Source organism: Xenopus laevis, chromosome 4L (genome assembly GCF_017654675.1).
Source record: "Xenopus laevis strain J_2021 chromosome 4L, Xenopus_laevis_v10.1, whole genome shotgun sequence".
NCBI classification, from domain to species: domain Eukaryota; kingdom Metazoa; phylum Chordata; class Amphibia; order Anura; family Pipidae; genus Xenopus; species Xenopus laevis.
This window is the reverse complement of record NC_054377.1, coordinates 140,026,494-140,170,672: the sequence shown is the minus strand read 5'-3', so window position 1 is coordinate 140,170,672 and position 144,179 is coordinate 140,026,494. Positions and strand designations below refer to the sequence as shown.

Below are 144,179 nucleotides of genomic sequence, written 5' to 3'. Positions count from 1 at the left end.
AAGGGACCCATGCTCCAGTGGTCTGTGCTTGGGAAGAGTCACTAACACTATGCACTGTATATATATTGTATATATTGTATAATGCTGTTCTTGTAGTGATGTAGTGCTGTGACATCATAGTACAATGGTCACACAATGATATAAATACTGTGGGACAAATGTACTAGGTATTTATATGTATGTGTGTAAGACTTGAAGCCGTTCTTACAAGGTGCTGCCATGTTACATTGAATTGGAATTTGTTCTAGTGAATAGCAGAGGGTGCCAAGATGATGGACCTACCTTCCCCTTGTTGTTTCAGTGCTCCATTCACTCTTCCCATTTTATCCCCACAGGATGGATGAGAACTACAACCTCCTTCCCCACGGAGTCAATTTCCAGGATCCCATTTTTCCAGACTCCCCTGAAAATCACCGCATGTTTGCGAGTCTCTTTCAGTTTTCCAACTGCTCTCCTGGAATTGAACCCCAAGTCTACACCCCGGACTGGGATGCCCAAGAGGATCACAGGGTGAGAGTGGAGGGAATCAGACAATCTGCTTTCTCTGTATTGCAATGGGACATATAGGGGGTTATTTATCAAAATCCAAATTTTTCAGATTTTTTAAAATAAAAGTCTGACCAACAGGGCCAGTACCTCTTTTTTTAGCCTACCCCTGGTCCAGACCCTTTTTCTCCCACCTGGACTCTGCTTTCTTCCCCCTTCACGAATGTAAATATGTGCCGGACGCGCGCGAATGGGCAGTTCCTGACGTGTGTGTGTATGCGCACTTGAGGCCCTACACACAAGGGGGTGAAGTGGCCAGCCAGGTTGCCTAGAGCCCCCGGCTGGCTTGGCCCGGGCCTGCTGACCAAACAAGGATCCACGATTTGACCTTATTTATTATTAAAAAAGCACGATTTAAAAGGATCGAGGGAAAACTTGATAAAAATATACAATTTTTTTGGAGTTTTTTCCCGAATTTTTTGGATTTTTGCCTGAAAAGCCCAAAATAGTCTGGCTAATTTCAGCTCAGACCATATAAACTTCCAAAAAGGATAGGGACCTCTGAGATTGACTTATATATAACCTAAGCAGGTCTGTTATGGCGGATTTTCGGATTGTGACATTTTGCATCCTCAGGGTATAATAAATTTCCATTAAAAATTCGGATTTTATAGTAAAAAAAATAGAATTTTTCCAGTTTGGACTTTAATGAATAACTCCCTTAGATAGGGAGTGTGGGTGTAAAGTAGACAATACAGGAAGGCTGGGGTGGTTTTAAGTGCTTTTATGTGTCACTGTATTGGCCACCCATCCAGTCATTCTCCTTCTATAACCCTAATTGTCCATGTCTGTCTTTGCATTTGCTGAACTAAAGCTGGCATATCGGGGAAAGATCCACTCGTTTGGTGATGTTGCCAAACGAGCGGATCTTTACGTCTATGGCCACCTTTAGGGTCTAAAGATGTTCCTACTACTTGCCTCACTCCCTCCATAGCGTATTATATTCACATCTTCCTCTTCCTGACAGCTCCTGTGTAGCACGGTGCAGAGAGCTCTGCTGGAAGAAGAGGAACGGGTGAAGAACCTGTCTCAGAAGGTCAGGATGCTGGAGAAAGCCAACGGGCATCTAAGAGAGAAAGTGAAAAACCTCAAGCGATCCTTGCGTCAGGCTACTATAGAGAATAAGGAGGCCTTGCAGGCCAAGTGTCTCAATGACAAGGAGAACAGTGGCAAAGACTCAAAGACAGGCAACCATAAGAAGGTCCTGGCGAGAGCACCTAAGAAACCCACAGGAAACGGGTTGGACTAAGCTGTGATTCTGAAGCATTTCTTAGACCAAAATGGCTGAAGAAGCCCAGAGAACTAAAATAACATTCTGATACAGCAGGTGCATATTCCGAGTCAGTATTATAGATAAAAGAATCTTATTTGTGAATCTTTGGGTGCCTTATTCACTCAAATGAGTTATGGGATCTTGAATGGACATGCCTAGGGTTGCCAGCTTTCTAACAGTGGAGACTGGGCGGGGCTGTGTCAAAGAGGGTGGAGCCGTTTGTAGAGGGCGGGGAGTGACATAAGTGCAGCGATGATGCAGCGATCGCGATTGGCCGATTGCCGTGTCAATCATGGGGAAGTTTTGACCCGGGCAGCCCTTCAAAATACCATGCTGTCCGGATCAAAACCGGACAGGTGGCAACCCTAGACATGCCAGCCAATCGTAATAGAGGATAACTTACTACCTAGAACAGGCCCAGAATTGTAAAAGGATAAGCAAACCTTTAAAATAAGTTAATGTAAAATTTATGAGCGTGCTATTCTAAGAAATTTTAAAATGTACCTTCATTATTTATTTTCTTCTTAATTCCAAGATATTAAGGGATACAATATGAATTAATTTTGTTACAGCAGCGCCATCTGCTGGTCATTTTCTGACCATTCTGACCAGCAAGTAGTCAAGGAAGTTGTCAGGCGAAAGAAAGCAGCCTGGTCTGATGTTCTTCTGGTTAGGAAAAAAATTAGAAACATTTCTCAAATCTTTCCTAACCAGAGGAACATCAGACCAGGCCTCTTTCTTTCTCCTGACAACTTCCTTGACTACTTGGTGGTCAGAATGGTCGGAAAATGACCAAAATAAATAAATAAGGAATGTAAATAAAAAAATACTAAAAGAATAGCACCCTCATCAATTTTACATTCACTTATTTTAAAGGTTTACTTACCCTTTAATGCCATTGTCAAAAATGTGTGTTTGTGTGGTCTTTTGCTGTAGATATAACACAACACAGGTTACTTGACTTGTTCCAACCCAACTCAGAGCACAGTGACACCAAAAGCTACAGAGATACTCCTTGTTTGCCCATATATTTACTACCAGCTTGCTCATGAGATCTCTACTTGTATCTTTCCAATAACAGTTAGTAACATCTAACTAACGATTGGTTATTTTGGGTTCTTGGGGTGAAACATCTAAAATTTCACATCTAAAAAGAATGGGCTGGTGTATGTAGGACGGACACTTGAGGGACCACTACACCTTTTGATTTTCCCTATAGATATTCCTAATTCATGTTTATTTCTTTTCACTATACCTTTTGCTATGAAGCTATAACTGGCATCATAATTACCATATTCTAGCCTTCCCTGAGTAGCCATTTTCTCACTGGCAGGCTGCTCACAAGCTCCTTATCTCCCATAGCCCTCCTTAGGTGTTACAATCAGCTTGTATAAACCAGAAGTTGAATGGGAGCGCAAGCAGCACTCTGCAAGTCATGGAGCACCACACAGATATATATATATAGTATAAATCTACCCCAGCATAGTATCCCCCTGTATTAAGCACAATTTAGCAATAGTGGCACTTTAGATTTGTTTTTATTCATGTTAACCTTATATCTGTCCTTGGTGCAACTGTTTCCTTCTATTGGTTGTAACCAACTCAGATGGTCGCCTGTTCCATGTATCTACCACCTTTTATATTAGCGATGTCTCAAGTTACTGCCCCAGATTTTAAATTGTGTCCCCTTCTGCTACATCCCCTCTTATAAAGATACTTCCCTGCAGAATTGTGATGATACAGGCCAAGGTATGGGACCTATTATCCAGAATGCTCTGGAACTGGGGATTTCTGGATAACGGATCTTTTCGTAACTTGGATCTCCATAACTTAAGTCTACTAGAAAGTCATATCAACATTAAATAAGGATTAATTATATCTTAGTTGGGATCAAGTACAAGCTACTGTTTTATTATTACAGAGAAAAAATTTTCTTATAAAAAAAGTTTCCTGATAACAGATCCCATACCTGTATTATAAAATAACGTTCCTATTGTTCCTCAGAGCTGAGCAGTATAAGCACCTGCTATGGAGTCTGTTGTGGCTCCTCATGCCGAGTACAACAGGGCTGCTTTATTCTAATTTTATTCCTTTGAAAGAATATTTTATCCTGGTTTCATAACGTTGTCACTATTTGCATTGTCTATATTTTTTGTTTAGTCTAGTAAACTATGCTGTATGGCAGCACCCATGTATATAACATTGAAATATGCAGAAAAATAAAGATTTACCCAAATGTACTGTATTAAACATGTACAGAAAAAGTCATGTTATGAAAGTTACGAAAAAGTTAAGCATCCGCCAGGCCGATCCCCTACTCCCGGCCACATGTGAAAGTTACAGAAGAGAGGGGGGGGATTTCCTAAAGTGTAAAGCCTTGGTTTTATCATTCAGGGGCAGATTTATCAAGGGTCAAATTGAAAAGTCAATGCAAATTTTCAAATTTTTTTAATGGTCAAAATTGTCAAATTCGACTAGGGAGTTATCCTAATTAAATTCGAGTTTTTTTTTTAGAAGAAAAATTTGAATTCGATTTTCGAGAAAATTATCATACTCTGGCCCTTTAAGAATTCTAAATCAACTATTCACCACCGAAAAACCAGCCGAATTGTTGTTTAAAGGGGAAGTAAAGTCTAAAATAGAATAAGGCTAGAAATGCTGTATTTTGTATACTAAATATAAACATGAACTTACTGCACCACAAGCCTAATCAAACAAATAATTTATGCTTTCAAAGTTGGCTACAGGGGGTCACCATCTTGTAACTTTGTTAAACATCTTTGCAAGACCAAGACTGTGCACATGCTCAGTGAGGTCTGGGCTGCTTAGGGATCGTCATAAATTATCAAAACAGCACAAGTCAAATAATATCTGCCAGAAGCCGATACAACAAGACTGATTAATAATCAGAATATACAGACTGCACTGGGTCCTGTGTTGTCATGTAATCTAATGTGGATTTTATAGTTTTTGTATTGTTTAATATAAACTTTCTCCAACTCTGCAGAACCAGTGGCTGCAGCAAAATAATCCTCCAAATTTAAATCTGGCTCCATGATCTTTGTCCCTGCAGCTGGAGTTGGAAACAGTAAAGGGGATGTAAAGGCAAAAATAAAATCCAATACAAATCTCTACACAGTCGCCGACTGCTCTACAGGGAAACAAACAAAGCTGCTTGAGTTCTGGGAAGTAAGGCGGGGGCTCCCCCTGCTGTTCATAAGTATGATTGTTTCCCTGCAGAGCAGTTAGGGACCGTCTGACAATTCCTATCCACAGCAGTAAATGAAGGGAGAATTTCACTGCATACAGTCAGGTTTCTTAAAAAAATGCTACACATTTTTTTAATTAAAGTGTCATGGAGATAGGTTTGTTTTTCATTTGAAAGTAAAAATGGGATTTTATCTTTTTGCCTTTACATGCCCTTGGTCAATGGAAGAGGTCCAGGGATCAATTTTGAGATGTTTGCAGCCTTCCTGACATTTGAGTTGTTTTCTGAGAAAAAACTCGAATCGAGTTTGATCGAATTCAAATTGAATTCGATTCAAATTTTCGGGTTGTTTAAATTCGTCCGAGTTTAAAAACTTTGATGTTATCAATAAATTTTGACTAGTTGAATTTCGAATTTAGGGGAGTTTAAAAAAACCCACATGAATTTGAAATTTGACCATTGATAAATGTGATTCTCAGTCTCTTCCCATAGAAGCAAGCCTGTGTGTTTTTTGTTTGCAATTATGTTGTTGGCAATTACTGTTTTTCTGAACTGTTTGAATTGACTTAAAGGGATACTGTCATGGGAAAAAACATTTTTTTCAAAATGAATCAGTTAATAGTGCTGCTCCAGCTGAATTCTGCACTGAATTTCATTTCCCAAAAGAGCAAGCAGATATTTTTATATTCAATTTTTAAATCTGACATGGGGCTGGACATATTGTCAATTTCCCAGCTGCCCCAAGTCATGTGACTTGTGCTCTGATAAACTTCAGTCACTCTTTACTGCTGTACTGCAAGTTGGAGTGATATCAACCCCTCCCTTTCCCCCCAGCAGCCAAACAAAAGAACAATGGGAAGGTAACCAGATAGCAGCTCCCTAACACAAGATAACAGCTGCCTGGTAGATCTAAGAACAACACTCAATAGTAAAATCCCATGTCCCACTGAGACACATTCAGTTACATTGAGAAGGAAACACAGCAGCCTGCCAGAAAGCATTTATCTCCTAAAGTGCAGGCACAAGTCACATGACCTGGGGCAGCTGGGAAATTGACAAAATGTCTAGCCCCATGTCAGATTTCAAAATTGAATATAAAAAAATCTGTTTGCTCTTTTGAGAAATAGATTTCAGTGCAATGTGTTTTGAAAAAAAATATTTTTCCCATGACAGTATCCCTTTAAATATGTGTTCAGTCTCCCGCTGGAGGTTTGACTCCATCCAAAGGAAGGTACATGCCCTCCATGTGTCTCTCTCTCACTCCTACACTGTAACTGAAATGTCAGATACAATTGTTTGGAGGTTAATGGAGTGTATTGTGGGGAATAAACAGAGCAATCAAGCAAACTACCTATAAAATATGCCTTCATTATCTCCCAAGGAACCAGATGGATATAATGGGGCATCGCTCAATCACAAATCGGAGTGTTGAACAGATTAGATCTGCAATTTCATTTTAAGGGTGTTTTACATCATTCCCATTAGGCCTTATGTTTCTTTTTTGCCTGTTTGCAGGGTCGGAAGGGAATGTCTCCAACTAAATTGCCCTTATTCTAGTGCTCGATGCTTGAGTAGAATTGGAAGCAGATGAAACGTGCGCTGAGTTGTACGATTACCGGCTGCAGTCTGCAGGAATTTATTGTTGCAACAACTGAGTGATTCCAAAAAACTGCCAGGCAAACAGGCACTTAGTGATGTGTTAATGGGATGCGATCGTTCCAGTTACCTGGGCAATTTCTACACATAATATCAATTATACTTATAAAATTGCCAAGAACAAAGAAACATTTAACCCCCTAATGTCTAATAATACAACTCCCAGCATCTCCCCCAGTAGAAGAATATTGGCGGTTCCAGCTTTGCACCATGCAGAGTCCTGCTTGTCTCTATCTTGTGAGTTACAAGTTCCAGCATTTTCCAACTGTCACTACATTCGAGGAGCAGAGCTGTAGGGCACATTTTTGCCGGAACAATAGATAATAATGTAGCACACCCTTGAGTGTACTTATGCTGTGTATTAAGGCTGTGTGTGACCAGGCTAAAACTGCTTGTAGTGTGCCCCAGACCCCAGTGTAAACGTGCAACTCCCGGTACCTGGTGTAGGTCAGCGCAGCAGGATAATCAGTCAGACACAGTTCTTTGCAGCAAACTTCAACTGATTTATTGAACTGAACAGAGTAGTAGAGGACTTTGATATTCCCTCCAGTGGGATAAAGTATGTTCAATATGCGATACAAACAGCCAGCAGCAATGATTCACACTTCACAGGAAGTGCTGGTCAGATTGTTAATATGTGTTTGATTTTGGCTGTGATAGGTGCCCTCTAAGTCTCCACGGCCTCTCTCCACTTCACTGGCCTCCTGTCCTCAATTTCAGGGGTGTTTGGTGCTAGTGTGAGGCACTTCAATTGCATCACTTCCTGAATCATGACACATTACACTGGCCAATAAAATCTGCAACTCAGCCACTCTTTTTTAAATTGTCAGCTTATTTGTTTATCAGGCCAAAACTATAGTTTTACATACAAATATTGGTAGGAACTCCAAAGGTTGGTGCACAAAAACTCTGCATTTGCTCAAGACCTTAGACCAGGGGTCCCCAACCCTTTTTAACCATGAGCCACATTCAATGTACAAAAGAGTTGGGGAGTAACAAAAGCATGAAAAAGTTCCTGGGGTGCCAAATAAGTTGTGTGATTGGTTATTTGGTTGCCCCTATGTTGAGTGGCAGCCTACAGGAGGATCTCTTTAGCAGTACACCTGGTTTTTATTCCTCCAAGCCAGGAATTAAAAAATAAGCACCTGCTTTATGGCCACTGAGAGCAACATCCAAGGGGTTGGTGAGATACATGTTGCTCAACAGCCACTGGTTGGGGACTAAGGTGGCCCGAGTCTACAATTTATTGGCCCATGTGTGGGGCCATCTGACAGGCTTCCCTGATCGATATCTGTCCGAGAGTCGCCCAGAAAATCTTGTCTTAAAGCGGACCACATCTATTCATTGATGCGGTCTCGCGATTCGACAATCCTTATTCCTTTCATTATAATCCAATTGTTGGGCCCTAGGGCCCACGATTGGATCAACCAGATATCGCCCTCCTAAAGGTGGGCATAACGGGGAGAGATCCACACAGTACAGAAGTAGGATTGAATGTCACAAATGTACCTGGATAGATTTAAGAAGGGGTTGGATGGTGTTTAGCAAGTGAGGGAATACAGGGATATGGGAGATAGCTCATAGTACAAGTTGATCCAGGGACTGGTCCCATTGCCATTTTGGAGTCAGGAAGGAATTTTTTTCCCATCTGAAGGTAATTGGAGAGGCTTCAGATGGGTTTTTTTGCCTTCCTCTGGATCAACTAGCAGTTAGGCAGGTTAAAATAGAGTTAAAACCTAACTTACTATGTTACTATGTTACCTAGGGGCCCTTTAATTCTGACCCATCTCTGGGGTGTCTGCTACTTATGACACCAAGCATATCAATGGTTACGTCCCAGAGGAGCTCTAATATACTGATTATTATAACTGACTTCCTCTGATCACTGAGGTTTTAAACTGGACACTTTGGAATTCCAAGCACTGGGTGACAGATAAACAATCAGTTCCGTTATTGTGTAGTTACCTACAGTTGACTGATGTTGATTTGAAGGCAAAGACAAGAAAAGGCTAGTCAGCCAGGAAAGGGGGCCCACAAAATTTAGAACAGACGTACTCGATAACTAGTCTGAAGTTATTAATCATCCCGAGAGCAATAATAACAACAAATGTGAAGTACAAACTGGGCCACGTACCTCAGCTCTGAGATGACATTGCCTTCAATGGCTGAAAGTTTTCCTTTAGTACATCTGGACAGCCTCAGGCTTGCTAATCTAATCTACAGTATTGGTACTGTGAATATAAACAGTAGTAAAGGGGAACTCATATTTTCATCTAGCAGCATGCTTGCTAAAAAGGGGGGATTTTCTTAAATAAAACTGGCAAAAAATCTTAAAGGGGACATACACCAACCGTAACAACTTAAAGCAAAAGTAACATCTAAAAATAAAAGTGTTTTAAAGGAATGACAATATAATATACTGTTGCTCTGCACTGGTAACATGTATGTTTTTGCTTCAGAAAAACTACTATAGTTTATATAAACAAGCTGTTGTGTAGCCATGGGGGCAGCCATTCAAGCACAGGATACACAGTAGATGACAGATAAGTACTACTATAGTTTATATAAACAAGCTGCTGTGTAGCCGTGGGGCAGCCATTCAAGCACAGGATAAACAGTAGATAACAGATAAGTACTACTATAGTTTATATAAACAAGCTGCTGTGTAGCCATGGGGGCAGCCATTCAAGCACAGGATACACAGTAGATAACAGATAAGTACTACTATAGTTTATATAAACAAGCTGCCGTGTAGCCATGGGGGCGGCCATTCAAGTACAGGATACACAGTAGATAACAGATAAGTACTACTATAGTTTATATAAACAAGCTGCTGTGTAGCCATGGGGGCAGCCATTCAAGCACAGGATACACAGTAGATAACAGATAAGCTCAGTAGAATCCCATTGTAAATTACACTGTTTATCTGTTATATGCTGTGTATCCTGTACCTTTTGTAATTTTTCAGCTTTGAATGACTGTCCCCATAGTTATAAAACAGCTTGTTCATATAAACTGTTTTATATTTTCTGAAGAAAACGCACCAGTTGTAGCAGCGCAGCACAACATATTGTCATTCCTTTTAAATGCTTTATTTTTTTCCCATTACTGTTCCTTTAATGCAGTTAATGCACTTTTTATTTTTGTTTTCTTTTAGTTGTCATTATATTAACAGTTTTAAACTGCTTTCATCATGAATGTGTCACTGGCCAGACAGAACATTAATGCATGAGGTTCATAGTTTCTAGATAATGGATTTTTGGATATTAAAGGGGAAGTAAAGTCTAAAATAAAATAAGGCTAGAAATGCTGTATTTTGTATACGAAACATAAACATGAACTTACTGCACCACAAGCCTAATCAAACAAATGATTTATGATTTCAAAGTTCGCCACAGGGGGTCACCATCTTGTAACTTCGTTAAACATCTTTGCAAGACCAAGACTGTGGACATGCTCAGTGTGGTCTGGGCTGCTTAGGGATCATCATAAATTATCAAAACAGCACAAGTCAAATAATATCTGCCAGAAGCCGATACAGTAAGACTGATTAATAATCAGAATATACAGACTGCACTGGGTCCTGTGTTGTCATTTAATCTAATGTGGATTTTATCATTTTTGTATTGTTTAATACAAACTTTCTCCAACTCTGCAGAACCAGCGGGTGCAGCAAAATAATCCTCCAAAAATAATCCCAGTTTATCTGTTTAAATCTGGCTCCATGATCTTTGTCCCTGCAGCTGGAGTTGGAAACAGTAAAAGGGATGAAAAGGCAAAAATAAAATCCAATACAAATCTCTACACAGTCACTGACTGCTCTACAGGGAAACAAACAAAGCTGCTTGAGTTCTGCATGGCTGGGAAGTAAGGCGGGGGCTCCCCCTGCTGTTCATAAGTATGATTGTTTCCCTGCAGAGCAGTTAGGGACCGTCTGACAATTCCTATCCACAGCAGTAAATGAAGGGAGAATTTCACTGCATACAGTCAGGTTTCTTATAAAAACAGCATATTGGATAAGTTTCTTTTTCATTAAAGAAAGTAAAAATGGGATTTTATTGTTTAGCCTTTACATGCCCTTCCAATCCAATACCTGTATTTAATTTACAAAAACTCCCAGTATCCCTTGCATCAAATGTAAAGGAGCTCATGTGTAGCCAGCAGTCTAAAAAATGTTCTTTGGCAATGTCTGCTCATTCACAGGCTGGTTGGGGGGTGGATTTTATAAATGAGGGGGTGACACAGTGGCAGTGGAAGGGTTAAGGTGACATCACAGGCTGTGTTTTGCTCCATGGGGTATCTTATCTCACATCTAGTTATTTATATACGTTCCAGATGTGTCCATTTAAAAGTAAGCCTCCGATGGCCGGCTGTAGGAATGTTGTACTGCTTTGGATTTATAAGGGTTAATCTGCCTGTTTAGCCTCCTAATTGATCCACTGCGGTTTCCTTTTCAGAGAAATTAGTTTTGATTAAATCACCGGGAACTTATTATTGTGCATGAGTCAACTGTCCAATCCATTAGATTCATTGCAAGCTGCACATAATCAAAACAATTCAATGTCTCATTTAGATTCTATGTTCATTTTCCATTTATTTTATCCCAGATATTAGGCCAAAACTCACTGTCAGCACAAAACATTGTTTCTCTGTATAACTGCTTTCCTAAATATATGTGGGAGCTGCCATATTGTTTCAAGAGCCTCCAAATGATGTTAATCCCCGTGCCCAGCACAACTGGGAGTGCTCAGCAAACACCTATAACCTGCAATCTCTGACAATAAATAAGTACCCATCAGTCCATGGATAGAAGGTCCCATTTTACAGCTCAGTCTATGCAGAAAGGGACCAGACCAAAAATCTGATATTGATAACTGCAGCACTTTTTTTATTTGGCTCTCTAACTACTGCCAGTTCACTTCTGTGCCAGGCAAACCTCCCAGCTGTCCCGTTTTCTGCAGGACAGTCCCATTTCTGACAGCTCAGCTCGCAGTCCCAGGTTTCTTAGTGTTCATTATGGACTGTTACCTCTCTAGTCCATAATGAACACTGCTGCGAGGCTCATACACCTCAGCAACCGCTCCTCCTCTGCCTCGCCATTCTGTCAATCCCTGCACTGGCTTCCGTTACCTTTCAGAATCAAATTCAAATTAATGACCCTGACATTCAAAGCACTTCATAACTCTGCCCCACTCTACATCTCTGAACTCATCTCTATATACTCACCCACTCGCTTACTACGCTCCTCTACTGACCTGCTACTCAACTCTTCTCTCATTACCTCCTCACATGCTCGCATTCAAGACTTTGCAAGGGCTGCACCCCTCCTCTGGAACGCTCTCCCACGGTCTGTCCGACTTACTCCCAACCTTTCTGCTTTCAAGAAATCCCTTAAAACGCACTTCTTTCGAGAAGCCTACCCTCACTCTGCTTAACTACCAAACGTAACACCAGATACAGTACTACATCTCTCACCTCTTGCCCACTCCCACACCTTGTGTATTACTCCCTTCCCTTTAGAGTGTAAGCTCTTTTGCATTGGGCCTTCCTCACCTTTTGTACCTCTATTGATTGTGATGTATGTAACTCCATATGTTCTATGTATATAATTCATGTGATTTAGTTGTATAATCACATTTACTTTACAGTGCTACTCAATATGTTGGCGCTATATAAATACATGTCAATAATAATAATAATAAAATGTCCCGACTTTCTCTTTGATCTCCTTCACTGACTCGAGTGAAATATACAACGTTTCTGAAACATAAGCGTGGTGACATACGTTCGGATTCGGGTTGATTAGTCACCCTGAAACTTCGGGTGACTTGGGAAAACCGAAGCGATCCGAGTGCCATCCCGCCGGCAAGAATGTGAATCATCGGGGAGATTAGTCGCCCGAAGAAGGGGAGATTTGTCACTGGGCGACTAATCTCCCCGGAATCACCATGTGTGCCACCACCCTAATTAAAATAAGAGGCTTTTTGGAAGAGAGCACAGAACACTCAGCAACTACACTTGGATACTTTTGTAACAATTTAAGATAAGCAAAGATATATAGTGAATAAAGTACCCCCTCTTGTAAAATATAAGGATATTATAAGTTACCGAGGAGTTTCGTGACCATATAAAAACACAAGGCCGAAGGCCGAGTGTTTTTATACAGGTCATGGAACTCCAAGGTAACTTATAATATCCTCATATTTTACAACTGGGGGTACTTTATTTATTATAATACACAAATTTTAGTGAGTCATGTGACAGAAATTACATCACTACTCACCGTTTATAACTGATGACATCACTACTCACCATTTATAAGGATATAATTTACAAGATATTCATGGCTTTTGTGTATTATAATTGTATAAGCAGGTCTCTTGGGAGAACTGAGGCTAGCAGCTTAAAGGGCAATTCACCTTTATTAGCTAAACTGTTATAACACTTAAATGTGTTCAAACTTTTTATGACCTGCCAAATTTAGTAAAAGGGACATGGTAACTAGGGGGTGTGGCCATAAAACGGGTGCTTCCAAAAATTTCAGCGCACAACTTTTTGTCCGTTTTTTTGTTCTTCAAAGGTATGGCAAGGTTTTCCAACTTGTGATGCATATTTAGTAGATTTGGCCTTTGGAGAACAAGGGTAGGAGGAAAAACTGGGGAGCTAGTGCAGCTGGATGCCTTTTGTAGCTATTTGTATGGGATCCATTATCTGGAAACCCATTATCCAGAAAGTCACCAATTAAGGAAAGGCCATCTCCCATAGGCTCCAGTTTATACAAATAATCCAAATTATTAAAAATGATTTCCTTTTTCTCTGCAATAATAAAACAGTAGCTTGTACTTGATCCCAACTAAGATATAATGAATCCTTATTGGAAGCAAAACCAGCCTATTGGGTTTATTTAATATTTACATGATTTTCTAGTAGACTTAAAGTATGAAGATCCAAATTACGGAAAGATCTACATATCAAGTAAACCCCAGGTCTCTGGATAACAGGTCCCATACCTGTACAGAAATATCTTACAATAAATGACACCGGACACCATTTCCAGAAAAACATCTTTTATACATATATATATATACATTTACAAACATATTTATCGGCAAGAAACATTTTCCTTTACCTCCACCGCTGCCAGACGAGTCTCGACTCGCCCCACTCTGGCAGTAACAGTATGTATACAAGAACAAGCAATAAAATAGAGGGATTATTCATCTTTTCCTGTTTTTTTTTTAATATTTTACGTTTTTTTTTTTTTACGAAAAATCCTCATTAAACATGCTTAAATGAAAACATCAGGTTTCAGAACAGGCAGGACCGAAAAGGACATTTCTTTATATTGTACAGCCCTGCGTTTAGCCCCACACACAGCCGCCCAGTCTCCTGCCCCAAGCGATTGGCTTGTTGGGGATAGGGCAATGCTAATAAACTACATTTCCCATCATCCCTCTGTGAGCTTGGCTGGTAGAGGGATGCTGGGAGTTGTGTGACTGCAACAACAAGACCAAGAATGGGTTGTGACTAGGGTTGCCAAATGGCCGGTATTTTACCGGCCTGGCCCGTAAAAATGATGGTTGATCCCAATGTTATTAATAGGGGAAAAAGATAAATATATAGAAAGGCCAGTATTTTTTCCAGAAAAGGAGGCAACCCTAGTTGTGACCCAAACTAAGCCCTAGGACCTACGGGAGCCTCTTGGATGCAAATAATAATCAATTACAAAAGAACAATAAAACTGGGAGTCAATGAAAGATTATTTAAGCAACTGTATGAGGTGGCAAAGCAGAGTGACGTATCCTCAGCAGCCCCAAATCCCTACTGCTTTGTGTACCAACAGGCCCGGACTGGCAATCCGTGGGTTCTGGCAAATGCCAGAGGGGCTGCTATAAGGTCCCATAGAAATTCAGGGGCAAATTCACTAAGCGCCGAAGCGCCGAACGCTAGCGTTAATTCGCTAGCGTTTGGCATTTTCGTTACTGCGTAAATTCACTAACGAACGCTGGCGTAGTTTCGCTAGTGTTACTTCACATCCTTATGCCAGGCGAATTTTCGCTAGTGACGTAACTACGCAAATTCACTAACTTGCGCAGTGTACTGAACGCTACCTTTTACGCTAGACTTCCTTCGCCACCTCAGACCTGGCAAAGCGGGATTGCTTCAAAAAAAGTCAAAATTTTTTCTAAGTCCCAAAAAACGCTGGCGTGTTTTCTACATTATGGGTGATAGGCTGAAAAAGATTGAAAATTTTTTTGGGGCTCCCCTCCTTCCCCCCTACATTTCCTGACTCATGGCAACTTACCTAGACAGTGGGCACATGTGTAGGGCAAAATAAAATTTTTATTTAATGATTTGAAGGTTTTCTTGGCATTTGTAGTGCTGATACGTATTCCTCCATTGAAATTTGAATTTCGCGCCGTATGCAAATTAGCCTTCGCTAGCGTAACTTCGCTTTACATAGCGAAGCAACGCTAGCGCAACTTCGCAACCTTACGCTACCCCTGAGCGCAACTTCGGATTTTAGTGAATTTGCGGAGCGCTGGCGAAACTACGCCTGGGGAAGTGCGGCGAAGTGGCGCAACTTCGCATCTTAGTGAATTTGCCCCTCAGTATTTAGTGGGCTGGTGGGGACTGTTTGGGCCTCTGGGTACCTGAAATGCCAGGGCCTATTTTAATTCTCAGTCCGGACCTGCCACTTACACTACTCTGTCTCTGGAGCCGGGCGTGAGTGTGGAGCAGGAGAATATAGTAGTTCAGAGATCCTACAGTGACTTGCTGCTAAACGACTAAAATGCTTCATTTTAAAAGGTTGTTAACCTTCACATAAATTTTTCAGTATGATGTAGATGATATCCTGAGACAATTTGTAATTGATTTAGATTTTTTTTTATTATTTGTGGTGTTATTTAGCTTTTTATTCAGCAGCTCTCCCATTCCAGAAATCTAGTTTCTAAGGTCTTAATTCCCCTAGCAACCATGTACTGATGTGAATAAGAGACTGGGATATGAATAGGAGAGGCCTGAATAGAAAGATGAGTAATAAAAAGTAGCAAAAACATGACATTGGTAGCCTTACAGAGCATTTGTTTTTAGATGGGGTCAGTGACCCCCCCATTCGAAAACAAGAAAGTCAGAAGAAGGAAAATAATTAAAAAGCTATATAGAAGAACAGATGAAGGCCAACTGAAAAGCTGGAAGCCATTCTAGAACATACTAAAAGTTAACTTAAAGGCGAACCCTTTTAGAGGTTTGTGTCTTCCATGGGACTGAATATCGCTTTTCTTGCTATCCACCATCTGGGGGAAGAAATACCCCTGAATCTCACCCACAGACAGAGAAAATAGATAGAAAGTGATTGTCACTGGGGGCAGTTAGTAAGTAAGTAATCCCTGATCTAAACATGATCCATCCTCCATCTTTGGCACAACATAAAGACCCACGTTCCAACTGCATTGGAACCAAACTAACTAAATGCTCATTAAATGATGTGATGATACAGGTATGGGACCTGTTATCCAGACCTGGGGTTTTCCGGATAACAGATCTTTCCGTAATTTGGGTCTTCATGCCTTAAGTCTACTAGAAATTCATTTAAACATTACATAAACCCAATAGGCTGGTTTTGCTTCCAATAAGGATTAATTATATCTTAGTTGGGATCAAGTACAAGCGACTGTTTTATTATTACAGAGAAAAAGGAAATCATTTTTAAAAATTGGGATTATTTGGATAAAATGGGAGTCTATGGGAGACAGCCATTCCGTAATTCGGAGCTTTCTGGATATCAGGTTTCCGGATAAGGGATCCTAAAGCTGTAGTCGTTTTATGGATTACAAAACGAAATAAAAAGTACTTTACAGCAGTCCAGGTAAAATGTTACGTATCCAATTAGGATTGCCACCTGGCTGGTATTTTACCGGCCTGGCTGGTTATTAATAGGGAAAAAAGATAAATATATAGGAAGGCCGGTATTTTTTCCCATAATGCTATATCCTGCATACCTCCCAACCATCCCGTTTTGAGTGGGACAGTCACGCTTTTGACAGCTCAACCCACAGTCCCAGATATGTACGGATATGTCCCGAGTTTCTCTTTGATCTGCTGCGCTGAACTGCTAGAAAAAGATACAAAGTTTCTAACTTAATTGGCTCTTGGCAGAGAGCCCAGAATACATACTTAACATACAGTTTTAACGGTTTTAGATAAGAACTTACACAACTTTAAGGGGCAATTCACCTTCAGCAAAACTGTAATAACACAAAAAAACCACAGAAATGTGTTCAAACTTTCATAACCTGCCAAGGTTTGGGAGGTTTGCAACTGAATTGACATTAGCCAGCACTGCTTTAGGGTTTGTGCCCATCTCTGCTTTAATGGAGAACTGAACAAAAATCAACAGATAAAATTATCCTATTAAAAGAATTTTATCAGCATCTACATTTCTGGCAATATTGTGTTTGAACATCCTTTCAAGCCACCATTTTGTGAATCACTCTCTGATCACCTGACAGGAAGTAATGCCGGTTCTAACTGAGACAGGAAGTGTGGGAGTAAAAGACACAGCTCTGTCTATTAATGGGTGTAACCTAGCATGTTTGTGTGCCCTCGGTTTGGGTGTGAGCACAGTGCCTCCTATGAACCAGAAAGACTCTAGTGTTTCAATTTGGAATTATCTATATGCACATAGATTTGCCATGATTATGAAAAGGCTTTATTTCTATGAAACAGTATTAAATAATATTTGCTTGTGATATATTTTTATACAGACATGCAAAGGGCAGGGGGTTAGTTTCCATTTAATGTAATTTTGCTCTTAATTTACAACCTCATTAATTACGTTAATTCGTATTACCAATTTAGCCAATAAATCACCAGCTAGTGTCAGTGCCGGTATTACAAATTAACTGGCAATGTACTTGCCAATAAATTCCTAATTCTCTCTGACTCTTAGGGTAAGTCCACACTTAGCGTTTTGGGAGATTTGGACGCCTGGCGACTAATCGCCTTGTTTTTGCGGCGAGCAATCTCCCCAAACGCCTTCCCTGACTCTGCACCGGCTAAAATGAAAAAATTGCCGGCGCTAATCACACGCGGCGGTTAGTTTTCCGAAGTTGCCTCACGAGGAAACGAATTGCCGTGTGTGATTAGCGCAGACGTTTTTTTTTCCATCTTAGCCGGCGCAGTCAGGGAAGGCGTTTGGGGAGACTGGTCGCCGCAAAAACGAGGCGATTAGTCGCCAGGCGACCAAATCTCCCCAAAACGCCCTGTGTGGCCTGACCCTTAAAGATTTCTCCCTGTGCAACTCATCTTTTAGCATTTGGCTCTTCCTAAGCAGTGACTCTCCTCCTCCCCTGATTTGCCCACACCCTGCCCCCGATCTGCCCACACCCTGCCCCCGATCTGCCCACAATCTGCCCTTATCACATGACCACTGGCCTCCCTGGACCGCAGGCCTGTAAAACTAAGGGAAAATGTGGCAACCCTATGTGACGCACATGCGATTCGTCACGTCATGTGATTCACAATCCCAGTAAATATATATATATGGACTCAGAGAAGATCAGAAGCACAGAGATTGTGTGTCCTTATTCCGGCCACAGCTGCACAGCAACCATTTTGTTATCATGTTCCAACCTCTTCCACATGGAACACTTCAAAACAAATCCGTTGCAGAATATCTCAGTTCATAAGAGGTAAAGACCTCATTCAGATTTAGCACCAGGTGATTATTCTGAGATTGAATTATTTTATTCTCTCTCCACCAGACCGGAGGGCAAATTTTACGCCCAAAACAGGTTGGAACATAATCTGCAAAATTCCACTGGCATCTACTAGTCCATTAACCCCCTTGTAACTGCTACAAGTGGCTTAAAGTCAGAACAACCTTTTCTAGAGCAGTGATCCCCAACCGGTAGCTCGTGAGCAACATGTTGCTCCACAGTCCCTTGGATGTTGCTCCCAGTGGCCTCAAAGCACGTGCTTATTTTTGAATTCCAGGCTTGGAGGCAACATTTGGCTGCATAAAAACCAGGTGAAGACAAATAGAGCCTCTTGTAGTCTGCCAGTCCACATAGGGGCCACCAAATAACCAATCACAGCCCTTATTTGGCACCCCATGAACATTTTGCATGCCTGTGTTGCTCCCCAACTTTTTTTATTTTTGAATGTGGCTCACGGGTAATAAAGGTTGGGGACTCCTGTTCTAGAGCATGTCTTTTCTTCGAAAAGAGTTAGCAAAAGAAAAATATAATATTCAGCACAAGATTTTATCAAAGGCATCACCCCTCTTTGGAGTTGTTGTTGGAGGTTTCGTTTGCTTGTCTAAGAGGTCCACTCATCAACATTCTCATTTTTGTGGTTTTATTTTTTTTTAATACCACAAATAAACCTTTTTTCTCTAAAACCACAAATGTCATGTCATTTATGAAAAGATCCGAATATAAAATGTATGACCAAAAGAAAACAAAAACAGTGAACCGTAAGCTAAAAATACAAAACAATTACTAGAGAAAAAAAATCCAAAACCCTCACACTTCTATAGGACCATGTCTGCTTTTACTTGGTGAACTTTTAGAGAAAAATTGCAATTTGTGAACAATATTTAAATTTGAATGTTAGTAAATCGGCCCCATGATGTTCCTAAGGCCTTTGGCACAGAAGCCGTTGCTGTTGGTCTCTTCCCAATATTGTGAGATGCTTGTATAGAGCCCACTTCATAGCAAATTATTGCCCTGGGCCCTGCTCCCAAGTCATGTGCAAAATTCGGCAGGAGCTAGTGCTATTCCGACTGCACTGTGTGCCATGTGGGTTGTGTGCCATAGCCCTTTGTTCTTGAGCAAGGAAGAAGAAAAGGTATTTTGTATTCAAAAGATGTACTGATATTAAATATTAGTGAACACAGAATGAGCCCTAAAGTGCAATATTTGACCTACTCTAAACTTTCCATCTGAGCTGAATGGTCTGGGAAGTTCTTTGTTGCTTTCTGCATCAACAAGGAACCATTCCCCTTTAAAGGGCACATATCACCTAATTTTGTTTTCCCAATCAGAGGAATGGGCTAACAGAGCCCACATTTCAAATGGTTTAAACAATATAGTTTTTTCAGCAATATCATTTTTTTCAGCAAAAGGCCCCAGGAGCCCAATCCAGGTGGTTAGCCCAAACCTCTAGTGCGGGAACCAAATTGTCTGCACTCAGTAATTCCAGCCTTGGTCTCAAATTATTTCATAACAAAAAAATATGTCTTTGTGGTGGATAAATAAGATGGCTCATGGCATGGAAGACTTTTTACAGCAAACACGGCAATCCAAGAGAGTAAAAAATATTTATGACCATACCATAACTCAGTGATGATTCCATAATTAGGCCTGTTTGTTTGAGACTGTAGGAGTTGGTAGTAAATCTTGGGCATAAAATATATTTACAAAAAAAGAAGGAAAATATATGACTTTTACAAAAAGCCCTTCAAGCTAACTTAAATAAATCATGGATTCCAGAGGGCCCTTTAAGAAAGTTTTGAATCATATCATGCCCCAAAGACAGAGTTTATGGAAAGAGATAAAGGGACCTGGGACCTTGTGACCAAGTTCATAAGTGCCACAATTAATTCAGAAACCCACACATTCTTAAAGCATGACTCAATGAGATAGCTGATGTCTTGTTTTCCTGGTTAGATAAATGGTTCTCAAAAACTGGAGCAGTGGTTTAGAGGCCCATCCAAGAGTGGGTTTGGGTAGACTGCTTATTTTGTTATTCTAGCTAGTTTTGAGGGCATAGTTTGAAGCTCAGTTTTTCTGTCATAGATACAACAGAGTCCTGTCTGATACAGCAATTCTTTCCTATATCTGTAACCTTGCTATGAACTTAAGGGGTGCTGACTGTGACCAAAAACTCAAAGGGGAACTGAACAGAAAGTCAAAAACCACTGAATTAGGTGGACAAAGCAAACTTGACCCATTGTTTCTTTTCCAGAAAGCACCCCCCAGTGGCCTCAAGTTTCCTAACTTCAATAGTAGCCATTTGGGGAGAACCCCTGGATTGTCCAAGGTACCTCCTGGTATAGTCCACCTTTAGTAAATGGATAGATATTTTATTACATTTTGTGACCACACAGTGCTCCGTAACGTGCATGTATTGAAATACATGCTGAAGCATTAAGCATATATGTTATACACTTTGTAACGCAAGTAAATGTGTTTTTGTGAGTTTAACAGACATTTCTCCATTAATTTTGAATGTGCGTCAGCTGCAGAATGTTTAAAAAAAAGGCACAGGAATGTGAGTGTTTCATAAGGCAGGTCTGAAGCTTTATGGGTACAGGTAGAATAAGGTGGAAGCAATGCATTTAGGTGCACACATTAGGGATGCACCAAAACCTGCTTTTCAGAGTTTGGCCAAATCTCTAGAGTCCAGGAGTATGGATTTGACTGAATACCAAACCAAATCCAAACCCTTCTTCTGTGGCAGAAAAGCCAGTGCACGGGCCGAAATATTCAAAGTACGCAACTCAAGTATCTTGAATTTTTTAAAGTTATTTAGGGTTCGAAATTCGGTTTGGCCAGGCTCTTGGATTCAGCCGAATCCAAATCCTGCTAAAAATAACTCGCATTTGGCCGAATACAGGATTTGGTGCATCCCTAGAACACATACCCACGTCTTAAACGCACAAATAAAAAAATGCCCACTTGACAGGTTTAGAATTTGTTTTCAACTCTCTGGACCAGGCTCAAAGGATTTTAGTGAATGAAAAACTGAATTATGGATCCAACAAATGAGGTTGAGAAACACTGAATTATATTGTTTGTAGCATAGACATTCCACTAAAATGCTCATGGTTGCTAAGCCAATCTCCTCCTAAATGATAGATGTCATTGGTGCACCCTCGACACTCTCTATATTCGAAGTGAAGAACATATATGGCAGTATTAATAGTCATAAAATGCTTATGCATGAGTACAGTCTATCTACCAGTTACCATGGAATGTACCAAAGATAAAGTCCAAAATAAAATGCTGCCCTACAGTTGTTTATTTTTGCAGTAGGCATGGAGTCTGCCTGCTTTGTCTATATCTCGCTATTGAGTGTTGCCCCAGATATTTCCTAGAATGAGCTGAAAAAAGGTGGGTTGGAGATAAAAATAGGCTTGAGCTGAGTAGCAAATCTCTCTCTTTGTCCTTCCTTTTACTCACTGAAGGTCTTATGTCATACAGGCACTAAGCAACTTGCCTTGAAAAAAAGCTCCACTCTTTTCTATGGGGTAAGTAGTTTATTTGCCTCCAAAAGGAAATATACCAGTTTCTAGCAATGGTACAACTACTAGGAGAGAAGGCCACATTTGAGGCCTTTTTGGAGGCCACATAGCTGTTATGGGGGGCATGATCTAAAAAAGTCCATTTCTGCTTTGCAAGTGCAACAAAAGGTTGAGACTTCGAGCCATTGTATTAAACTATATTTTTGAAGCTATATAGTAAAACCCTGAATGTTATATATGCACATTATATATAATTTCCTGCATTTTTCTTTAGTTTGCAATTCCATTGCATCTCGCATGGGGTTTCTGCACTGCCTGATTGTGATCTGTCAATGTTATTTTCAGGGACATAAAGGTAGATGTGTATCTTGTCGCCCAGTACATGGGTTTGGACTGTTGGTCCCCCAAATATGATAAAACTGGGTTTTCTGTACATTATATGAGTGTATAGATTCTGTGCCCATGGGATATTGCTCCTCTGTATATGTGGACTGATTGGAGTGACTGGGACCTTGGACTATACAACAAATACAGCGGCTCCTACTCTGTTTAAATGTAGATAGATGATAGATAAAAAATGTGTACATAATAGGCTATGCCCTCATACTGTGCTATCTGTTGGACTTAATAAAACTGTATTATAACTAGGGGCATGTAAGTAAAAAATTAGAAAAACTCCACAGACATCTCCTTCATTCTGTAGATAGACTGACCTGAAACAAATGTAGAAAGATAGTAACAAAAGTGGGCCAAGACCATTTCTTCACAATCTGCCCTTATTGTGTCTCTGTTTCAGAAATAGGGACCCACATATCGTTCTAAGCCAGGGAATATATATATATCAATTTGTCATCTCTGCAATATATCATAAGCAGGTGTAATGAATCCCATGGCATAACCATTTTGGAGTAAGACTGGAAGTACCACTGGAGGTTGGCATGGGCACAGAGGTAAAGTAGCCCTTTGCTGTGAGTAGTCACAGAGTTATTGAGTGATTCTAGTGGTTGCTTCATAAACCCCTTGGGGTAAAAGTACCTCCCAGATCTATGCTACAAGCCCATGCAGCAGATTCACAGTCCTTCTCCCCAGGATGTTCTGCAGCAGCTGAGGTATTTTACTTCATGGATCTGCAATGGCAGATTTAGCCACCTTGGCTTCTGCCTGCAGGTGCTGCCACAAATATAGCGTTGAAAAAAAGACAATGTGGTATTGTCTTATGTTTTCTAAGTGTTTTGCCACAATTATTTCAATACTTAGTCATTACTACTTTTAAAAAAAAACAACAACTTTTTTTCCCACGTAGTGCTGTGTAGGTCATTGTTTCTTCAGTTGGTAAAGCATTCAGTTGGGCGGCAAACCCATACATTGCTCTAAAAGCTCATCTCAGACTCTTGAAGAAACATTAATTTTAATCCAGTCCATGTTCTATAATAAACATATTTAGATAGTGTCAGACTGGGCTTCCCAGGGCTTTCCAGAGAACCTGACATCTACCAGCTCTATTGTAAAAATGAGAGCGTTGGGATGGGATGTGTTACACGGAGCCAACAAGGCTTGGGCCTACCGGGAGATCCACTTGGACAAGCCAATCAGACCCTGCCATAAAACAGGAAGGAAGTAAAAAAGGGTCTTCTTAAAATCATAGGAGGCTGGAAAGTATGTAAAATCACCCACATTTTACAATAATATTCTAAATGACAACATTGTCTTAAGGTATTTGGGCACAAGTGGGGATAAAAATATTGATGAATTAAACATGAGAACTTAAGTAGAGATGGACCTCTCTTTGCTACATATTATAAACAATATGGTTTCTAAGAGAAAGAGCCTCATCGCATCAAGTTACACCCTGAGTGTTTCCCATCAGTCCCAGGAACTGAAGTGTCCACCACTTTGTAAGGCCAATGTAGGTGTGAGCCAACTTACTTACCAAGGCCTGCCCCCCACACTACAATTTCTCTATTATGGTGTTTGGCACCTAAACCAGAAAGAGCCACCCTCTTAAATTAAGGATATCACTGATTTTCCATTAAAGTCTTTAATATCGACAGCTGGCATTTAGTTAACATCAGCACATCAACAATTTCCAATATGGACATTGTGGGTTATTTAATACTTGTAGGCATAGTAACAAGAAATCACTCGATCGTTATTATTTGTATTATTCAAACAATTTTCAGTCACCACCAGTATCACACAACCAATGTTCTAATACAAAGGTGCAGAAATACCCACAATGCCGTACAGAGCTCTGGGGGGGAAGAGCTGCCTTGAAAGTTTGATATTTAGTCACATTTGCCTTTCTTTCTCTACCACAATGCAATGCTAAATGCGCTGTGTCTGAAACCATTTTTTTTGTTTTTTTTTAGGACTGGAAGAACAAGTACAAATTTCAACATTTCTTGCTGTCACTTACAGAGTAAAAAGAAGTCCTTCACCCCAGCCTGCCTTACCCCCCTATAAAAACAATAGCATAAATTGCTCAGTGTTTGAGGTTTCCATAAAAAGCTTCTCTGTTACAAAAACTTCTGCCGAGCCCAACAGGGAATCATTTCCAAAATGCCAGGCGTTCACTCCCTATACCAGAATCCAGAACCATCACCGTAGAGTTCATGGCCACCAGCCAATCAAAACAGCAGCAAGAGCCTTAAAATCTTCACCTTAATACAGAAAAAAAAATTAGACAACCCTCCCCCCACACGTCATACAATGAGCAGGCAACATGTTACATATGAACGATTACAACAAGCCTTTGTCTGTCTCTAAACATCTCCTCCCACCAGGCCTGGTTTATCCAATTAGATGTACTGTTTTTAAGAAAAAATATGATAATAAAAGGCCTGCCTCTCGCTCTCTGTTCCCTCTCTTCTCCCCTCTCCCACCCCCCATGTTTTTTACATTTGTTTAATAAGGTTGGCCTTTCCTTGCTTGAAGGTCTGCCTCTCGCAGGCATCTAGTCCGGTTGGACATCCAGCACTGTGGCCTGCTCTTTCTAATGACACTGGGTTCCAGAAGCCACTTCAGCAGGCCTCAAACTCTGTTGGATTGTGCGCAGTGGGTGCTATAAGCCAACGAGTTGTTTTCAGAGGATTTTGGGGCACAGCAGTCTTGACAACTCTCCGAATGAGAACCTGGAAAAAACAAAGACACCAAAATGAGATGGGGCTCCGGTGTAGAGGAGAAGAAATTCCTCAATGGAAAAAGAAAAGGTCTACCCTGTTAATAAGTAAGCATTTTTTCATAAATGTTCACTAAAACTTTCAGAATTTGGGAGTGGCCTCTGCTGGACCCTGTCAACAAGTATGGAGCCCCAATAATGAATATGCCCCATCCACACATGGTCACACCACTGATCTGCCAAGAAATGCCACATTATTATGAAACCCTGCCTATGACCCATAAAAATCCATTCACATGCAATCACTTTCCTCTTTGTGACCTTTAAATGAGAATTTAGTGTATCTTGGGGCCCCCTTTGTCCCTCAGTACCTCCCAGTGGCTGCTCTGCATTTTGAGGCCCTATAGAGCTATCAACTCTATCAACAGATCAATGAAGTTCAACCCGTGGTCTATTTCAGCCAATGGTCCATCATCTACCAAACCATTATGAGAATGGCAGCAAATATCCCTTGGGGGATAATACCAGGAACCTATAAATAGACTCTGTTTTAAAAGTAACACAAAAGCAGTTGGTTCTAAATGGAGCGTTCAGGCTTATAGTGGGCAAGGGGAGGACCTTTGGGTCCTCACTGGTGCGCAAATCCAGTATATCCGAGTTAAACAGATCTTCTCACCCTAAAAAACACTCATAAACCACTGAGGAACATATTAACTCCTCTAATAAAAACATTTTACACTATTGGGGCTCTTGGTGTTCCTTTTTGTCCTCTAGAAAAGGGAATGTTCTACCAATACTTCCATCTGATATTAAAATTAAATATTAAAAGTCTTCAGAGCAAGCGAGCGGAAAAAAAGACATGCCTGGAAGAAGTTTAGCACATTCTAGGCACGGTAAATCTGGACTCATATGAAAGGGCGGTTTCATTCCATTAAATACTTGGCTGCATTAAAATGCAGATTTTAAAAAAGGAAAATGGATAGACACCAGAATACTGTATATCCCAAACAAATTAATTAAGGCCAGATGTTCTAAGTGCATAAATGGCTGCCTTTGAGGCTTTTGATCGGTTGCTTTGCAGTTTGGCACTCTGTTCAGATCACTGTAAATTGCTAACATGCTGTTGCTTATCATTGAACTGATTAATACAGAATTGGCTCTCCCGTGCTTGGTTATGCTATGCTTGGCTCTGCAACTGTGATCCAGGGGGAGCGCCAAGTTCCAGAACAGTACAGTAACCCTTTTACTGCTAAATAATTAAATATAAAACGTATAGATACTGTAGATCCTGGGTTAGTATTTATTCATCCACAAAGGTTGTAACCACCACCATAAAGTCAATCGACAGCAGCATGACTTTAAAACAGAATTGTAGTGGCTGGCTAGCGATCATCAGTAGATTCTATAAGGGGTTGCAAATAGAGACACTGCCTGGGTTTCTAGCCAATCACAGCCCTTATTTGGCACCCCCAAAAACTTTTTTTATGCTTGTGTTGCAACTAAAAAATCAGACAGCCACTGACACTCATTTCTTTAGGCAGATAAGTGATGGATACCACAGTTTTCTTCATGGTTTATGCTGATGGAGATGGCTTTTCTGGCTAAGTGTGGTGCAACAAAACTCCTTGTTGTGAATACTTTTTATATCCAAATGGTGCACCATGTTGACTTGGCTTACAGTTTCACCTGTGCATAAGGTATCATTGTTCTACATTAGTAATAACCTTCCCCTGGGGGTTTGAGAAAGTCTAATTAGTAGATAGGGAGGTACAGCTTCAAGGCTAATTAGGCTGAGATTTAGGATGAATGCTCTCCAATGTCTTGCTATGGGCCAAATATCTGCTATTTTACATTCGAGGGGGCATAGTTACATGATTAAGTTGGGTTGAAAAAAGAACAAAGTCCATCAAGTTCAACCCCTCCAAATAAAAACCAGCTCCATACCTACACACACTCACGCCAACCCCTCCATACACTGACATAAACTATATAGACAAAACTCTAAACAAATTGTACGTATTAGTATCACAATAGCCTTGGATAGTCTGACGTCCAAGAAATAATCCAAGCCACTCTTAAAGGCATTGACCGAATCAGCCCTCACAACATCATTGGGCATGAATTATTATAAAACAACAATGTCCTACAGAGAGGCCTATGGAGATTTTGAGTATGCTGGGAGACTTAAAACACTCTAGGACGGCCATATCTGGCCTTTGGCCTTCTAGTTGTAAAGTCCTGTCCAAGATAATAAAAAAAACAAAAAAACGTTTTTCTCTCTTGCTAAATTTCCCTTTCTCCAGAGAATCTGTGAATAGATAGAATGAACAATTTCATGCTGTGGCATGCACTACACACAGTGTAAAGCCAAAAGGTTAGCCAAGGACGGCAGCTGAGTAAGCAGAACAGCATTATAGGCGTTATATGGAGTTATTGTATAGACAGGCCTTCCCAGGGTACGGAGACTTCCCTTCTCTCAGGGTTTTGGAATTTACAGGGATCATGTCAAGGCAATACTCCCTTTGGGGACCCTTAGCGCTCAAGTTCATTGTACAGACTGATGTGAAACAAGACCATTATACACATCTGAACTGGATCAAGATGTCAAAATGTTTCCCCCTGTTTTATTCAAGTCATATGTTAAGGAATGCCGGACACCTAATTGCTGGCCTTGAGAAGCTAAATTATACCCTGTTTCTAAAAATGGTTTCATTCCAATGTATTCCTTATACAATATAAGGCTATATTGTGTGCACAGAACATTCCTTCTCTCAGTGTATATGTACATTTGTGTGTGGGAGCTGCCATGCTATTTCCCTTAAAGGGATACTGTCATGGGAAAATAATTTTTTTTCCAAATGAATCAGTTAATATTGCTGCTCCAGCAGAATTCTGCACTGAAATCCATTTCTCAAAAGAGCAAACAGATTTTTTTATATTCAATTTTGAAATCTGACATGGGGCTAGACATATTGTTAATTTCCCAGCTGCCTCAAGTCATGTGACTTGTGCTCTGATAAACTTCAATCACTCTTTACTGCTGTACTGCAAGTTGGAGTGATATCACCCCCTCCCTTTTCCCCCCAGCAGCCAAACAAAAGAACAAAGGGAAGGTAACCAGATAACAGCTCCCTAACACAAGATAACAGCTGCCTGGTAGATCTAAGAACAACACTCAATAGTAAAAACCCATGTCCCACTGAGACACATTCAGTTACATTGAGAAGGAAAAACAGCAGCCTGCCAGAAAGCATTTCTCTCCTAAAGTGCAGGCACAAGTCACATGACCAGGGGCAGCTGGGAAATTGACAAAATGTCTAGCCCCATGTCAGATTTCAAAATTGAATTTAAAAAAATCTGTTTTATCTTTTGAGAAATGGATTTCAGTGCAGAATTCTGCTGGAGCAGCACTATTAACTGATTCATTTTGAGAAAATGTTTTTTTTCCCATGACAGTATCCCTTTAAACATTATGGTATGGGAGTTTAGCTAACTGTGTGCACAGAATACATAGGGGCACATTTACAAAGTTTGAGTGAAGGATTAGAATTAAAAAAACTTCGAATTTCGAAGTGTTTTTTGGGCTACATCGACCATTGAATGGGCTACTTCGACCTTCGACTACTACTTCGACTTCGAATCGAACGATTCGAACTAAAAATCGTTCGACTATTCGACCATTCGATAGTCGAAGTACTGTCTCTTTAAGAAAAACTTCGACCCCCTACTTCGGCAGCTAAAAGCTACCGAAGTCAATGTTAGCCTATGGGGAAGGTCCCCATAGACTTGCCTGAGATTTTTTGATCGAAGGATATTCCTTCGATCGTTGTATTAAAATCCTTCGAATCGTTCGATTCGAAGGATTTAATCGTTCGATCGAACGAATAATCCTTCGATCGTTCGATCGCAGGATTTGCGCTAAATCGTTCGACTTCGATATTCGAAGTCGAACGATTTTAGTTCCTAGTCGAATATCGAGGGTTAATTAACCCTCGATATTCGACCCTTAGTAAATCTGCCCCTTATTCTCTGTGTATATTGCATGTATTAAAAACCTTGTTTGGCAGCTGCCCTACTGTGACTTAGCCTTTAACATATGCTGTAGCTTACAGAATGCACAGAAATATCTTTCTCTTTATATTTGTATAAATACATAAGATACAGGGTTGTCTTTACAATAAAGTGCAGGGGGGGCCTTGACCTGAATATTGCCCTGAATATTTATATACATATATATTTATAGGGGTTGTTCACCTTTAAATTAACTGTTAGTAAGATGCAGAGAATGATATTTTGAGACAATTTGCAATTGGTTTTCATTTTTTATTATTTGCGGTTCTTGAGTTATTTAGCTTTTTATTCAGCAGCTCTCCAGTTTGCAATTGCATCAATCTGGTTGCTAGTGTCCAAATGACCCTAGCAACCATGCATTGATTTGAATAAGAGACTGGAATATGAATAGGACAATACATTTGTAGCCTTACAGAGCATTTGTATTTAGATGGGGTCAGTGACACCCCTCGAAAGAGTCAGAAGAAGAAGGCAAATAATTAAAAAACTATAAAAAATAAATGAAAGACCAATTGAAAAGTTGCTTAGAATTAGCCATGCTATAATATACTAAACGTTAGCCCTTTAAAGCCTTCAGCCACTGCTGAGTGTAGAGGGAGATGCTGGATACCTCTGCAGAAACCCCTTTACTTCTTGAGTAGCTGCTGCAAAAGATTGCATCCAAAGGGGTTAAAAGTTATGGAGACACTTATCAACGGCTGAACAACCTAAGGCTACATTAATGCTGCTCATATCCTATCACCTTCAGAACAGTCTAAGAACATGACACGTGTTCCAGCTGCAGCCAAATTCCAACACACGGGTCTGTTCCTTCCATTCCCTAGAAAGAGCAGACAAAACGCATTGTGGAACACATGGAGATTAATTTTGCACAGGTGGGAAACAGTAAATCTATCCCGTGCTGCCATATTGCAATTAATGCTTTTATAAGGATGCGGCAGCTTCTGGAACGGTCTCCTGGACAAATCCAAAGCCATTTGTCTTTCCAATTCCCTTTCCTTCTGACAAATGTTTTTCTTGCAGGAGACTAATACTCACAGACAGGATGGGGAGAGACTGCAGCAGCTTCTCAGAAGAATAATATTAGCCAATGTTATATGACTGAAGCCCCAGATGTTTTCCCTCCACCAAATGCGATGGAGCCGACCACAGAATTTCGCTGATGTCAGCATAATGCTGTGAGCTGGCTGGGACTGCTGGGACTTGTAGTTCATTAAAAAATGATGGTGGACTAGATGCAAACCTGAACTGAGTTTCAAATCAAGTCCATGCATTTTAAGCTCAGAGGCCCAAATAAAGCACTGATATATGGGTGATTTTGCCAAAATATCCAGATTGCCAGTGCAGTATTGGTTCCATATTCATTGGAGCATCCGGTGCATCCCTAGTTCCATACAGCCAACATGCAATATTCAAATCAGATCTATGTACTAAAAGCATTCAGCAATATGTAAAGCTGGCAGCTAGATAATAATAAAGGACAGAGGTATTTTACTGACACAGAGGGGATCACCCGGTGGTGCAAAGTAGAATTTAAAGGGATACTGTCATGGAAAAATATGTTTTTTCCAAGACACATCGGTTAATAGTTCTGCTCCAGCAGAATTCTGCACTGAAATCCATTTCTCAAAAGAGCAAACAGATTTTTTTTATATTCAATTTTGAAATCTGACATGGGGCTAGACATTTTGTCAGTTTCCCAGTTGCCCCAGTCATGTGACTTGTGTCTGCACTTTAGGATGGAATTACTTTCTGGCAGGCTGTTATTTCTCCTACTTAATGTAACTGAATGTGTCTCAGTGGGACTTGGCTTTTACTATTGAGTGCTGTTCTTATATCTTCCAGGGAGCTGTTATCTTGTGTTAGGGAGCTGCTATCTTGTTACCTTCCCATTGTTCTGTTGTTAGGCTGCTGGGGGGGGGGCGATATCACTCCAACTTGCAGTACAGGAGTAAAGAGTGATTGAAGTTTATCAGAGCACAAGTCACATGCCTAAAGGCAGCTGGGAAATTGACAATATGTCTAGCCCCATGTCAGATTTCAAAATTGAATATAACAAAATCTGTTTGCTCTTTTGAAAAATGGATTTCAGTGCAGAATTCTGCTGGAGCAGCACTATTAAATGATGTGTTTACAAAAAAACATGTTTTCCCATGACAGTATCCCTTTAAATACAAGTCCCTAATAGGCAGCAAACAAATGTCTCTGTGGTCACCACTGCTATTAAAGTATAGTGGTGTGTGCCCCCATACTTGGAATCTTAGGCTGGTCATGCACTGGCTAATCTAAGAAGCATGTGGGTCAATGCACACTGTTGCCGAATTCCACTGTTCAATCCAATTAGTCTGAATAATCTGATCTGGCAGGAAGCGAGTAAACACTCCTCTCACCCCGTTACTTTTCTATGAACTATGTCTCCCCCGGGTGGGAGATGAAGTGTGGACAGACCAACTGCTATCCAATAGGATCTGAGGATGATCCATCTATGTAGCTGTATTGTGAGTTGCGCTCTTGTTGTAATAAAATAATTCCATTTTGGATAATGGTGGCTGTTTCTGTATAAATATTTCATAAATATGTATATGAATAGAGAAAGGTCCTTCAATCTTCAATTTTTGTCCCATTTGTTCATCTATTGGTTGGGCACAGCTATATACATATCCAACAGAAGCTAAATATACAGGTTGTGCTCCGTGCATCTTATTAGTAAGGAATGCCTTTCCATGCGCCTTTATCAACACAGAACATGCCATGGGTGATGCCCTCTGTCTGAAGCTTGTTATTTAGCTTTGGCCACTCTATGGCTAGTCTAGAACTCGCAAATTTATCTGCCAACTGAAGTCCAGGAACATCTGCCAAGCCACAGTTTGTGTCTGATCTAAGTCAAGCTTACTTACTGTCAACTAACGGTTACCTCCTCGTCCGACATTCATAAGTCGTGCTTTGGTCCTTTGTCATTGGATTTCGTAAAGTCCAACATTATGACATCGGCTCCCACTTTCACAAATTTCACAGTCAGCACCCTCACCTCCAAATTACTTTAATGCGATGCGCGTCCAACGGTTTCCAACCTCAATCCGTTCATCGAACCAAATATAGTAATAGACGGCACCAGTCAGCGGTTTGTTATCTTAAAATGCCTTTATTGGGACATAGGCTCTGACCCCAAACACCCGGCAACGTTTCAGACCACTCACGGTCTTTTCTCAAGCCCACTCGACTCCCACTTTAACTGCAGCGGAGAAGAGCACAAGGGTAAACAATCCCCATGAACCCTGTCTGCTTTCTATTGTCCATTGCAATTGGACCCAGCAAAGAATTATGCTCCATAAATTCGACCTTGGGCAAATCCATCTCATCTAACCAGTCTCTGAGGGTAGAAAGTACATTTTCACAGTCAAAGTTGCTCAAATGAACATTTCTATCACATAAAAAAACATTTTTTTTTAAGAAAATGGTGGAAAAATCACTATATATGTCAACAATTGGCTGACATATTTGTTTTCCATCAGTAAACTTAAGCCAAAGTTGCCATATTGTAAGCACACGTATTCAGCTATAAATAAGCAGTAAATTCAGAAGGGCCAGTGAATATATATATTTCTCCAGGGGTTAGTATATACAGTGTGTCAGGGTTAAGTTAGCGGGTGATGGCTTTTTAAAACAAACTTACTGACTGTTAAAAGATCGTTTGTCACATGTAGGAGCCCAGATATTTTCAATCACATTGCATATATTAGAAGTGAAGCTTTTTTTCGAACTCCCCCTCCCCCATCACGTCCCCAGTGGGTTGGTGGCAAATCCCTCAGTATGCCGTTGCCCTAAGCTACAATGCTAAATGTGCAGTGTCCGGCTGAGGATTCTGGGAGTTTGTTAACAAGAGCTTCAGGGAGGCATGGGTACAGTGGTAACCTGGTGTGTACCCCCAAAACCCCCTGGTTTTATTAGTATTTGGTTTCAGATTCCATTTGAAACAATGCGCGGTTTCCCTTTGATGGTGGTTATTTATTTATAGAACTGCAATATCCTGTTCTGCGTTAGAGTGCGACCGTGTGATTGGATCCAGCTGGTGTCTCCGAAGCGAAAAAGCAGCATTTGTGTTATCCCAAGGGAGTAATAAACTAGTTTTTTTTTTTCTAACTGTATTATTATAGAAGTCTGTTGGATATCCAGGGAGGTGATTTCTGGGAACTGCTGAGCAGGAAAACATCGGAAACAAAACGGAATATATTGTAGCTACAGGTATGGGATCCATTGTCCGCTATGCAGGAAGCTCCACCAGAAAGGCCCATAGAGTTCATTTTACCCAAATAATTAAATTTTTTTTTAATGATTTCCCTTTTTTCTCTGTAATCATAAAACAGTACCTTGTACTATTGGGTTTATTTAATGTTTACATGATTTTCTAATAGACTTTACGGAAACATCCATTATCCGGGAAACCCCAGGTCCCGAGCATTCTGTATAACAGGTCCCATATAACATCAATAAAATGCTCTGTATTACTGTGACATAACTTGGGACAGTGTCAGCTTCTCTACATGTGACAACTACATATTCTTTAGGGCTATTCCACACGGGGAGATAGCCTTGCGTTTGCGGTCGCGGCGACAAAGCGCCGCGCCAGTCGCCGCGACCGGCGCAGGCGACAGTTTTGTATGGGCGCCTATGTAAAAACGCCTGTGCTAACCACACGAGGCGATGCGCTTTCAACAGTCGCCTGAAAATGCCTCGCCAGGCTTTTTCAGGCGACTGTTGAAAAGCGCATCGCCTCGTGTGGTTAGCACAGGCGTTTTTACATAGGCGCCCATACAAAACTGTCGCCTGCGCCGGTCGCGGCGACTGGCGCGGCGCTTTGTCGCCGCGACCGCAAACGCAGGGCTATCTCCCCGTGTGGACTAGCCCTTACAGGGTTCAGTAGTATTTATGTCACTCAACATAATGCCTTTGGTAATGCAGTGGGGTGACCGTGTGACTTACTCTGTAAAAGGCAAGGGACAAACATATACTTTACTAATGCGAGGTCTACTTTTAGTGATGTTGTCCCATTATGGTCTACATCCATTAAAGCATTGTTAGCATTCTGTTCCATGTAATATAACATAATAAATATCTGCATGAAAAGTAGGAAATAGGAGGGTGATTTAGACAAGCTGTTTGTTGACAGTGTTGAGATCTACTGATCACCAGCCAGGGGCCCACTTTCCAAACTATTATTCCTCCTCTCCTCTCTCAAACTCTTTATTCTCTCCTTGTATTACTTACTTCTACTTCTACACTATATTCTTCCATTATTAACCATTTTTCCCCATACAGAAATAGGGAATGGCCATGAAATAGGCTAAATGGTTAGAAACAAGAGGCCACTGACCCCTGGGCCCATCGGGGGTTTTCCTGGTATCCTGGTGGGCCAGTCCGACACTGTCACCAGCTAAAGGTCTACTGGTAGATCCTGATCTTCCTTTTGGGCACCCCCAGCAATAAGTTAGGGCTCATTAAACAATTCCATTAGTCTCACATAAAACAGAAGATTTTGCTCACCATGGTTGTCCCCTGGCATAAGAAGATTGCCGTGGCATGGGCTAGTGGGTGTGGTCTGGCCGGGTCCTTCTTGGCTTGTGCCCAGCTGTAACTTTCTCATGTGGCGTATCACAGCAGTGGCATTGAATGCTTGCTACAGAAGGAAAACAAAGAGACAGGCATAATGACTTTATTTTATGTATTTGCAGCCAGCACACATCATGCTCTCATCCTTGACTAAGCTGAATAGGTCCAACAGTGTCCATTTTTGGCCCACAGAATAAAAACCTCTGCTTTAAAGGGGTTGTTCACCTTTAAATTAACTTTTGGTATGATGTAGAGAGTGATAATCTGAGACAATTTGCAATTGGTTTTCATTTTTCAGTTTTGAGTTGTTTAGCTTTTCATTCAGCAGCTCTCCAGTTTGCAGTTCCAGCAATCTGGTTGCTAGGGTCCAAATTACCCTAGCAACCATGCATTTGAATTAGAGACTGGAATATGAATAGGAGAGGGCCTGAATAGAAATATAAGTAATGAGTAGCAATACCAACAACAATAACAACAATACATTTGTAGCTTTACAGAACATTTGTTTTTTTAGATGAGGTCAGTGACCCCCATTTGAAAGCTGGAAAGAGTCTGAAGAAGAAGGTAAATAATTCAAAAACTATATATATATATATATATATATATATATATATATATATATATATATATATACATACATACTAATGAAGACAAATAGGCCATATAAGTTAACTTAGGGGTGAACCATCTCTTTAAAGGGGAAGAAATGCTAAATTTGAGTAAGCTTTATCAATAAGGTCTATATAAATAGACCTGTCAGACAAAACACAGCATATATTTTCTTCTATTGTGTACACATGGGCTTCTGTATTAGACTTCCTGTTTTCAGCTTAAACCTCCAGGGCTAGGGCTTGAGCATGCTCAGTTTGCTCCTCTCCCCTTCCCTCCTCCTATCCCTGCTGTAATCTGAGCCCAGAGCTATGAGTGAGCTGGGAGAGACTCAGGCAGGAAGTGATGTCACACCAAGCTAATATGGCAGCTGCTATCCTAAACAAACAGATAAAGCTTCTAGAGCTGTTTACTCAGGTATGGGAAAGCATTCTGCAGAATAGATATAGCGTTATAGCCTGCACTATTATGGCTAATCTATCGGCAATAAACTGCTTCGGTAGCTTTAAAGCTTTAAAGGACAGAGACACCTTAGGCACCCCAATGACTAAAATCAATGACTCTTCCTTAAAAAACAAACCAGCCCAGAATTCTCTCCTGCAGAGCACTGTGCTGCCATATTTTCACTGCTTCCCGGTCTCCCTTGTGACAGTTGGGGCTGGTGAGCATGCTCAGTATAGTACATCTTGGAAGCTTACTGTCCTGCACAAACACCGGCACAAGGGAGACCTGGGAGCAGGGAAATCATTGCGTCATGGCTGGGATAAATGGTGAAGTATGAATTTGCAATAAACCTATGAGAAATGTGCATGAAATCACTATGCGGACAGAGAAACACCGGGAGTTTTTGCACTTGTCTCCCCAATTCAGTAACAAACAAGCAGTTAGCATTTACTGCTCCCATGCATTATAAATCAGTTGCTGGACTGGGACAAATAGTGTAATGTTACTATATAGCTCACCAAATACCAGCAAGGCAAATGTGGCAAGTAGGTGGCTTTTAATCCACAAAGCCACAGTCATCTGGCAACTGACACATAAAACCCACCTTCCATCTGCTTTTGGCAAAATTTTTCCTGATCTGTTCGCTGACTGATTCATGGATGTTCTTATCCAGCGCTGTGTCCCCAGCAATCCTGGGAGGAAAATAAAAAGATGACAGTTTCTATATCCAGTGTGTACCGTGGTTCTATTGGGAACTATTCATTCCTAGGGCCTGTTGCCTTTTGGTAAATAAACTTGCTTTAAAAGAAAAAAAAATGAAATTCTGTAACCTTGATTCAGGGTCGGACTGGGGGGCTCATTGCCCATCGGGTCTACTGGACTTTTAAGGGGTGGTTCACCTTTAAGTTAACTTTTAAGTATTTTATAGAAAAGCCAATTCTAAGCAACTATTGGTCTATTTTTTTTTTAATCTTTTTTTAATAATTTGTCTTTTTCTTGCCAGCTTCCAAATGGGGGTCATTGACCCTCATCTAAAAAACAAATGCTCTGTAAGGCTACAAATTTATAGTTAATGCTACTTTTTATTACTCATCTTTCTATTCGGGCCTCTCCTATTCATATTCCAGTGTATTATCAATGCATGGTTGTTAGGGTACTTTGAACCCTAGCAACCAGATTGCTGAAATTGCAAACTGAAGAGCTGCTAAATAAAAAGCTAAATAACTCAAAAACCACAAATATTTAAAAATGAAAACCAATTGCAAATTGTCTCAGAATATCACTCTCTATATCATACTAAAAGTAAATTTAAAGGCGAACAACCCCGTTACCATTTGGTATCGACTACTCGGCCTGCCCCATTTAGTACTTCTCTCTTACAGGTACCCTACTACAACTGTGCAACAGTTTTTAAAGAATGAAATTTTTTGGTGGGGTTCTTGTCCTACATTGTAGTTAAGAAAGCAGTTGTCATTCCTAAGCACTGATTGGTCCCTAAGCATGGCAGCAGTGCAATAATATTACAATGGGTACATACAGGTATGGGATCTGTTATCCAGAATGCTCGGGACATTAGGTTTTCCAGATAATAGGGGTTTTCTGTCATTTGGATCTTCGTACATTAAGTCCACTAGAAAATCATTTAAACATTAAAGAAACCCAATAGGCTGATTTTGCCTCCAATAAGGATTAAAGAGATACTGTCATGGGAAAAAACATTTTTTTCAAAATGAATCAGATAATAGTGCTGCTCCAGCAGAATTCTGCACTGAAATCCATTTCTCAAAAGAGCAAACAGATTTTTTTATATTCAATTTTGAAATCTGACATGGGGCTAGATATATTGTCAATTTCCCAGCTGCCCCAAGTCATGTGACTTGTGCTCTGATAAACTTCAATCACTCTTTACTGCTGTACTGCAAGTTGGAGTGATATCACCCCCCTCCCTTTTCCCCCCAGCAGCCAAACAAAAGAACAATGGGAAGGTAACCAGATAGCAGCTCCCTAACACAAGATAACAGCTGCCTGGTAGATCTAAGAACAGCACTCAATAGTAAAAACACATGTCCCACTGAGACACATTCAGTTGCATTGAGAAGCCTGCCAGAAAGCATTTCTCTCCTAAAGTGCAGGCACAAGTCACATGACTGGGGGCAGCTGGGAAATTGACAAAATGTCTAGCCCCATGTCAGATTTCAAAATTGAATATAAAAAAATCTGTTTGCTCTTTTGAGAAATGGATTTCAGTGCAGAATTCTGCTGGAGTAGCACTATTAACTGATGCGTTTTGAAAAAAACATGTTTTCCGATGACAGGATCCCTTTAATTATATCTTAGTTGGGATCAAGTACAAGCTACTGTTTTATTATTACACAGAGAAAAAGGAAATCATTTTTAAAAAATTTGATTATTTGGATAAAATGGAGTCTATGAGAGACAGCTTGTCCATAATTCGGAGCTTTCTGGATAACGGGTTTCCGGATAGTGGATCCCATACCTGTATTTAGAAATGTTAATAAATATTTATGCTTCCTCTATGGGGTATATTTATATGCAAAGTCAGGGACTCCCATAAGGGAAATATGTTCTGTTCCCATGGACGAACAAAATCTCTGTATCTGTTTTATTTACTAGATATTAAAAACACAGTGATATTTCTTATAATATACGAATTGCGTCTTCCAGTTATATCTTTAGGCAAGTGTCAGTCGCAGGCTGGGGAACTTACCAGGGATGCTGCAGGGCTTGGTCACACGTGTTGCGTTTGTTTGGATCCTTTTCCATAAGATGCTGGATGAAATCTTTTGCTGGGAATAATAAATAGAAACAACCATGTTATTCTTGCATTGAACAAAACAATAATATTGGGAAGTAAGTGTCAGTCTTGTTATGGGTACTGCACTGGTTCAAACCATTTTTTTAGAGCTCACTCAAATAACTGATTCCAGTACAAACAAAATCTAACAAAATAACTGCCTTCTGCACAAATTCTGCATGTAGAGAGACACGATGTCTGGTGAGTTTAATAGAGTGAGCTCTGATACATCTTCTAGGCAAAAGGAGCCCCCCCATAAGATATATTGGATCTAACTGTCAATGACTATCTGACACCCAACTCCTGCATGAAGACAGAATGAAGTGAAACAGATAATGAGAGAGGGATAGTGAAGAAAATTATGCAGAATATTAAATTGATTGTATTTAGTAAGTTTCTTATTTCAGTATGACGAAGCTTCTATTCAATTTTCAATTTCCCCTTAAAGGGCATGTAAAGTCTAAAATAGAATAAGGCTAGAAATGCTGTATTTTGTATACTAAATATAAACATGAACTTACTGCACCACAAGCCTAATCAAACAAATAATTTATGCTTTCAAAGTTGGCTACAGGGGGTCACCATCTTGTAACTTTGTTAAACATCTTTGCAAGACTAAGACTGTGCACATGCTCAGTGTGGTCTGGGCTGCTTAGGGATCGTCATAAACAAAGCTGCTTGAGTTCTGCATGGCTGGGAAGTAAGACAGGGGCTCCCCCTGCTGTTCATAAGTATGATTGTTTCCCTGCTTAGCAGTTAGGGACCATCTGACAATTCCTATCCACAGCAGTAAATGAAGGGAGAATTTCACTGCATACAGTCAGGTTTCTTATAAAAACGGTACACATGTTTTAACTAAAGTATATTGGAGAGTTTCTTTTTCATTAAAGAAAGTAAAATGGGATTTTATTTTTTTGCCTTTACATGCCCTTTAATTATATATTCATGATTTTCATGTATAATGCACCAAACTATAACATAGATACATATAAGAAATAAAAAATGAAATGATGACTGAACGAGCCAATCCTGAGTTACCCGAATCAGAGATGTCGTCCCAGTACGGCGAGTCGAACTCATACTCGGCTTTCAGAATCTGCTCGAAGAGTTTGGCATCATTTTCATCATAGAATGGCGGGTAACCACACAATCTGGGTGAAGGGGATTAGATTTGTCAGTCTCCTTAGAAGTGTGATGTAGTGCAGTGACATAGGCTTCAGTTCTACAACATACATAGGGGGTCATTTACATTACCCTGGGTGCAAGTGCTGGAGAACAAAGGGGCACAAAAGCATGTACCTTACTGCTCAATAACGAGCACTTGTGAGTGGAACATCAGCATCAGGAGGTTCAGCCGAGTCCTGTCCTTACACCTACGTTCCTCTCCCTGCCCCTTACCAGTACAGCCCTGACTAATACACAGAGTGCCCACCTCTGATACCCCCCGAAACACTTATCAGAGTCTGACTATTCCCCCTTCCCATGTAGTTCCCATGTCCTTCCCATGTCTCAAAGACTGGCTACTACCCACTGCAAGAATGAACCCTTTTTTCATATCTGGTTTATTATCCACTCAAATAATGTTCCAGTTGTTATTGTTTTGCTACTGCCCATTTCTAAAAAAGTACAACTCTGCAAAGACTGGTTATGCCCAACATGTGAAATACTGTCAATTATTTTATATCAACTGTGGATATTAATGTATATTTTCCTAAAAAGAGAACCTGGACAGTTGCAGTTCCAACACGCCAGTGCACCAGAGACTCTCCTATCCACACATCCTTATTTCAATTATAAGCCTTTATCAGAACCTCATCGGCATTATCTATAATCCAGGTTTTTTACCAGCAGTAACGTAACTGGAGGGGGGCGGGTTCTGGTGCGGGACGTGGCGCCGGGCCCTCGCCCCCTTCCGTACCTGATTATTTTAAACTAAATCGGCCGGTGATCAACAGTGCGCGAGCTGCCGGGGGCCCTGAGGGGGTACGGTCCCTGGCCCAATTGCACCCCCTGCTCCCCTGGTAGTTCCGCCACTGATTACCAGTTGAGCCAGTGTAAAGCAGTTAAACGTATATACAAAGTATAAGTCCCATAATTTAGGGGCAGATTTATCAAGGCTTGAAGTGAATTCGAGGGAATTTTCGAAGTAAAAAAATTCAAAGTAATTTTTTGGATACTTCGACCATCAAATAGGATACTACGACTTCGATTCGAAGTATAATAGTTTGAATATTCGACCATTCGATAATCAAGTACTGTCTCTTTAAAAAAAACTTCGAAATGTTAGCCTATGGGGACCTTCTAGAGCAGTTTTCTACGTTTTTTTCAGTCGAAGAAAAATCGTTCGATCGGTCGCTGAAATACTTTGAATCGCTCGAACGTTTTTACTTCGACCGCAGGATACCCAAATTCGATATTCGAAGTATTTTAATTCGATGGTCGAATTTCGAAGTATTTTTATCTTCGAAATTCGATCCTTGATAAATCTGCCCCTAAATGTTCAATTAAAAATCCAAAATATTTATTCAGTTTCTTATTAATTGAGTATTGAATCATTGACTTATACTTTGTATATATGTTTAATTGTTGATGCCCTGGGAACTGGGGCAAGTCCCGTTGACTCACTATTATATTACTTACAGATTCCCCTATCATTTGATATATATTGTTTAGTCAGCCATACACTGAAAGACCTTGCCAAACAAGTGGATCTTTCCCCGATATTGGGCCAAACAATCGGATCACAATGACAGGGGATATAGCCGTCAGAGTGAGGATCCCATCAACAAGCTGATGCAGTTATCACCCCAACAAAATATTTGAATCTGTCCAATCAGTATCTGGACGGTTTTTGGCCAGACATAGTTCGGGTAGTCCAGTCGGAGTGCCCCATACACAGGCAGATTAGCTGTGGACTCAAGGAGCTGAATCAGTAGCTAAAATCTGCCCATGTATGGCCAACTGTAGTTGACTTTCACTGTTTAGATCTGGTGTGTATTGGTCTGGGCTCATGTAGTCACTGAGAGGTAGAACTATCACTGAATATGGAGGTTTAATACAGTTTCCTACTCCTGCTGTAGCAACAAAGTACCTGTATGATCTCATATCTGCCCTACATGTTATGAATATTGTTCACCCACAGTCCCAATTCCTCTGGCCAGTAAGTGTCAATGCCCTTACTCATATTGTAGTGGGACAGTACTTACAGTATATAAGCTATGACACCAATCGACCAGCAATCCACTGCTTTACTGTAAGGTTTCTGAGCCAACACCTCCGGAGCTGTGAGAAAGAGGCAACAAATTGCAAATTGCACTGCATCAACTTTTCTTGTAAAGGCTAAAATGACTATTAATAACTATAAACATATATAGTTCATTATGTTATGCCCTCTGGCTGCTCAGAACAATTGGTCAGAATACTGCCCAAGCCCAAACTAAAGATACCGTAATCCCAAACCTTTATCAGTCCTCAATCTTTTTCTTGCCTAAGAGAGTGCTGTACTTTCTTACCTTTCCTACACTTCTACTTAATTCTCTTTGGCCTCTGCAGTTTTGGGGACTTGCTTAAAGGAGAACGAAAGCCTAACTGAAGAAGTAGCAAGAAATGTTTGACATTATATTTTGTGCTTCTGTACCAGCCCAAGGCAACCACAGCCCTTTAGCAGTAAAGATTTGTGTCTCCAAAGATGCCCCAGTAGCTCCCCATCTTCTTTTCTGCTGATTCACTGCACATGCTCTGTGCTGCTGTCACTTACTGAGCTTAGGGACCCACTCACAATATACAGTACACATAGAATAGAAATGTCACAATATTAGGCTGATTAGTAATTAATACAGATAATTACTACATGGCAGCTCAGAAACCAGTGCAATTAGCATCAGAATTTAATAATCAGCAAACCTGTAGCATCAGCTTATATTACAGGGGAAGCTCATTTTCTGCTGGATAATTAGTGACGAGCCCTAAGCTTAGCTTCTCAACAGCCAATCAGAGCCCACTGAGCATGTGAGTGTCACAGACACTTTCCAAGATGGTGACCCCCTGTGACAAGTTTGAAGTCCTGGATCATTGCTGCTATTGACAAGCTGAAACTTTAGCCTCGTGCAATAAGTTCAGTATATAAAATATATCATTTTTAGCCAGTTTCATTTTTAGGGTTTAGTTCTCCTTAAAAAGGTTGGCCTATTATAACCCAAATGGCCTGTGTATGGGCCATCACATATCATGGTTGAGCATGTGCGTGTGTTACAATGGTGTAAACATTCGAAATCTGAGCCTTACACAATACCCAATGCCCTGAGTAAAACCATTATTCTCCAATTCCCCCCAGGCTGACATTTTGTACTTTATATAGAAACCAACAGGAGCGTAATGCAGAATCAGTACCTGAGATGAGGGGCCCAGTGGGGTAGTTTCAATACATGACAATTAAAAATATCTTATTCCTACAGGTTTAGGGGGGGGGTCCCTAAAAGGAGTTTGCTGTGGGACGCAGATATCAGCATTTACTCGTCATCTGTTTAAAAGCAAGCTTCTTATTGGTGGCTGTGGGTTACTAGACCTAAAGGAGAAACAAACCCTTAATAAAAAAAAACCCTACCCTATATAGACCTCCCTCCTCCCCCCCAGCCTATCTGCCCCTAACTCTTTACTTACCCCTACGTGCAGATTCTGTCCAGCGGAGTTCACAGGCGCTATCTTCAGCCGCTTCGTTATTCGGAATGAGACCGGCAAAGTGGCAATTTTCATGAGTTTCGGCGCAATGTGCAGTTGTGGTGAAACAGAAAATTAATCCAACTGCGCATGTGTCGTTTCGCCGGTCTCATTCCGAATATTACGGAAGCGGCTGAATATGGCGCCTGTGATTTCCGCTGGACAGAATCTGCACAGAGGGGTAAGTAAAGAGTTAGGGGCATTTGCCCAGGGGGGCAGCTAGGCTGGGGGGGAGGAGGGAGGGGGGACTATATAGGGTAGGGTTTTTTTATTAAGGGTTTGTTTCTCCTTTAAGGAAAAATTTTGGTGTATATTTATCAAAGAGTGAAGTTATTGGTCGCCATAGTCCTCTAGAATGAAATTGCACCACTCTCCATTCATTTCTATGGGATTTTGAAAGGCGTATTTATCATGAACTTTAACTTTCACCCATTGATAAATACTCTTTTAAAATCCCATAGAAATGAATGGAGAGTGGCGGAATTTAACTCTGGAGGACTGTGGTGACCTCTAACTTCAACCTTTGATAAATATACCACTTTGCATGAACTCTTTTTATGTCTTTGGGTCACAATCCTTCTATTGCTGCTGGTAACAAACATTAAACCATTAAGAGGTCGACATTTCTCTGCTGGCGGAATTACCCCTGTGGAGCAAATACCTTGGGCACCATGATCCTTAAAGGGTTTGTTCACCTTTAAATTAACTTTTAGTATGATGTAGAGAGATATTCTGAGACCATTTGCAATTGGTTTTTATTATCTGTTTTTTAATTTAGCTTTTTATTCAGCAGCTCTCCAATTTGCAGTTTCAACAGTCTGGTTGCTAGGGTCCAAATTACCCTAGCAACCATGCATTGATTTGAATAAGAGACTGGAATATGAATAGGAGAGGCCTGAATAGAAAGATGAGTAACAGTAATGAGTAGCAATAACAATACATTTGTTTTTTTTTATTGGGTCAGTGACCCCCATTTGAAAGCTGGAAAGAAGAAGTCAAATAATTGAAGACCAATTGAAAAGTTGCTTAGAATTGGCCATTATATAACATACTAAAAGTTTATTTAAAGGTGAACCACCCCTTTAATAATAGACAGCCGTTTTATTAGGAAGGAAGCCCCAAGTATTTCTACATTCATATTATTTCATTAATAGGAACATACCAACATAGCCGGGAGTCCCGCAGGCAGTTGACATCACACTTCCAGACCCTTCAATTTTTGACAGGCCGAAATCACTGATCATAATTTTGGAATCTTCGTCCATACTGTAGTAGAGCAGGTTCTCTGGCTGAGGCGAAAACATACAATAAAGGGGTGAGAGGACAATAACACCCAGGGCCATATTTATATTAATCCTATGGCGGCACGGTTTTGGGGGTGGCCCTCAGGGTGCCTATTTTTTACGTTTTTTTTTAAACCACCTTCCCTCCGCCATGGAGTTCCAAAATAAATCCTGTGACAAAGCTGAGGGGGTGAGGGGTAGGGGGGCCGTGGAAACACGTGGAAGTGAAATCTCGCACACAATGTACAGGCGCGTTTAGGTCCGATGCCAAGGGCGCCATCGGTCCTAAATACAGTCCTGATAACACCCCTAATTCATTCCAACTGAATGGAAACTAACCAGCCTCTGCAGGGACCTGACTGGGGAAACTACATTCCTAGATACCTCTGACACTCAGCTTGAAGGTCAATTAGTAGTGAAGGCAGATCTGTGCAATTTCGAGTCGCCGAAAAATTTGCAAACTTACCGCGAAATGGCAAAAAATTTGCGAACCGCATTGAAGTCAATAGGCGTAAAAATAATTTCGACGCCCGTCAATTTTGAAGTGAGCGGCAATTTTTATACCTGCGACTATTTGGTCCAAATGCAGTCAATGGGCACCCGAATAACTTTAACACGTGCCATTTTTTATGCACACGCCAATATTTTTTTTTTTTGTGCAGTGTTTTTTTTGCCAGCAAATTAATTTGCTTGCGGCGAAACACGTAAATTTTCCACAAATTAGTGTCTGTCAAATTTATTTAATTAGGGCAGGGGTCCCCAGCCACTGGGCCGCGGACAGTTAGGGCCGCCGAGCCCAGTCCCCAATTAACGCCGGCATGTCAAATTGGCCGACGGCACGCCCGAATTGGATGCGCAGTTGCCGAGGGCCCCCCGACCCCTTCGAAACCCTCCCCCGGTCCTTGCACAAAAACTTTCCTTTACACCAGTCCCTGGGCCAAAAAATATTGGAGACTGCTGAATTAGGGTATGATTTAGGGAGAAAAACTTTTCTATATATGTAATCGTTCTATTAGTTAGACGTACAAGGGGGACTTTAACTAAAAATGTTAATGTTTCCAAAACGAGTGGGGGGGGGGGTGCAATGGCTGACTTCATGGTGGAATTTTAGGGTAATGCTTATTTGTTCTGCTATGTGCCCACAGAAGGTCAATTAGGCTCTTGTAGGTCTGTATTTATGGGAAGGCCGTCAAGGCCTAGGACCAGGATAGCAGGATTTTTAGGGGCAGCATTGAAGAGAGTGCAGGCTCCCCGGACTAGGGACATACCACGTTAAAATCCGGTCCCGTATGTTTGGGATAAACCCTTATTTCCTAACCTAAATATTCTTGGGCTATACTGTATAACAATATTTTTCAAGGGGCAAAAAGAGGAGCTCAAAGGGGGCATAAAACAAAATAGTCTGAAAGTTCTTGGCACACCCTGGGGAAAACAAGTAAGAATGAAATACTGCTAAATCATCATTATAATATAAAGCTTTGTTGTGGGTTGTAATATGAACCCCAGTTATTCTTGATCTTGCTATTACAATAGCAGCTAATGAAAATCAGGTTAGCCGAGAATTTCCCTAGCCATAAGTGGGAAGGTGGGGGGATCACTCTGCACTTTACTAGAAATACAGATACAGAGCACCGGGGGGATATAACCAGGCACTGCAATGAGACTCTCTGTATGTTCAGCTCAATCTTAGAACAAATCCCACAGGCTGCTGATGGCATCAAAGCAGAGACCTAATTATGGAACAAATGAATATTAATGCCGGTGTCTCTGGGACTGTAGGGAGGATACAATCAATACAGAGCTTACACCGGCCAGGCTGACGCCATAATGTCTTAATGATTTCACCGATTACAGGAAGAGGTGCAGGCAGGGGCTGCCATTGGATTAGCTGCATGGAGTCATTCCAATAGCCTACAGATCAGCATGACAGACAAGATGTTCTGCAACAGCTTAGGGCTTTCAGCTGCAAAAACTGCTCAGAAATGTTAAAGGCCACAGGGTGCATTTGTAGGATGGCTGGGGCAGGGACGCTTCGCCAATGGGGCGACCTGAAAATCTCGCAGCAGCAGCAAAAATGCCCCTCCTGGTACTTTAGGAGCCGAATCTCCATTTTTCAAACCAGAAATTTGGCTCTTCTAACGCAGAGAGCGCAATTATGCTCTCTGTTCTAGCATCCTGGCGCTCTCTGCCATCCTCGTGGACCCCCTCCGGCACAAAAAGGTGAGCATGCGGGGGGCAGCAGCAACTGCAAGGGGCCAGGATCGGCCCTGGGCTAGGGCCCCAGTCTTGAGGAACTCTCAGCAACCCCCTTACCTCTTGTGAATGCAGAATTGGGCTTGGTACAGGGGAATACCTGTGATGGAATAGTACAGTGATCCACAACCAGTGGCTCATGAGCAACATGTTGCTCTCCGACCCCTTGGATGTTGCTCCCAGTGGCCTCCAAGCAGGTGCTTATATTTTAAATTTTTGGTTTGGAGGCAAGTTTTGGTTGCATAAAAAATAGGTGTACTGCCAACCAGACCCTCCTGTAGGCTGCCAGTCCATATAGTGGCTACCTAATAGCCAATCACAGTCCTGATTTAGTACCCTAGGAAATTTTTCATGCTTGTGTTGCTCCCCAACAATTTTAACAATTTTGTATAAAAGGTTGGGTTACCCCTGGCATAGTACAAAAGTATCTTTTTGCTGAACTGTATTTAGTACTGGGGAATACATATGCTGGAATAGATCTGTGGCATCTCTGTGTATAAATTGTGAGTATTCCTAGGGATCCCTGCTAAGGAGACTTCCAGGAAATAAATCAGGCAAGGACCATTCAAGTAAATATTATACTGTCTGTGGGTAAATTGTGAATCACCTTTAGTGCCAGGCTACTGATATTTGTTTGAAAATACAGTATATTCTGTGGGGAGGCAATATTTGTGCTTCAGATCAGTGCATTTCCCATACATTACAGGCTGAGCCAGTTATACATGCATGCATTAATATTTCCACTAATTCCAAGGGAAGATGCATTTATTTTACTCTAAAGCTGCACCTTTAAATCCCGGTGCACAATGCCCATATCATGCAGGTACTTGACAGCATCTAAAATCTGCTTGATTAGCTGGCTGGCGTCCTTTTCTGTATAGAAACCTTTCTCCACGATCCTGTCAAACAGTTCTCCCCCTGACACCCTAGGGAGAGAAAGGACAGATACAGTATATAAAGGTCCATATGCAAAACATACAACCTGATTGCTGCTGGCCCCACCCACTCTCCCATTGTTTTGTATAAATACGTCACATGGAATAAAAGAACAATAGCAAAACCTTGAAATATGTTGAATCCCCCATATTACCCAGTTGTTATATACCCTCCCCTCCTGCCATTTGTTCTATTTGAATGTGTCACATGGTATAATAAATCATTAAAGAAAATAAAGTATATCAAACTTAGGTTAATGGCACAAGGGGATAACTATTTAGCAGCCCCAAAAGCACAATGTCATTATTCTAAAATACTCTGAGATTATTTAATATTGGGCATGGATTTCTTTCCTGCAGTTCAAGTTGTTACCTGTAGGGGGCAGGCAAAGCCTATAAGAATACAGTGAATACTTACAGCTGCATGATGAGGTATAGGTGACTGCGGCTCTCATAGATGTCCTCCAGTGACACAATGTTAGTGTGTTTGATCCTATGGAGGAGAGGAAAGGATTAACAACACCTCAGTGGGTCTCTTTGGTCACTGATATTATATTTGTTCACATTGTTATCAACTCATTGATATGTTGTTGGCCTTCCCGAGACGATACAGAACCGTAGTTTTTTATACAGATTACATGAATCATTTTCTAATGAGGAAATGGCTTATTAGGAAAAATTACAAACAACATAAAGTTAGGCGAATGGGGCACAGCTGGGGGGGGGGTAGAGCATTTCAAATTCCTAGGGAAAGCAGACACTGATCATCATTGAATGACTTCTCCGCATCAGTTCATCATCTGTGGGATACTGTGATTGACAGTAGGTAGATCTTCACTAAAGCTGCCCATCTCTGGCCGATAATAGAAGATCTGGCCCCTTCAGACTAAGGAGCTTAATGATCCTTGTATAGCGGCCTCACATTGAGATGGTTCTCTCCCATGTACAGAGACCCACTGTTGCCTACACTGAAGTAGTTCTCTCCCATGTATGGAGACCCCCTGATGGCACATTGATGTGGTTCTTTCTTAAGGGGTCTGCATAGGCCATTATAAGGATTCCATAATGGGCATAGGGGCCCAGTAAGCAAGTGGCCCTGTATTTGCTTACACCCCCAACTGCTTTGCCCTCTGCACTACCCAGAAAAAACCTCAACAAACAAATAGGGGAGCTGCATTTGGGACCGGGCAGGTAGAAGATATATGACAGCTGTTTGAATCTCCTGCCCAGCTTCCCACGTGTCTCCCTTGTTTATGATTCCAACAGGCCAACAAAGGTGTCCCAGAGGGTCAGTAGCTGGATATCCCTGGATAAGTGAGTATTGGGGCAGTCTACCCCCAACCCAGGCTAAGCCCAGGTCTGTGATATGATATACTGCAGTAATATTTAGGCCTCACCTCAGTGGTGTAACTAGATATTACTGGGCCCCACAGCAAATTATTTTTAAGGCCCCGAAAAGGTCTAGAGGTTGACTTGTTTTACCAATATTTATTGGAATTGTATATGAATTAGGGCCTCATTGGGTCCCTATACTTCCTGGGCCCCCCTGCAGGGTCTGCTTCCTCTGTAGTTACCCCTGTATATACCTGAATATACTTTCCTTCCCACCTTCATACAACCTGTTGCAGCAAATATTATATAAAAACACACTTTTTAAAGGAGACCCTCCAGTTGCATGGAAACCAGAGGGAACTCTGGGAAACAAATGAAGGACAAAAGTCAATGAAGTGATTAAAACAAAGGGAAAAGTTATATGTGTGAGTCACGTCTCTAATGTGCGAGGGATTTCTGTCCTTGCACATTGCAGCCCACATACTCTATGATGATTGGGGGGGGCACAGGTGCAGGACGGTCTGAGAGAAAGGAAAGTGCTGATTCTGGGTCAGGAATACACAGCCCACGCTGTTCAGGAGAAGACACTGACAATAGGGAATCTGAGTTAAAGGTGACCAATTGCAGGGGTGTAGGGCTGGATAGTGTATAAGAAGGTGATCCTGCAGGAGGGGGCTGGAAGGTACAACATACATATAAATCTTATAGAGAGGGCACAGCTGGGCTTGGAGACGTATAGACTGTAGCTTCTCACTTCCTCCCACCGACAGAATCTCCCACCTTCTCACCAACAGGCACCCGCACACCTCCCCCAGGAGAAACATTTATCCCTCACCTCCTCCTACAGAAAGATGCATCTCACTCTCTATTTCTCATTATCTCCTGCGGCAGAAGCTGAAGCCTCTTCTACAACTCAACTGCTGCCCCCTCCTCATCCCTTTTTGTTGGGCTCAGCGCAGCTTTTATAATAACTCCTTGGCACAACATTTTGCACAGGCCTGTAAGCCTTTGCACCGGGCATGTAAGCCTTTGTACTGGGCCTGTAATCTGTAAGCCTTTGCACTGGGCTTCTATGACTTTGCACTGGGCATGTAAACCTTTGTACTGGGTCTGTAATCTGTAAACCTTTGCACTGGGCTTGTATGCCTTTGCACTGGGCCTGTAAACCTTTGCACTGGGCCTGTAAACCTTTGCACCGGGACTGTAAGTCTCTACCTTCCCCAAGATATAATGGACAGCAGCCGTTAGTGCAGGTACAGGCAGTTTTTCGCTGGAAATCACTTAAGTGCTCTTTTTGAGTTAGGACAGACCGACAGTTTTGGGGTAATGTATTGGGGTAATTGGCATTAGGGGGACCCTACTGTTGCAGGGGTTTGTTAAAGGAACCAATGCAATTACAGTGATAGAGGGTAGCCCACTAGCCTGGTTGGAACAGGAAGACTCAGACATCAAAAAAAAAACTCAGAACACTCACCTTTTGTAATTTTGTATGATTTTTATAATTTTAGGGGCCTCTGAACCCCTCCTTTCCTTACCCTATAACCAGTCCAGGTTCACAGCACAATCCTGACTACTACAGGCTCCTGATCACGGAAATATTGACCGGTGGTAATACCATTATTGCACTATTTTTCCCCTCGGAAGTTCAGATTTGATATGGTTGAATCCAAACCATCTTCTTAATCCTTCCGAATCTCAGATGAAGTTGTTAATTTGGCATATTTACAAGAGGTATATAGAAACAATTCACATCCAACAATTTGTCCAAACATTATTTCTGTGATGAGTGGCCGCAAACACTACTGTTACAAAGCGTGAAACTGTAAACATTCCCAGGATAATTTGTTGGAAAATTTGAGTTAAAAAACCTGTGTTTCTTATTATAATCTCTTTTAATACTTGTAGTTTTATTATACATCGATTCCTCTGATCTCATTGGCTGGCAAACGATGCTGGTGCCCCATTGGCTGGTGCAAAACAATAGAGTATCTTCCCATGGAATTCCAGATTGGCAAAAGGAAGCTTTGCACCTTTTGTCTTCACCGCTGCTGCTTTATAAATAGATGAACTATTTCCTGCTGAATTGTACTCCATTTTTTATGCATTAAACGTGTCACCCTCTTTTATAAATAGGCCACCTAGATTTATATTCTATAAGGAGCCTTTTCACTAAGAGCATATATTAAATAAGGAAGACTCAATTGTATATGGAAAAACATTGTGTCCTTATAAAGCAGCATTGTACAACTGATGCTGAAGGCAAGACACCTTTGAGGAGGCACCCCAACGGCTAAGTGAGCGAGAAAAGACAATCCCTATAAATCCTGGCAACCAGCACAGTTCAGTGCATTACATGAAATTATTTACCATCCTAAGGTTTAGACAAGTGTAAGGCACAAGGGTTCACTGCCAGGGGATGGAGGAGTATAGTAGAGGAGACCACCATGGACGGTAAAATAAGACATTTATCAAACTTTGAAAACTTTTTTGTTTTCGGGTATTTCTAATTTGTTTCTGCAAATTATCTTGAGCCTTTACATTGCACAAAGTTTCCTATAAATTGGGCAATTCTCTTGATTGTCGGGTGGTCCCACACTCCAAATGTATCAGGGTTCAATCAAACAGAGTCAGTGGCACCGTCCAAGCCACAATATATCAAAGGTAAATGTAAAGTTCACTCTGGAGAACCACGTTCAATTCAGTGTATTTTATTTAAACACTTTCGGACAGACATATCCTTCATCAGGTGCTAATAAAGGACATGTCTGTCCGAAAGTGTTTAAATAAAATACACTGAATTGAACGTGGTTTTCCAGAGTGAACTTTACATTTACCTTTTATAAGTTGGGCAACTCTTTGCTTTCCCATCGATGTCCAGTCTGCTCCTTTTCCACTGTTGTGGTCTCCCATAACCCCAAAAACTGGTGAACTATGGACCCTCAATAATATTATTGCCATGTTTTCCCCCAAATTTCCAAGTTGTAAAATCCAGAAGGCATCACATTTTCACTTGTCACAAACCAACAACCAAAGGAGCTTTGTCCCTTGCTCTCCATACAGAATCTTGGCAATTTTATTGCTGCCATTGAACATCATCTGTAGTAGGCGATGGTTCATTTTTCTTCATGCCACAGCACTGCCTTCTACCATCACGAATGTGGGTTAGAGGACTACAGATATGTCTAATATTAGTTATAGGCTGAGCTTCTTCAGGACAGTTGGAACCAAACATTTTTGGGTAAATATTAATGCCCAATCCGGGCATCCAACAAGTGGATATATTATCCCCCTCAATGGCTCAACAAGGTGCAAACTGAACCCTTAGCAATACCAGAGGTTGATATATATTTGCTATGCCTCTCGCTGCCTCCCGTTGCCAAACCTAGTAGAAGTGGCACTTGCAATCGGCACAAACAGTGGTGGTTTGGGCTTCGCAGGAAAGCGGAACACTAGCATTGCACTTGGGAATTGGGTTCCCTCTCGTACTGTTTACTGACTATGCACTTTTGTTTGAAGCAGACTGTGCCTGGCATGATGCAACTGTATTTTTTCTATATTATACATAAACAAATGACAGGAGGATGAACAGCGAATGTGCTGCCAATAACAGCAGATGCAGCGATGGAGTAGTTTAAGGAGAGCAATAACATAGGGATCACAATCAGAGAAACATAAAAGACATAGAGCTGTCAGGAGGGCAGAACTGGCCCAAACACACAAATGTCAGTCTACAGAATGGGATTCTAGCTGCCAATAAAGACAAGCAAACAGCTCTCGACTGAGTCATTAATTTTATTTTGTAAAGCTTGAGCTATATGGAAAGTACAGGTCTATTTATATTTATATATTTATATTTGTATTTGTTTTAACTTTTTTTGTTTTAATGTGTATGGTTGATATTGTACTAATTCTTTTTGAATTTCATATACATATTTCTGTATAACCATATGCTTGTGATTATCAAAAAGCTATGTAAATTATTCATATTTTATTGCAAACTCAATAAAAAGAATTTGAAAAGAAAAAGACAAGCAAACAGCTGCCAGACCGACGGCTTCCAATACTAACAGATACTATTGTGCACCCCTTGCCGCCCCACACTAGAAGGTCACTTGCTTGTCCCTAAAATTTAATGGACAGAAAGGTTGTTTAGATCAGATCCATCTATAAGGTACTAAAGTGAATTAAAAGGGTGAGCATTGCCTTTACACTGGTTGGACTGGCTCATTGGTTCCATGCTACTGGGGAGTGAGTATGTGGGAAGCCCAACGGCTAATAGAAGTTTGATTTCTCTAAACCAGTGGTTTTTAGACTTGGGTTGGATTTCTCCTTTGCCATCCAATATTAAGTCAAGCCAACTAGCAAAACAACAAGGTCAATGGAAATAATGTCCTATCCCTCGTCTAGAATTTTTAGCACTAACCCTAAATCACCACCTAATTGTCCTTCAAGTTGTGCTACTGGTAATATCTAGGAGAGCAAACTCACCTTCCCCTTAAATGCCGCTGTAATATGCCTTCGTACTGCTCACTCACTACTACTACTTTGTCCCCACACACACACATGTTCCCAGTGGACTTGCCTTCCCCAGAGGAACCTGGAGCAATTGATGGTGGGTTGGGAGTTTACATCGGCTGAAGGCCATTTAGAATAACACTTGGAGGCCCATTTATCAAAGGTCGAATTTCGAATTCATGTGAATTGTTTTTTTCACTAATAAATTCGAAAATATACTCACAATTCAACTAGAAGGTTGTTTAAAGGGGAAATCAAGTCTAAAATAGAATAAGGCTAGAAATGCTGTATTTTGTATACTAAACATAAACTTACTGCACCAAAAGTCCAATCAAACAAATGATTTATGCTTTCAAAGTTGGCCACAGGGGGTCACCATCTTGTAACTTTGTTATACATCTTTGCAAGACCAAGTCTGTGCACATGCTCAGTGTGGTCTGGGCTCCTTAGGGATCATCATAAATTATCAAAACAGCACAAGTCAAATAATCTCTGCCAGAAGCCGATACAGCAAGACTGATTAATAATCAGAATATACAGACTGCACCTGTGGTGTCATGTAATCTAATGGGGATTTTATAGTTTTTGTATTGTTTAAAATAAACTTTCTCCAATTCTGCAGAACCAGTGGCTGCAGCAAAATAATCCTCCAAATAGAATCCCTGTTTATCTGTTTAAATCTGGCTCCATGATCTTTGTCCCTGCAGCTGGAGTTGGAAACAGTAAAGGGGATGTAAAGGCAAAAATAAAATCCAATACAAATCTCTACACAGTCGCCGACTGCTCTACAGGGAAACAAACAAAGCTGCTTGAGTTCTGCATGGCTGTTCATAAGTATGATTGTTTCCCTGCAGAGCAGTTAGGGACCGTCTGACAATTCCTATGCACAGCAGTAAATGAAGGGAGAATTTCACTGCATACAGTCAGGTTTCTTATAAAAACGGTACACATTTTTTAATTAAAGTATATTGGAGATAGGTTTCTTTTTCATTAAAGAAAGTAAAAATGGGATTTTATTTTTTTGCCTTTACATGCCCTTTAAGAAAAAAATGAGAATGTGTAATATTCGATCGAATAGCTGCGACTCGAAAATTCAAATCGTATTCGATTCATATTCGAATCATATGATTGGAGGTTTCACTCCAGAAAATAAACTGGAATGTCAGGAAGGCTATTAACATCTCAAAATGGCCCAATGACTTGTACATGAACTGGCCAGGTTTTAGGTGGCAAATATATTAGAATTAGGACTGTTTCCATGGTCAAAGTGTGATAAATCTCACATTCGACCAGGGGATTAAATTTAGAATGTGTGAATATTGACAATAAATAACATTTGAAAATTCGAATTTGTGTGACCCTTAATAAATCTGCCTCTTGGTGTAAGTCCTTGGCGAATTCAGTGAAACAAAGCCCACTGTTTTCGAGTGATTTGGGCCACAACAGAAGTAGATGACAGAATACACCCCATATATGAATTACATATTTAATCTACACAGTGCCAGGAATCCGTGTCCAGTATCACAGACATATCTCTTTATGTATATTTACAAAAGGGCAGGTCCTTATTACTGGCTATAAATGATCGCTCTTATCTTGTAGCGTGAAATGCTGGACACCTGTTGCAGCAGCACGTCAGTGAGCAGTTGGGAAGTTCTAAAGAAGACAGGTTACACATTAATGTCCCTTATCTAGAAAATTGAAATAAACAGGACCAGGAAACAATTAAAACAATTATTAAAGCTATAAATACTAATCTGCTACCCTGGGCAGGCACTCCTTTTCTTCAGAAAACACACAGGCCTGGGGTACTTTCTTCTGAACGCTACATCATGTTCTTCAGCTTTAATAGGTGAAGAAGATGTCTGGGAACCATGTAGAAGATGGCGGATTTGCTGCAAAACTACCCTTTGATATTGCATTTTTTTATGAAGAAGAGGAGTGCTGGCCCTAGGTAGTGATTAGAATCACAGCAGGGTAGGAAGGACTTATTGCACCGGCCTAAAGTTTCAGCTTGTCAATAGCAGCAATGATCCAGGACTTCAAACTTGTCACAGGGGGTCACCATCTTGGAAAGTGTCTGTGACACTCACATGCTCAGTGGGCTCTGATTGGCTGTTGAGAAGCTAAGCTTAGGACTCGTCACTAATTATCCAGCAGAAAATGAGCTTCCCCTGTAATATAAGCTGATGCTACAGGTTTGCTGATTATTAAATTCTGATGCTAATTGCACTGGTTTCTGTGCTGCCATGTAGTAATTATCTGTATTAATTACTAATCAGCCTTATATTGTGACATTTCTATTCTATGTGTACTGTATATTGTGAGTGGGTCCCTAAGCTCAGTAAGTGACAGCAGCACAGAGCATGTGCAGTGAATCAGCAGAAAAGAAGATGGGGAGCTACTGGGGCATCTTTGGAGACACAGATCTTTACTGCTAAAGGGCTGTGGTTGCCTTGGGCTGGTACAGAAGCACAAAACATAATCTACAACATTTCTAGCTACTTCTTTAGTTAAACTTTAGTTTTCATTTAAAGGGATCCTGTCATGGGAAAACATGTTTTTTTCAAAATGCATCAGTTAATAGTGCTGTTCCAGCAGACCAGTGCACTGAAATCCAATTGAGCAAACAGATTTTTTTATATTCAATTTTGAAATCTGACAATGGGCTAGACATATTGTCAGTTTCCCAGCTGCCCACAGTCATGTGACTTGTGCCATGCACTTTAAGATGGAACCACTTTCTGGCAGGCTGTTATCTCTACTTAATGTAACTGAATGTGTCTCAGTGGGACTTGGCTTTTACTATTGAGTGTTGTTCTTAGATCTACCAGGCAGCTGTTATCTTGTATTAGGGATCTGTTATCTGGTTACCTTCCCATTGTTCTGTTGTTAGGCTGCTGGGGGGGGGTGATATCACTCCAACTTGCAGTATAGCAGTAAAGAGTGACTGGAGTTTTTTCAGAGCACAAGTCACATGACTGGGGGCAGCTGAGAAACTGACCATATATCTAGCCCCATGTCAAATTTCAAAATTGAATATAAAAAAATCAGTTTTGAAATTAAACATGTTTTCCCATGACAGTATCCCTTTAAGCCTGGACCAATAAAAGTTGCAGATTCCACCCAGCAGCTTGGAGGACCCCCCTTCAGCTTGCCTACCTAACTAATATCTGGCCAGGTATCTATGAAGCACTTCAGAAATCCCTGTCATAGAGGTCCACATCAACTTGTTAGTCCTCTTTCAAAAGGTCGTCCTAGGCATCCATTATAATCCAATTACTGGCCTGAGGGCCAATGCAGGAAAACCCAACAGGTAAAGCATCCTAAATTGGCACGTAGCCTGTACTGGGACACCAGCCAAAAGCTTGCAAGTTATTAGTAACTAGTAACAAGTAAAGACAAGCAGTTATATTTCATAAACATGTTGTCACCTTATTCAGGGTAAGGGTGAAGAGTATTTCTCCTTTCCACCAAACACCCTTCCTGCTAACAAACAGGGTGTAAGTTAATATAGGCACAGATGTGTGTGTGTGTATTAGCAAGGAAAAGAGATTACAGAACAAACTGCAGGTAACCAACTGTACTGATAACACCTGAAAGGACACAACTCCATCCAATAACAATCGTAGTGTCTCTCTGGCAGCTGCTCCACCCTCAATACAAAGCAATAAAAGGATAGGCATTAACCCTGGCAGCAGATCAAGACTGATAATCAAAATAGGCCCTGGCATTTCATGTATGCAGAGGCCCAAACAGCTCCCCACAAGCCCATGACAATCTATTACAGTGACCCCCAACCAGTGGCTCATGAGCAACATGTTTCTCACCGACCCCTTGGATGTTGCTCCCAGTGAAATCAAAGCAGGGGATTATTTTTGAATTCTAGGCTTGGAGGCAAGTTTTGGTTGTATAAAAACCAGATGTACTGCCAAACAGTCTCCTGTAGGCTGACAGTCCACATAGAGGCTACCAAATGGCCAATCACAGCACTTATTCTTGCGTTGCTCCCCAACTCGTTTTACATCTGAATGTTGCTCATGGGTAAAAAAAGTTTTTTTTATTCTATGACATCATAGATCAGTCCCTCAAATCCACAAATTGCCAGTTTAGGCATGGCTGGCAGGTGGGTACAATGTCTTCCTGCCCTGCCAAGGCTCCAGCACTTCTCTTCTCTGCTTCTATAACAATAAGGGACCACAGGGGGTTACGCAGGGTGCTGAGCAAGTGAAAAAAAGAGTTAAAAGGAAAAGTTCCCCTTTGAATTGATTTTTTAAGATGTTACAGATGGATGCAACCTTAACTAGTCTTCATTACTTATCTCCTGCCTCTTCCCAGCCTGCAACTGAAAATGCTATTGAGTTGTCCTAGGAGGTGCCAACGGGTCATAAACTTGGTCATTACAGCTAAAGCCAAATGTGCCATGGGGTCACTTACTTTCTCAGCACAGCAATCTCATTCTCTATGCTGGTCTCTTTCCCTTCCAGGGCTTTCTTTGGAATACACTTTATGGCTACCAACTTCTGTGTCTTCTTCATCTCTGCCAGGACCACTTCAGAGAAAGCACCGCTGTAGGGAAGAACACACAGGGGACAGATGTTAAATGTCACTTAAAGGGATACTCTCATGGGATAAAAAAAAAATTCAAAACAAATCGGTTAATAGTGCTGTTCCGGCAGAATTCTGCACTGAAATCCATTTTTGAATGGATTGATTTTTTTATATTTAATTTTGAAATCTGACAAACGGCTAGACATATTGTCAGTTTCCCAGCTGCCCCCAGTCATGTGAATTGTGCTCTGATAAACTTCAGTCATTCTTTACGGCTATATTGCAAGTTGGAGTGATATCACCCCCCAGCAGCCTAATAGAACAATGAAAAGGTAACCAGATAGCAGCTCCCTAACACAAGATAACAGCTGCCTGGTAGATCTAAGAACAACACTCAATAGTAAAATCCAAGTCCCACTGAGACACATTCAGTTACATTGAGAAGGAAAAACAACAGCCTGCCAGAAAGCAGTTCCATCCTAAAGTGTTGACTCTTTCTGAAAGCACATGACCAGGCAAAATGACCTGAGATGCACCTACAAAGCAATATTACAACTAAAAAAAATACACTTGCTGGTTCAGGAAAAATTTTATATTGTAGAGTGAATTATTTGCAGTGTAAACTATGATGTGTAAACTACATCATAAAAATCATGACAGAATCCCTTTAAACACATAACATTAATGAGATGCAACCACAAAACGACAAGCATGCTCCAAATTAAACCTTAACGTTACACCGACTATTCAAGTCCAGCTTTGATTCCAGATATCTCTGGGGCAGCCTTCCTTCAGTAGAGACCATGCACAGTGTGCCACCCAACTGTATAGGGTATGAGCATACATTTGCAGAAATAACAATATGGATGTTACATATTAAACTCCAATGCCAAAACCCCGAAAAATTTGTGGTTTTTTTTTTTACCATAAAATCAGAATTTTTAGTGAAAAAAAAACCCCACAAATTTTTCGGGATTTATTATACCCGGAGGAAGCTAAACTTCAGAATCTGAAATCCAGCATCTCAGAACTGCCAAGGTTGCATATAAGTCAATGGGAGAAGTCCTGAGGATATCTTTAACTGCACTGGGTTTCGTGCAATAATCCGAAGATTTTGTGTTTTTTGGGCAAAATCTGAGCTTTCCGGTGGAATATACAAAAAATTCGAAGGATTCGTTTTTTTTTTTTACGATTTTTCGTTTTTTTCCTGCACAGGAAATTTACAGGAAAATAATTGATAAATAGGGGGAAAAACCCATGTGGATTTGGTCAGAGTAGTTTTCAGAAAATAATTCGATTAGGGATGCAATGAATCCAGGATTCAGTTCGGGATTCAGCCAGGATTCTGCCTTTTTCAGCAGGATTCGGATTTGTCCGAATCTTTCTGCCCAACCGAACCCTAATTTGCATGTGCAAATTAGGGGCGGGAAGTGGAAATTGCGTGACTTTTTGTCACAAAACAAGGAAGTAAAAAATGTTTTCCCCTTCCCATCCCTAATTTGCATATGCAAATTAGGATTCGGATTCGGTCCGGTATTCGGCCAAATCTTTCACGAAGGATTCGGGGGTTTGCCCGAATCCAAAATAGTGGATTCAGTGCATCCCTAAATTATTTAAATTTGGACTTAATGGATAAATGGGCCTCTATGACTCTGGGGTGCCATACTATGCATGCAAGGAGGGTCTTACCAGTCCTGAATGGTGGGCTTAGACTTTATAGGCATAGAACAGCTGTCCTTTAAAAGCTGTGATGCCTCTTCGGAGGCAAATACCCTGTGTGCAGTGGCGTAACTAGTTGTTACTGGGCCCCATAGCAAATACAATTTAGGGCCCCAAAATATTTATAAGTTGGCCTATTTTACCAAGATATATTAAAATTGCTAATTAATTAGGGTCTCACTGGGCCCCCTACACTCCTGGGCCCCCCTGCAACCGCAGGGTCTGCTTCCTCTATAGTTACGCCCCTGTCTGTGTGCACCATATATGCAATCACTGCTTAGGAAAGAAGGTGGACATCAGTGGGAAGAAAACTCATAAGGAATATATGGAGAGATATCAGCTGAGTATGCAGAAATCTCAAGAATGTCATAATATCATCCGTGTCGTCTTACATTACAATCTGGTGCCAAGCAGAAGTGAAATAGTAATGACATGAAGGTGCTGAACAAGTGATATATGCCGAGCCTGTGGGATTGCATAAGATAATGCAAAGTGCAGGCTGTGGCAATAAGCACTGGTATTAAACCCCCATGAGGCTTTTGCTTCCCCATTCTGTACATGAGAACTTCTCTCTGTGAGTGGATTATATTAAAGAGAATAAATGTAGTTCCTTAATATTCTGTATGGCCCAACATTCTAAAGCCACATTGCACACCATGCCTTTGCCAACCCCAATGCTCTGTGGCAAACACTCTGCATTATGGGATTTGTTTCTTTTTCAGTAAATGAACCAGTATCAGCTTTATCATACGGGGAAATAAAACATTTTCACTGTAGGAATTCAGCACAAATTCCTGCTGAAATAAGTTAAGGTTTCAGATCTGAAAATAGTCTCTAGCTCAGGGGTATCAAATGTGCACCCTAAGGGATGTGTTCTGACTGCTGCAGCCTCCCACAGCCTAAAACAAAATACCGTTAATGGCTGTAGTTTTTTTTAGACTTTTCAATCATAGCCCAAAGAAAAAGTGTCCCCCTATTTAACCTGCAATGTGACTATCGCTTAAGTGAGGGGCTGAAGCAAAGAAGAATTCCTTCCAAATTTCCACCAACTGGCCTAGGGGCTGACTCCATACTTTTTTTTATTCCTTAAAGGGATACTGTCATGGGAAAAAAAAAATTCTCAAAATGAATCAGTTAATAGTGCTGCTCCAGCAGAATTCTGCACTGAAATCCATTTCTCAAAAGAGCAAACAGATTTTTTTACATTCAATTTTGAAATCTGACATGCGGCTAGACATATTGTCAATTTCCCAGCTGCCCCAAGTCATGTGACTTGTGCTCTGATAAACTTCAATCACTCTTTACTGCTGTACACAAGATAACAGCTGCCTGGTAGATCTAAGAACAACACTCAATAGTAAAAACCCATGTCCCACTGAGACACATTCAGTTACATTGAGAAGGAGAAACAACAGCCTGCCAGAAAGCATTTCCCTCCTAAAGAGCAGGCACAAGTCACATAAACAGGGGCAGCTGGGAAATTGACGAAATGTCTAGCCCCATGTCAGATTTCAAAATTGAATATAAAAAAATCTGTTTGCTCTTTTGAGAAATGGATTTCAGTGCAGAAGTCTGCTGGAGTAGCACTATTAACTGATGCGTTTTGAAAAAATTTGACCCGTTTCGTCAAAAATTCGCCGCCGACGAAATGTCGCCGACGCCCATTAAAGTCTATGGGCGTCAAAAAAAACTTTTTTGACGCGCGTCTTTTTATTTTGACGCACAACGCCATACAAGCCTATGGGCGTAATTTTTTCGGCGAAACAAGGTGAAAAAATTCGCCCATCCCTAGTCATAACTCTAAAGCGCTGTGTAACACAAACCATAATAAATAAATGTAATAAGATTGCAAGCTCTAATGTGCCAGCGCCTCTTTATGCCACTGTATCAGTGTTTTTTCAGGCGCCGCGTATAGCCATCTGCGCATGCGCGCGGCACCTATTGATTTGGGAGCGCCACCTTCATCCATGCATGCTCGGCGCGTCATAGTAGGAGGGCGAGGTTCGGCGGGGGTCGGAGGGGGCCCTGGACATTAGCCCCGGTGAGCCCTTGGCCCCCCAGTCCGACCCTGACTGTATCAGTCAGTAGTCGTATATAACATGTTGGTTTGATATACATTCCCTTCTATTGTACAGACTGCAGAATATGCTGGAGCTTTATAAATACATGATAATGACAATGGGATAAAACAGGGCCAAATGCAGGAAAACAGGGAAACAGTTAACCATAGAAGTGTGCAACATGGAACATTCCACCCTCAGTCCCTTAGACAAATCCGTGTCAGTTGCCCAAGACGCTCTCCAAGGGAGTATCTCATGGCCAGCAGGACCATCTGTTTGCCATCATATCGAGCACGTATAGCCTCGCAGGACGCACACGTTCCAGCTCTCTCCAGTGACTTTCTGTCACTCCGGCTCAGCACATGCCTCAAGACAAAGGCTTCGGAATACTGGGACATATTCCATTTCTAAAGTTGGTAAATGTCAATTTTTCTAGTTCAGACTTTGTTCCATCCTTGACTGTACTGGAAAAGTCCCATTTTTTCTCTGCACTGAACAGCCAGAAAAAGAAACAAATGTTTCTAATTTAATTGGCTTTTGGCAGAGAGCCAGAACAGCCGCAAGGTGCAGATAAGATACTTGTTACAATTTTGAGATAAGCAAATAAGCAATTGTAACAATATAAGATAGCAGGTCCCTTGGGAAAAGTTAAGCTGGCCATAGACGCACAGATCGAGAATTCGTACGATTTTCTAATCGTGTGTGGAGAGTGCCGACCTCTTTCGTCCGGCGGAGATCGGTCGTTTGGTCGATCGGACAGGTTTGATTTTGACCCGACCGATCCCGCCGGAGCCCATTGCGCATCGTAATCAGATCGTTAAGCCACACGCCCGAGCGTTCAGATTACTCCCGATATAGCCATGCTCGTTAATGGCATATCGGGGAAAGATCCGCTCGTTTGGCGATGTTGCCAAACGAGCGGATCTTTGCGTCTATGGCCACCTTTAGAATATGAACGGATGGCAACCCTACCTGACTAGCCACCACTGGTATAACAGAAGACCTAACACCTAACAGGAACTATTGTTAAAGACCCCACCAACTCATCCAACACTCTATTAGAATAAGCAATATGGAATAACAGATAAGTACAGATAAACCAACTTAAACATGGGAACCTCATATAAAGTATACTTGGTTATTATTATATTATTTCATATTCCCTTGAAATTAGAGCTAGTGTATAAGTATAATTAATATTCTGCTTCTTGGACTCCTCCATTCCCAGCAGACCAGACACAGAATTATACAATGTTCCACCTCATTCCATACAAACAGATTCCCAGGATACTGGCAGCCCCGGGAGACAAGTCCAGCTGTTATACAGTTACAATTCTGTCCTTCTGTGAGAGACGTGTGGCCCCTGGGGCTCCCTTCAGCCATTAACACTGAGAGCAAGTCATATCAGAGCCGGCCGGGTAAGAAACATTACATTCCATGTTACATGTGGGCTCAGTTACTGTGGATCAATAAGATCACTGCAATTAGCTGGTAATTACATATTAACAATACCTCCAGGATATAATATTAGCGCTTACCCTAGGGGGGATGTGGCTACTAGACTGAAGCATTAAAGGGGTGGTTCATCTTTAAGTTAATTTTTATTATATTATAAAATGACCAATTCTAAGCATCTATTCAATTGGTCTTCAGTGCTTTTTTTTATTTAGTTTTTGAATTATATGTCTTCTTTGTCTGACTCTTCCAGCTTTCAAATGGGGGGTCACTGACCCCATCTAAAAACAAATGCTCTGTAAGGCTACAAATGTATTGTTATTGCTACTTTTTATTATTCATCTTTCTATTCAGGGCCTCTCCTATTCATATTCCAGTCTCTTATTCAAATCAATGCATGGTTGCTAGTAGGGATGCACCGAATCCAGGATTCAGCCTTTTTCAGCAAGATTCGGATTCGGCCGAATCCTTCTGCCTGGCCGAATTTGCATATCCAAATTAGGGGTGGGGAGGGAAATCACGCGACTTTTTGTCACAAAACAAGGAAGTAAAAATTGTTTTCCCCTTTCAAACCCTAATTTGCATATGCAAATTAGGATTCGGATTCAGTTTGGTATTCGGTCGAATCTTTTGCGAAGGATTCGGGGGTTCGGCCGAATCCAAAATAGTGGATTTGGTGCATCCCTAGTTGCTAGGCTAAGTTGAATCCTACCAACCAGATTGCTGAACTTGTAAACTGGAGAGCTGCTGAATAAAAAGCTAAATAACTTAAAAAAAAACACAAATAATAGATAATGAGAACAAATTGCAAATTGTCTCAGAATATCACTCTCTAAATCATAGTAAGGGCAAACGCTAAGATTCGGGGAGATTTAGTTGTCCGGCGACAAATCACCTCTTCTTCGGGCGACTAATCTCCCCGCAATGGCTTTTCCGCCTCCAGGTGCTATCCTGTTGGCGACTTACATTGTAGCCGGCGGGAAAGCATTGCAGGGAAATTAGTTGCCAAAAGAAGAGGCACTTTGTCACTGGGCGATTAATCTCCCCCAAATAGCAATGTGTGCCTCTACCTTAAAGATAAGGGCACATGCGAAGATTCTGGGAGATTTAGTCGCCCAGGCCAGGATGACATTCGGATTGCTTCGTTTTCTGAAGTCGTCCGAAGTTTCCTCGTGAGGATTTACATTCTAGTCGGCGGGAGGCAGTTCGGGGGATTAGTCGCCCCGAAGAAGAGGAGATTTGACGTCGGGCGACTAATCTCCCCGAATCTGATCGTGTGTCTCTGCCCTACAAGTTTATTAAAAAGGTAAACAACTCCTTTAAATTGACACTAATTAAATGATATTGGAATGTAGTTCTTGTTTAGTAAGTGTATCTCACTCAGCAGCTCCTGGGATGTCCATATGTACTTATTGCCAATGATAGAAGCTGCAGGCAAACTTGACATTAGGGGGTCCATACAGTCCCCATAGAGCAGTCGGTGTAGGCAGAATGTGTGGGTGACTTCTGTCCAACCTGTAGCCCTTCAGTTATTGTTAAAATGAAACTCCCAGCACCCTGCGTCGCTCAGGGCCTCACAGAATATTAACATGTTGAATACCGATGTGATTGCCTTGATTTGCCTAAATATGACTATACGCATGAGTGCAAAAACACAGAGAAGGTATGGCATTTGCATTAACAAAATACAGACCCTTAGGAACAGCTACCTGCAGCTTTTGTTGAACTACAACTCCCAGAATGCCACTGGAAGCCATGCAGGTGCTACTGACTACAACTCCCAGCACCACGGCGGGGCAGTCAGGGGTTAACGCTCTCATCGGTCTATCAGTCCTTGTTGTCCCCTTTTCCCGTAGGCTTCCATTAACTCCTCCTCGTTCAGCCTCTCCCCTCCGAGCGGTGCTGGAAGCCTGACAAAGCCATCTGCCTCCATGGCAACGGAATATAATTCTCATTTATTTTTAGGAAACATCACAGTGATTCCAATGCATATGAAGATGCCCGAGAAGGCCCTGGTTACACATGCGTCATACGGTTCAACACAGGCTGCACTAATGAGCAGGGTAACCCTCTCAGCGCTGGGAGCATTCCACAAGAGATGTCACACGGGGTTATTAACTATGAAGGAAAAATATCAAGTGGAAAATATGAAAAATAAACGAAAGCTGCTTGCCCTCCCCCCAGCTTGCCCTTTTCATCTGTGCCAACAGGTACTTTATAATTAATGCCTCGGCCTATATCTGTACATAGTACAAAAGGTTCAGCTAAAGAAGCTCCAGCAGAGTCTGTCCTGAAACCTGCTGTTCGGTTCATTACCAAAATGCCTGAAAGCTAACGGCACATTAGTAGGTTGTGGCGTTTTTTACACAGTTCGAAACGCGGCGCCAAAACACCGCAACCCTCCCCATACTGTGGTCAAGTGAAAATGCCGGCAGGAGGAAGAATACAAGTGTTTCTTAATGACTTCAGTAGTGATGTAGTAGTGATGTGTAGTTCAGCAAGAACAGGAGATCTATTTTGTAAAGGATCCCCTCAGCTCAGTGTTACCTGACAGCCCCCATTTTCCAAACTACTGAATTGGGCATTGAAGAGACAGATAAGTAAGTCACTCTGGGCACTGTCACGATTCCTATTATCTGTGCCAAATTCATACTTTCTGCACCCCTAGGTCCACTCACACCTCAACCCACCCCACCCCCTTCCCACATTATCTATTCTCTGCAGGGCCGGAACTAGGGGTATGCAGAAGAGTCACGTGCCTAAGGCACAATGGTGTGGGGGTGACAGGCACGTACCTCATTTCTAACCAACCCCTAGTCTGAGCTCTTTTGCTCCTTTTTCTCTCTCCCACCCCCCAAACGCAAGACAAGATAATGGTTCTTGCATGAGTGTGTGCGCGTCTGTATTTTCGCACATGAACACGCGGGTTTGGGGGAGATGTAGCCAAGCGTGTCGCCTAGGGCACTTGGCTGGCTTGGCCCACTCTTACCCTAAAAACAGAGCTTCTCTGGGGACTGCATGCCCAAGTGACCAATGGAAGCATTGGAAGCATCCTCCACTGTTCCCAAATATTCTTGGTAAAAATAGACACACACAATAGTGTACAGAGCAAGGAGACACTGGTATGGGTCAGGTGCGGGTCCTACAATGGTAACATTTTGTGTGTTAGGGTTGGGTGCAGGTTAAGGTTTTGCAGGTTAGGGTTGCGTGTGGGTACATCACTAGCAGTTGAACTTGATGGACGTTTTGTCTTTTTTCAACCTAACTTACTATGTTACTATGTTACATGCCACCCCTTTGCAACTCTAGTCCTGGTCCTTTGTGGTCTTTTCACAAATCTGGTCCTGCTTACCACTGGGATGAAAAGGCCACTACCTTAAAGGGTATTGTTAGGCAGCCCCTGTGACTCTAATCCCTAACATGGTACCTCAGGCTGACACTCTTCAGATCTTGTCATCTGCACAGCCAGCATTTTCTTTCCTGTTCCCAGGCATCCCCTGCACCAATTCAAGCTGCTGCAAGCGCAGTATAGAGACCACCAAAGACGTTATGTCAAACACAAGTCCCTGCTCAAAGTGGTGCAGGGGATGCTTAGGACTAGGCAGTTGCATAAAGTACTCTGGGCCAGTGCTAGCCAAGGGTAGAAGCTCTTCTACACTTCCTGCTATTCCAATAATACGGGTTGTTGAGCCATATCTTGAATGGCCACTTGTACTGTCCATATCCATTCAGTCCCGTGGGCCGATCAGCCAGTGAATGGTCATCATCAAGCTAAGAATCCCTGCTACAGGTATGGGACCTGTTATAATGCTCGGGATCTGGGGTTTTCCAGACAAGGGATCCTTCCATAGTCTGGGTCTTCATACCTTAAGTCTACTAGAAAATCATGTTAACCCAATAGGCTGGTTTGCTTCCAATAAGGATTAATTATATCTTAGTTGGGATCAAGTACAAGCTCCTGTTTTATCATTACAGAGGGAATGGAAATAATTTAGAAAAATTTGGATATTTGGATGAAATGGAGTCTATTGGAGAAGGCCTTCTCGTAATTTAGAACTTTCTGGATAACGGATCCCATACCTGTATAAAGTTTTCCAGTCGAGTTGTTTCCTATTGATGAGAGCAGAGGAGGCCTTGACTAGATAGCGGTGCAATGCAGACCTCTCCGCTGCTGATGTGGTTAAGCTGTAGATGAATGAGTAGGTGGATTGGGAAGGATGGGGAGGGGGAAAGTAAAGGAAACTAATTATTACAATGTGCAGTGGAATTTTTTTCTCCCCGCTAATAAGTTGCGCAGAAAGAATTGCTAAGCAACTTGTTCTGCCGACACAGAGACCTCATTGGGTGGAAGAGTGACCTGCAGAGGAGCCCGGGGAACAGAAATAAAATTCTGGAGTTTAAAATAAGAGAGAGAAATAAAACAGAGGGATAAAGAGAGCTGGCCAGAGAAAATGGCACTTAAAGGGGATGTAAACCCAATATCAGTGCCATGCACTATGAGATAAAATCTAGGGATGCACCGAATCCACTATTTTGGATTCGGCCGAACCCCCGAATCCTTTGTGAAAGATTCGGCCGAATACCGAACCGAATCCGAACCCTAATTTGCATATGCAAATTAGGGGTGGGAAGGGGAGAACATTTTTTACTTCCTCGTTTTCTGATAAAAAGTCACGTGATTTCCCCCGCCCCTAATTTGCATATGCAAATTAGGGTTCGGATTCGGTTCGGCCAGGCAGAAGGATTCGGCCGAATCCGAATCCTGCTGAAAAAGGCCGAATCCTGGCCGAATCCCGAACCGAATCCTGGATTCGGTGCATCCCTAATATAATCTAATAATTCTCAGCAACTTTCCTATATACAGGTACAGGATCTGTTATCTGGATACCTGTTATCCAGAAAGCTCCAAATTACAGAAAGGTCTCCCATAGACTCAATTTTATCTAAGGATGCACCAAATCCAGGATTCGGTTCGGGATTCAGCCTTTTTAGAAGAAATTCGGATTCGGACGAATCCTTCTACCTGGCTGAACCGATTCTGAATTTGCATATGCAAAGAAGTAAAAAGTATTTTCCCCTTTCCATCCCTAATTTGAATATGCAAATTAGGATTCGGTTCGGTATTCGGCCGAAACTTTCGCAAAGGATTCAGGGGTTCGGCCGAATCCAAAATAGTGGATTCGGTGCATCCCTATTTTTATCCAAATAATCCAAATTTTAAAAAATGATTTCCTTTTTCTCTGTAATAATAAAACTTGTAAAAATAAAACTTGATCCCAACTAAGATATAATTAATCCTTATTGGAGGCAAAACCAGCCTATGGGGTTTATTTAATGTTTACATGATTTTCTAGTAGACTTAAGGTATGACGATCCAAATGACGTAAAGATCCGTTATCTGGAAAACCCCAGGTCCCAAATATTCTGGATAACAGGTCCCATACCGTAGATTGTTTATGCATTTCCAATGGTTATGTCCCTACAGAAGACGCAGTGGACCTTGCTTGTAACCTGTAAAAGAAAATCTTAAATCACAGCCAAACTCTTCTGGCCACAGCCCAGCAACATAATTGTTATGCGGGGGCTGTGGCTGGGTTAGCACCTTGCAATATGTTTAATAATAAGTTGGCATAGTCAGATGTGCACAATAATAACTGACACATAAAGGGAAAGTATTTACAATTTCTAGTGTGTGAGTTCTGCATCATTCCTATAGCCTGCACAGGCATGAATGTGTTTATAGAGAAACCTGGCAGAAGTGTCACGGTGCTCCCCCAAGGCAGCCAGGGATATCAGCGCAAACATGTAGCTTTAAGGGAAAATACACTTAATTTATAAATGATGTATAATTTGGGAACAGAATATGGTTACATAATCTCTCTTCACTCCACAGAATTAATTAGGGTTGCCACCTTTCCGGTTTATTATTATTATTTATTAACATGTATTTATATAGCGCCAACACTGTAGCACTGTAAAGTAAATGTGATTATACAACTAAATCACATGAATTATATACATAGAACATATGGAGTTACATACATCACAATCAATAGAGGTACAAAAGGTGAGGAAAGGCCCATGCAAAAGAGCTTACACTCTAAAGGGAGTAATACACAAGGTGTGGGAGTGGGCAAGATCGAATTAAGTGGGTGAGAAATGTGGTACTGTATGTGGTGTTGCGTTTGGTAGTTAAGCAGAGTGAGGGGAGGCTTCTCGAAAGAAGTGAGTTTTCAGAGATTTCTTGAAAGCAGAAAGGTTGGGAGAAAGTCGGACAGACAGTGGGAGAGAGTTCTAGAGGAGGGGGGCAGCCCTTGCAAAGTCTTGAATGCGAGCATGTGAGGAGGTAATGAGAGAAGAGTTGAGTAGCAGGTCAGTAGAGGAGCAGATTAAGCGAGTGGGTGAGTATATAGAGATGAGTTCAGAGATGTAGGGTGGGGCAGAGTTATGAAGTGCTTTGAAAGTCAGTGTCATTAATTTGAATTTGATTCTGAAAGGTAACGGAAGCCAGTGCAGGGATTGACAGAATGGCGAGGCAGAGGAGGAGCGGTTGCTGAGGTGTATGAGCCTCGCAGCAGTGTTCATTATGGACTGGAGAGGTGACAGTCTCTGGAAGGGAAGGCAAATTAAAAGAGAGTTACAGTAGTTTAGACGCGATATGATGAGAGTGAATAAGAATTTTGGCAGTATCTTGGGTGATAAATGATCGTCTTTTGGAAATGTTCCTTAGGTGGAAGTGACATGATTTAATAAGTGACTGGATATGAGGAGTGAATGACAGGGCAGAATTTAGGATAACCCTTATTGGAAGCAAAACCAGCCTATTGGGTTTATTTAATGTTTACATGATTTTCTAGTAGACTTAAGGTATGAAGATCCAAATAATGGAAAGATTTGTTATCTGGAAAACCCCAGGTCCCGTGCATTCTGGATAACAGGTCCCATACCTGTACTGCATCAGAGATGTAATATCCCCAAAACTATTATATCACTCCCAGAAGAAGACACTACATTTCCAGTCTTAGAAACCCAACACTTCTATTACCTACACTTCATATGTCTGTAGGTAACAGAAGTGTTGGGTTTCTAGGAATGGAAAGCCTAAATCCCATAACCGAGCTGTCACTCTAAATACGAACCTCATTACTCATGTAGCTGATTTCTGTTGGGACTCTATCTATATCTGTTCTGTTAGATATTCAATACATACGTATTGTAAAGGATTGGATACTGTATTTACTTGGATATCTGAAAGGTTTATTCATGGTGTATTTTGGTATTATCCTGATATGAAGCTTGTATTTAGTTCCAAAAACGTATAAACCCATTTTGCAAAAAATCTATTGGCAATAAAATGCCTCTGTAGCTTTCCTTCTCCTTTAATACATTACCCCCCCCCCACAAGCATTTCATTTGTTTGGTGTCAGTTGGGAACCTTTGCATTGCCATTATAGAAGCCTATGCATTATTATAAGTCTCCACTAGAAGGTGCTGTTTTACTGCTGTGTATATCAATTGCCTCAGTACAGGTAAACCATAGGGACCATTAATTATATAAAATGCTGTGTGCAAAATCCAAAGAATCTGCAATCAGCCTTTTTTTTTTTTATTTTGCATTTTGAGCTCCACCTTCTGCTGCTGCTGCAGAATAAGCACAGACCTCTGCCCTTTTTTTCGGAGGGTTAAGAATTCAAGATCGACCCTTGAATACAGTTTTGTCTGTACTAAGCAGACTCTGTCCAAAAGGGGCAGGTGGGGGTGATACACATAGATGTTACCCCTCTCATCCCCTACCTGTGATTCAGACATGCAAATTATTGAGCAGCTGCAACAAGGCCCTGTCCTTTCCAACTGCCATCTGGCGTGCTCGAACCCCTACATATGCATAAATGACAAATAGCCATCTTATTTTATAACTTCAATAGGGGGAAACAAACAGGCACTACTATAAGTACATTATAGCTAAAGCTTTGATTGTGAAACCACCCTTGACTCCCTTCAGCTTTTAGAAACAGCCTGGCTAAGAATGATGGGAAGTGTAGTTCACTATCGACAGCAGACTTCACAGCATTTCCATTCATGTCAAAGGCAGGCAGCACAGAGGGATAATGAGTTTTTCTCTTGGACCATGAGCCTATAACAAGACGGGGTGAATGAGTTTTTTGCCAGAAAGGCAACAGAAAAAAGTCCCACAGGGAGCAGGAAACCTACTTCCTCATGAAAGTGCTAGAGAAAAGGGGTTTTTAAGAAATAAATCTTATTCCCTGAAGACTGCACTAACTTTATCTATCACTGTAGTTCAGTATTTAAGACTGCAGTCTGGATATATTCACGGGATTTTGTTCATATATACAGACACTATCATATCTTACTACTATTATATCACAATGATACACCCATAATCTCTTACGTTTAGCATTATTTACTTAACATATTACATCTGCTGTGCACTGTATTGTCCTGTCCCTGCACTAAGCTGTCCTGTCTTGCAGGAGTTGCATATTTTTGCACTTGCACTTTTTGTCTGTTGTCCGGTACATCTATGTTGTGTTGTGTGTAGCACCATGGTCCTAGAGGAACGTTGTTTTGTTTCACTGTGTACTGTACAAACGTATATGGATGAAATGACAATAAACTCTTGACTCTTTATATGGAGTCTACAGCCACAGTGTCACTCCCCTTAGAATGTAAGCTCTCATGGACCTTCGTCCCACTGTCTCCTAACAATATCGAATCAGGGTCGGACTGGGCCGACGGGACACCGGGAAAACACCTGGTTCCACCAATCGACCGGACTTAAAAGAGAAATACGTGCAGCATGGCGCTCTGGGTTCTGTGCATGCGCACGGCGGGCCAGCGTTCTCGCATGCGGTGGGGCCCCCCAAAGTTTGGAACAAAGTGGGCCACCAGTGCACCATTCTGACCCTGTATCCAATTGCAACTGTGAAGTGAAGTATTTTCGTATAGCGACTCCCGACAAGTAGGGATGCACCGATTCCATGATTCGGCCTTTTACAGCAGGATTCGGATTGGGCATATGCAAATTAGGGTTCGGATTCGGTATTCGGCCGAATCCTTCACAAAGAATTCGGGGGTTCGGCCGCATCCAAAATAGTGGATTCGGTGCATCCCTACCGACAAGTCCATCTAACCCCCAGACTTTCAAATACAGTTATTCAGGGCACTAAGCAGCAGGATTATAAATATATATTTATATATAAAGTGCTGCTCTGCCATGAATCTTTGCCCTGTACTGATCTTTTGTTCCCTCACACCTAGGCCTTGTCATGGGTGTACCTGATAACAAGCAGTCATATGAGAGCACTCACGTGCAGAGCTGGGAGACACAGAGGAGAGGAAGACTTGGGTAATTCTGGAAGTGACAATCCTCTGATTCAGTATTCCCATTGCATGGAACATACTGCAACATGAAGAGCTCTCACACTCCATCTGTTATGGCCCAGACTTTACAAAGTTGGACGGACTATGTCAACTATTGTCAAAGTACAACTCCCAGCACCTCTGACAGATGAAAGGATGTAATTTGGTCACACTGATAATATGGAGTGTGGGGTTCCTGCTAGTAACTACTACTGTATTTGGACCTCTATGATTTATGGTCTAGTCTGGGTTGAGAACTTTACTGAGCACTCAGTGGGTCAAGGTGTCCCAAAACAAATGTCCTCTCTGATATTGTCTCAAAATGAGAAAACTAGCGCTTAATGGGGCTCATTTAAAAACTTTGCGCAGGGCAGATCGGTTCGCACAGTGAATATATTTGCCCTGCGCATGGTAACATTTATGAAGCTGAATAAGAGTGTGCAAACAGAAATGCACAGCAGTTCTATATATATCGTTCAGCAATATATAATCGTTCAGGAAAAAACATGGGCAATACAACCATTTGTGAATAAATATGCGACGCGCAAACTTTATAAATGACCCACAATATGTTATAATGAAGGGTGATACGCTGAGCACAACAGAAAAATCTTTTTAAACACCCCCCAACCATCTGTTGTTTCTAAGTTAAAGCTTGTCTAGTTCTTTGCAGTGCTGTCTTCCCACAGGCAGTTAAAGGGATTCTGTCATGATTTTAATAGTGTATTAAATTACATGGTATACACTGCAAACAATTCACTCTTCCATATAAAGTCATTCCTAAACCAGCAAGTTGTAATATTGGTGTGTAGGTGCATCTCAGGTCATTTGCCTGGTCATGTGCTTTCAGAAAGAGCCAACGCTGCACTATGGAAATGCTTTCTGGCAGGCTGTTGTTTCTCCTACTCAATGTAAATGAATGTGTCGCAGTGGGACCTGGATTTTTACTATGGAGTGTTGTTCTTAGATCTACCGGGCAGCTGTTATCTTGTGTTAGGGAACTGCTGTCTGGTTACCTTCCCATTTTTCTGTTATCATTCAAATTTGCAGTACAGCAGTAAAGAGTGACCGATCTTTACTAGAACACAAGTCACATGACTGGGGGCTCCTGGGAAAATGACAATATGTCTAGCCCCATGTCAGATTTCAAAATTAAATATAAAAATAAAATCAGTTTTCTCTTTTAAAAAATGGATTTCAGAGCAGAAGTCTGCTCTCTAGTCTCTATTAATTGATGCATTGACAAAAACATGTTTTCCCTTGACAGTATCCTTTTAAATACACCCTAGGCAGGGCAGTGCACTAATCTATTACTAATTAATTCTAAGTGATTTTTAGGGCCCTCCACCTCAAACTATAATTTAATTTTTAGCAGTGCCCTCCCACCAGCCTGCCTCCCTTCCTTCACCTGCCTCAACTCACTCCATAGAGCTGAACCCATAGGCGGTGCAGCGTAATGTGATTGGTGGTTTAGTGATCCAATCACATTGGATCCACATCATTCGTTTTTTACAGTTTCAGGGACCGGGCCCCTGACAAAAGTGCTTAAAACTCTTTTGGCCCATACACAGTACAGATGAGCGGAAACTGCACTACTGATTCACCCATGAGACCCATTATAAATTTATCAATGTCATATACGGATGTACCAAATACACTTTTTGGGATTTGGCCGAATCCTCGAATCCAGGGCCGGATTTCTGTGCATGGGGCCCCTAGGCCAGCAGGTCCTATCGCCCGCCACTTTTTACAAGTGCCCCGATCCCAGCGCGAGCATGCGCACACGCATGCGGCTGCTCGCTGGGGAGCTGCGGCTCCCCATTGCTAAAGGAGAATGCAGCTGGGCGGCATGCAGCCCCTGAAAATTTGCCACCCTAGGCCCGGGCCTATGTGGCCTCGTCACAAATCCTTCATGAAAGATTCAGCCGATTACTGAATTGAATCCTAATTTGCATATGCAGAATCGGATTCGGTCGGATCATTGTGCCTGGCCGAATCGAATCTGAATCCTAATTTTCATATGCAAATTAGAGGCGGAAAAGGTGGGAAAAAACGTACTTTACTTTCTTGTTTTGTGTTAAAAAGTGACGTTATTTCCCTTCCCACCCCTAATTTACATATGCAAATTAGGATTCAGATTCGGTTCGGCCAGGCACAAGGATCCAACCGAATCCGATTCCTGCTGGAAAAGGCCGAATCTCGACCTTATCCTGGATTTGGTGCATCCCTAATGTCATAACTATAGAGGCTATAGGGCCCGGACTGGCTTCTAGCACAGGTCAGGGGGCTGCTGTAAGATGCCACAATCACTATTTATTGAACCTATGGGGGGCTGTTTGTGCCTCTGTGTTCTTGAGAGGAGAATATTTTGATTAGGACCCAGACCTCAAAGTTAGAAATATAAAAACCTACTAAAATCTCTTTGGATCTGGTGGTTCTTTAATAACAAAGGAACAGCTTGCACCCTTATCTTACAACTATAATCGTTAAATTACAGTACTTCAGCAACAGGCAAAATGTTTTTCAGCACATTCGATATTCTCCTGGTTAGTAAAGAGTTGAGAAAGGTTTCTAATGTTTTTTCCTAAGCAGAAGAACATCAGACCAGGCCTCTTTATTTCTCCGGACAACTTCTTTGACTACTTGGTGGTCAGATTGGTCAGAAAATGACCAGCAGGTGGCGCTGTTCATTCATGTTGACAGTACATATATCCCTTAATATCTTGGAATTAAAAGAAAATAAAGAATGAATATACATAGCAAAAGTGCTTAGAATAACACTCTCATCAATTCTACATTCACTTGTTTTAAAGGTTAACTTGTCCTTTAATGCCTTTTAGAGGAGAGGGGTTAGGATGTTTTATTTGGAAGTATCATAGCATAGGCTGATACTACAATCTAAAATTAGTATAGATATTGGTATATATAGTGTGTGAGTATATGGAGGGGTCGGTGTGAGTGTGTTTAGGACACTGAGTTTCAATTGGAGGGGTTGAACCTGATGGACTTTGGTCTTTTTTCTACCCAATTAAACTATGTGACTATATAAACTTCCCCACAGTAGGGGCTACTGGCAGCTGGGAACCCCCATAAGTAATACGTTCACGGGAGTCTGTGTGTTTGAGGCATATGTAACAATAACAGCATCTGTTGTCACCGAGAGGGTCAGTTTATATTATGAGATAATGATGAGCAGGATAACAGTGGCCCAGCTTGGAATTTGTGGGAACCCCTCACTGCTCCAATGCATATTCTGCGATCTAACAGAGATCAGAGAAAAGCTGCATGAAAGCGCTTCCTGAGCAAACCGCAACACAGGCCCAGGCTGCACATAGCACCCTCCTCTTAAAGTGATACATCCTGCGATATCCCCTGCATGGCCATGCAGCAAAAAAAAAGGGTAGGGGGAAGATGGGCATCTGATATCAATGTGAGAATAAACAGTGGCTTCTTAGGGCTCTTACACACGGGCAGTTTTACCTGCGCTCCCCTGCGTTGCACTTTATTCCCGCTCAGCCACAGGAGAGCGCAGGAGTGGACGCACTCAGTTAATGTGAAGGGGGCTGTACTTACACAGACGCATGTATGTGCCAAATGCAGGTGAAATGCAACATGCTGCATCCCACATGCGTTCGGCGCATACATGCATCTGTGTGAGTACAGCCCCCTTCACATTAATTGGAGAAGGAGAAGGGAGAACTAAACCCTAAAAACGAATATGTCTAAAAATGGCATATTTTATATACTGAACTTATTGCACCAGCCTAAAGTTTCAGCTTGTCAATAGCAGCAATGATCCAGGACTTCAAACTTGTCACAGGGGGTCACCATCTTGGAAAGTGTCTGTGACACTCACATGCTCAGTGGGCTCTGATTGGCTGTTGAGAAGCTAAGATTAGGGCTCGTCACTAATTATCCAGCAGAAAATGAGCTTCCCCTGTAATATAAGCTGATGCTACAGGTTTGCTGATTATTAAACTATGATGCTAATTGCACTGGTTTCTGTGCTGCCTTGTAGTAATTATCTGTATTAATTACTAATCAGCCTTATATTGTGACATTTCTATTCTATGTGTACTGTATATTGTGAGTGGGTCCCTAAGCTCAGTAAGTGACAGCAGCACAGAGCATGTGCAGTGAATCAGCAGAAAAGAAGATGGGGAGCTACTGGGGCATCTTTGGAGACACAGATCTTTACTGCTAAAGGGCTGTGGTTGCCTTGGGCTGGTACAGAAGCACAAAACATCATGTACAACATTTCTGGCTACTTCTTTAGTTAACCTTTACTTCTCCTTTAAATGCAACTCCCAGTATCCCCTGGCAGCCTTTGCTTGAGACAGGTCTGGACTGGGAGTCAAAATGGGTCCTGGCATTTCAAGTACACAGAGGCCCAACCAGTCCCCCACCAGCCCACTAAATAGTGACTGTCTATGGCAAGTTGGCAACTTACCGCAGCCCCTCTGGCATTTGCCAGAACTCACAGATTACCAGTCCGGGCCTACTTGAGAGTCAACACTAACAAAAGTTTAATAAACTTGATATCCCCTGTAATCATTTAAGAAATAACTACTTCCTCTGCTGCCTTTAACACCATGACTTTTAGAGCATGACTTCCTTTTTTCTCCCCGTATCAAGATTCCTGGGACCCCACTGCGGCTCTCACGCACTCCCTTTCGCTGTAACTTCCTGTGGCTGCGGCAAAAAGCAGAAGAGAAAGCCACGATGATCAGACCCTGCAGATTTCTGTGATACTGAGAAAAGCCACAGAGACACACTAACAACACAATCCCTACCCCTACAGCTGCACCAACCCTACTCCCATAGGGCAACACACAGCAGGCAGAATCTCTAGGGCAAAATGGTTTCATGCCTCCCCCCTCCTATGGCATAAACTGCAAAACAGGGACTGGCCCTGTTTCCTCTGTCATCACCAAGAAGCCTTTCCAAAGTAGCCTTGTTGCTAGGGTCAATCAGACTAGCAACAAGATAGCATTTTAAATCTCAATAATTCATAGAACCAAGGAGCGACTGAATTTATTAAAAATGAAGTGCAAAGGAAACTTTCCCTTTACCAAATTCTAATTCTCCTGTTAGTCGAGTGGAATTTGGTGACTGCACCACATCTAACAACGTTTTGTACAGTGAGGGAATATTTCAAGATTTACTAAGTGAGCTCCTTTGCCCAAAAACCAACTTTTCAACTAATTGGGCCCAAGAAAGAACAAATTGTTAGCAAGGGGTTTATATGTACCCCCTCCCCAACATGGCCAGACAAAAACATCAGCAGAAGAGACCCAGGCGCTTCCTTCCTGTTTTATCTATGGCTAAAGCGGAACAACTTTCTAGCAAGATATACAGACACGTGATGTAGCTCGCAATTTTGGTTAAGAGGAAAAAGCTCTAGTCACTGACCCATATCGTTTATGATAACTATTTAGTCACCTTGCCCATTAAAACCATTAGAAGGGAGAGCCAGTACCTTTTAAAGGGAATTTTCACCTTCAAACAACTAGTTGTTTTCAGCTATATCAGCAGAAATAATGACTTTTTCCAATAACTTTCTATTTTTATGTGTCACCGTTTTTTTTAATATTGAAGTGTAAAGTGTCATTTTTCTTCTTCTAAAGCAGCTCTGGGAGGGGGGGTCGCCGACCCTGTAAACTGTTCTAAATTGATACATTTAGGGGCAGATTTATCAAGGGTCGAAGTGAATTCGAGGGAATTTTCGAAGTAAAAAAAATCGAAATTCAAAGTAACTTTTTGGATACGTCGACCATCGAATAGGATACTACGACTTCCAATTTACTTCGAATTCGATTCAAAGTAAAAATCGTTTGAATATTCGACCATTCGATAATCGAAGTACTGTCTCTTTAAAGAAACTTGAACTTCAATACTTCACCTGCTGAAGTGCTATGTTAGCCTATGGGGACCTTCTACAGCATTTTTCCAAGTTTTTGAAAGTCGAATTAAAATCATTTGATCGTACGATAGAATCGTTCGATTCGAACGATTTTACTTTGACCGCAGAATACCCAAATTCGATGAAAAATTTCGAATCCTATATTCGAATTCGAGAGATTTTAATTTGATGGTCAAATTAACAAAAAGTATTTTTTACTTCGAAATTCGACCCTCTATAAATCTGCCCCTTAGTTGATACATTTCTTATGTTTGTCCCTGCTGAGCAGAATCCCTGGGTTTCATTACAGGCAGTTGTTAGAATTGATACAATAGTTGCTAATACTCCAGAGATGCTGCTGAGAAATGGATCAACTAATGGAGCAAATTGTAACCGTTTAGAGTCTGTACCTGAATTACTGAGCTGCCAGACACCAGAGACAGGAACATTCAACTTTAAACTTAGATTTTGGAAAAACAGTAAAAAAAAAAAATAATGGAAATTAATTGAAAAAAAAAATCTGGGAAACAATCTGAACTGAAAAAAGTGTTTGGAAGATGAACAACCCCTTTAAGCCACATATCTGACCAAATATCTTGTTTTCAGCCGTTTCATATGTGACTCAATATTCTGTAACTGGTTTTGATGTAGAAAAAAAAAAGTCAGTTCTGCTCCATGTCTATATTATTAGCACTGCTGGTTCTGACACCTGAAACAATGTAGCAAAAGCCAGCTGACTAATAAACAGCCAGGCAGATACTGCTTTCAATGGCAATTACACAAACAAATAACTTAAAACATTGAATGTTTCTAGTGAAAGTTTAATGCAAAGTTGCTTAGAATGACATATTCTTTCACGATGCCAAAACAGTTTTTTTTAGGTTGTTTCCCATGTAGTTCCCATTTAAATCCACATTCAAATCTCTAATGAGTAGCAAATTTCTTTACATAATATAGTGAGAATAAAGCAGCAGGTTGGGACCGTATAGTACACCTTTGCGTTGCTATGGGAGAGGCCTGCAGCGACAATGCAATAGGTTTTATATAAAGGAAGTAGCAGACTTGCCCTTATCTATGTTCTAGTCTGATGACTGATTTCTGATACTGCACATGGTATAACATCAATTCAACCTCATTCTGTAAACAGGAGGTTACATGAGCAAGCCTAATTTATAACTAGGGCATGGCCATAGCATGTAAAGTGTGGCTCTTAAGCCTTATAAGATACATAAAGATAGTTGGCACCTTTGGGTGCTGTGCCAGTCCCTGGCATCAAAAACATACAGGCAGGTTAACTGGCTCCTGAGAAAACTGGGGTATGTAGAATTTACAAGACAGAATCAACCAATCAGCAGCTGACTAATCAGTCAACTGCTCATGATTCATGGAAACAAACTGACAGTTAGTTTGAGTGTCGGCTATGCACGACTGAAAGCAGAGAGATGAAGCCAACAGGAAAGTGGCTCACGTACCACAGACACCAATACCCAATCAATGAAACATTTGTGCATCTCTAAACAGGGCGTCTGTAGCTGGAGGACAGAACTACGGCCCCATCATCTACACTACATTGCTGGGAATAGCTGACGTTGCTGGGGGTGGCATGTCATTATCTAGTAGCTATTTCAATTTGTAATTCACTTTTAGTTTTTGCTAATTCTAAGCAACTTTTCAATTGGCCGTCAATCTTTTTAAATCGTTTTTTAATGATGTGCCTTCTTCTCCCGACGCTTTCCAGCTTTCACTGACCCCTTCAAAAAACTAATTCTCTGTAAAGCTACAAATGTATTGTTACTGCTACTTTTCATTGCTCATTTTTCTATTAAGGCCCTTTCCTATTCCTAGCCCAATCTCTTATTCAAATCAGTATGTGGTTGCTAGGGGAATTTGGACCCTAGCGACTGAAATGGCAAACCAGAGAGTTGCTGAATAAAAAGCTAAATAACTCAAAAACCACAAATAATAAAAAAAAAATGTAAACCTGTTGCCGCATATCACTCTCTACATGATAATAAAAGTTAACTCAAATGTGAACAACCCCTTTAATAGAAATGGGCAGAATGATGCCCTCCTGCTATTACTGGGCGCTATGATGCCAGTGAGTGGCATGCTGGCACCTCTAGTATATCCCACCTATAAACAGATATCTCTGTATCAAATGCAGCTCATTGGCATAAACAGAAAAGTGAGTCTTGCCAATGTAGGTAGGAGTAAACCCAGCCGGCTGGTAGATAGAGTTAAGCAGGGTCGGACTCGGGGGCCCAGAGCCCCCTATAGGTCCCCCTACTGTGACGCGCCGTGCGGCGCGCATGCACACATGGCGCCCCCTCGGCCCACTGCACTGTGCATTGCCGAAAATCCTTTTTTTAAAAAAAAAATAAGAGCTTCGGGAGAGGGGGTCTGGCCCGGCGGGGGCCCATGAGGGTCGGGGCTCACCAGGTTTTTTCCCGGTGTCCCGCCGGGCCAGTCCGACACTGGAGTTAAAGGGGAACTATACTGAAAGTGAAAATTAATATAAGCTTCATCATACTGAAATAAGAAACTTTCTAAATACAATCAATTAAATATTCTGCATCAATAATCAAGTTTATCTTCACTACTCCTCTCTCAGCATCTGTTTCTCTTTATTATGTCTTCATACAGCAGCTGGGTGTCAGATGAATGATCCAATGTATCTTATAGGGGGGCTTCCTTTCCTAGCAGATGAATTAGAGCTCACTCAAATAACTGATTCCAGTACAAACAAAATCTAACAAAATAACTGCCTTCTGCACAAATTCTGCATGTAGAGAGACACGATATCTGGTGATTTTAGAGTGAGCTCTAATATAACTTCTAGGCAAAAGGAGCCCCCCTATAAGATATATTGGATCTTACTGTCAGTGATTATCTGACACCCAACTGCTGCACGAAGACAAAATAAAGAGAAACAGAATCTGAGAGAGGAATAGTGAAGATAAACTTGATTATTACAGAAACAGTACAGAATATTTAATTGATTGTATTCAGAAAGTTTCTTATCTCAGTATGTTGAAGCTTTTATTAAATTTTCATTTTCACAATAGTTCCACTTTAAGGGTCATTCTGATCTCTATTACTACCCCCCCCCCCCCCCGGCATGGAAGGGAAGGGGTTACAGCGTTGGTAAGAATAACAGCTGTATGATGTCCAGCCTGAAACCAAGAGCAGAAGAGGAATAAACAGACTTTCCCTGGGCGAGGAGACGTGCATATGGAAGCAATCAGCAGCAGTTGCTATGGAAGCAGGAACCTTATGTCATAATCTCCACAATTTGCCTGGGGGTGGGTGGGGGTGCCAGTTGGTTTCCTCCTCTCATATAACAACATCTGGATTTGCAATGGCCGCACTCAAAGGTCACAGACAGGCAGGCGGGGAACCACAAAAGAAGGGAAGGTGTTGAAATGGAATGAATTTTACATTTGTCCTGTTACCCCCACACTCACGCTCTACTACAGGAGTCTCTTAGTATCATGGGCACATTTGCCCCAGTCAGGTCACCGATAGCAGCAGCAACAAAACCATACCTCCCAACATTTTGGAAGTAAAAAGAGGGACAAAAAAAAATTTTCCCGCACGTAGCGCAGCAATTTTTTGACCACACCCCTTTCTGTAGCCACACCCCCTAATTACCATGTTTGTTTTACAAATTTTGGCAGGTTATGAAAGTTTGAAAATATTTCTCCTTATCTAAACTGTGTTTTTGTGTCTCAAAATTGTTGCAAAGTATCTTGTTTTTAGCTGTGGCTGTTCTGGGCTCTCTGCTAAAAGCCAATTAAGTGAGAAACTTTGTTTCTTTTTCTGGCTGTTCAGTGCAGAGAAAAGAGGGACTTTCCAGTACAAATGAGGGACTGCTGGTTGAGCTGTCAAAAGAGGGACTGTCCCTCCGAAAAAGGGACAGTTGGGAGGTATGCAAAACAAACATCTGCGTTCATCCTCCTATAGTTGCCAATTAAATGGTTGCCTTCATTCTTCATCTATAGCCACCAATCAGAACTTTGCAGTCATTCTTTTCCAAAGGCCACCAATCAGACATTTGCTTTCATCCTTCTCCTACTGAAACCAGCGTTGTCATGAGAAATCGCAGGGCCCCATATACCCACTCGGCCACGCCCCTGACCCACCCATTCCAGCCCCTGAGCTGCAAAACTCCACCCCCTGAACTTTTTTTTTTGGCCAGTAATAAATTAACCTATTCTAAACAAGGTTTCAGTTGGCCTTCATTTTTCTAAAAATTATTTTTTTATAGTTTTCAGATTATTTGATCTGTTTTGCCTCTTTCTGTCCTTCATCTAATATATGGTAAATGGGGTCACTGACCACAGCAATCAAAACCAAACTGACTAAGAATGGTATCATTACTCATTATAATTTATTGATTTTAGGCTGTCTACTATACATCATCTGTCCTGCCTTTCTAACTGCTGCCAGTTTTCTTGGCTAAATGAGCCCTAGTAACCAGATAGATGTTAGGCCTCTCCTATTCATATTATATTCTCAAATCAATTCAAATCAGTGCATGGTTGCTGGGGTAATTTGGACCCTAGCAACCAGACTGTGGAAAATTGCAAACAGGAGAGCTGCTGAATAAAAAGCTAAATAACTCAAAACACACAAATAATAAAAACTGAAAACCAATTACAAATTGTCTCAGAATATCACTCTCTACATCATACTAAAAGTTAACTCAAAGGTGAACTATCAGGCCTGCTGGCTACAAAACAATGTAAATCATAAAAAATAAAAAAAATGAAGACCAATTGCAAAGCATCTTTGATTACCAGTGTCTACCAAAAAAATAGTGGTGAGCACAACTTTCCCTTGTTTGTTATAGTTTATACAGGAGCAGTGACCAGCTCCATGTTGTAGCTCCCACCCTTCCCAGCTATAGTCAGGTGATCCCACTGGTGTCTAATAAAAGGGCAGCCAAGTATGGAGGTTTACTTTGAAAGCAGCAAGTTAAGTTGCAGGTAAAACCAAGTCCCTTTGTAAAATGTATAATGAAGCAATAGAATTCTTAATGAATCAGATAAAATTGAGCATAGGACTGGCCAGATATGGGATGACTTTGACGTAGTTGGCCAGCTTAAATATATTGCAATATATGGACAAACAATCCCTGTTTTGTTTAAAGGGTAAGGCATTTTTCAGTAGCAGTATGCACAAAATGTCTCTGTCTTAAATATATTGTTAATGGGTTGAGTGCAGAGGACTCTTGTATTTGACTATATGTATTTTGTGGTCACAGCCTCATTGCACCCCCGTCTAATGTTTTTAAAAAATAGTGGTGAGCACAACTTTCCCTTGTTTGTTAGTGTTTACCAAAGCCAGGTACCCAAGGCAATACAGGTATAGCACCAGTTATCCGGAATGCTCGGGACCTGGGGTTTTCTGGATAACAGATCTTTCCGTAATTTGGATCTTCGTACCTTAAATCTACTAGAAAATCATGTAAACATTAAATAACCCCAATAGGCTGGTTTTGCTGGATCAATTATATCTTAGTTGGGATCAAGTACAAGCTACTGTTTTATTATTACACAGAAAAAGGAAACGTTTTTTAAAACTTGGATTATTTTGATAAAATGGAGTCTATGGGAGACGGCCTTTCTGTAATTCAGTAGGTGAGCACCCACCCCGGTGACAATTCCGACCCATATTTACACAGTAAGTCAAACCCTCATACTGTACTGTCAGTTTAATGGAAGCTAAGCCCAGCTAATGAAGAATCTCCACCTCCCCCCCTTTATAAATATATTAATATATTAAGTGTTTCGCAGTGTAAACAGTGAAAGCAATATTTCAGCAACAAGTTTATATAAGAATTACAGAGAATAAACCCAAGAAATAACAGAGGCTTCTCCGCAGCCCAGACGTAAGCTCTGTTGCTCTAAACACTGCTGCGTGTTGTTTCCATATTGTCATAAATGTTTACAAAAACAGGAAACAGCAGTTCTAAGGATATTACTTCTAAATAACACTGCCCAGCTCAACTTCCAAATGGAAACAGATTTAATGCTCATTTCAAGTGCAAGATGCAAAGTTCATGACACGGGAGCTTACCGGAAGCTCGCCAGCATAAGTCCATTTGTAACTAGATGAGGGAGCTGCCATGATGCTTTCCATGAACAGCCACAGCATATTCAGCATATAGACACATGCCACCGAGCGAAAAACTCACTGAAGACAAACCAGCCACACCTTCTGCACCGCCCTTTGTATTGTAAACAGATATGGGATCCGTTATGCGGAAACCCCTTATCCAAAAAGCTCCGAATTATGGAAAGGCCGTCTCCCCTACACTCCATTTTATCAAAGTAATCCAAGTTTTTAAAAATGATTTCCCCTAATTTTGGATTTGGCCGAAACCATATTCAAATTAGGGGTGGGAAGAGGAAAACATTTTTTTACTTCCTTGTTTTGTACCAAAAAGTCACACGATTTCCCTCCCTGGCAGCTAATTTGCATATGCAAATTAGGATTTGGGTCGGCCGGGCAAAAGGGTTAAATCCAATCCAAATCCTGCTGAAAAGGCCGAATCCTGGCCAAATCCCGAACCGAATCATGGATTTGGTGCATCCATAGTAATAATAAAACAGTAGCTTGCACTTAAGATGTAATTAATCCTTATTGGGAGCAAAACCAGCCTATTGGGTTTATTTATGGTTTACATGATTTTCTAGGAGACTTCAGGTATGAAGATGCAAATTACAGAAAGATCTGTTGTCCGTAGAAACCCCAGGTCCCGAGCATTCTGGATAATAGGTCCAATACCTGTATAAGAATATCAGAAATCACAAAGGAGTTCCATGACTCTGTAAAAGCAGAAGGCCCCAAGCCGAGTGCTTTTATACAGGTTATGGAACTCCCAGGAAACTCTTAACATCCTTATATTTTACAACAGGGGGTACATTATTTTATTTTTTTATATAATGCACAAGTTTCACACACCAATGACATCACTAAGCTCTGTTTGGAAATATATACAGTAATTTACAGGATAACATGGATCTTGTGTAATTCAGTGAAATCTTAATCTGACATCCCGATTGATTGTTTTTAAGTTTTCTCTCAATTTACACTGTTTTTGTGGTCCAACCAATATATAATGCATGTCCCTGATTTTACACCATTTTGTTCTGGTCCCCTAAAAAAAACAGGGGTTCTACTGTATATATGCACACCCTTCCCCAACCTCACATAACAGATCAGAAAGCAATATGGCAGCACAAATTAAAATGTACAAATGCAAATATGCCTGGAAGTTGTGTTCTCCATATCCATATCTGTTCATTCCTAACACTGCACAGCTAGGGACTTCTAAGACACTAAATCTAATCTAAATCGACGGTGGGATGGTACTCGGAGTGCATCGTTTTCCTCGTGAGGCAACTTCGAGCGAGTTCGAAAAGCAAAAGCACCGAATGCCACCCCACCGGCAATTTACATTCTAGCCGGCGGGAGGCAGTTCGGGAACATTAATCGCCCCGAAGAAGAGGAGATTTGTCGCTGGGCAACTAATCTCCCCAATCTGAGCATGTGTCTCTGCCCTTAGGAACAGTTATTTAACATTATGAACTCAATATCAATTCTTGCTCGGCACAAGGCCCTGATACAAAGAGTCCTGAGCAATAATATCATGTACTGAGAACTCCCACTGGCCGCACTGAGCACAAATAGCATTGGATCCATTTGCTTTGAGTTCAGGCTTAATCCTCCCGTCTGATCCATGATCTTTAATTAACGCAATAATCCAGAGTAAGAGATTTAGGCAGTCTGTGGCACGGCTACGAGGGTGGAACAGAATTACTTGTAACGAGAAAGAGTCCCGTGCACTGAAAGAAAGACCGTTAAATGATTATCCTACAGACTGCTTCCTCTGCTTTGTCTACATATCAATCAGTTCTATTGGTATCATAATCATCTTGTAATCATAAATGCTACTGAAAGAAGCATTAGACTCTTCTTATTACCTGCACTGCTAGTTCTGACTCCTGAACGCTCATTATGCTGTTTTCCACTGGAGCAATTATTTCTTTACAAATTATTTTGGCCTTTTTTTACACCATGCAGATTAGGGTTCAGACCCACTTTGGTTTACGGCCGACACTTTTGTGCCGTTTCACATCTACCCTTATCTGTAAACTAAAGATAATATGTGTCCTTGTTATTAAGAGCCAATCAAATGTGTTTTCTTCAGGGGACTATAGAGTCGCGGGGGGTCACGGCATAAAAAAACCTGAAAAACCCTGTATTGAAATGAAAACGAGAAACGTAATTATTATCATCTATGAGACTAGCATGGCAAAGCTGGGTTTATTCACATGGGTCGCCAGAAATGCAAGAACAAGTAGAGAACTCCCCTCTCAGTAAATATACACATACTGTACTTCTGCTGGATAAGCGTATGCCTGTTTTGTCTTTAACCCTCTCACTGACACTGCCCAATCATATTCTTCTCAACAAACATATGCTAGCCAATGCCACCCGCCCCCCGAGTGCTTCTTCCCCGCCATTCTGGGACTATGCCCTTTGTGAGGTGCTCACTTGTCCCCCCCAAACCAGGTTTAACTGGTCCTTTAACAAACCTTAGCCCCACCTGCCAACCCAACCTGGCACTCTACAACACTAAGTTTCTGCAATGCAGAGAAAGAGAGAACAAGTGCACATGGAGCAGTGACAGATGGAGCTCCATGGAGTAACACCTGTCACTGTTCCACGTGTGATAGTCAACCCGGGTGCTTTGCATACATGACATTAGGAAATGTGACAGTTTGTAAAGAGTGCAGCTGGTGGTTAAATTGCCCCGTGTGCCATCAGTTTTAAAATGTAAACACGGGACACCTCTACACGCACCCCAGAGTGGGGGAGGTTAATGCCAGACCCTTTCTTGCTGTGGGCCCCCCGCCAGTCATCTATTTAGGACCGGTGACACCCTCGGCACCTGATCTTTACAGCGCCCTCGATTGTGTGGAATGACATTGTGCACACCATGCGTCTGACATCATTTCCAGCATTTCCAGCCCTATGTTCCTCACCACCCTCCCTCAAACTGACAGATTTCACTGGGGGTCGGCCACATAAAGGGCCCACACATAGCTGCCCTCGGCCCCCTCCACCAACTCCAGGGTACCCCCCATGCCAGCCACAACCTGTCTCCATCCGCCTCCCCCTAGGGTTGCCACCTTTTCTGGAAAAAAAATACCGGACTTCCTATATATTTATCTTTTTTCCTTATTAATAACATTGGGATCAACCATCATTTTTACCGGCCAGGCTGAGAAAATACCGGCCAAGTGGCAACCCTACCCCCCCTGCCCCCAACCAGCACATACCTGCTTTTCTTCTATTGGTTGGGGCAGGGAAAGGTCAGGGAGAGCAAAATTTCAGGCAGGCAGGTGGGAGTGAGCCTCAGCTGGTGGGTGTATATATATATATATATATATATATATATTAGGGCATTCTAGGAAGCCACATATAGATCAGACCGTAAAACAGTTTAAAAAAGTAGAAACAAATCTTTATTTTATTTCAAGCCTAAGCTCAAGATAATTGTTTAAAGGACAAGGAAAGTTAAACTAAAGAAGTAGTTAGCAATGTTGTACATTATGTTTTGGGCTTCTGTACCAGCCCAAGGCAACCACAGCCGTTTAGCAGTAAAGATCTGTGTCTCCAAAGATGCCCCAGTAGCTCCCCATCTTCTTTTCTGCTGATTCACTGCACATGCTCTGTGCTGCTGTCACTTACTGAGCTTAGTGACCCACTCACAATATACAGTACACATAGAATAGAAATGTCACAATATAAGGCTGATTAGTAATTAATTCAGATAATTACTACATGGCAGCACAGAAACCAGTGCAATTAGCATCAGAATTTAATAATCAGCAAACCTGTAGCATCAGCTTATATTACAGGGGAAGCTCATTTTCTGCTGGATAATTAGTGACGAGCCCTAAGCTTAGCTTCTCAACAGCCAATCAGAGCCCACTGAGCATGTGAGTGTCACAGACACTTTCCAAGATGGTGACCCCCTGTGACAAGTTTGAAGTCCTGGATCATTGCTGCTATTGTGAAGCTGAAACTTTAGGCTGGTGCAATAAGTTCACTATATAAAATATGGCATATTTAGCCCTACTCATTTCTACGGTTTAGTTTTCCTTTAAATAAAGATTTTTTTTATTCTACAATAAGTGGATGTTTTTGTGCTTAGATATATATATATATATATATATATATATATATATATATATATATATATAGCCCTGTCCCCTGGTGAACAGAGGGTCTGCTGTCTCTATAGTTACCCCACTGTACTTCTCATTAAAGTGCTCCTGTGTATCACACAATTATTCCCTGTCACAATAAACTGGTACCACAATAATGCACCAAGCCCTGCGGCAAACCACCCAGCCAGTATGAAATGTACAAGCGAATGATTTACACAGCTGCTGTCATGACAATATACATTCAGTTCTTGGCTCGGAACTGGTTCCTTGGAAAAAGATATGAAACGTAGCAGCGACATTCATAGTAACATGGCACGCTACGAGCCAGGGATTTCACACAATGCACCTCTCTAGAGATGCCACAGCCAAGTTGGCAGGCGAGAGCACAGGGTGGGCACAGACTATGGAGACAGAATCTTTTTGCTGATTTTCTCTCACTTCCTCCCCACGTTGGAATCACCGCTGTTAACAGATTGTGAAAACTTGGAAACCAAAAGACTCTGTAACGGTTGCAGATGTGGAGTTTCCACCAACAGGGACTTGGGGAATGGGGGAAATCTGCAAAAACAACATTTTTTTCCAGGAAAGAATAACTAACTGCAAAAATCTAAAATGTTACGGAAGATAAACACCAACTGTCCTGCTGAGCAAGACTGAAGGTTTAGTTTCAAGTCACAGTAGAATCCAGTAGCAGCTTTTCCAATGGAATTGTATTATTTGTGGTCATTTAAACCAGTGCTGTCCCCCTTGTGTGGCCCCACATGAAAATCTGTCTGCTGTGACTGCTTACCTTGTGGAAGATTTAAAAGGTATCAGTACTGAGATTAACTGGCTCCTGCATTGTTTACTCATTAAATTCAGACTGTAACCCCATACATTGGTAACACCTATAACACCTCTATTGTTCACAGCCCTAAAGCCTGTACTGTTCACACCTGAGACCCAGACTGAAAGTGCCCACATTGTTCACCTGTTCACACTCAGGAGGGGCACCAGCACTGTGTCACTGTATGTAGCACAGTATGAACTGTTCATCTTAGACTGGTGCCATACTCTGCCTGCCCTTTACTCTGTGTGTGCCATACTCTGCCTGCCCTATGCTCCCTGTGTGTGCCATACTCTGCCTGCCCTTTACTCTGTGTGTGTCATACTCTGCCTGCCCTATGCTCCCTGTGTATGTCATACTCTGCCTGCCCTATGCTCCCTGTGTGTGTCATACTCTGCCTGCCCTATGCTCCCTGTGTGTCCCATACTCTGCCTGCCCTTTACTCTGTGTGTGCCATACTCTGCTTGCCTTATGCTCTGTGTGTGCCATATTTTGCCTGCCCTATGCTCCCTGTGTGTGCCATACTCTGCCTGCCCTATGATCTTTGTGTGTGCCATACTCTGCCTGCCGCATGCTTCCTGTGTGTGCCATATTTTTTCTGCCCTATGCTCTTCGTGTGCCATACTCTGCCTGCCCTATGCTCCCTGTGGGACGTGAGCCTGGTAGGGTTTGTGAGCATTTGGACATTGTTAGGGCGCACCTAAGGTGTTTAACCGTGTACTGGGGGGTGCAGTGTTATCCACAGGGAAGGAAGAGTCAAATGGTTTTAATATGACATGCTGTATATTTTCACATATGAATGATATCCATTTGGTTTTTTGGTGTGCTACAACCATTAATGTGGACATGGTCTTAAAAGATCTTGTTGTAACATGGGTGTGGTTTGAAGTGGGTGTGGTTTAAAAACAGCATGCTCTTACCCTGCAGCCAAAAATTTTAATACAATGCGGTAACTACGCATTGATTTTGCATGACTACGTGTGTTAACACACAAAACGCGTTAGGTGGAGAAATGTTGGGGAAATAAAGCTACTTTTTAATCCACCGCTGACTTCTGTTTTTCTGAAAGTGCACGCAGCAGTTTTGAAGCATACCTCCCAACTGTCCCTTTTTCGGAGGGACAGTCCCTCTTTTGACAGCTCAACCCGCAGTCCCTCATTTGTACTGGAAAGTCCCTCTTTTCTGTGCACTGAACAGCCAGAAAAAGAAACAAAGTTTCTCACTTAATTGGCTTTTAGCAGAGAGCCCAGAACAGCTAACAGGTGCAAATAAGATACAAATAAGATATAAGATACAATTTTGAGATACAAAAACACAGTTTAGATAAGGAGAAATATTTTCAAACTTTCATAACCTGCCAAATTTTGTAAAACAAACATGGTAATTAGGGGGTGTAGCCACAGAAAGGGGTGTGGTCAAAAAAAATTGCTGCGTTACGTGCGGGAAAAATTTTTTTGTCCCTCTTTTTACTTCCAAAATTTTGGGAGGTATGTTGAAGTGGTTTAAAAACAGGGTGTGGCTTCCATTATCTGCCCTCTGCCACCAAGGCCAGAAAAATTCCTGCCTTCGAGACCACAGAAGTTAGACAGCACTGATTTAAACTGATATTTGTTTTTTAGGGAAACTGACCCAAGAACCAAAAAGTGATTGTCAAAGTACCATTATTGTTGAACATATGGTCCTTCAGTTGTTGATAACTGTCTATAAAATCAACATACCCCAGCAACATAGTACTGTGACTTATAATAGCAGCCAAAAAGCATCATCCAACTATACCTGCTATGCCACAGCCTCAGTCCTTTTCCAGAGACTAAGACTATTATCCACTGTTACTATAGGCACCATCTCTCCCTACTATACCTGCTATCCCACAGTCACACTCCCTTCCCAGAGACTATTATCCCACTGTTACTATAGGCACCATCTCTCCCTACTATACCTGCTATCCTACAGTCACACTCCCTTCCCAGAGACTATTATCCCACTGTTACTATAGGCACCATCTCTCCCTACTATACCTGCTATCCCACAGCCACACTCCCTTCCCAGAGACTATTATCCACTGTTACTATAGGCACCATCTCTCCCTACTATACCTGCTATCCCACAGTCACACTCCCTTCCCAGAGACTATTATCCACTGTTACTATAGGCACCATCTCTCCCTACTATACCTGCTATCAGGCCCGTACTGGCAATCTGTGGGTTCTGGCAAATGCCAGAGGGGCTGCTATAAGGTGCCATAGAAATACGGTATTTAGTGGGCTGGTAGGAGCTGTTTGGGCCTCTGTGTACCTGAAATGCCAGTTCCTATTTTAATTCTCAGTCCGGACCTGCCTGCTATCCCACAGCCACACTCCCTTCCCAGAGACTATTATTCACTGTTACTATAGACACCATCTCTCCCTACTATACCTGCTATCCCACAGTCACACTCCCTTCCCAGAGACTATTATCCCACTGTTACTATAGGCACCATCTGTTCCTACTATACCTGCTATCCCACAGTCACACTCCCTTCCTAGAGACTATTATCCCACTGTTACTATAGGCACCATCTCTCCCTACTATACCTGCTATCCCACAGTCACACTCCCTTCCCAGAGACTATTATCTACTGTTACTATAGGCACCATCTCTCCCTACTATACCTGCTATCCCACAGTCACACTCCCTTCCTAGAGACTATTATCCACTGTTACTATAGACACCATCTCTCCCTACTATACCTGCTATCCCACAGTCACACTCCCTTCCCAGAGACTATTATCCCACTGTTACTATAGGCACCATCTCTCCCTACTATACCTGCTATCCCACAGTCACACTCCCTTCCCAGAGACTATTATCCCACTGTTACTATAGGCACCATCTCTCCCTACTATACCTGCTATCCCACAGTCACACTCCCTTCCCAGAGACTATTATCCACTGTTACTATAAGCATCATCTCTCCCTACTATACCTGCTATCCCACAGTCACACTCCCTTCCTAGAGACTATTATCCCACTGTTACTATAGGCACCATCTCTCCCTACTATACCTGCTATCCCACAGTCACACTCCCTTCCTAGAGACTATTATCCCACTGTTACTATAGGCACCATCTCTCCCTACTGTACTTGCTATATTCATCAGAAGTACCAATTTTAGTGCAACGTTTTGTATTGTACCCACAAAAACGTTGAATCCAAAGCATTTACAAGTTCATTTATTTTATTAAGTTTTGCCCCACCTGTTGGGGAATGAATCTGTCTGTTTATGTAGAATGTACAAGTTCATGTGGATTCTCAAGCCCTGACTACAAAAGCACGACCCGTTCCAAATCCTTCCCCGAAACTGTCTTCCTTCTCTGACAGATACAATGATGTGTATACACAATATATGAATAGGCATGTACTGTTTAAAGCTTGGTGTGTATATAAGGAGGGTGCGGTCAATGTTATTATATATATTTAACCTTCCACCCCAAAGTAGAATATGCTGCTTGGCTAAAAATACCACTGAAACTAAATAAGAATCCCCAGGGGTTGCCTTTTAAATAAATGAAAGGAAACACAGACGCATGACATTATATGGGAGGGGGGGACTGTAACTAGACTCTGCCATAGGAGGTCATGGAAACTGAATATTTGCACATTAGGAAACACTTGCATCCATAAAAATTACTCCCATCTCAGATATGTCCCAAATCCATGACTCAGCCCTGGTTGTTATATACACCAGTAAACAGAGGGGATCCCCATCAACTGACTGGAACAATAATAAGATAATAATAAGCTACTGCTATCATTAAAGGGGCAGTTCACCTTAAGGGTACTGGCACACAAGGAGATTAGTCGCCTGCCATAAATCGCTGGTGGGAAAACATATGCGTTGGATCGATTTTCCAAAGCTGCCCGAATTGACAAATATGTTTTTCGATTAATTATTGCCAGTGTGGAAGCATTTGAAGGAGATTAGTCGCCCGAAGTAAAGGAAATATTTGCTTTAAAGCGAAATAGAATTGTATAAAAGAGGAAGTTCACCTTTAAATTAACCTTTAGCGTGATGCAGACAACGATATCCTAAGTCAAATTGCAATTGATCCCCCCTTTTTTATTATTTATTTTTAAATGTATTTAGGGTTTTGTTCAGCAGATCTCCAAATTGGAATTACAGAGGCTATCTGGTTGCTAAGGTTTAATTAACCCTGGCAACCAGGTTATGGTTTGCATAAGAGTCTGGAAGAAAAATAGTAAATTTTTCTTATACTGAGATCTTCAACCTGAGCGGCACCCACAAGTCTACCAACCAACCAACTCCTGTAGTGCAAGGCAGTTGCATGTGTAGGTGCAATACATGAAGGGAGACCTATAAGGCGCCTGCTAAGTAGGAGAGAAGGTGGTACAGACAGACGTGAGGTAGAGGAGGGCTCAAAAGCAGATTTACCTTCACCATCACTGAGCCACAGACTGACACTTAGAAGGTTATTTATTAAAGTCCAAATGCCCAAAGCTCCAAAAAGCTTAGTTTTTGTCACTATAAAATCCAAATTTTTTATGGAAGAAAAAAACTAACATTTTCGTGATTTATTATAAACCAAGGATGGAAAAAGTTTGAATCCAAAAATCCAGCATCTCAGACCTGCCGAGGTTGTAGATAAGTCAATGGGAGAAATCCCGAAGATATCCAGATCTGCGCTGGGTTTCGTACAAAAATCCGAAGCTTTAATGGTTTTTGGGCAAAAATCCGAAAAAATAATTTTGGGCAAAAAAATGGTACGATTAGAATTTTCGTGCTATTTTCACAATTTTTTTTTTTTTTTCACGCACTGGATTTTTTTGGGAAAATGTAAGGGGAAATAACCTGTGCGGATTTGGTCGGAGTATATTTCAGAATAAAAATTAGATTCAATTCGGATTTTGATAAGTAACCCCCTAAGTGACAGCTGTATCAGTATTAGCTGACTGCGCAAAGTGCGTGCTGATCCCTGGGGGCGCTCATGAGGGTCAGTTATCACTGCTGCATGTTTCAGCCGTGACAATATTCCAGTATAAGAAGCCCTAGACGAGGGGGGCACACAACACCAAGCCCAATACAAATAGGTGCCTGTGGCAATTCTTTATAAATATTTTCTATATTTGTATTTGTCTTAGAGTCTTTATCCATTGCTTGGGGGTGAATAGACCATGTTGGAATTTGGGAGATTATTTGCTCTCTATTTATCAGCACATATGGTGCATTTATCCCCATATCTGGCACAGTATTCTTCCACTTAGCGTCTCTTGTCTCTATTACAAAATATATCCTAAAGCTAAACGAGGAAAAATGTATGTTTTATTTAAATACTGTTGACTTGGCCCTTGCAGATACCTCCCCTTAACTAAATAATGCCCAAGGCTTTGTGCAAATACACATTTGTTTGGGCATATTGACAGGATCAATAACTATTTGCAAGTGAAGCACTCGGGGCAAAGCCGACTGCATTAAAAGGTCGTTCAAGGACAAGAGATGATTATGCACAAAAATTATACAATTCTAATGTACATTTTCACTATTAATTATATATAAAGAGAGAAATAATACACAGCACGGGCATGGTTAATAATTCACATCAGCAAAAATGGGACTGTAGGCAACCCTGATATTATAGTTCAGCCTATTCTGGGTGCCAGTATTTTTATTCACTAATGGGACTTACACTTTAACGATGTTCCCTGGAAAACACAAATATGGAGAATGTACAAATGCCACACAGGGTAGAGAGTCGATCCCAGAGTGCAGGTAAGTGACAGCCAGGCCCGCAGCCAGGGGGGGTCAAGTGTCCCGGGCCCGGGAATGAAGGGGTGCCCGGCAATGCTGCAGTTTAGAAAGACGGGTCCCCCTTGCCAGCGCCGAAGATCTGCGGCCAGCCGAACAGCCGAAAAAGCAGAAGTGCCGAAAAGTCAAACAGCCGAACTCCCAAAGCGGCGAAAAGACCCGAAGTCACGAAAACAGCCGGAATTAAAGTCCTGATTTGGCGAAAAGTTGAAGATGAGGCGAAGTTGAAGTCCTGAAGCCACGAGTTCAATTCTACTGAACACCAATTTGTGTTTGTTTTTTTTAATCCCCTCGCCACAATGTATTATTTTAATATTCTATAGGCCCTGGCACCAATGTTTTTAAAAAAAAAGCTTTTATGGGAGGCCCTAGCCATCAATAGCTTTTTATAACTTGTGTGTGGGGGGGTTTACTTTTTTAGCGCTGATGTCTGTGTGGTCTTTTAACTGTGATGTGTAGTGGGCGGGATCTGGGGTGGGGCTTGGGAGCCAGGGTGGGTGAGGCCCCCGAAAATGTTGTATGGGGCCCCGTGATTTCTAATGGCTGCCCTGGTGACAGCAGCCCAGAATATGTGTAGAAAACAAAAAGCTGATGGGGCATATTCAGTGGCACAGAAATTTACAGCTGAAGGGCTATGGTTGCTTAAACCGCAGATCATAATGTGCAGCATTTCTAGCCTGCCTTTTTGTTAAAGGGGTAGTACACCTTTGAGTTAAGTTTTAGTATGTTATAGAATGGCTAATTCTATGCAACTTTTCCATTTGCTTTCATACTTTCTTTTTTTTTATAGTTTTTTTTTAATTATCTGCCTTTTTCTTCTGACTCTTTCCAGCTTTCAAATGGGGGTCACTGACCCTATCTGAAAACAAATGCACTTTAAGACTACAAATGTAATGTTAGTTCTATTTTTTTTTTTATTACTCCTCTTTCTATTCATGTTCCGGTCACTTATTCATATCAATGCAGGTTTGCTAGGGTAATTTGGAGCCTAGGATTGCCAACATTTAAAACTGTAGAGCTGCAGAATAAAAAGTTAAATATCTAAAAAAACAATTACAGAATATCACTCTCTACATCCTACTAAAAGTGAATTTGGTGAACAACCCCTTTTAGCTTTAATTCTGCTTTAAAGTTTGCTCAAATTGCTCTGTCAAAGAGGCTTGGGAAGAGTCATGCACTCCCTACATGTGCAGTGACTGGGATGCCAGAGGCCCACCCGAAAACCTTAGGCTGTGAACCCACTATTATTCCTCCTCTCTTCACTCAATCTCTATATTCTCCTAGTTTTTTATATCTACTTACTATGCTCTTCCATTAATATGCATTTTTTAGGGAATGACAGTGAAAAAGGCTAAATGGTTAGAAGCAGGGCCGGAACTAGGGGTAGGCAGAGAAGGCACGTGCCTAGGGCGCAAAGCTGGAGGGGCGCCAGGCACGCACCTTCTCTGCCTCTGCTATCCCCCTAGTCCGGTCCCTGTTCTGGCCGGCGTATGCGTGTGTGCGTTTGCGCGAAAAATACTAGTGCGCATGCGCGAAAAACCGGAAGAGCGCACTCGTATTTTTTTGCGCATGCGCACTCGGGTATTGGGCGCTTTGCCGGGCCAGGCTGCCTGGGGCGCCTGCCCCGGTTGGCCCGGCACTGGTTAGAAGCAAGAAGTCCACCAATACCTGGGCCCACCTGGAGTTTTCCTGGTATCCCAGTGGGCTAGTCTGTCACTATGTGCAAGTACTGAACACATCATGTCCAGCAAACACGTGAGAATCTTGCCTCAGGCATCACGGAGCGGTCAGTTACCAGGGGCGGAAAAAAGCCACCTCGGGTAACTTTTAGAGCCGGATTTCCATTTTTAAAACGGAAATTCGGCTCTTCTAGTGCAGCGAGCACAACAGCACTCACTGCACTAGCGATGCTACAAGTTAGAAGTGCGGATCGGGAGGGAGGGCGGCATCAGGCGGCAGCAGCCCCTGAAACGAGCCTGGTGACACATGGCTGGTAAAAATGATGCTTGGTGCCAAGGCTATTAGAATAGAAAATCTGATATTACTTTTCAAAAAAAAAAAAAGATGGCAACCCAAAATAAGCATGAAACTATCCCTATGGGCAATATCCCCCTGGGGTTAAATGAACCTGTTAGAATGGGCCACACTGATATAAAGTGTTACTGCCACCATTGTGCCCTTTAATCTATATCTTAGCTTCGATATCTCCATCTCAATGGACATCACTGTCTTGTGCTCCACTCCCTTACATCTTCCATGTTTATAATTCTGAGCTCTCCTACATAAGTGGATAGGAGCTGCCGGCCAGCTGTGATTATGTTATGGTTTTTATCTTTATTTACTGTACAAAAGTATTTTATTTAAAACAGAACTGGCAAACACAAGCCCATTAAAAGCTACAAACACAAGATGAGCTTACGGCAGTCAGTTTGCATTTCATTCTCAGCTTTATAAACATACAATGTCCTTTTGCCACGCAAGTTTCATCATGGTATTTTGTGAAATCCATTTAGCAATAACTGTATCCAGAATGCAATGGGGCCACCATCTGAAATCTTGGGGTCCCTTACAACTAAATGAACATGGCTTCCCGGCCTGGGGAGGGTTGGAACATGGGGAAAAAACTCAGTGGTCCCCGGCCCCTGCTGACCCAGGCCCCCAGGAGGGCCAAGATATCTTCTAGTGCAGCGAGCGCAATAGCGATGCGGCTGCATTAAAAAAGAAAAAAATAATAGCCAAGGTGGACATGGTAGGGAAAGGTGGAGATGATAGGGCAAAGTGCTTTATTGCTTTATATCTGAGTTGTGCAAGCTGAAGCCCTTCAGTAGTTTTTCAAGGTTCCCTTCACTCCTGCAAACACAGGGTAAACCAAGAAACCCATTTGTTTAATATTTTGGGCAACTGTGCAATAAAAAAAAAGAATCAAAAAATGGGGTCCCCTATTAAAAAAACAATAACCCTCCCAAATAGGCCTGCCCTGTATATTAGAGCTGAGAACCGTAAATTGGGCACATCTTCTTTATATAAATAAAGGAACCCCAAAGAGCCCATTTAGCCCCCACTCCTGCCATGAATAAACACAACCTTGCAGAAACACCTGCAAATACTTGTATAATGCCTTTAATTCCTTAGAAACAGTTTACAGTATACAGTTTTCAATGAGCCTTCATCAGAGCAAATATGTGTGTGGGCAGATGTATGAAGAGCGTTTATTTATTCAGATCGGCTGGATTTACATAGCACATTGCTCTGGGTGTATGCACATAGAGCCTTTGTTTTTTTTAATGGGGGGTGACTGTTAGTAAATGTCAGGTGTGTCGTTCCTGCTCAGAGGGAACAAAATAAGTAAGATTTGCCTTCAAGACATTGGACCCTTCATTGCTTTAAAAATGCATTTAACAACACAAGTTTCTGAAATTAGTTCAAAATGTCTAAAATGATTATTGTCCTACAATTCTTGTTTATTATTGGGCTGCATTAGATTTTCTTGCGATACAGCAATCACTACTGCTATCAATGATAGAGCTATAGGCAGTACTAATAATATAGTGAATTCAGTACCCCCTCTTGTAAAATATAAGGATATTATAAGTTACTGAGGAGTTTCATGACCATATAAAAACACGAGGCCGAGTGTTTTTATACAGGTCATGGAACTCCGAGGTAACTTCTAATATCCTCATATTTTACAACTGGGGGTACTTTATTTATTATAATACACAAATTTCAGTGAGTCATGTGACAGAAATGACATCAGAACTCACCATTTATAACTGATGACATCAGAACTCACCGTTTATAAGGATATAATTTACAGGATATTCATGGCTTTTGTGTATTATATAGTGAATAATGTACCCCCTACTGTAATTTATAAAGATATTATCAGTCACCGAGGAGTTATGTGACCATATAAAAGCACGAGGCCGCAGGCCGAGTGCTTTTATACAGGTCACATAACTCCGAGGTGCTTATAATATATTTATAAATTTTAAGTAGGGGGTACATTATTTATTATAATCTACAGTTTCTAAGTTCAATTTTTACATCCTGTCCTTGCTTTTTACAAAATGCATAACTTTTTTTTGCTGTTGTCCCTCCTTGTTGATTTTTTTTCCCCCTGCATCCCTTTTGGTACCTGTATTACTTTTGCTTTCTTTAGATTTTGCAGGAGCTTGCTCTGTGTGATGACATTCTGCTGCATCAGAGATGGGGGTGGGCCAAGGGAAGGAGAGGGAGTGAAACTTGATATAGTGATGGGAGGGGGGGGAGCGAGACTTGCGATAATGGATGGGAGGGGGAGCGAGTTTTGAGATGATTGATGGGAGGGGGAGCGAGACTTTTTCTGTCAGCAATATGGTTAGAAATCGTAACTACTGATTCCTTTCTGTTTGCTCTAATTTTTTCTGCTGTTTTACTCAAAATTACCTCACAACAGTAAAGTCCTCACACAGGAAGTCACACCCCCTTCCCAGACATGCAATAGTTGGTGCGAGGGGGAGCGAGATTTGAGATGATGGATGGGAGGGGGGAGTGACTGCCATAGTGGACGCGACGGGCATTGAGAGTGGAGAGGAATCGTGTGAGAAAGGAAGCGACACTGTCCAGGGAGGCAGCTGCAGGTGACCTGGGAGGAAGGAATGTGCAGCGATAGATGGGAGGCAGTGAAACAGGTGGCGCGTGTTAAGTGCGGGCGAAGCAACGAAATGTGGCGCATGAAAGCCAAACTGCGGGAAACAAGTGTAGAGGAGAGAGCAGCAGCTACAAGTGCTGTCCCTTTAAGTTTATAAACGGCGCGTTCTGACGCCAGAACGCGCCGTTTATAAGGATATAATTTACAGTCTGGTCCCATAGGGAAATGACCAGACTGTAGATTATATATTGATTAAGGACCCTGCTCCCAGCATGTGTGAGTTGTTTGCAGCAGGACAAAAACAACAATTGGGCTGAAGGGGCTTGAATGTTTTATATATTCTCCTATGCATTGCAGAGTAGCTGAGGCAAAACCTTCCAGCCATGTATATCCTACCCACTGTAACTTTCTATCCATGTTAAAAAGAAAACATTTTTTTTTTACAGGTATGGGATCCATTATCTGGAAACCCGTTATCCAGAAAGCTCCGAATTACAGAAACTCCCATAGACTCCATTTCATCCAAATAATCCAAATGTTTAAAAATGATTCCCTTTTTCTCTGTAATAATAAAACAGTAGTTTGTACTTGATCCCAACTAAGATATAATTAATCCTTATTGGAAGCAAAACCAGCCTATTGGGTTTATTTAATTTTTACATGATTTTCTAGTAGACTTAAGGAATGAAGATCCAAGTTACAGAAAGATCCATTATCTAGAAACCCCCAGGTCCCGAGCATTCTGGATAACAAGCCCCATACCCCGATTTTCGATATGAAGCAGTGCCCTTGTTAACCTCTGCATTGCCCCTGCATTTGTGCATAATCTGTATGTTTGGCATATACATCTTTGTATTGTATACAGGGGGGGTATTCGTTCGTAACAATAATTATACAGCGTCATTATATGTTCTTGTATAAAAGCCAGAATATGATTCAGAGATGGCTTAAAGGGATACTGACCCATGTAGCCACTGTCCTATTAAGGAACCGATATTGAAAATGTCCTTATTTGCAAAGGTACGGCCACAGCCCCTGCACCCCTAGGAGCCCCCAATACTAAAGGAACCCTAGTGTATCCTCAATGATAGAACAGATGGACAGTAGATATAATTACAGTGTTTCTAGATAAACAGTAACAAAATGAAAGAAAACAAAAAAAAGTAACCCTGCTGCCCCTCCTCATCCTTGAGATACTCACGTTCCTAAGACTTCCCGAAATTCATAGATGTCCCGAATGTCTTCTGCTCTTTTCTTCCAACTCGGCCCATCTTCATCCAGAGGCATCCTGAGGGTCCTTTCCTAACAGTGCCCTGAAAGTCCAAGTAGCAGCTTTCAGATCTGGGGAGAGAGTGCGCAAGATTAGAGCTTCTACGGAGCTCACCAACCAAATTTACTTACTGTTTGGGCTACATACATATGTGTATATAAACAGGAGAATGCCTTTGGGCTGGAAAGCAAACACCAGTGTGTGGGTTAAGGAGGAGTATGCAAAACCCAACTCCACGTAGTCTCTGAGGAACACAAGGATGCTATTTGGCAGGCCAAGCCCAGTGAGATCAGGCATAATAAAACGGTTTATAGAGATAAAAAGGCATAAAAGGGAATACTGGGTAGGATCCTCCCCACCATATGTTTTAAAATGCCCACAGGAGCTGTTGTGCCCTTAACACCTCATCTTACTGATGTTCAGGGGGGTCTTCAAAATTATTTGCTGTGGGGTCTATTATAATCTGGAGACACTGATTTCAAATGGAAAATATATTTAAAAAAATATCAAATCCCAAATCAGATGACATTTCACACTTTCTATAAAGTGTTCTAGTCCGTTGGGAATGACAGAGAGTAAGAAAACCAAACAAGGAACTATGGAGAAAAGAGAGAAACTATGTAGTGTAATATGATTCTATTTTACTTTTCATGGAATATTTGCCAAGGGAGAAAATTGAAGTGCAATAGTGTCCAAACCATCCAACTATTCACAGAAATTCTCACTAAGGGGCAGATTTATCAAGGGTCGAATTTCAAAGGGTTTAAAAAACCCTCAAAAAAAAATCCTTAGAATTTGAATATCGAATTGGAAGGATTTACCGTAAATACTTCGATCGAACAATCAAATAAAAATAGTTTCGATCGAACGATTCGAACGATTTTAAGCGATCGATCGAAGGATTTTTATTCGACCACAAAAAACTGAGAAAAGTGCTGGGGAAGGTCCCCATAGGCTAACATTGAACCTCAAAAGGTTTAAAGTGGCGAAGTATGAAGTCGAAATATTTTTTAAAGAGACAGTGCTTCAACTATCGAATGGTCGAATAGTCGAACGATATTTACTTCAAACGTTCGAATCATTGGATTCGATCAAATTCGACCAATTCGATGGCCAAAGTACCCAAAAAAATACTTCGAAATTTTTTTCATTCGAATTCTTCACTCGAGCTTAGTAAATCTGCCCATATATATATATATATATATATATATATATATATATATATATATATATATATATATATATATATATATATATATATGTATGTATATTGCTTATGTGTAGCTACATGACCATATTAACAGGGCCATATTCTTTTCCATGTTAGCCACATTTTATAATTAGATCAGTTTAAGAATCGTTATATCCCTAGGTTGCTTTGTGCTAATCTTTCCCATGTTACTGCAATGCCCATTGTAAGTAAGGTCTGTTTTGCCAACTTGGAGTTACTCTAGTCTTGTGCCACGCCAATTCTACAACCATAGGGTTATTACAACGGCACCATGCTGCTGTGAAGCCAGTATTTCCTATAAGGAAACATATTTCTCATGAACTAAGTAATAAATGTACTAATTGTTTTATAAACAGAGTTGTGGTGAGCTCACCTTGGGACTGAAGCCAAAACACTGTGTAAAATGAATAGTGCAATATAAGAATAAAGTAAATAATAAACCATTGAACAAACACCCACCTGCCCACTTGTCCTTTTCTCTGGTTTATAATGTTTTGGTGCCTGCAGACACATATTGGTTTGGACAAAGTTGGCAGCCATCCAGTCATGTAAGGGAGCCCAAGATGATCCAATTGGACTCAGGGGCACCATCAGGAGTGGGCAGGCTATTAGAGACTAAGTTAAATCAGGGGAACCTGGACTGCCATAACAGCTTACACCCAGGGACTTCATAATTACAATGGCAACTCTGTTTGGACTTGGTCATACATTGAATCTGTTGAGCTACAAATCTTGCTGGACAAGGAACTTACTGGGTTTTAAATCTATTGCTACAAAACCTTGGATATAATCCACAGCTTGAGGGTCTGTAGAGGTCCCCATGGAATCTTACATTTGGCCCATGACTCAATTGCACAAGTCCTATGGCTTTAGGGTCAGGGCGCCCAGGTAGATTCGGGAGGTTAGTCGCCCGGCGACAAATCTCCTCTTCTTCAGGGCGACTAATCTCCCCAAACTGCCTCGTCTGCCTTCCTGTTGACTAAAATGTAAATCACCAGTGAGATGGCACTTTGAACGATTCATTTTCCGAAGTCGCCCGAAATTGCCTCACAAGGAAACTTCGGGCGACTTCGGAAAACGAATCGCTCCAAGTGCCATGCCTCCGGCGATTTTCAGTTTAGCCTGCGGAAAGGCAGTTCGGGGAGATTAGTCGCCCCAAAAAAGAGGAGATTTGTCGCCAGGCAACTAATCTCCCTGAATCTGCCTGTGTGCCCTGACCCTTAAGGAATATCTAAGAAAGCATATAAACATTCACACTAGATCTCCCCACAACTGGCTCTCAGGCAATGCTCTCCATCCACTGCTTTGAGCATCACTGCTTGGAAACCTTTGGTCCACGGAAAAATGTTCAGCCCCCTCTTATATGTATAATAGCAGTCATGCAAGTTGTTGTGGGCTTCTTTTTTGGTTGTGAATGTGACATTCATAAATAAGATGGGTCACAATAAATTGTAAAAAGAGTTGGGGAGCAACACAAGCATGAAGAAGTTACTTGGGGTGACAAATAAGGGCTGTGATTGGCTATTTTCTAGCCCCTATGTGGACTGGCAGCCTACAGGAGGATCTGTTTGGCAGTACACCTGGCTTTTATTCAACCAAAACTCGCCTCTAAACCAGGAATTCAAAAATATGCACCTGCTTAGATGCCAACGGCAGCAATAACTGAAGGTTTGTGAGCAACATGTAGCACATAAGCCACTAGTTAGGGATCACTAGGTTAGGTAAGTGTTCTCTCCTCTGCCTTGTATACCCCATCCTAAAATCTGGAAGCCCAGTTTGTTCATGCATTCTACAACTGCTAACCCTGCCCAATAACAAATACTGGCAACCAAAATGTGTTATGGATTTCGTAGCTCACTCGCACAAAATAACCCATCATCTGGCCATTATAATTACAGATCCCCAGCAGAAGTCACCTCTTACCCTGCCACCTGACATTAGCATTTTATCACAGAGATGTTCACAAAGCAAAGTTATACTGTACATGCCCCACAGGTTCTCCAGTTGAAAAGAACATTTATTTTCAGACCGTGATGGCACATCCATCATAAACAAGGTTTATTTTTGGATCTTTGACATTCTAAAAATAAGTGGGTTTGATAAGGAATCCACACAAAACAGAACATTAGCAATTTCTCAGTTGCCTGAAAATGTGAGCCTAAATACAAATGTTAATAGAGAATTCCTAAGAGAGGAACTGCCCCAGATTCACAGCTAGTGGGAAGATGGACACCCTGGTCCATTCTCCAACAATACTTTCCCCACACCACTCTTAGGTCTCCAGCATGCATTGGGCTTATAATTGCCCCAAGTACTCTCAAGTATGATATAAATAAATGTGGTATAAACTAAGAATAAATGAGGGGTGTGTTTCACATATATAAAAACACATGCAAAAACACATGCAACCCCATATGTGTTTCACACAAATTTTGCTTCTCATTCTAAAGCAGTTTACTGTTAACATACAAAAATAATGAGGTTTTTACTGTTAGGATTGGCTGCAGGATGGTTTGGCCCAAAAAATCTTCCAATGTTTGGATGGTCAGTTGAGAATGTTCTGTTCTGATCTCAAAGGTTTATGGAAGGATCTCCTCTTGTAGTAGGTTTTGTCTCCTGGCCACCATATGGTTCTTCAGGTTTCTTCATATCATGTTCATGTTTGCTGTCACTGAATCTATCCATCTTACTGCTGGTCATCCTCTTCCTCCATCTCGACCATTTCTCTACTGAACTATGAGGCATGTGTATTAACATTGGAGATAAATATCAGGAGAGGTTTCTGGAGATGTTGCCCATGGCAACCAATCAGCAATTAGATTTAAACAGCCACCTATAAGTTAGAAAACAAAAGCAAATATCTGATTGGCTGCTATGGACAACATCTCTAGAAATCTCTCCAGATACTTATCTCCAATGTTAGTAAACATGTCCACAAGTCTTTCCAAAATACACCCTGCTGAGGTTGGTTTAGCCCATCAAATCTTCTAAAGCTGGTCATACACAAAGAGATCCGCTCGCCTGGTGACATCTTTCACCAATATGCCCACCAATGGCCGGGCTATATTGGGTAATCCGAACATTCGGCCCTAGGGCCAATCGATTGAATTACAACGAGGAGCAATGTGCTCTGACGATCGATATTGTGGCCAGATATTAATCTGGAAGACCTGTCAGAAGCCCCATACAAGATCAGAAATATTGCCGAATTGGTCTAAAGGACCCATATCGGCATCTTTATCTGCCCGTGTATGGCCACCTTAAGGCTTGGATGGGTCACTTGATAATGTTCTAATGTTTTTATTCTAAGGTTTTAGAAGAGGTATCTATTGAAAATGAACTTGGTCTAGACTCCTGGACACAATTCAGAAAGTGTTTCTCCAGTGTTTCTGTTGGTCTTCTGGTTTCTGAACAACATGTTCATGATTTTTGTGATCAAATCTATCCATCATGCCTCTAGCCATACTCCTCCTCTTTTGCTTCAACGTTTGTGAGCATGGCTCTTTTTCTAACTAAAGGTGGCCATACATGGGCCGATAAAAGCTGCCGACAGACCGAGTCGGCAGCTTATTAGCCCATGTATGGGGCCCCCGACGGGCTTCCCCGATCGAGATCTGGCCGAAAGTCGGCCAGATCTCAATCGGATGGGACAAAAAATCCCGTCAGATTGCCCGTTCACATTCGTTAGGATCCGATCGTTGGGCCTAGTTTTCAGGCGACCTCCTAGAAATGTTCATGGTTGTTGTGGTTGAATCTGCCAGTCTTGCTGCTGTTCATTCTCTTCTTATTTCCCTTTAACGTTTCTGTGCAAGACTTTTTTCCAATTAACTAGGTCTTCTCAGAATATATCCAAATATATGTAATTTGTACTTCAAATAGAAAGGTCACCCTTGGTTTTGTTCAATGCCTTGGTTTATTTTCCTTGCTGTCCACCATATTCCAACACTAAAGCCATCAATATCTTCCCTGGGCTGATCTTCATTGTCCAACTTTCACATCTATAAAGAGCCAGGGCAAATACAATATCCTGGACAGTTTTGATCTTTGGTTTTATAGGAATATCAGTATATCTGAAGATCTGTTCTAGGTCACCCTCATTCTACCTTAACGCAAACTGTCAAGAAGCATGTCCAGAGTCACCAAGTTTCAGGCCTTAAAGCCACCCATATAAAAACCAAAATTGATTAGTAGCCTGTCCCAGTTCCAATATGAACATTTAGGCCTTAGGATGGTCACATCAAAATGATTCAGAATATTATATCTCACAGACATTGGGCCAGCATAATAAGTGTTCAGGTGGAGCTCCAGGCCACTTTAGAAAACCAAACTATATCAGCTCTGGGACTAAAAGACATGAATTTTCAGACATGGAGGCACAGTACCAATATTACTGCATAAATTACTTTTTTTTATGCTTTTTTTTACAATTAAACTCATTCTCATTTCATGCTAGTCCACAGTGTCCATCACGATCTAGGGTCTATTCCCTTTACAGTAACTAAAAGGTTTGTCCAAATTTCTCCTAGTCATTTTTACCCCTCAATATCAAACAGAAACCATAATGCAGATTTCTTTTTTTTACTTTTTAATGCACATAATCCAGACCTCAATTGGGGGTTCCTATTTGTTTAGCCGAACCATATCCAGACTCTTAAGCTTCTTTTAGAGAACAGACCAGCTCCAACACATGTGGCTCCAGCACGAATAACAAAGAAATATAACCAGAAGAATTCTAGCTAAATCTGGCAGTTAAAAAAACAATTGAAATGGAATAAAGGGTTTAAATCTGCAAATTGCTAATTGAGCCTTCAGACTATCTGCATAATGTATTTCAATTTCTATCCCATATGTGTTCCAACACGAGAGGTCATAATTTAGTGGCACTTGTGATCAGGATATCCTGGTAGCACCCCATTTAGATTTACAGCTTGTTATGCTGAACGCTGCTGCGGGGTGTGGGGACAGGTGGGGCAACCAGTTTGTTTTTGAATAGCAAGTGGGACTACTATGCATACCCCCCAGTGGGAATTACTGTTATGGAAATATATGCACAGTGAAGGGTATACTGTCTAAATATGTACCAAAAGCTTTTCCACAAATAGTTGAAGCTATCCTGCCTGGGGGATTCATCAGACTAGAGATATGGTCAAATGTCTTAATCTTTAGGTGCTACTACACTTTCATTATTGATTTTATTTATATTATTTTATAGTGGCCCATCCCAGTCTTCCAGGCCACCAATGTTGTCAGGCCACCACTTTGTGCAACTTTGTGGTAGAGTCCTGCGCAGGTCCATTTTTTGGGACCCGATCCGTACCCGCAACCTGCAATCCGCAACCTGGACCTGCAACCGGCATTCTTACCCGCTTGGACTCGCTACCCGACCCTACCCGCAAGTACCCTATCCGCAATCCGGACCCGCGACCCGCTGACCATCAAGAATCAGGAAGTGCTGTCATTGGAGACTGGAAGTGACATCATCGGAAGTAGACGTGACCCGAAGAAAGGAGTGAATATCCATATTGAGAAGACCTGGGGCCCGACCCTCAACCCGCAGAACCGCCGACCCGTGGGTATACCCGCACCTGGAACTTCTAAATGCAACCCGCAGGGTATCGCAGGTTTTTGCGGGTAACCCGCGGGTACCCGACCTGCTACTGTGGGCCATTGCTTCAATTACAAGGTAAAAATCTGCACTCCCCTTATGGTGCATGAGAAATAAATCCAAGTAAACAGACGTAAACATAAGAGCTCCAGTGTCCAAAAAGTCAGTGCTTTTCAATGCCAGAAACCCAGCGATAGTGACTGTCTCTAATACACAGAGCACATCCTTCTTGTTCCAATTCCAGTTCCTCTCAAAGAGGTGCCCAGCATGCAGTACAACGGCCTAATAAATCACAGAGCTCTTGGAAATGGGTTTAAAAATGCAGGATGGAATGCTTGACTAAAGGGCAACTAACAGCTCGTACCATGGCCTAGAGCTGCTCTACAATTTTCAGTATACAGGAGCCCAATGCAAAAGTACATCCCCTTCATATATATATTTTGGGCAAAGTTGTATAATTGCCAATAACCCGGTGACCTGCCAGACCCAATAAAGACCCCAGTTCCCACAGTGTCTTGCATAGTTCCTCAGAGCTCATCTAATCAGCTGGTTTCTGTGTGCTCTTTTTTAAGAGTCAGAACATGCAGTGCAGAGAGTTGAAAGTGTCAGATACTGCTTTCTATAGCAATTTGCATTTACAAAAACTTTAAGGAAATAAACAATGAATGAATATTAAAAATTTGCTTAGAAGAACTATCATTATGCATAATAGACTTTAGTAGCCTTGATGCTTTTACCACTGCACAGGGCTGCTGTATGACTGCCTATATCCTAGTTGCCCCTTATTCTAAACTGTCATTTTTTGTAATTGATTACAAACAAGCTGAACAGGTTCTTTAAGTCTACATACCACCCAACCAGGAGCGTCACTAGAGGTGGGCGGGCCCTGGTGCGTGACGCGCAGCTGGGCCCCGCCCCCTCCGTACGGCTGCATTTTCAGTGGCGCACGGGCTGTCGGGGGGGCCCGAGGGGGTGCGGGCCCTGGCCCGCTCGTACCCCCACTACACCCAACATTTGAAAATTGAAAATAGGGACAAAAACTTGTGCTGCCACCTAACACGGGGACATTTGACCACGCCCATTTTACCATGTTTATTTTACAAAATTTGACAGTTTATGAAAGTTTGAACACATTTCTAGGAGTTTTAGTGCAATGCTTTATGTGTTATAACAGTTCTGCAAATGAAAGTAAATCGTCCTTTAAACTGCTAGTCTCAGTTCTCCCAAGAGACCTGCTTATCTTAAATAGTTACAATTGTATCTTTGCTTTTCTTAAATTGTTTACAAAAGTATCCAAGCCTCTTATTTAAATTAAGTTTCAGAAACGTTGTATCTTTTTTCTCAAGTTACTGCAGAGATCAAAGAGAATGTCGGGACATTTCAGTAAGAAACCCGGGACTACCGGATGAGCTGTCAAAATCGGGACTGTCCCTCAGAAAATGGGACAGTTGGGAGGTAGAAGTCTATAAAATACAAATCCCAGGCAGCCAGAGGAGGAGAGAGAAACATTTGCTCCCCCAAACTCCCAATCCCAGGATTCTGTTTTATTTTCTAAATAATAATCGAATAAGACCCCTGAACAGATGTGGAAGAGCGCAATAAAGCCAATAGCTTTGGGGGGAGGCCCGGTTCAAAAATGGGGTCAAGAGCAAATCTTGCCCCAAGGCCCAACCCATTTTTAATTGCGCCACTGATAACGACTGATACTATATCTCACTTGGGGCGGCTGAATAACAACAGCCTCAGGGATTGAATACGTGAACGATTACTTACGAAAGAACATGTTGGAGCAGTGCCATGCCCTCATAATGAATATACTTAAATACTTTAATTTAATGAGCTCAAATATGTATTTGTACTTGACAAATACAGAGTTCCAATTACTGTTTGAACAAGGGATTTGCTTGCAAAACAAAAAATTCCCAAGCTTTATGCAGTATTTGCTTTATGGGCAGCATTTAAATGGATACGGAATTGGGGCCCCAAAAGGGGCATCAGGAGCCCTGTACTAACTGCCAGCTTGAAGCGATACTGATGCCTCAGCATTGAATATTTAACTAATAAAGGACCTGATAACCTGCTGATGGTACCCTGTTTTTTTTAGATGGGGTCAGTGACCACCATTTGAAATATAGAAACAGTCAGAAGAAGAAGCCAAATCATTAAAAACCTATAAAGAATAAATAATGAAGACCAATTGAAAAATTGCTTAGAATTGGCCATTCTATAGCATACTAAAAGTTAACTTAAAGGCGAACCATCCCTTTAACAAAAACACAGCTTATTGCCTTTGGCACCATATACATAAACAACACAACTTTTTGCCTTCTTATTCTAAACAAGCAATCAGATTACTAAGTGCAAATTAATTCTTAACTTGCAATAGATATTACAATCGACATGCTGGCATTCACATTACAACGGTATAGTAAACAATCTGATTCATGCAATGACGTTTTCTTTATCATTTTCTTTACTGTACCCTGAAACGTTTGTATAGTGCTGCTCCTTATTGTATCCTGAAACGTTTGTATAATGCTGCTCATTACTATACCCTGAAACAATTGTATAGTGCTGCTCTTTACTGTACCCTGAAACAATTGTATAGTGCTGCTCTTTACTGTATCCTGAAACGATTGTATAGTGCTGTTCTTTACTGTACCCTGAACAATTGTATAGTGCTGCTCTTTACTGTACCCTGAAACAATTGTATAGTGCTGCTCTTTACTTTATCCTGAAACAATTGTATAGTGCTGCTCTTTACTGTACCCTGAAACAATTGTATAGTGCTGCTCTTTACTTTACCCTGAAACAATTGTAAAGTGCTGCTCTTTACTTTATCCTGAAACAATTGTATAGTGCTGCTCTTTACTGTACCCTGAAACAATTGTATAGTGCTGCTCTTTACTTTACCCTGAAACAATTGTAAAGTGCTGCTCTTTACTTTATCCTGAAACAATTGTATAGTGCTGCTCTTTACTGTACCCTGAAACAATTGTATAGTGCTGCTCTTTACTTTACCCTGAAACAATTGTAAAGTGCTGCTCTTTACTTTATCCTGAAACAATTGTATAGTGCTGCTCTTTACTGTACCCTGAAACAATTGTATAGTGCTACTCTTTACTTTATCCTGAAACTATTGTATAGTGCTGCTCTTTACTGTACCCTGAAACAATTGTATAGTGCTGCTCTTTACTGTACCCTGAAACAATTGTATAGTGCTACTCTTTACTTTATCCTGAAACTATTGTATAGTGCTGCTCTTTACTGTACCCTCAAACAATTGTATAGTGCTGCTCTTTACTGTATCCTGAAACGATTGTATAGTGCTGCTCTTTACTGTACCCTGAAACAATTGTATAGTGCTACTCTTTACTGTATCCTGAAACAATTGTATAGTGCTGCTTGTTACTTTATCCTGAAACAATTGTATAGTCCTGCTTTTTACTATATCCTGAAACAATTGTATAGTGCTGCTCTTTACTGTATCCTGAAACAATTGTATAGTGCTGCTCTTTACTGTACCCTGAAACAATTGAATAGTGCTGCTCTTTACTGTACCCTGAAACAATTGTATAGTGCTACTCTTTACTGTACCCTGAAACAATTGTATAGTGCTACTCTTTACTTTACCCTGAAACAATTGTATAGTGCTGCTCTTTACTGTATCCTTAAACAATTGTATATTGCTGTTTGTTGCCTGCAGTAGTGCAGGTATCACCGCTGGTGACTTATCTCCCTGACTACCATAGAACTTTAAAGTAAGATAAAATGTAGGGCAATAAGCAATGAAGCAGCCTCTGTATAGACAACAAGCTCGCCATCAGGAAACAGGTTTGGGGTTTTTCCTGCAGAAGTCAAAAGAGCATGATATTCTCCCTGAACATTTTAAGACTCAAGTTACATTCAGCCGCATTCTTCAGATGGCTACGATAGCGAAATAAACAAAGTCTGCATATAAAAGCAGGACCCAGCCTTGGTTTTTGGTGGGAGTGATGTGTAACGTGCCACAACTACATCTCATTACATAAGCTTGTTTTAAAGGAGAAGGAAAGGCATCGTACACCCGGGCTGGTGCTCCTATTGGCAGCAAAACTGCACCGGCCTGGGGTTATAGTGTACAGCAGAACGAAAAGCCGAACTTAAACTAAAGAGTTGGCTATTTCGTTCTACTGCACATACGTTTGCCCCGGGAAATTTGAAGAAAGAAGAAGACAGAAGAGGATCGCTCCGTGGTGCTCACTGGTATAACCCCGGGCCGGTGCAGTTTTCTGCTGATCGGAGCACTGGCCCGGGATTTCAGGCAAGTCAATACAATCATTTGGGGGTGCCTAATATTTGGCACCCCCAAGAAGTGTATGAAGATTTTCCTTCTCCTTTAAGCAGGTTGGGGGAAAAGACTTTACACCTAAATTAGGGTAGACTCACTGAGTCACGTGCAACAAATCACTGTTTTTTTTCCAGTTCAATTTTCAGATTCACCAGAAATAAAGTCATTTTGCATTTTTTTTATATTTTTCTAATATTGAAGTTTAGAGTTTCATTTTTTACCTTCTTGTGTCTTTCTGAAGCAGCTCTGGGAGGGGTTCGATGACTCTGTAATTGTTCTAAATTGATACATTTGGTTGATACATTTTTTTTATCTTTGTCCCTGCTGAGCAGAATCCCTGAGTTTCATTAAAGGGGAACTCCTTTAACACAAACATAACTTGAGCTTTTTAAAAAGTAAACATAATTTCAAGAAACTTTGCATCAATTAAAAAATATGCAGACTTTTCATGATTTTTAATGATTTGGAACAGTTCCCTAAGCCTAGCCCCTGCTCTCCTGCTGATCTGTCTGACTACTTTGCTGAGCTGGCTGACTACTGTTACTTTGTATCAACAGCATCTGTCCTCAGCCTGCCTCCTCCAAACTCCACAATTCCCTGCACATGTGATTTCAATAAGGAAAGGAACATCCCAGTGCAATGCATTGTGGGTTATGTAGTTCCTGCATGCTGTCTGTAAGCTGTGGAGAAGTTGTTACAATTTGTAACATCAGTGTTTAGTCTCTCCTTCCCTGCCAGGATTTCAAATGATGCAGAAAGAGAAGAACTGTTAAACAGGTGGATTTCAGCATAGAAAATGGCATTTATTCATACTTTTGAAAAGGTAACTGTGATGGGAATATTAGGGGTTTCTGTGTTATGTTTAACAAATTTTGCTTTGGAAGCCGGAGTTCCCCTTAAAGGCAGCTGTTTGATACAATAGTTGCTGATATTCCACAGATGCTGCTGAGAAATGGATCAACTAATGGAGCAAATTGTAACAGTTCAGAATCTGCACCTGTCTGTGACACTCACATGCTCAGTGGGCTCTGAGCAGCTGTTGAGAAGCTAAGCTTAGGGCTCGTCACTAATTATCCAGCAGAAAATGAGGTTTTCTTGTTATATAAGCTGATGCTACAGGGCTGATTATTAAATTCTGGTGCTAATTGTGGTGAGCTGCAATGTACCAATAATTTAAATTATTTACTAATCAGCCTTATATTGTGACATTTCTATTTGTATATATTATTATTATGATATTGTGAGTGGATCCCTTAGCTCAGTAAGTGACAGCAGCACAGAGCATGTGCAGTGAATCAGCAGAAAAGAAGATGGGGAGCTACTGGGGCATCTTTGGAGACACAGATCTTTACTGCTAAAGGGCTGTGGTTGCCTTGGGCTGGGACAGAAGCCTAAAACATAATGTACAGCATTTCTAGCTACTTCTTTAGTTAGGCTTTAGTTCTCCTTTAAATGGGGGCCCAGTGAGCCACTGAATAATATAGGCTCATAAAAAAATATCACATGTTTAAGGGGGCTCTAAAATTATTTTGCTCTGGGCCCAGTAAATTGTTGTCCAGAAGGCAGCAAGTGTGCCATCTCTTTTCTGGAGTAACTCAATAAAGCAGGTCTAGCTCTGTCCCCTGAGCAGTAATCAGATTGCCTGATAATGTAGTCATTCATCATGGCAGCATAACAGTATGTCAGTAATAGAAAGCAGCTTGCAGCAAAGCATGGCTTCCCTACCCCCCAACCCCATTCCACCCCCCATCATTACAAATGAAACCAGAATTGATAAAAAAAAAATTCAGAATCATGTCAAAAAATCCCCCTCTTTAAAACATGGCAAAATGTATCACCAAAACAGCGTCAGCAGTAAAATACAAAAAGAACGATTTTTTTTTGAGACTGAAGGCCTAACAAAACTGCAAAGATAAATAAAGGGGAAGTTGAGATTACATTTTAGAAAGATGCAGAGGTTATATTGTGAGCAAAGTAGCTCTCATTTCAGTTTATCTCTGTGGTTTTGGGATGGTTTTGCTTTTCCGTCTCTGTTTCCAACTGACAAAGGCTATCTCTCACCCAAACTGTCAGATTAGATTAGTGTTTATTATTTTAACTTATCTTTCTTTGCAGGCCTTGCTTAATCAGTTGCCTATCTAGTTACTAAAGAGCTGCCGAACAAATAAGAACAATTAACAACAGTTGTAAATACATGGTTATCAATCAAGTATTATAAGGGATAATGTACCCCCTACTGTAAATGATAAGGATATTAAAAGTCACTGAGGGGTTCTGTGACCATATAAAGGCACAAGGCTGCAGGCTGAGTTATACAGGGAACTCTGAGTATCACTCATGTATTATAAGGGATAATGTACCCCCTACTGTAAATGATAAGGATATTAGAAGTCACTGAGGGGTTCTGTGACCATATAAAGGCACAAGGCTGTAGGCTGAGTTATACAGGGAACTCTGAGTATCACTCATGTATTATAAGGGATAATGTACCCCCTACTGTAAATGATAAGGATATGAGAAGTCACTGAGGGGTTCTGTGACCATATAAAGGCACAAGGCTGTAGGCTGAGTTATACAGGGAACTCTGAGTATCACTCATGTATTATAAGGGATAATGTACCCCCTACATTCTCTACTTGGAGTAAGGTTCTTAGTGGGCTCAATCAGGGCTCGGTATTGGGTCCACTTGTATTCCAATTGTTTATTAATGATTTAGGGGAGGGTATTGTAAGTAATGTATCAGTGTTTGCAGATGAAACAAAACTATCCAGCCCAATTAATTCCATCCAGGATGTGGCACTTGCAACAGGATGTTGATAAATGTAAAGTCGTGCACCTGGGATGTAAAAATATCCACTTATACCCTTAATGGGACTGCACTAGGCAAATCCATTATGGAAAAGGACCTTGGAGTCCTTGTAGATGAGAAACTTGGCTGTAGCAAGCAATGCCAGTCAGCAGCATCAAGGGCAAATAAGGTCTTGAGTTGTATTAAAAGGGGCATAGAGTCACGGGAGGAGGGGGTCGTTCTTCCACTGTATAGAGCACTTGTAAGGCCCCATCTAGAATATGCCGTACAGTTTTGGTCTCCATCACTCAAACAGGACATTATTGAATTAGAGAGGGTACAGAGAAGGGCAACTAAGCTGGTAAAAGATATGGAAAATCTTAGCTATGAGGAAAGACTGGCCAAAGTGGGGATGTTCACGCTGGAGAAGAGGCGCTTAAGGGGAGATATGATAACTATGTATAAATATATAAGGGGATCATATAACAATCTCTCTAATGATTTATTTACCAGTAGGTCTTCCCAGCTGACACAAGGTCACCCATTCCGATTAGAAGAAAAGAGGTTCCGCCTAAATATTCGGAAGGGGTTTTTTACAGTGAGAGCTGTGAAGATGTGGAATTCTCTCCCTGAATCAGTTGTACAGGCTGATACATTAGATAGATTTAAGAAGGGGTTGGATGGTGTTTAGCAAGTGAGGGAATACAGGGTTATGGGAGATAGCTCATAGTACAAGTTGATCCAGGGACTGATCCCATTGCCATTTTGGAGTCAGGAAGGAATGTTGAAGGCAAATTGGAGAGGCTTCAGATGTTTTTTTTGCCTTCCTCTGGATCAACTGCAGTTAGGCAGGTTAAGATAAAGTTAAAAGGTTGAACTTGATGGACGTGTGTCTTTTTCAACCTATGTTACTAAGTTACTGTAAATGATAAGGATATTAGAAGTCACTGAGGGGTTCTGTGACCATATAAAGGCACAAGGCTGCAGGCTGAGTTATACAGGGAACTCTGAGTATCACTCATGTATTATAAGGGATAATGTACCCCCTACTGTAAATGATAAGGATATTAGAAGTCACTGAGGGGTTCTGTGACCATATAAAGGCACAAGGCTGCAGGCTGAGTTATACAGGGAACTCTGAGTATCACTCATGTATTATAAGGGATAATGTACCCCCTACTGTAAATGATAAGGATATTAGAAGTCACTGAGGGGTTCTGTGACCATATAAAGGCACAAGGCTGCAGGTTGAGTTATACAGGGAACTCTGAGTATCACTCATGTATTATAAGGGATAATGTACCCCCTACTGTAAATGATCAGGATATTAGAAGTCACTGAGGGATTCTGTGACCATATAAAGGCACAAGGCTACAGGCTGAGTTATACAGGGAACTCTGAGTATCACTCATGTATTATAAGGGATAATGTACCCCCCTACTGTAAATGATAAGGATATTAGAAGTCATTGAGGGGTTCTGTGACCATATAAAGGCACAAGGCTGCAGGTTGAGGGAACTCTTGAGTATCACTCATGTATAACTCATCCAAGGTGAACAACCCTTTTGTTTGAAGCCCCTATAATTGTCCCTTGTGCCATTACACAGATATGTTTTACTGGTTATTTGTATCATTAATCTGTTTACAGATTGTGACCACATGTCCTATACATCATATACATCAGACAGGCAGACATATTGCTGTTAAGAGTTCAGTGCTAGAAAGAAAATCGTTTCATTCCCTTGCATCAATTAGCCGTATAGAGCAGTGTTGCTTTAAGAGTACAACCCCGATGTTCCCAGGAGCATGGATGATTGTGTGCAAAGCTGTGTGATCGTTTCAAACCCCCAAAACACACCTACTGAAAGTATAAGTATAGTTTCCCTTTAAATCACCATATTATAGTTTAATGTTAATTTCTAGATTCATTTTCCCTCTGTGCAGCTATTCCCGGCTTCCGCTCGCTTTCCCTTTTCATCCTGGGTATACTTAATCAACCCTTTTTTTTTTGTTTTAAATAACTGCATCTCACATGTTACCATGACAACAAGAGTGCTAATGCATGTCTGGAAAGAGTTGCGCTACTTTCACCCCTCCCTACCCACAGAACTCCTCCAACACTGGCTTGAAACCTCTGTTGTGCAATGGTGAAACTAATGGGGGTGCAGGAGGTGCAACTGCACCAGGGACCACTGGTGGTTCGCGATTTAGCGAATCAACTGCAAAAATCGCAGGCCCAGCGTGTGGTAGTTATCAGGCCCAGATTGGTGGAGAGACCACCAAGGCCCGGGTCTAGGGCGGCAGGATTTAAGGGGGCGGTATGCTGCCCAACCACACCCACATTGGTTCAGAATAAGGATGCACCGAACCCCTGAATCCTTTGCGAAAGATTCAGCCAAATACTGAACCAAATTTGCATATGGGGAAGGGGAAAGAGGGTGGGAAGGAGAAACCATTTTTTAAATCCCTTGTTTTGTGACAAAAAGTCACACGATTTCCCTCGGTTCAGCCGGGCAGAAGGATTCAGGCCAAATCCGAATCCAGCTCAAAAAGGCCCAATCCTGGCGGAATGCCGAACCAAATCCTGGATTCGGTGCATCCCTAGTTCAGAAACACTGGGGATGCGAAGGAGCTAAAATAGTTTTTTAAACTTCCTGCACACCAATCCCCATTGCTCCAAATTGATGATTAAAATGTGCGCAAATAAAAAGGAGGGGATGGGGACGAGGAACGTCATGGGGCCTAGGGGTGCCCACTATGTAAATCCGGCCCTGGTAGTTACGTTACTGCTGCTGTGAGGCGCCCGACTCTCCTTTGGTTTTGCACCCATAATGGTAGGGTGCCCATGCCACACCACTAAAGGCAGACATTGAGAGCTATAGCTCAACAAAAGTTCAAGATCCTATTAAAGGGGACCTGTCAGCCCAGAAAAAATATTCAAAATCCTATTTTATCACATTAGTCAAGCAAAATGAACTTTAATTACACAATATAAATTATTTGAATCATGTTTCGTTCAGTCTGTGAACTCATAATTATAGCAAGCAGGCAGGAGCCATTTTGTGGACACTGTTATTAAGGCAAGTCGTGTATCATCTCAGAATCTTGTTTGTGCACCAGAATGTGGGACCTGATGTCCATCCCCATGTACTGGCTACACAATTAAATGTGAAGAGAACAGTGAACAGTGGGGAGAGCAGTGACATGTAGGAAGTGCTGAATGGAAAGTTAAAGTAATTGCCTAAGGCATAGAGGAGGGGCAGACAATATTTGATTGACAGCTGAAATTTTTAAATGAGTTTACAACAGCTATGAATGCTTTAATAAAAAATAGAAATTGGATTTCATGTTTAATTTGAAAAGGACTTTTATTATACAGCTTTTTGTGTCTGGGTGACAGGTCCACTTTAAAAGTTCAAAGCCTTCCTGCATTGCCCCCTTTTTTGACCCAACAAGTACGAACCTTACTCACATTTTCACCCCCCTGACCCAAGGCTAATCCACCCAAATCCTGACTTACTTTATGGGAATTTCTAACTAACTATGACCCTTCTGGGCCACCACACTATGACAAGTATGCATTGGGCTGCTGTAGTGACAGGTTTGCAGAGCAGCCCAATAACGCATACGCCTTCTAACACAGGTTGTACATCGGGTTTTACACGACTCTGATGAATGAAACTCCAGCTCTGGGCTTGAAAGGATATAGCAGTTCATCTCACAACCTATATCTATTAATATCCCAAACAGCCAGCATGGTAACACAGCGAAATACAAAAATAACACCCTGAAGGGTAATCTTGCACAGTATAGAAAAGAAAAGTCAATTTGCACCATGGAGGAGGAGGAGGAGATGAGAGCTTTACTGTATTCAAGAAGGTGGCACAGTGAACATGAATTATTTAGTGGAAATCTATCATGACTATCCAGTTAAGCTCTGCCTTAAAGCTTAAAGGAGAAGTTAAGCTTATTTGCTATATATGAGAGGTGATGCCAGTAATGTATAGTTAAGCCCCAGTACAGGATAAGGACACCAAGCAGCCATCATGTCTCCACCCCAACTCCTATTTAGGGTAGAGGCACACAATGCTATTTGGGGGAGATTAGTCGCCCAGCAACAAATTGCCCCTTCTTCGGGCGACTAATGCCTTCTCGCCGGCTAGAATAAAAGTCAGGAAACTTCAGGCGACTTTGGAAAACAAAGCGCTCCGAGTGCCATCCCTGCCGGCAATTTAGATTCTAGCCGGCAGGAAGGCATTGCGGGGAGATTAGTGGCCTGAAGAAGAGGAGATTTGTCGCTGGGCAACTAATCTCCCCCAAATAGCATCATATGCCTCTACCCTTATGTGTTCCGTTAGTCAATAGACCCAGAAACTGATGGGAGGATAAAAAAAGTGTACAGTAGGCCACGTGGTAGAGTCCTGCGCGGGTCCATTTTTTGGGACCCATACCCAACTCGTACCCGCAACCTGCAATCCGCAACCCGGGCCCACTACCCACTTTGACCCGCTACCTGACCCGACCCGCAAGTACCTTATTCGCAACCTGGATCCGCTGACCATCAAGAATCAGGAAGTGCTGTCATTGTAAACTGGAAGTGACCCAGAAAAAAGGAGTGAATATCGCTATTGAGAAGAACCGCGGCCCAACCCGCAAACCGGCAGAACCGCGACCCGTGTCTATACCCGCACCCGGAACTTTGATCCGCAACCCGCAGGGTAGCGCAAGTTTTTGCGGTTACCCAACCCGCTGCAGGACGTGGGGTCTGGCCAATAGACAATATACTTTTAAACAGGTCACTGTCCACATTGCTTGAGAAATACTATAAGGGGGTAATTTATTAAAGTCTGAATGCCAAAAAAAACCAAAATGTATGTTTTTTTACTATAAAATCCTAAAGTCTGAATCCGAAAGTCCGGCATCTCAATTCTGCTGAGGTTCCCGAAGATATCTTGATCTGCGATGGGTTTCGTGCAATAATCCAAAGATTTACTGGTTTTCAGGCAAAAATCTTCACAAATTTTTCCTGCACAGGAAATTTTCAGGAAAATGTACTGATAAATAAGGGGAAAAATCCCTTAGTTTTTAATGATATAAATTCGGACTTTGATAGATGGGCCTCCCCAACTATAACCCTCAACTGCTTACACTACTGACATGCAAATTATATATTTCTATTAATTTTTTGTCCGCCTTCAAAACTTCTATATTACCAAGCTCAGTGCAATCACGGGTCTAGGTTAAAGGGATGGTTCAGGTTTAACTATGTTGTAGAATGGCTAATTCCAAGCAACTTTTCAATTGATTTTCATTTTTTTTTTTAATTATTTGCCTTCTTCTTCTGACTCATTCCAGCTTTCAAATTGGGTCACTGACCCCATCTAAAAAACAAATGCTCTATAATGCTACAAATGTATTGTTATTGCTACTTTTTATTACTCACCTTTCTATTCAGGCCTCTCCTATTCATATTCCAGTCTCTTATTCAAATAAATGCATGTTGCTATGGTAATTTGGACCCTAGCAACCAGATAGCTGAAAGCCGACCAAGAGCTGCTAAATAAAAAACTCAAAAACCAGAAAATAACAAAAAAATCAAAACCAATTGCAAATTGTCTCAGAATATCACTCTCTCTACATCATACTAAAAGTTACGTATCTCAAAGGTGAACAACCCCTTTAACCTAAACCCATGAGTGCACTTAACTTTATATATTTTTTTTTGGAAAAAGACAGGAAGCCTACTAAAAAATAACAGCTGGCACACGTATGGTTGTTCCAAGTTTAACAACCCATAGCAACCAATCAGATGTTTGCTTTTAAACATCAGTTCAGTAAAGCTGCTTTTTATAGTTCAGCAAAACTGGAGCAAATGTTGCACCTGTTATTAAATGACCCCTATGTAAATAACCATGCATTTATAGACATACCTGTAGGTTTATACAACGTGATGCCTTATAGTAATATTCATGGTTGAACTGGCTTGTAGGGATAATGGGGGAAATCCTGGTGGGCCCTAGTCTCAGCTGGACTCTCTAGAGCAGTGATCCCCAACCAGGGGCTCGTAAGGAACATGTTGCTCTCCCTTTAGATGTTTCTCTCAGTGGCCCCAAAGCAGGTACTTATATTTGAATTCCTGGTTTGGGGGAAAGTTTTGGTTGTATAAAAACCAGCTGTACTGCAAAACAGAGTCTCCTGTAGACTTCCAGTTCACATAGGGGCTACAGCACTTATTTGGCACCACCCAGGAACATTTTTCATGCTTGCCTATGATTATGTGTCGAAAGTCAGGATTAATGTGAAATAAAACTTTTTTTTTTTACACACATGCATGGAGTACAGGAGTGTTGCTGCTATGCAGTAAATGTTTGAAGTCTCCCCTTGCTATAGGTCTGGGGTGCTGTACCCGGGCCATCCCAGAGGCGTGAAAAGTGACCTTGATTTTTGCCCTTATTTATTGTTGGTTGGAGATGGGGTGCATTAACTAAAGGGTAAGCACCTGAGTGGACCATAGATAGCAGTGCGAGTATGTTTATTGAAAGTTCCCCTCTTTCGTACTCAGCAGCTAGGAGCATATTGTGTTTTGGTTGTGCATGCTTACATTGCTCCCCAACCCTTTTTACATATGAATGTTGCTCATGGATAATAAAGTTTGGGGATTGTCGCCCTGTCACCGTTTCTGAAGAGGAGCGCATGCAGAGAATCAGTAAGTAATTTCTTAATAAAAGCTTTATGATTTAAAAGTTGAAAACTGTCTTGGTGTTTTTTTTCGTTAAAAAGATACAAATTTTTTTTACATTTTTTTTTATGTTACTGGTCCTTTAAAGAGGTTGCTCACCTTTGAGTTAACGTTAAGGGCAGAGACAAACGCACAGATTCGGGCAGATTTAGTCGTGCGGCGATAAATTGCCTCTTCTAATCTCCCCAAAATGTCTCCCGCCAGTTACAATCTAGATCGCCAGCAGGATGGCACTTGGAGTGATTCGTTTTCCGAAGTTGCCCGAAGTTTCTCGTGAAGCAACTTCGAGCGACTTTGGAAAACAAAGCAATCCGATTGAAATCCCACCGGCAATTTGCATTCTAGCTGGCGGGAGGCAGTTCGGGGAGATTAGTCGTCTCGAAGAAGAGGAGATTTGTCGTTCCGCGACTAATCTCCCCGAATCTGAGCGTGTCTCTGCCCTTAGTATGATGTAGAGCAGGGATCCCTAACCTTTTGTAAAAGGAGTTGGGGAGCAACACAAGCATAAAAAAATCTTGGGGTGCCAAATAAGTGCTGTGATTGGCCATTTGGTAGCCCCTGTGTGGATTGTCAATCTACATTGAGGCTCTGTTTGGCAGTGCACCTGGTTTTTATACCCAAGACTTGCCCTTCAAAAATAAGCTCCTGCTTTGAGGCCACTGGGAGCAACATCCAAGGGGTTGGGGAGCAACATGTTACTCACGAGCTACTGGTTGGGGATCTGGTTGGTTTACATTTTTTTTATTATTTGTGGTTTTTGAGTTATTTAGCTTTTTATTCAGCAGCTCTCCAGTTTGCAATTTCAACAATCCGGTTACTAAGGTCCAAATTCCCCTAGCAACCATGCATTGATATGAATAAAAGACTGGAATATGAATAGGAGAGGCCTGAACAGAAAGAGGAGTAATAAAAATTAGCAATAACAATAAATTTGTAGCCTTACAGAAATTTGTTTTTCAGATGGGGTCAGTGACCCCCTATTTGAAAGGGGGAAAGAATCAGAAGAAGAAGGCAAATAATTCAAAAACTATAAATAATGAAGACCAAGTAAAAACTGGCAATTCTATAACATATTAAAAGTTAACTTAAAAGTGTACCACCACTGACTCCACATGACTAATCCAACATCCCAATCATGGGGCGCAGTACGGAGCACGATGAATCAAATCTGAGACCTTGGTTTTCATTTCTAATCCCCCTTTCTATAGTTGGCCATAGATGAACCAATATTATCGTATAAAACAAATTTCCGTACTATATTCGGTGTGTGTATGGTGGGAGCTGAGACGACTAATATCGGCAGAAGACTTGGATATCTGTCGGCTCGTTGATCGGGCTGGACGGAAAATTTTGATTGGGCACCTTTGAAGGAACCCGAACATCGGCCATTGTTAGTGCTGAATCGTCAGATACAGGTAGAAATCTATTGTTTCTATATGTATATCTGACGATTCAGCTCTACACGTGTGTATTGAAATGAACAATCTTTCCTGGAAACATCTTTTCCAGGAAAGATAGTAATTGTAACGTCTATGGCCACATTAAGGCACCTTATTGGCTAACATACCTGATAAGCAACTACCTGCACAAATAGGCTACTCACAGGGAAGGACCAATTTATTTTTCAATGCCTTTTTTTGGGAGATAATCATGGGCCAAAAGCTAATCACACTTACCTACTGCTGTGTTCTTTACTTCTGCTTGTAGATTCAGCCTTACACTAAACAGCCATTGTTCTATAAAGACAGACAGAGGCAGATTGATAGAGACAGACAGAGGCACATTGATAGAGACAGACAGATTGATAGAGACAGACAGAGGCAGATTGATAGAGACAGACAGAGGCAGATTGATAGAGACAGACAGATTGAGATAGATAGACACAGACAGATTTAAAAAAACTAATTCCATCTCTGGCTCCTCAAACAATCTGGTTGAACCTGTCTCCCAGAGCAGTGGAACTGGTTCTTGGCTTCATTAAATATGTGATCAAAGCCAGTAATCACGCACTGTTCCTTTATTTACCCACTTTGCTAATTTGTTCAGGAGCATACGATTACCTCGACAAGGCAGCCAATTAGCAACAGCCATCTGCAACGATGGCAGGTCACATGATGCAAAATGGACAACACCTGGCTAAGTAATGCGGTAGAGATTCAAGCAGGAACCGTATTATTATTGGCTGTATGTTATTTTCTATGTCAAAATGTGACATCAAAGCATCACAACCCACCAGCTGCCACACGTGAAAATGGCGTGAAAATGTTGCCATGGGAGATTTTCTCAAATTCTCACCTGAAACTTTATTTTTTTGCCACATGCGTTTTAAGATAAAAAAAATGACATGACCCCCTGATGCCCCCCATACTGAAGATATACAAAGCAGAAAAAAATCAAAGACAAAATATTTCTTTGGCACCTGTGCAGCCGAGATTACAGACAACTGTCATTTAAATTTCATTGAGGCCCAGCCTACAATTAGAATTGTACCCCCTGACGGTGACCTTGTAGATATATATGACCCGCTAGATATAAAACAAATTTTCTACTGTATTCTACACTGTTGTCTACACTATTAACTGAAACAGTGACAAACAGCTTTAAATGGCACGGTGACTCCCAGCATTTATATTAATTCACAATATGAAATGAAAGTGACCCCTGCTCATTTAATGTTACAGTGAAAATTTCTACACAATCCCTAGTACAGGTTCAAGATCTGTTATCCAGAATATGCAGGACCTGGAGTTTTCCAAATAAGGGGTCTTTCCATAAGTAATGGATCTCCATACCTTAAGTCTACTTAAATATAATTTAAACATTAATTAACTCCAATAGTATGGTTTTGATTCCAATAAGGATTAATTATATCTTAGTTGGGATCAAGTACAAGCTACTGTTTTATTATTACAGAGAAAAAGGAAATTATTTTTAAAAATTTAGATTATTTGATTAAAAATTAGTATATAGGAGATGGTCTTCCCTTAATTCGGAGCTTTGTGGATAATGGGTTTCCATATCACAGATACCATATATGGAGACCCTTCAAGTCAGTATTCCTGCAGTGTATTTGAAAAAAATTCCCTGTAATCCTACAAACTGCAGGCCCAGGCCTAGGGCAGCGGATCTTTAGGGTGTTAGTTCTTAAAGGGAAGGTTCACCTTTAAGTTAACTTTTAGGGGCAGATTTATCAAGGGTCGATGTGAATTTGAGGGAATTTTCAAAGTAAAAAAATTCAAAATTCGAAGTAATTTTTTGGATACTTAGACCATCGAATAGGATACTACGACTTCGAATTTACTTTGACTTCGATTCAAAGTAAAAAACATAAATAACGTTTGAATATTCGACCATTCGATAATCAAAGAACTGTCTCTTTAAAAAAAACTTTGACTTCAATACTTCGCCAAATGAAACCTGCCAAATTGCTATGTTAGCCTATGGGGACCTTCTACAAACTTTTTTAAAGTCTTTACACATCAAATAAAAATCCTTCGATCATACGCTAAAATCATTTTTTTTTTTTTTTTTTATTCGATCGTACGATTGCCAAATTCGGTGAAAAAACTTCAAATTCGATATTCGAATTCAAAGTTTTTCAATTTGATGGTGGGATTTCGACGTTTTTTGTACCTCGAAATTCGACCCTTGATAAATCTGCCCCTAAGTATGCTATATAATGGCCAACTGTAAGCAACTATTGAATTGGTCTTCATTGTTTATTTTTTTATAGTCTAATTATTTTTCTAATTCTTCTGACTCTTTCTAGCTTTTAAATGGGAGTCACTGACCCCATCTAAAAATCAAATGCTCGGTAAGGCTACAAATTTTATTACTCATCTTTTTATCTAGGCCTCTCCTATTCATATTCCAGTCAATGCATGGTTGCCAGGGTAATTTTGCCCCTAGCAACCGGATTGCTGAATTTGGAAACTGGAGAGCTGCTGAATAAAAAGCAAAATAACTCAAAATTGCAAATTGCCTCAGATTATCACTCTCTGCATTATACTAAAAGTCAAATCAAAAGTGAACGACCCCTGTAAAGAAGTAAGACTTTGTTTTTACATTTATATTATAATTTGATGAAATCTGTAATTTGCAGAGTCCTGGAATTCTCGGGAGGTGGAATAAATACTCTCTTGGGTCCATGGCACATTGGCATTTGTGATCAACACGGAGCTCACTGGCATTTGAGCAGGATACACTCTATGACGCAGGGTTTGGTATCTTAGGGGCTCCGGGATTATACCGGCAATTTATTACCCATTCATGGGTAATCACTTTGAGAATGAGAAAAAGCAAATTAATTTCTTTTTGTATCTCATTACCAAGGGAATAAATGGAAACAAATGGGAACACTGTTGTCCCATCCAATCCCCCATTTATCCATAAACCTCAGCCATACACCCGGCTAAATCTGCTCAGCGCAGAATTGCTTTTCCCATCGCAGCGAAGGGGATTTCACTGAAATAAAGGATTTCTATTCAGCCCCGAGGCTCATCGCATGCAATGGTAATGCACTATTACTGTGAATCCCTCTTATGGATTTAGGTCACCAGCCAGAGAAAAGGCTTCTGCACTGGAGGTTCAACAACCACGGAAAAATCCCGTTTTCCCACGCAGCGCTCTGTGGTCAGCAGGGCATCGCAGGGTTGTAAGGAGAGAGGATGGGGCCCCTGTGATGATGCAGGAGGATACTATGAAAATTAGGGATGTCCAACCTGTGGCCCTCCAGCTGTTGTTGGATTACAACTCCCAGCAACCACAAACAGCCTTCTGTATTGTCTAATGCTCTAATGTACAAGCTGTCCCTTTGGTTACAGTTGGTGAGAATATAATTTTCATCTTCTCATTGGCTATGCCAATGTTCTCACGCTCTGATTGGTTGTAGGCTGGTTTTTAACCCTGTAAATGTCCTAGAGCTCTGTTACAGTTTACATCTGGTCGGCCATGACATTGTTCTAATGTTCTCATTGGATTCAGCCACAGCCAGTGTTGGACTGGCCCACAGGGATACCAAGAAAAGTCCCGGTGGGCCCAGGTGTCAGTGGCCCTCCTGCTTCTAAACATTTGGCCTATTTCATGGTCATTCCCTATTTCTATGAGAACTAAGTGGCTTAATAGATGGAATAATAGATTATAGTATGTAAAGAAAAGAGACTAGGAGAATAGAGGTTGAGTGAGGAGTATAATAGTAGTGAGAGTGGGCCCCTGGTCTAAGATTACTTGGTGGGCCCCTGGTCAAAGGTTTTTGGGTGGGCCCCAGGTGTCCCAGTCCGACACTGGCCACGGCTAGCCCTGTCTGTGTTCTAAGGTTCTCATTGGCTGCGTGTTATTATGACACAGTGGGTATTTTAAAGGGGAACTGAAACCAAAAACTGTTATTTTAAGCTTTCCAATAGGCTTTAAAAAAAAACCTGTTCCATGGATGCCGGATATATTCCTACAAAATCCAGCGGCAGATGTGTGTGTGGGGGGGTATCAGATGTGGGTTGCGGTGATGTCAAGAGCATGCACCATACATTGTAATGTCCCTTCTGCCAACATCATTCATTGGCACGTGCAGTGGTGGCAAAGAGGTCACCTAGAATGGCCAATTCTAAGCAACTTTTCAATTTTCTTATTATTTTTGAATTATTTGCCTTTTTCTTCTGACTTTTCCAGCTTTCAAATGGGGGTCACTGACCCCATCTAACCACAAATGCACTGCTTGCTATTACTCATCTTTCTATTCAGGTCCTCTGATTCATATTCTAGTTTATTATTTAAATCAATGCAGGGTTGCTAGGGTAATTTGGAGCCTAGCAACCAGGTTGATAAAACTGGAAAGCTGCTGAATAAAAAGCTAAATAACTCAAAAACCACAAACAATAAAAAAATGAAAACCAGCTGCAAATTGTCTCAGAATATCCCTCTCTACATCATACTAAAAGTTAACTCAAACTTAAAGCCATGCTGATATATTTCGCACTAAAGAACCTGCCGTATACCCTGGTGGTGTAGCAAATGTGGTGCACAGGTGCCATAGTAACAGTCATGGCTTCTGGCTGCAGCAATGTTGGTATTTTAACTGCTTCTCTGTTTTGATACATGGTTCTGGGAATGGAGCCAAAATATTTTTAAATAAAGAGAGAAAATGTTGTCTTTTTCCAGCAATTCTATATAAAAACACTGTTTTATATATTACACTGTTTGAGAGCTTTGTCATTGCTGTATAAATTTTATACGAGCAAGCCCTAATCCTATTATAGGCATGGCAAAGCCCTCTGGGAGCTGTTTTACTACAACTCCCAGCATCCCCTGTTAAGCATCAAACAACCAGCAGTCTCCAGCTTTTACTGAACCACAATGACTGGAGGCTGCAATTTTTAATTACTCCATATTGACTTCTCCTGGCAGGATATTGCCTTACTATATACAACCACGATCCCACATATAGCTCCAATAATATATCACTATAATAATAATTATATTATATTATTATATTTTTTATTTTCCTTATTTTTTGCTCTTATTATAATGTAAATTCAAGTTTTAAAAATGAATCCATTTATTCCCCCTGTCAAGTTTCCCAGTAGCAGCTCATTAAAGATATGCAGGGCAATTTAGCCATGAAACAGATGGGTTCAGCGATAACAAAATACCCCCGGTGTGGGTACCCATCTTCCAGACTCCTTTGTTGATGGCACCAGGTAAATTGTACACTGACCCCCTCTAGTGACTTCTCTGTCTATGTCGTGCCCACCTCTGACATCAGCAAATCCTTTTAAAGATGTACCGCCCCTTTAATCTGGAAATAGGCCACCGCCATAATAAATCTCAATTATCCACTTCCACAAAAGCCAGTTCCTCATATTCTGCTCTTACCAGATGCTGGTTTTGCCTCCTTCCCGCTGCCTTTATGAGTGCTGTTCGTGCAGTCTATTCATGTTATGGGAGAATTAGGTGAGACATTATCTCCCAGGCAGGGTTTCTATGTTCTTTACCCATCTCAGGCACATAGTGAATTTATTGTCTCAGGGACGCAGGGTTACTGGGGTCACTGAGCAAAATTTAAAATAAGGTGGGATTAGTTCAACAAGACCCTGCAGTGTGTGGATATACACTCAAGAGCTATTAGGAGTCAAAGCACAGGTCACAGCAAGTGAGTGGTAATATAGGTTATACTATGCAGAAACTAAACAAACATGATTTAGTAACTGAGATGGTCTTAATGTCTATATCAGCTCCAAGACCAGATCTTAACATCCTTGGCCTTGTCTTGATCCGAACAAACAATAGAAATGTGGTCATATGCGTGTATGGGTCCCCAACATTTTTTACCCATGACCCGCATTCAAATGTAAAGAGAGTTGGGGAGCAACACAAGCATGTAAAATGTTCCTGGGGTGCTAAATAAGGGCTGTGATTGGCTATACGGACTGACAGGCTACAGGAGAATCTGTTTGGCAGTACACATGGTTTTTATACAACCAAAACTTGCCTCCAAACCTGGAATTCAAAAATAATCACCTGCTTTGAGGCCACTGGGAGCAACATCCAAGGGGTTGGGGAGTAACATGTTGCTTGTGAGCCACTCGTTGGGGATCATTGCTCTATGGTATCCATCTATTCAGCTCATGGGTTCATCAATTTGGTTGGCCTGTGTATGGCCAACTTAACAAACCCGGAGGACAACGGATCACATCCAGCAAGGTTAAAGAAAAGGAGGTTTAGTAATTTGCATAATACAACAAAGTCAGCCAAATAATGCAATTTCCTACCTAAATAGTTGGTAACAGAGGGTTTGTCCAAGGTTGGCCTAGTTTATATATAATCACCTATCATGTATTTACTTTAAGTAATATAACTCATAAGGCAAACTCAGTAGAGAAAGTTACCACAATCAGCGGAACAAAACCAACCATGTTTCATCTGGGAACAACAAGGTCCCTCCGTCTGACTCATCTGGAGAACGTTCTGATCTTAGAAAAGGACACAGAGATGGGATGGGTGCCCTCATCAGGCAATGCCTTTGATATCCCCACAATGATAGGTCTTGTGCCTGAACGTCATCACTGCAGAAATCTTTTTATCTTTTTTCCCCATTTACAAGAAAATCTCTCTGTCTCTCTGGTTTCTAGTGGCAAAGGGTAAGTTAAACCAGCTCCAGGCAGAAGCCTGTAAGGAGCAACGCGCGTCAGATCTTTATTGAGGCAAAATACAAAACCTCAAAATCTTTTGGTCTCTAGGGAGATGATCCTATTTTGGGAGCAGCTTGAATGACTATTTGTGCTTCCTTATTATAAAATAATCATCTCTGAATGGTACATACAATCCTTTTATTCATTCCCCTCCATTAGCCACCTTCCCTCAGTGCAGATCTTGGTATTAGCATCTGGTACATTAGTGGAATTCCTTCACAATCAAATTACGCCCAGAAGATATAATTATATTGCCTTCCGTCTGTGATGGTGTGTCCTAAATAGTCGGCACTGGGCTGCTCTAAGGAATAAAGTCTTCCACTAAATTTTAGGCACATTTAAAATACAATAGTTTTACAGTGATACCCATAATAGGGGAAGGAGAGCCGATGACTGTTTAGGGGGCCCAATAGGGCATTGCCTAATGTGCAAATTCAGCTCATCTAACCATAGTTTGAGGAACCCTTAAATGGACCCAGTAGCTTCTAGTTACATCAAAGACAGCCCAGAGGTTCATGCAACCCAAACACATGGAAGAACCGGCAATATGAAGCAAGGGAAACCCAACATCTGTAGCTATGTGCCAACTTCAGCTGATGATCATCTTATGTCTGGTCACCAAATAGCAAGCTCTAAGGAGCATGGGCACCTTGTGATAATAAACAACTTTTCATGGTGTTTCATGGTATGGGAGGCCACATAACTTTATCATTATAACCACTCAGACGTGCTGCCAAGGCTTTATCTTTACTTCTACTATCATCTTCATTCCTTACATTCTCTTTCCATCTTTCTCTCTCCTGAGTTTTCCCATTTCCCCTAGGCCCTGGCACAACCTTGCATTCCAGTAACGTTCAGCAACACACTTGGATGCTCCCTATTATAAAAATGTGATTACAGCAACCTCTACAAACTGGCTGCCCATTCCCCTTGTTGGTTTTTCCCCTCAAGACCTGCTAATCCCCAGCTGTCCTACCCCACCTACCCCCCATCACCTGGGTAAGTTACATATCAATCAAATAGTCAGCACCGTTCTGCCTAAATGGGGACAAACTGGGATGGTAGGCATCTCCTAGTGCCTTCCAGAAACAGTTTTTTGAGACCCTTTCTATATTCCATTAAAATGTTTACCTTATTATTTATCAAGGACCCCTCAAGACCTGCTACTCTTCTGCTGTCCCACCCTACCTAGTCCCTCAAGACCTGTCCTTTAGGCCCGGTCACATATAAGGTGAATCACTGGGGGCAGGCTGGGGGAAGCACATGTTGTACGGCTACAGCACTGCTATTACCCCTGCGCAGTACTCTATGCTCTCAAATCTCCATTCTGGTCCCATCCTAAGTGGATTCTATTCCTAGTCTTTTAGCACCATTATCTGAAAAAAATGATCTGGAAACCAGACTAAAATGGAAAATAAAAAACAGGAAGGACAAAGAGAAAGCAGTTACTTAGATAATTATGTTATCTGCTGACTTCCCCTTCAACCTTCCTGCTCCAACATGCAACAAAGCTCTTTACTTACCCAATGTTAAATGTTTTCTATCACATTAAAACAATGGCTTGCAGCGGAGTTTAGTTCAAGTCCAGTGTAGAGGCCCAATATTCATCAACCGACACTAGCTCATATCAAGGTCCCAAACATAGTGTTATCTATGAGAGCAAATATGTATTCAACTCAAATTTCACTCTGATGCACATTCTGTGCTTTTACGTTTCTAGGGAGCAAAAAGGCATTCTACCCATGTGGCTCCATCAAGGGGAGCCCTACAGTTTTGAAGCAGTCAATCACGTTCATATTTTATTATTTTATTAAGCATGACCACAAACTTGTTCTCCAAACCCTTGGAACCATCTACAGAGATGAACTTCAGCCCATGGCTCAATGATGATCACTGCTCAACAGCCACAATGTTTCTCATTGGCATATAAATGGGCATCTCCAGCTAAAGAATGCCCAGAATTGACCAGGGAGACCATTGCTCAAAAATTAGAAAGGCAGAATGAACAGTAACAGGGAGAAGGGGTCTGTGCTAGTACCCTAACTCTATCAATGCTAGAGACAGTTACAGCCCAGTAATTGCTATTCAGCAACTACATTCCCATGGTGATCCATTTACCATAATGGTTGCCATGGCAAAGTGATGCTTTTTAACATCTACATTCTTCTTTCATTGCCAGAAAGCTGCAAAAAATGACCAAGTTGTAAGTAAGCAGGAACCAGCTCATATATCTCATTCCTTTCCCAAAGTGGCTGCACCTGTTGCACAACTGCCCTTGGGGTCATACCACCTCCCCTCCAAAGACTGACAAGCAGTCTGCCCAACTACTAGGAACTTGGTGACCTGCTCCATGTAAGTTGCCTATCCCTGACCTGCCACTAGGTGTCCCTGAATACAGTATGCTGGTATACAGTACAATCAAGGCAGAGGCAGTAGAAGTTACAGAGAGAATACTTACATAAGCATTGCATTAGAATTGTGTAATTCACTAAGATATTACAAGAGACATCATGACCCGCTAGTTACAGCAAGTATGAGATTTCCTTTGAGATACTGAGCGTAGGCAGTGTGATAACATGAGATCAGTCAACCATTCTGGACTGATTCTATGCAGTAGTGTCCCCTTTAAAGGAGAAAGAAAGCTACGGAGGCATTTTATTGCCAACAGATTAGCTGCAATAGTGCAAGCTAGAATGCTATATTTATTCTGTAGAATTTTTTACCATACCTGAGTAAAAAGCTCTAGAAACTCTCTGTTTGTTTAGGAGAGCAGTTGCCATATTAGCTGACATCACTTCCTGCCTGAGTCTCTCCCTGCTCACTTATAGCTCTGGACTCAGATTACAGTAGAGAAGGGAGGGGGGGGGAGAGGAACAAACTGAGCATGCTCACGCCCAGGGCAATGAGGTTTAGGGTGAAGGCAGGAAGTCTGATACAGAAGTCCATGAGTACACAATAGAAGGAAAGAAATGTGGTGTTTCATTTGACAGAGGATTGGTCGGACTTCCCTAGAATCGGTCGTTCGGCAAGAAGAACCGTCATGTCTATGGGGAGCTTTAGTTTTAACCTTTCGGGCAGGCCTATGGATCAGCCGGGGGCTGTACTGAGAAGCTGCCAACATCCTCTAATCTCCAGGGACCGTTCCTATTACATTTACCATATTTTTTAGAATCCTCATGAATTTAAACAGAGAATTCTATAATACCAAGCATAGATGGATAGTAAACAAGTCCGGTGGAAGGGTAGATGAGAAAGAAACTGGGGAAATGTCTATATTTCTCAAAAAATTCACTATGAAGTAAATAAATGCCATGGTTTTAAGTAGCCTGGGGGAAGACAATTGCTTCTGCAAACCCTCACTTCCTGCTCAGGAAGCTGTAACAAGAAATGAGAAGGACAAGTTGAATTAATTCCCTGGGACAATTAAGACCTCATCAGCCAAAGATCCCCACAGTTAATCTATGGAACGAGGGACTTCATTAAAAGAAATGTGTTTAGCGGTTCTGTTTACGCAAACGCTAGCAATTAATTTGCGCTGCATTTGCAAATTAGCATGACAGTTTACCAGTGGTGTAATAGAGCGTAGTATTATTATTATACTATAACTTTTTTCATCCCAGCAAAACACTGCTATTCAGAAGGCTATTGAGTCAGGGCTATTGTGGGTGCTGGGGTTTGTTTGGGGCCCGATCATTTATACAAAGTAGGGATGAACTGAATCCAGGATTCGACTTTTCTCAGCAGAATTTGGATTTGGCTGAATCTTTGTGCCTGGCCGAACCGAATCCAAATCCTAATTTGCATATGTAAATTAGGGGCTGCAGGGAAATCATGTGACTTCTCATCACAAAACAAGGAAGTAAAAACAACTGTTCCACTTTTTCCTTCCCCTCCCTTAATTTGATTATGCAAATCAAGATTTGGTTCGGTATTTGGCCAAATATTTTTACAAAGGATTCAGCCAAATCCCAAATAGTGGATTCTGTGCATACCTGATACAAAGCAAAAATGAGGTCCTCTAGGCTGAGCCCTAGTGGAAGACTAACCACCGAAAAATATTTTTCACAGTGTTTAAAAAGAGCCGGATTTCAGCGGGGGTGCCCTGTTGGCATGCCACCCCTACCAGCTTGCCACCCTAGGCCCTCGCCTTTGTGGCCTCGCCACAAATCCGGTCCTGCATCTGAAATAAGTGCAGCAGTTCTGCTTTGCTTTACGGCTGAGATTCTAGCTACGCATATACCAGAGCATAGACACTGCAGTGGTCCATGGTCCTACCTGAAACTTACTGTCTACATCACTGTAGGATTCAAAGCCCATAAAGGATTAAGCAGCTGAGCAAGAAACAAGAAAGCTTAGCAAGGCAGAGGAAACACAGCAGGTCATTAGTACATGAAATGCGCCATGCTGATTTGCTCAACTTGGCTGCCCCTAAAATATCTAGACCACCTCAGCACGGAAAGGTCAACATGCAACATTATAGGCAAAAATGTAATATCCACGCTCCATTTGGGATCTGTGCTCACATTTTAGAATATTTTGTGCCAAAGAAACACTAGGCAAACGAAGACCGCCAGCAAATGGCGCCAGTACCCTTTATTGTGAATATACGGCGGCACTCATTTTTGTACTTTACTCACAATCAGTAAGACCTTATGGGGCTGATTTATTATGATAGGTGCTGATTTGCACGAGTTGCCAGTAGCAAAAGATCAGGATTTTGCTTTCATTTTCCAACTTGTAGAAAGGTTGCTTAAAGGAACAGTAACACCAAAAAATGTGTGTATTAAAGTAATTAAAATATAAAATATTTTATAAAATATAATAGTGTTGCCCTGCATTGGTAAAACTGATCTGTTTGCTTCAGAAACACTACTATAGTTTATATAAACAAGCTTCTGTATAGCAATGGGGGCAGCCATTCAAGCACAGGATACACAGTAGATAACAGATAAGTACTACTATAGTTTATATAAACAAGCTTCTGTGTAGCAATGGGGGCAGCCATTCAAGCACAGGATACACAGTATATAACAGATAAGTACTACTATAGTTTATATAAACAAGCTGCTGTGTAGCCATGGGGGCAGCCATTCAAGCACAGGATACACAGTAGATAACAGATAAGTACTACTATAGTTTATATAAAAAAGATGCTGTCTAGCAATGGCGGAAATTGAAAAAAGGCTATATGGCACAGTGGATAACAGATAACACCATTATGTTCTACAGAGCTTATCTGTTGTGTAACCTGAGCCTTTTTTTCCTTTGAATGGCTGCCCCCATTGCTACACAGCAGCTTATTTATATAAACAATATTAGTGTTTCTGAAGTAAACACACCAGTTTTACCAGTACAGGGCAACACTGCATTATATTTTTATTAAGTTTTTATTTTTTGATGTTTTTGTTCCTTTAAACTGCTGGTCGGTTATGTTCAACTGCTCAGCTATGTTAGTAAATTAGCCCTGTATCCCTTTCCCCACTGTCAATACAACTGCCTGCAAACTCATCTGATAACTTTATGAGAAGCAGGGAGCTTCTGTTCTCTCTCTATGTTGCTCAAGGGAGAGGGGCCCCAGACAGGGTTCAGCGGGGGCCCATATATTGATGCCACTCACAGCATTTCATAATAGCAAAGCAGTGATCCAGTTACATTAGAGCCATGCATTCGATATCAAGACCCCTGCTGCATTTGGCGTTAAGGTGGCCATAGACGCACCGATAATATTTTACAAAATTGATTTTCGAACGATATTCGATGGGTGTATGTAGGAAATGAGCCGATGGACTTGGATATCCATCGGCCATTGTTAGTGCTGAATCGTTAGATACAGGTAGAATTCTATTGTTTCTATATATATATCTGACGATTCAGCTCTACACGTGAGTATTGAAACAATCTTAATTATAACGTCTATGGCCACCTTTAGACTGGGCCAACGACACGACGGAGAACGTAAGGGACGGAGGCTTCAGTACGGCACAGACACGGTACATGTGACATACGGAACGATCTAGGAATGTGCTTCCCAACAAGAGGAAATATTGGGATTCTTCCCACTCATGCTCCGAACGTGCACATATGGTCTTGCGCTCACTAGCAGCTCTACATACACACGTTTATATAATAAACTGATAAACAACACAGCTAGTCTTCTCGCCGGAGATACGGGGGCACTTTCATCCTAAGCGGGGGGGGGGCATACAGTTAGGGAAGTGGGGGGAATCTTGTTGTTTAATTACAACTTAAATGATTAGTGTATAAATAATATAAGCAGGATGGTCTTAAAGGAACAGTACCATAAAAAGAAAAGCGTTTTAGAGTAATAAGAATATAAAGCAGTGTTGCCCTGCACTCAGGGGCATAACTATAGAGGAAGCAGACCCTGCGTCTGCAGGGGGGCCCAGGAGGTATAGGGGCCCCATGAGGCCCTAATTCATATACAATTTCAATAAATATTGGAGAAACAAGTCAACCTCTAAACATTTTGGGGGCCTGAAAAATAATTTGCTGTGGGGCCCAGTAATATCTAGTTACGCCACTGCCTGCACTGGTAAAACTGGGGTGTTTGCTTCAGAAACACTACTATAGTTTATATAAATAAGCTGCTGTGTTGCAATGGGGGCAGCCATTCAAAGGAGAAAAGGCTCAGGTTACACAGCAGATAAGCTCTGTAGAACATAATGTTATCTGTTATCCACTATTTAACCTGTGCCATATAGACTTTTTTAAATTGCCGTCATTGCAACTCAGCAGCTTATTTATATAAACAATAGTAGTGTTTCTGAAGCAAACAGATCAGTTTCACCAGTGCAGGGCAACACTGCATTATATTTTCATTACTTTAAAAACTTTCGTTTTTTGGGGTTACTGTTCCTTTAAACGGGGGACCTGAGGCAAATACCCTCTCTGCCGCATTCTAACCGACAGCTGGGGGCAATTGATAATGAAAAATCCACCTGCACCCCAGTACGATTCAGCTGCTGCACCTCCTCTTGGTGAACATGGCTGTTCAATGTGGATATCAGCAGCATGAGATGGAGACTGTCAATTGTAAGCTCTTCGGCCCAGAAGGTTCTGCAGCAGTTTCAAATGCCATGGGATTTTCCAAACTTGCTTATAGCGAAAGTGAAAGGCAAGGGTTACAGATGGGCTGGGGTCTGAGAGACCTGACTCAACCAACATGTGGCCCTCCAGCTGTCACACAACTGTAGCTGAACAGCAGCAACTATTGATGCCAACTGGCTGCCAACCCAGCCCCATCATGACAGTGAACTTACTGCACATACTGTAGCCTCCATGCTAAGGCCAGGAGGTGCTAACTGTAAACTGAATTGAAACTCTGACACATCCCTGAAGTTGTAGTTCAGCAAGAGCTGCACACTGGGCATTCCAGGGCCTGGAGGCGCACTGCTGCCAGCGACATTGGGAAATTAGTGGCATCAGACAGGGATTAGAGCAGGTGCAGAACAAGTACATACACAGGTATTTGAATTCCCAGATTAAAGGGACAATATACAGAGCATTGATGGCAGGTAAGTACCCCTATATGTGTGCCATTATTGGGGGGGGTACAGCAAACATTCTATGTTATTGGTGACAATGAGGCCTCTGGGGGCGCTGTTGCACTGATATGTATAAGGGTTAATTATAAGGGCAGTATGGCAGCTCCACACACAAACCTAAGTGACAATATTAATAAAGCTCACAGTGTGGCATCACCCACATCGCTGCCTGTTACTACTGATGTACAAGTCCTCAGTGTGTGGCACCTGTCTGTCTGTGTGTCTGTCTGGCTGCAGCCTCGGGTTCTTCCTATTGGAGAATCAGCAGCAGGGGCAGAACTCCCGGCAGGGGTGGTAACAGAGCGTGTCTCTTACCTGAGCCCTTTGTCTGCTCCCCCGGCTGCTGCAGCTGCTGCTTCTCCCTCTCAGTGTCGCACGGAATCGCCTGGCAGTGGGTGCGATTCAGGAGCAGCGCTGCCTCTCCATGTTACTACTCTGCCCACGTCTGATGTCAGCGCTGGCCGTGGCTTGGGGAGCCAATTAGCTTCCAGAAGGGGCTGGCCCTATCATTAGGGGGAGGGGCCCGGACATAATACACTTTAACTGCTGCCCCATTCACTATTACAGGCACTCCTAACTGTCAGTTCTACTGGACCAGTGTCAGACTGGGATGCCAGGGGCCCACCAGAAAACCCTAGACCGTGGGCCCACTTTCCAAACTATTATTCCTCCTCTCCTCACTCAACCTCTTTATTTTCCTACTCTTTTATATCTACATACTATACTCAATTCTTCCATTAGTAAGCCTCTTAAAGAAATAGGGAATGGCCATGAAATAGGCCAAATGGAGAAGCAAGAGGCCCACTGACACCTGGGCCCAGCGGCAGTTTTCCTGGTCTCCCTTGTGGGCCAGTCCGACACTGGACTACAAATCCCAGGAACCTGGGCTGACTGACAGTTACAGATGCATCTTTACAGCTGCCATTAGCTCTATGTGCTGCTTACTGCGTCTACTCCCCCCTCCCAATTATAGCTGCGTCTTACCTGCAACTCCCAGCACCCTAGAGTTCTTTACCCGAAGAAATGCAACTTTCCTCATACAACCAGGGTTGGACTGGCCGGCAGGACACCTGGAAAAAATCTGGTGGGCCCCAGCCGGGCCTGACCCAGGGGTGGATTTCAGCCGATGGGACCTGGAGGCCAACTTCCTCCCCCTTCCTGACTGGAGCGCTAAGCGTCTAGTGCTTAATGCTCCAGAATCGAGCAGAATTACCCAGCGGCTGGGCAAATCCGGCCCTGGCCAGACCCCCTCTCCCGATCTCCTGGCCCTAAAAAAAATATGTGGCTCCTTTTGCGCATGTGCAACGTTGCAGTAGGGGATCAGGAGGGGGGCCTCAGACCCCCCAGTCCAATCCTGCACACAGCTATACAGTATATTGGATCACCCCCCCCCCCCCCCCAAATAATGGGGACAATAGTGACTCCTGGTTATTGGTTATTATTAAAGGGGTAGTTCAACTTTTTAATTGGCCCTTATTTTCTTTTTTAAAGTTCTTGAATTAATTACCTTCTTCTTCTGACTCTTTCCAGCTTTCAAATTGGGTTCACCGACCCCCATCTAAAAAAACAAATGCTCTGCAAGGCTACACATTTATTGTTTTTGCTACTTGTTATTATTGATATTTCCAATCAGGCCTCTCCTATTTATATTCCAGTCTCTTATGTAATGCATGGTTGCTAGGGTAATTAAGACCTTAGCAACCAGACTGTTGAAATTGCAAATTGGAGAGCTGCCGAATAACAAACTAAATAACTTAATAATAAAAAATGAAAACCAATTACAAATAGTCTCAGAATATCACTCTCTACATCATACTAAAAGTTAATACAAGGGTGGTGACACACGCTAAGATTCCTGGGAGATTAGAAGGCCATCGACAAATCGCCTCTTCATCGGACGACTAATCTCCCCTAAATGCCTTCCAGCCGGCTAGAATGTAAATTGCCAGTGGGATGGCACCCACAGCAATTCGTTTTCCGAAGTTGTCTGAAGTTTCTACGTGAGGCAACTTCAGAAAACAAAGCATTTCGAGCACCATTCCGCCATTGATATACATTGTAGCTGGCTAGATGCAACTACTGGGACTGGGAGAGGGGAGAAGTGAATGTGACTGCACCCTCCCATGCACACTTTGCACCCAGCCCCATGAATGTTTAATTCTGGCTCTGATGGGGTTTGGTTTTATCAGGAGCCCACCTGTATGTTTTTGGCAGTACCGTAACTAGAGGGGGTGGGCCCTGGTGCGTTACGCGCAGCCGGGCCCCGCCCCCTCTGTACGGCCCGCATTTCAGTGGCGCGCGGGCTGCTGGGGGGCCTGGCCCCTGAGGGTCCTGGTTTTTGGGAGTGCACCCACACAGATACAGTGAGAACATAAAAACTCCCTGCCACTAGTGCTCAGCCTGGAATCAAACCCAGGACCCCAGAGCTGCAACACAGCAATGCCAACCGTAGTGCCACCACCATGCTAGCCAATTACGTAGCCATCATTCCCAAAAACAAAAGCTCTGACTTGTGTCAGTCCTGCTGTTGTGAAACTACAACTCTTTTCATGGGAAAATATGAAGCAGCGCAGGTTGGGGACCCTTAGTGAACTATGTGCCATCCCCTGTGTCTAAAAGCTGCCAGTCTTCCTCTAATTGTCCCTCGCAAGCTGCTGATAATGACGTCAGTGATGTGACAGTTGCAGCGGGCGCCTTTCACAGGGGACATACGGTGACAGTGCAGGTCGTTGCTGCTATTTCTAGGTATCATATGATGGCACCGTTACACAAGTGCTAGTGCAATACACAAAGGGACCAGCCTGGAACAGGCCCACAGGGAATATTTATAATTAGACCTTGGAATACAGTACCTACAGGTATCCGGTCTCTGTCATTCCTGCTGCAAGTGCCCTACAGATATAGAACCCTCAGGGACCCATAGAGAATTCTGCTTCTTTGCCACCGTACTGATCAGTCTGCTAAATACCTGCAGGCACAGCCTCTGAGCAAAGGGAGTAGTGTGGGGGGAACAGCATAAAGCAGGAATTATTTATCAGAGGCAAGGAAATGGCTTGAGCTGCAACATTGTATCAATGGTATGTGCAGTCAGAACCAGCAGTGCAGAGAGAAGGGCAGGACTAAACATTTCGCCTTGGGAAAATTTGCTGCAACACAAAAAAATTGTCACGCCTCAAAATTATTCGGACGCCCATTGACTTTAATGTATTTGCACAAAAGAGTCGGGCGTATAAAAATTGTCGCTCAGGTCAAAATTGTCGCAAGTCAAAAAAAATGTTAACAGCCATTGGCTTCAATGCATTTCACGTATTTTCTGCCATTTTGCAAATTTTTCGCCTTTTTCGCTGAAACGGGTCAGATTCGCCCATCACTAGGCAGGACAAGCATAAGAGGTGGGATTACACAAAAAGAGTGTTAGAGCTCTAGAGGAGCGAGTGTTACAGTTGTACAAACAGCACAGGGATCATGTAGGATTGTACAGTGCAAGTTTAAAGTCACCGTTGTTTACACTACAACAAACATTCCCCCAATCAACTAATCATTTGGAATGGCCAAGTGCAGTTAGAATCTGGAAATCATATGTCTGTAGGGGAACGGAAATGTGAGCACCCCAATACCTTGAGAGAGTCAATAAGTGGTGACTTCCAGTAAATTGCAATCTTGTTGACTGGGGTTTAACTTTCCCTTTAATGTATCTCTTTCTATGTATTTGTGCTCCAGGGTGGCAATATTTAGCATTTTAGCCTCTGCTCCTACAAATTTCAGCAGCCATAACTGAGGTGGCCAAGGGGAAGTTATAACTCTGTTTCAGTTTCTTGCAGCACTGGGGTCCGGGGGTTCAATTAAAGCCAAGACAAGGAGTTTGTATGTTCTCCCTGTGCCTGGGTGGGTATTCCCATTTTATTCCACCCCTCAAAATCATACAGGCAGGATTAAATTGGCCCTATAAATGTTATTATATACAAATTAGATTGTATGCTCCACTGGGGCAGAGATTGAGAGGATTAATGAATGCCACCAGTCCTAGCACAAGGCTAACAATGGAGACAGGGGATTGGTTAGAATCAGCAGATTGCTGCCATCTAGTGTCTGAGTGTGGGAGTAGTAGATGCATTGCTCTGTGTTTAGAGTAGTGCTTTCCATTAAAAATTTAATGTAAATATTTAGGGTTATAAATATTAAATGCACAGTTCTAAGAAACACAAGAGAGCGTACAATAAAAATATATATGTTTTTACTATTATCATCCTTAAGAAGTTATGACCTATTCAGTATAATATAAGGATACAATTTATCTGCCAAACAAAAGCCTCAGAAGACAAAGGGAAGGAAAAGGAGGGATACAATGCTGAAATGCAACATGAAATCCAATGTCTGGAGCTGCTGCACCAATAGGAGGTGATTATATAGCAGCGTTCTATAGCAGTGTCATTTTATCCCTAGGGATACTATAGCCCAGGCCTTTAATTCTTACAATAGAACATTGTGTGGACCCAGAGCAAACATAGAGGTGCCATATAAATAAAGGATAATGATGATGCAAACAGAGCAATGGGGCAGCCCTGTGTGTGTACAGTGAGCTCAGGCAGGGTATTGATGGGAGCTCACAGCTGCTGGTTTATAGGTTTTATTAAAATGCCCAATGTCTTTTCTACTTGAAATAAATGATATTTATGGGCACATTAATGCCAACCAGGAGCCATTCAGTGAGAGTAATGGGCACAGAGAACTCATTATCTCCAAAATGTAATGTCTCACTTAGCATTGCTTTCCCCCACTACACCAGGCTGCCCTTTCCTAGCTGTATTTAGGAGGTATTTAGGGGGTGCAAGAAGGGGACAACACTTACTTACAGTAAGTAATTTGCCAGAATTCTGCAACTGCCATATGGAATGGGCAGAAGTAGGCAGCAAAAGCGCGGCACAATGTATATAGTAAGTCAATATGGTGACTGCAAAACAAAGCAATAACACTTTGAATCAGCATTTCACAACCTGTGACCCTTCAGCTTTTACTAAAACACAAATCCCAACTAACAGCCAAAAGCTACCAGGGGTGATGGGAGTTGCAGTTTAACAATGATTAAAGAGCAACATGCCAGCAGGTTCAAATTAAATTAAAAGGGTGGTTCACCCAAGATAACTTTAAGTAGGTTATAGAATATTCTATTCCTGGCAAATTTGCAATTGGTCTTCATTATTTATTAATTATAATTTAGTTTTCAAATGATTTTCCTTCGCTGACCCCAGCAGCTAAAAACCTATTGCTTTGTGAGCTTACAATTTTATTATTACTGTTACTTGTTATTCCTTGTCTTTCTATTCAGTCCCTCTACTATTCATATTCCAATTTCTCATTCAACCCACTGCCTGGTTGCTAAGGTAAACACGACTCTAGCAACCGTATTGCTTTTGAAATCCCAAACTGGAGATCAAAAAGATAAAACAAAAAGATAAAACCACAAAAATCAAAACCAAATGCAAATTGGCTCAGAATATTACTCTTTATATTATACTAAAAGTGAATTTAAAGGTGAACAACCCCTTTAATAATGGGGTCCCATAAAGTGTGAGTATTAGGCCACCTCTCAGATAGATATTATATCAAATATACATTACAATGGGTGTTGCTTATTCATAGTGTAATTGTACTGGTGGGAATAGGGAATCAAGGGATATGGACAGGGGTGGGACTAGCAGGTTCTTATGGGACCCTTTTCTCTCTGGGCCCTGACAGCCACAGGGTCTGCCTCTCTTATAGTTTCTATTAGCAGGTTATAAATTACTGCCAGGCAGGGACTTCATGGGCACATTGACCCGACAGATTTCAATTGGCCTGCAGTGAAATATAACTTTTAGATTGGTGGCCAGACTGGGCAAAGAACTGCTCATTTATTGACCTCCCCCAAAAAGCTGATTTTGCCGTCTGCCCCGTTAAACGTTTAAGACTATTGTTCTGATCCTGAGTGTATATGCAGAATCATTGCCATAAAGCAAGACAGCTGCTGCAACTGCTGCTGACAAAGATATAGCCATAATATAGAACTATCTGCCTTCTTAATCTGACTCTTTAAAGCTTTCAAATGGGGGTCACTGACCCCATCTAAAAAACAAATGCTCTGTAAGGCCACAAATGTATTGTTATTGCTACTTTTTATTACTCATCTTTTTGTTCAGGCCTCTCCTATTTATATTCCAGTCTCTTATTCAATGTAGTGCATGGTTATTGGACCCCGGCAACCAGATTGTAGAAATTGC

The 144,179-nt window shown here is 41.6% G+C and overlaps 2 protein-coding genes across 5 annotated transcripts in view; one reads left to right on the top strand and one right to left on the bottom strand.

Annotated features, from left to right (window-relative positions):
• LOC108714707 (coiled-coil domain-containing protein 3) overlaps positions 1-2,322 on the top strand; it is an 18,806-nt gene extending 16,484 nt beyond the window's left edge. The window contains exons 2-3 of the mRNA XM_018259157.2: positions 336-510; positions 1,514-2,322. Coding sequence (XP_018114646.1) covers positions 336-510; positions 1,514-1,795 — 457 coding nt within the window. The 3' untranslated portion in view covers positions 1,796-2,322. The remainder of the gene's footprint in view (positions 1-335; positions 511-1,513) is intronic.
• A 21,636-nt stretch (positions 2,323-23,958) lies between these two features.
• On the bottom strand, positions 23,959-138,391 carry camk1.L (calcium/calmodulin-dependent protein kinase I L homeolog). Of its 4 annotated transcripts, XM_018256541.2 has the most exons (13): positions 138,238-138,382; positions 123,851-123,910; positions 101,413-101,552; positions 58,072-58,203; positions 48,206-48,280; positions 47,640-47,778; positions 44,479-44,605; positions 41,807-41,882; positions 39,639-39,751; positions 38,514-38,592; positions 36,390-36,477; positions 34,667-34,799; positions 23,959-25,067 (listed from the first exon to the last, which is right to left on the bottom strand). In XM_018256541.2, exons 3-13 carry the CDS (start codon positions 101,496-101,498, stop codon positions 24,967-24,969), a joined length of 1,149 nt encoding a protein of 382 aa, XP_018112030.1. In that variant the 5' UTR covers positions 101,499-101,552; positions 123,851-123,910; positions 138,238-138,382; the 3' UTR covers positions 23,959-24,966.
• Positions 138,392-144,179: the final 5,788 nt, after the last annotated feature.

Coding starts and splice junctions, on each gene's coding strand:
- camk1.L (XM_018256541.2), bottom strand. CDS start 101,498: ATGCCTCTGGATGAAGATGGGCCGAGTTGGAAGAAAAGAGCAGAAGAC. Junction 47,779..48,205: donor CTATACCTCATCATGCAGCT/GTAAGTATTCAC, acceptor TTCTCTCCCTAG/GGTGTCAGGGGGAGAACTGT. Junction 44,606..47,639: donor TTGTGCACCGGGATTTAAAG/GTGCAGCTTTAG, acceptor TTTTCGCCTCAG/CCAGAGAACCTGCTCTACTA.